The sequence below is a fragment of the Amaranthus tricolor genome, chromosome 3 (genome assembly GCF_026212465.1).
Source record: "Amaranthus tricolor cultivar Red isolate AtriRed21 chromosome 3, ASM2621246v1, whole genome shotgun sequence".
Taxonomy (NCBI): Eukaryota; Viridiplantae; Streptophyta; class Magnoliopsida; order Caryophyllales; family Amaranthaceae; genus Amaranthus; species Amaranthus tricolor.
Window position 1 is genome coordinate 31,494,574 of NC_080049.1, and position 144,179 is coordinate 31,638,752.

Sequence of the window (144,179 nt, forward strand, 5' to 3'; positions counted from 1 at the left end):
TTCATACATATTATGAGAATATAAGTTTCTTGTTTGAGGCCTTCTCATCGAGAGACGGTCTCCTATATAAGAGTAACTGTTATTAGTGTGAGTAAATAATTTTTTTGACTGGTACAATCGTAATTAATTCATAATTTGAGCAATTGAGCTTAACGATTGTCCATCTCTTGTATTACGTTTATAGTTCATCTCTTGATGATGTATATTGTATATCAAATAGTGTGAAGTATATCAAAATATTGTATTCTCTTACTAGCTTTAACTTTTTTTTTTAAATGTATGGATTATCGGCAATAATAGATATTATATTAAGTGGATTTAAAAAGTTATAGTCAAAGTCAATAACAAACTTAATAGTTATGCAGCTGAAAATTTTACAATTAGTAATACAAACCATTTAATTTGTCGATTTATGTACATATATCATAAATAAATATGAAGTATATATGTTAGAATTATCAAATAACTATATTTGACTAAAAACTTTAAATTTCGCAATTTTTTTTTAGAAAACTAGTCATCTGTGTTTGCCCTTAAATTATAATCCATTCAGTACAAAAAATGTTATAGCTTATATTATACATTAAATACATAAATTCAATTTGATTATATCGGATCTCCTATACGACGTCACACCCATGCGACCTCACCTAGCGAACTCACAATAAATTAATTATTTGTTTATTTTTATGAAAAAATTTAAATTTTGATTTATGCATTTTAAGTTTTGAAATTAGCAACTTTAAAATTAAGGAGTACATATTAACTCTTAAAGTAGACAATTGAGCCCTTGGTGAACAAAGGTTAATGCTTGAAGTAAAAACTTAAAACCTTAAAGTAGAAACTTTAAACCTTCGAATAAGCATTTTAACGGTTGAAGTAGTTCGTCAAAAAAATAAACTTAAGCCTTAGAGAAAGGTTACGATTTGGAGTAGAGGTTTAAGCCTTAAAGTGAACATTATAACTATAGAAATAAGTGTTTTAAGGCTTGAAGTCGGTCGATAAAATAAACAAATTAAATAATTTTTTAATTTTTTTTTCTTATAGGCTAGACTAGAGGTCAGATGGGTGTGGTGGTCTCATTGGAAATTCACAAATTGTTGTGAGAGACTGTTCTTTGAGAGACCATTTCTAATTGGGCCAATCCATAAAGAAAAAATGTAGAATAAGAATAAACATTAAATTTTAATGGTTTGAGATTAAGAGAAGTCTCTAAACAAAGATCTCTCAATAGACCAGACTGTTTGAGATCTTGTGCTTTGGAACTCCGAGTGACAATTCCATCAATACAAATTGTTGTTCCATCACAAGTCCATTTGATAGCCCATCACCCATGTACCACTGCATACACACATAGAACTCAATTTTTAAATATCGCCACCCTTTTCATTTTATCGCTACCCCTCCAAATAAAATTACGAATTTGCCCCTGATTTTTAAAAAATTACAACTTTACCACTCCCTATAAATTTCTTATTAATAATAATAATAATAATAATAATAATAATAACAATAATAATAATAATATTAATAACAACAATAATAATAATAATTAACTTTTTTATATTCTTCAAAAAGAATATAAATAAAATTAATAATAATAACAATAATAATAATAATAATAATAATAACAACAACAATAATAAAATTAAAAATTATAATAATTATTCAAAAAGAAAAAAAAATAAAAAATGAATCGTCTAGAACCGGGCGATTGGACCCCGGTTCAATCGCCAAAAAAGTGGCGATTGAACCGGGTTCCAATCGCTCGGTTCTAGGCGATTTATTTTTTTTTCTTTTTGGAAAATTTATAATAATAATAATAATAATAATAATAATAATAATAATAATAATAATAATATTAATAACAACAATAATAATATTATTAATTTTTTTATATTCTTTTAAATAATAATAATAATAATAATAACAACAATAATAATAATAATATAAATAATAATATAAATGAATTAATAATAATAATAATAATAATAATAATAATAAAATAAAAATAAAAAATCAATCAAAAGCTTTAAAATTACCGTTTCATTCTCTTGATCTTCCATTTTTCTTGCTGCTTGTTCCATCGATGATTTCAAGTCCAGTAGCAATAGTAAGCTCAAGTTGTTGAACATTCAATGACACTATGCAAATCCTTTTTCTTTGTTTGTTTGAAATTGAATCCATAAATTTAAAGGGAGACAGAAGCTGAAAGGTTAGATTTTGGAAGAAGACAACAACATTAAAATGGGTTTGTTTCTGTTTCCCAAATTTTGGAAGAAGACAACATTAAAATGGGTTTGTTTCTGTTTTCCAAATTTTAAAAGATGACAACAACATTAAAATGGGTTTGTTTCTGTTTCCCAAATTCCATTATTATTAATAAAAATTTTCGAAAAAAGAAAAAAAAAAAGAATCGCCCAATGGCGATTGAACCGGGGTCCAATCGCCCGGTTCTAGGCGATTCAATTTTTTTTGGATAATAATTATTATTTTTAATTTTATTATTATTATTATTATTATTATTATTATTATTACTGTTATTATTATTAATTTTATTTATATTTTTTTTGAATAATATAAAAAAGTTAATTATTATTATTATTGTTGTTATTGATATTATTATTATTATTATTATTATTATTATTATTATAATAAATAAGAAATTTACAGGGAGTGGCAAAATTGTAATTTTTTAAAATTCAAGAGTAAATTCGTAATTTCATTTAAAAAAGATAGCAATAAAATAAAAAGGGTGACGAAATTTACTAACTACCCGCATATAACCCCATAAGAAAGAAGTACATCTAAGCATAACAATATAACATATTAGGATTAAGATTAACAGCTATGCAGTACAACCAAATAAACATCTTTCAAGAATTAAAGAATCCAACTCAAAAGCACCACTAATCGTTTAGTAAAACTTCAAATCCAATACTCTAATCTTTCTTATTACAATCAAACACAATTCCGACAATTCCATCAATTTTCACCTTCGTCTTCCATTGAATTTCTTGTATATTTGACTAAACCCTTATCTTCTTCAATTTACCCAACCCCACAAATTGCAAGAACAATTCCACCAATCTGAGAAAAGCCCACAAAATTTCTTCTCAAATTATGGTTGCCCACTTCCTAAACAATTGAATTAAACCCAAAAATCATGAGTGATTGTGAAAAAACAATGTATAAAAAAGCAGCCTATACACTTGCATTCTTCATAATTCTCACATTTACTTACCTTTTCTTGATTGGAACTCTTAATCTAAGAGGATCTTATCTAACCCCATTTCTTCAATCTTTTCCTTCAAACTCCATTTGGGTCCCATCATGCCAGAGCTTAACACCATTAAGAGTGTACATGTATGATCTTCCTAGGAGATTTAATGTTGGTATGCTTCGAAGAAAAGATACTGATCAAACGCCTGTAACAGTAGAGACACTTCCACCATGGCCTAAAGTTTCTGGGTTGAGAAAACAACATAGTGTTGAGTATTGGATGATGGCTTCTTTATTTAATGTGGAGAAGGAGGGGAAGGAAAATAATGATGAGGTGAAAATGGAAGCTGTTAGAGTATTGGATCCAGAGATTGCCGATGTGTTCTTTGTGCCCTTTTTCTCTTCTTTGAGCTTTAATGTTTATGGGCATAATATGACTGATCCAAATAATGAGCATGATAAGGAACTTCAGGTAAAATGATACTGTTAAAGATTGAATTTTTGATCTTTTTTTTCTGGGTAATTTTGAATTCTTGTTTTTTCCTATTGGGTTGTGTTTTTCGTTTAATTTTTGAGTTTAAATCTGCTTCTTTATGTTTAATTGGAGTTTATTTGATTTGGTTAGTCAAAATGAATGGAGGAGGAAAAATTTTTGCTCATGAATTAGGGTTTAGGTTTTGGCATTGTTGTTGATCTTGCACTATTTGTTTATTGACAAAAGAAATGATGTGGGTTTGAACAAATTTTATGGTTCCTCTTCTTATTTACTTTCATCACATATAAAAGAATTGGAGTAAAAATAGAGTGGATTGTATCATTGAATAAATATGATTTTTGTTTTTATATTTGATTTGACTGATATATTGGATCCTTTTAGCTTGTCTTTACTAGTTAATATTGTGTATTGAAGACTTTTTAGGAGTGATTTGTATGCTCGATACAGTTTCTGATAATTATGTGGAGTTGTACACAACTTTGGTGTGAGGCAGATTGAGTGACTCAACTTCTTTGTGCCTTGATATGTTTTTGCTTTAAGGATTGGCTGCAATGATAAAAACACTGTTTAAATGAGTCATAGTAACTCTTACATGTATCAAAAGACCCTGTTGGCGAAGGGATTCATTTCGGGTTGTTGACTGTGAAGCTTATTCCTTTAATATTGTGGTCTTGAATGTCAAAACTTACTACTTGGAGTATAATCTTTGCTGTGAGTTTCTGATCGGTTGTTAGGTTTTGATTGTTCCTTTTGAGTTTTGTCTGTTGGGGAGTCGACAAACTGGTAAGACTTGTGTCTGCTTTGAAAGGATTGCTTGATTGAGCTTAGGAGCTAGGATGCAGTAGTATGTCTTAGGGTGTTCTATAGAATTGTAAGCTTCTTGCCAGCGATTTTTGGAATCTCAAATAATCCATTTAGTCTACTCGAGAATATTGGTGAGCGATCACTTGTTGATTTACTCGGTTCAAGTTGCGATATTGGCTTAGGCCTCTGTTAGGCCTCTTGTATATTTGAATAACAAACTCTTTTTAGTCCTTTTATGGCTCGTTTGGTAATCCGTACTAAATGCTAGGAATAGTAATGGAAAGTTAGTGTAATTTTGGTAGGAATATCTCTTGACAAGTTTAATGGTCATGGTTATACTTTTTCAACAATCTCATTTTCTTCATAAAATTTATTCTAAATCCAATGAATTACCATTTAAACTTGTGGTATTAGGCAGTAATGGAAAATTGTGAACAAAAAAAACTTTTTTATGATTTTTTTCATCATCATGGGAATGACATGATTCATATCATGAAAATTTACACCACAAATCATTCCCATTGCCAACAATTAGTACCGTTAACCAAACAGACTGTTAGAGTATCAATGCAGAGAATGGAAGTCTGAGTGTTTAATCTTTTGTCGAGCTTCTGATGTTAAACTACAAAGTATTTACGCATTAACATTCTTGGTTTTAGGTTGATATTTTGAAGTTTTTGAGGGAATCTAAGCACTGGCAAAGGTCAGAAGGCCGAGATCATGTCATCCCTATGCATCACCCAAATGCTTTTAGGTTTCTCCGGGAGCAGGTAAATGCATCAATACTTGTCGTGGCAGATTTTGGCCGCTACCCCAAAAGCATGTCGAATTTAAAGAAAGATGTTGTTGCCCCATACGTACATGTTGTGGATTCTTATACCAATGATGAAGCATCCGATCCATTTGAATCTCGTACCACCCTATTGTATTTTCGTGGCAGGACCGTGAGGAAAGACGTAAGCTTAACTTTCAGTGTTGTGTCATTGATTTCTTCATACATTTATTTGGATGGATGTTAATGAATGGCTTTTCGATGTTCAGGAAGGAGTGATTCGTGCTAAATTGCAAAAGCTTCTGGAAGATTATGACGATGTCCACTTTGAAAGAAGTGTTGCCTCGGAAGCAAACATAAAACTGGTATGCCATTTTAGTTTTTCCCATATAGAAAGCTACATTTGACATGTTGTTTAAAATTGATTTTGGTTAGAAAAACTCTGGATAAGACAAAAAATTTGAATTGTGTGGATGATATTAATGGCGGGAAAATGTGTAGATGACATTTAAAGCGAGTGATTGGGGTTTTACTTAAGATAGAATGTAGAAATTTTAATAGGAAATCCGTTTTAAGAAAATATTGCAATTTTTATGGGATGGAGGGAGTAGCAAAATTCACTCCACGTTTCGAAGACAGACAAATATCGGGTAATGATCATGGTTATTGATTTGCTGAAAAGTTTATGAAGAAACTTGATTGCAAGTCCAGGAACCCCTAATCACTGATCAATACTTCACTAAATCATGGCATTCAGTGTCACATGATTCATGGTCCAGTTGGATATGTGGTATGCATTCGGATTCGCGATTCGCTTGTTTCACCGAAAAACCATCTCCACTCTCACTATTATTTTATCGATCCAAATTGCTAATGATCAAACGCAATCGAGATTCGTGAGGGAACTGAGCGCATCATGTGACACTGGTGGTACTAGAACGGTTCTCTTGGTGCCATGAATGATCCTCGATTCTTTGTTGACCTTTCACCACAAAAACGATATTAGGTAAGAAAACTAGAACCCAAATACAAGTGAAGCATTGGAGGTCTCACTGTGCATACTTTGAATCCCTGCCAATTTATACGCTCTAACTCTTGAGCAACCTACAATAGAGACTGATAGACTTATTATTAGGTTGCAGAGTTCTTTTAATCAAATCTGAGTTAAATCTTTCCCTACTTTCTCGGTAGAGAATGGAACATAGAATTGATGCTGGTTTGATCATTAGAAAATGATGTATCTAGACAATAGTACCGTTGCAGCTAATCTATCTCGACATCTCGTTGTTACAGTCTACGAAGGGAATGAGAGCATCAAAGTTCTGTCTACACCCAGCTGGAGATACCCCTTCATCATGCCGGTTATTTGATGCTATAGTCAGCCATTGTGTACCCGTCATTATTAGCGACCAAATCGAGCTACCCTATGAAGACGAACTTGATTATTCCGAGTTCTCCCTCTTCTTCTCAACCGATGAAGCTTTAAAACCCGGTTATTTGATCAAGCAGCTTCGCCAGTTTCCGAAGGATAAATGGCTTACAATGTGGAACAAACTAAAGAACATATCACACCATTTCGAGTTTCAATACCCGTCAAAAAGCAGTGATGCAGTCAATATGATATGGAGACAGGTCAGGCATAAGCTCCCTTATACTAAACTCACTATTCATAGAACCCGAAGGTTGAAAATCCCCGATTGGTGGGAGAGTAAAAGATGAGACGACACAAGGACGTTTGAGTTATCCCCACCAATGAAGGCTAGAAACACCCGAGATTCTACGAATTTTTCAAAAAATGAGCGTATCAGTATCGTTACAACGTCGAGAATAGTAGTTTGTAGTTTGTACCTAACTGTACTTATATTTTTGTTTATACAGTTACATATTTACAGTAGAGAAATATCCCCAAAGGGAAATCATAGGTTATTATTTACACATGATTTGAGCCATAGACATGTGATCTGAATCTGATCTACTCTATTTGTTTGTAATTTTTGCATTATTTTTGTACTACTCCACTTTGTTTGCACGTTCTTTATTAAATCACAGAAGGGTATAATCCAGACTGATTTATGACTATATTTATTATTGCAGCCAACATTGCCATATTTCTTGGTTCTTTGCTCCTTGTATTCATTGGATCTGTTTGTTGTTAATTACAACCTGTCTTTTAGAATTTGCTACATTTGACTATATTTTGTTCTAGATTTTTTTTTAATCAAATGGACAATCTTAAAGGGTCAAGGGAGTATGTTTTGATATGTTTATGCTTAGGTTTTCCGAGGAAAAACTTCAATTACTAGGTCAACTCATGCTGTTGTTCAACAACTTATTAAACTCTATATTTGTATATAAATTCTATATAACTATTATTTTTTTTTGAATATGTTATCAAAGTCATTCATTTTTTAAAAAAAATTTGGAAAAATTTTAAGTTCTAAGTCAATGTTTTCTAGTTTAAATCTAATATCATTTTGACAAATTTAGACTAATGTAGCTATGAAAGATCAATATTCATCCAATTACTCTTATCATTGTCAAAACTTTAGAAGCGTAGGTTGCACCACTCTTTTACAAGTTTATATTTTGACTATGTATGAGTTATGTGGGAATCTATTAGTCATTTTGATGTATATTCTAAAATAATTAAATTTTAACAATTCATTTTAATATAAGTATGTAAATAATAATAATAATTGGCGTTTAAATTTCTCACTTTGTCTGTTGCTATTAATAATAACATATTGTGAAGATTAATATTACCATTATTAGCAATTTCAAATAGATAAAAGAGTACTGTAAATCATTGTAAAAGGGAAAGTAGTTATGACACAATAATAGTCATGAAAAAATTGCAATTGTTAAAGTGATTAGAGTTTATTCTACTTACATAAAAAAATTATATAGTGTCTTCACTCATTTTTTTGCTCTATGATATAGAAAATAAAATCAAAATCCATGACAAAAAGAGCACTACTCGATTTCTTTCAATCTACATTGTTAATTTTAAGATGAGGGCTTTTTGAATACAACGAAGTAAATTGAAAGGAATAAAGGATTACATTAATAGATGTAATTTTTAACTTTTTGTATAGGAAAAAATAGATAAACATTATTCATCCTAAGCTCGATTTGATCTGAAAAAAATATAAAAATTCAGATATATGGAAAATTACAAAAAACAGAAATGATTATCAATAGATGTAATTATATCTTTTTAAAGAGTTCATAAAATATATGGAAAAAAATGATGGTCCAGTTGAAATCCAAGCCCTACTGAATTGTATTGGATCTGAGAGGCACTGACAGGAGCGGGAGGTTCTCATGTGAAACCAGCCTCATGCAGTTCCCTCCACTTTAGGATCCAACAGACTCAAGCCCCATGGATCTCAGTTCCTACTTGGTAGGGGCTGGCCAACAAAGAAAATTTGAAAAAAATAAGACAATTGAACAATTTTTTTTCCAAAATAAACTCCGTGAAAACTTAATTCTCAAAATAAGCGTCCGTATATCCAAACTTAAGTTTGGTAAAAGTCGCTGTTACTAACAGCGAAAGATAAAAAAATAAAAATAAAAATAAAACCCATAAGTCGCTGTTACTAACAGCGAGTCAACTCCTTAAGTCGCTGTTAATAACAGCGACTTTAAGGTTAACTGGTCAATCCCTTTATCTCGTAGGTTGGAATGAGGAAGTAACTTAGAACTGAAAACTTAAAACTTATTAAGTCGCTGTTACTAACAGCGACTTAAAAAAAAAATTATTATTAATTTTTTTTTATTTTTTTAATTCGCTGTTAATAACAGCGACTTAAGTCTTCTTCGTTATTTCAGTTACTTCCTCATTTCAACCTATGAGATTAAGGAGTTGACTGGTCAACTCTTTAAGTCGCGACTTAGGATTTTATTTTTTCTTTTTTTTGGGAATAAAGTTTTAGATGTACGGACGCTTATTTTGAAAATAAAGTTTTCACGGAGCTTATTTTTGGAATAAAGTTGTTCAATGCTCTTATTTTTTTCAAATTTTCACCAACAAATAGCCAAGCCCAGATACCATGGATCACGTTCTATCATCTTAATGCTCCAATTTAGGTTACAAGCCCACGTTACTCAGCTCAGCAATTAATAATATTCTTTTTGGAATATATTAAGTAATTTACTACTATTCTTTCAATGTGGGATAATAAGACATCATTCCAAGTCACCGGCTCAATATTTTTGGCTCTTTGTTCTGCAGAATTTCATCAAAGTTACTTACTTGAAATTGGTTGCATTTCATGTATGGCTTCTCAAATCGAGTCGCATATATATATATATATATATATATATATATATATATATATATATATATATATTGTATAATTATATCACATAGAAATAATAGAATGGCAGGATCGTTGAAACTTGTGTGAAACCTTCATAATAACTCAGAAGACTGATACTCATTTCTAGCTGCCTATTATACCTAGAGGTGTTCAACGGCTTGAGGGGTCAATACACGTTTGAACCCGACCCACTTACCCACTTTTAAAATTTCATATAATAGTTTTTCTATTCTACTTTATGGTGGTGGGTCGATTCACCTATATATAATAATGTCATATAAAAATATATTTAAAAAAGTGGTAAATTTTTTTCACAACCAATTCTTATAAATATTCGACCCATTTCGACCCAACTCTTACACCAAGGCACGTTAATGACCCGACTCGTTATTGATCTGACCTACTAATGACCCATTAAAATGTAAACCGACCCTTGACCCATTGGGTTTACCCGCCCCGTTAAACACCTCTACTTATATCCTATACCATGTATCTTCTAAGCCTCAACCATAAATACTGTATACCAAAATTGCAGCCTCACCATTAAGTATGTTCATCTGCTAAAGTATAAAACAGAAAATTTAGTTTTGGACCTGCCTACATCATGACCTGAATCATTTAGTTCAAAATTCTATTAATAATGAAATGTGTAGCATATAGAATAGAAGAATGACAATCAATATGGTTCATCACATATATCATCATCATCATATCCAGTGTATCTCACTCATAGAAAACTATGGTCAGGGTCTGGGGAGGGAAAGAAAGACGGCAGCTCATACCAATAAAAGAGAGTACGGTCAAAGAGTCCCAAGGTTCGAGAAAGGTCTTCAAAGAGAGAGAAACCTGCAACGTACAAATAGAATACAAAGAATACGTACTAATGACTAAAATTAAGCTAAAAGTAAAGAAGGAGGTAAAGAACAATAATTAAAGGCAATGAATGATAGCAAACGATGGGTAAAAGGTACAAGTTTAGTAATTTAAGACGTGGATAAAGCGCCGCCAACTGCTCCTATCCCTGGTCAGGTCCTTGAAAAGGTGAAGTTCACGCAAGGTCACTTTTAATTTGTTCCTCTCACGTTCTCCTGGGTCTTCCTCGACTTCTCTTGCCCTTCACTATGATGCATTCGATCCTTTTTACTGGGGTCTTATGGGTCTTTCTCTGCACATATTCAAATCATTTCAACCTGTTCTCCCTGAACTCCTGGTTTCTTATCCTATCCATCATAGTATTACCACACATCCACCTCAGCATACACATTTCTGTAACTTTCATATTCTGTTCGAAAAGCTTCTTTACAGGCGAACATTTTGTCCCATACAACAACGCTGGTCTAATTGCGACGCGGTAAAATTTGCCTTTTAATCTCCTCGGAAACTTTTTATCACAGAGCACCCCGTTTGGTTTATCACATATACAAAATAAATATTTATCCCATATTATACTAATATCTTAACTTCACTGATATTACTATGCTTGGAAAAATTCAAGTTCTTTCTCAATACATATTTCAGTCTACCAAGTAATGATATAATTTTCTTGTAGAGTGCTAATTGGGGTCTCTTTGACCGTTTTTTTTTATGCCTTCTCTTTAAAAGAGTATGAATAATTTGTATGTCTTCCACCTTCAGACCTTAGTTTTATAAGTAGGATTTAATGGATATAATAATATATTATGATATATTATCACCCTTTTATCATTGGTAGTAGTTGAGACTAAGTACTACCTAACCAATACTAATCTTACTTTTCACGTTAATTATTATTTTTTGTGATGGTTAGTGAAGGTGTGATCAAGGAGACGAATACATTATATATATGATAAAATAATCTTTATTCTTTACACATGCACTTTTCTGATTGGCTAGTCTAAATCCAACTTAAATAAGTTTTAGTATCGTGAGTAACACTTTTATTAGGTTTTTTAATTGAATTTCGACATTTCTAATTGGTTAAATACCAAAAAAAAAAATTGTAAATGATTTTTACTCTAGTTAAAAATTAGGTTTTTATTTCGTTTCAAATTTAGCAAATGACTAATAGCTCGAGTTGTTGGGCGATTAGCTATAAATATTGTCTAATTAGTCAGCTATTAAGGAAATGTCTGATAAAAATTATTTGTCAGGTATTGGTTATTTACCACTGAAAAATGTTAATAAGCTAGCTAGTTTTTGAAGTAGCTTAAAAGACATTTATCAAATATTTTTTTGACTGCTTGACCTATTAAAAAGTAAAAAGCCAAAAGCAATAAAAAAACCAACAAAAAAACTAGTTATCAAACACCATGAAAATTAACTATAAACACTTTTTAACAGTTGACTTATCAATCAATACTTTTAGCTTGTCGAATCAACTAAAGTTACAACCAACAACTTCAACCAACAGCTCCAATCAATAGTTATTTACAGGGCCGACTCTTTTACAAGAGCACTATGAGCTGGCTCAAGGCCCCATCATTTTAAGGGGCCTAAATCTTATGATATATTTTATTTTAATTATATATATATTTTAAAAAAAGCTATAATATTTTTATATAAATGAAAAAAGATAATATAATAAATTATAATGATTTTCATAATTAATAATCATCCGTGAACTTGTTAATAACTAGTTATTTGCTTTTGGATTATTCGCTAGTGATATAATTTAGTATTTTTTCATCAATATTCATTGTACTTAAGTAACTAAGTAATGATTTTAAATAATAATATTCTAAATTCAGTTTTTCTTCAATTGTCACTTAAAAAAGCATAATATTAATATTTCAAGAATTTATTGCTTCGCTTTTGGTTAAGGCTTTAAAAATATGTAAGATGACCCTAATTACTTTCAAAGCAGTCTCTGGTCGGTTACTTTAAGTCATAGTTGTGCGAATAATGGAAGAAAACCAAATATAGTGGTTGAGGAATAAAACTAATAACTTAAAAAAAGCTACCAAACTCGACCAACTACGAACAACTCATGGTTTATAATTATTTCTGTTTAGTGAAACAACATAAACTTAATTGCTAATTAACATAATTATACACAAAATTAAGTTGCAGCAATGAGTTTTCCTATTCCAAATCAGCTCCTTGAAAGGACCATTCTCAGCAGTAAGGCCCTTGAGAAGGTTTGTTTTCTATCATACTTTCTTCGGATCTTGTTAGAATATATTACATATTATGGTTTACGCCTTTGCTTTTACTACTAAATACTACTCGCTCGTATTCTATTAAATGTCCAATTTAATAATACATTAATTTTTAAAAGGGGAGGGGAAACATGATATAGATAGGCGAAAAAATAATAATTTTATAATAATTGTGTAAATAGTTGAATTTTATGAGAATATAAGGGAATAAGACATTTGTCCAAAGAAAAAATATTTTATATATTTGATCAGAATAAAAGTGAATTGTTTGATCGATTTAAGATGAAATGGTTATTGGTCGTAGTTTTTGGCTGGTTTGATAGATTTGAATATTTGTGAATTGTTTAAGTGATTTGTTAACTTTCTATTATTAATTTTTGTTGATAGTACATCTTGGAAACCAGTTCATATCCCAATGAGCATGAACAACTAAAGGAACTTAGAGCTGCTACTGTTGACAAATACAAACAAGTGTAAAATTTCTTTTATCCCTTTGAATTTATTTGTTAGTACTTCTTTTATTACATATTATACAAAATGAAAGGAGAATTTTTTTAAATGTAATTTATTAATGCGTACTGTTAAATTAGATTGAATTTATTATGAATATTAACAATGACGAAATATGAGGTGTACCGTATACATATTTTATGAGTCAAGAAAATATAATTCCAAAATCATATGATAATTGGATGAAGAACTCTAATGATTTATAAAAAGTGCATGCTATATTTAATTTATTAATGTGGCATAAACCATCCCATTCAGAGTAGTAGAGAGAGTAAATTCTTATTCATTACTTCTATTTCAGAGAAATTGTGTTTTACCAAAAAATGTTTGTATAAATATGCAGAAGCGTGATGAATACTGCTGTCGACGAAGGACAATTTCTTGCAATGTTATTGAAGCTAATGAATGCCAAAATTACGATTGAAATTGGAGTTTTTACTGGTTATTCACTTCTTGCTACTGCTTTGGCTCTCCCTCAAGATGGCAAGGTCTTTATTTTCCACATTAATTATATTCTTCATTTTTATTATGATTATTTTGGGCCTAAAAGTGGGAATATACGTTCTACATATTATTACCTGACGCAAAAAATTCAACTAAACATAACATTTAAATAAGTTTAAATATGTTATCTTTAATCACATGATATTATGTCAAATAACAAATCAAACAAAATTTAAAATTTTAAGACCAAGAATATAATGATATACTCTTACGTATTATAAATTATTATTCTATGGTGAATCTTAAGGTTTTAACTATCAGCTCTGATACCATATTAAAAAACTAACTCAACTAAAAATTTAAGTTGATAGTTGAGATTGCAGACGATATATTAACTTATTTGCTTTTACTATTTCCTTTATGCGCATGGTTGGTTAATTTTACAAAGTCAATGTTGTCGGTATGATTGTAGGTTGTAGCTGTTGACCCATTTGCAGAGGCTTATGAGGTTGGATTACCATTTATTAAAAAGGCAGGAGTTAAACATAAAATTGAATTTGTCGCAGATTCTGGTATTAATTTTTTGAATGATCTACTCAACAAGGTAATTTCACTCATATTATTCAATGCCAACTTTCATATTAATATGAACAACATTTTCATCAATTTCTAAAAAAGTTTAATCCACCAATTTTTACAAAAATAAGTTTTATTTAATTATTTTCAAAATCGAAATTAAATAAGTTTAGTTTAACGACTTTCCTCTACAAAATAAACACAAAACTTTTATTTTATGATGGGTGTGTTTAATTGACAAATAGTGTTTTAATTTGCTTTATGTTTTTCAGTTGGTGGAATAGTAAAAAGATGTTTAGTAAATGATGGTTGAGGCCATTTGAACAACTTATGAGATTTAAGTTTTGTTGAAATACTTCACATGTGACATAAAATCTCATATTAATTAAATAGGAGGTTGTGGACTTATATATATGTTGAGTGAGCTAATCCTCTTATTACCATATAGTTTTGGGAAATAATGTACCTCATTAAGTATATGTGCAAGTCAACACTCTTAACCTGTGGGTTAATGGACCCAAGCCCACAGGTATCTTGTGTTCACTCGAGTGGGCCACAATGAGATTATGTAACAAATTGTCACAGCTTAATAAAGTTTAAACCGTAAAACTACCTTACAACTAACAAAAGTTTAAAAGCTGGTTAAACAAACTAATAATCAATTGCCAAACACGTTGACATATATTATATGAGATGGATCATGGATGTATCTAATACAAGCTATATGGCATTTAGGGCAAAGAAGGGAGCTTTGATTTTGCATTTATTGATGCTGACAAGGAAAACTACATGAACTATTTTGAGTTATTGTTAAAACTTGTCAAAGTTGGAGGTGTGATTGCTTTTGACAACACTCTTTGGGCTGGTTCGGCAGCTCTTGATGATGATGATGAACGGCTCAAGACTGACCATGTTATGAAATATCTTAATCAACATGGCCGTGTCGAAATCCGACAATTGAATAATCTTCTAGCCAATGATCCTCGGATTGAGTCTACCCTTCTTTCAATTGGTGACGGCCTTACACTTTGTAGGCGCAAGTACTAAATATGATAACACATTTTAATTGTCTTGTGTTTTACGCTCTTTCTCTTCTAATGAGTTTGTTATCGACATTGATATTTTCTTCTGCTATGTCAATTTGTATCAAATTCGTACTAATGTTTGATATATAGATTATATTGTTGGTTCTGGTTCGATCTACTTAATTTTGGACAAAAAATCAAGTTTACGTACCATATTGTTTTTTCTAATAAATATCAAATACTACTACCGGCCCTTAATTTGTATATTAGATATTGCATGATAATGAGTTGTTACATTGTTCACAAATAAACTTGATTTTACATGTTTACCCATATATATGTTTAATTTTTAAATGAGATTTTATATGATTTATTTTAACGTACTTTTTAAAATTAACTATTATCTTAACTTTTTGAACGAGTTTGTTAGTATGGTAAGAGAAGGGCCAGATGTTGATTTGGCATTAGATAGAATTTAGAAGGGATCAAGCAATAGGACCAATCAAAAGTTGTCACTCTACAAGAAAAACCCTTATGTAAGGATATCCACATATATTAAACATTTTTAAATACTCTCTCCTATTCACCTTAGGAGTTTCATTTGACTTTTTACGGATTTTAAGGAGAGTCAAAAGTGGGACCCTAAGGGTATGAAAGAGAGTGGTATTATGGGTTTTTTAATGTAAGGAAAAACAATTAGTATGGGTAATGGAGGGTATAATTGAAAATAGGATAAAGTTACTAAGGGCATAAAAGTCAAAAACCCATACCAAAAATAGAAATGGGACAATTAAGGTGACTTGACCATAAAAGTAAATGAGACACATAAATTGAATAGAAGGGAGTAATATACACAATAACATAGTACCTAGGTTGCACTAAAACGGACACGGACACGACACGGGTACGGGAAAACGCCAACTTAAAAATGGCGGACACGGGGACACGTAAATGCTAATATAATAAATATATCAAATTAAAGATAATTTTACAATCTTTCATTTGATATTTGTAAATAAACACTTTAAAATTATAAAACTCACATAACATTCAAATAAGTACCAAATAAACAACAGGAGTATTTAAAAATAGTCATACAAACCAAATCAAAGAAAACCAAATAAATAGGTAAATATAAGTTTGATCTTCACATATCATCCATATGACATCCATCATCATCCTCCGCTACAAAAGTAGTTTCCAACTCGGGCTCATCAAGAGAAAGATCCGCCATGCCAAGGCAAATAGAATCTTCTAGATTTCCAAAGTCATCTCCTCCAACATCCCACAACCTTGTTCTTCCCTTGTTATAAGCCTCACCTCTCCTTGAAAGCAAACGAAGATTGTTATGAATGTACACCAAATCTTGAGCACGTTTTGGTGCAAGTTTGTTTCTAGTACATGAATGAATGAATTTATATGTGCTCCAATTCCTCTCACAACAAGAGGAAGATGATGGTTGTCCTAACAACTTGAATGCTAATGCTTGAAGCATCGGAACTTGTGAGTCATAAGTTGCCCACCAATGCTTTGGAGCCATCATGTACATATCATTCAAGCACTCCGGTTCGGTAAATACACCACTATCTCTTGCCGAGAAAATAGCATACTCCATATTAACCTTTCTTCTATCTTCCAAGTTTTGAAACAATCTTCTGAAGCAATTAAATCTTTGTGTGGAAATTTCATTGTCAACATGTGGAGCAACTCTACCGGGGACCTCTTTAAGCCACACGTCACTATAATACCTTTTAAATACATAAAAAAGAAGAGAATTTAGTTAATACATAATCTAATGCTTTAAACATTTAAACATACAATATGATCTCCTTTACCTTGGATTCAAAGAATGTGCCAAACAATGAAGTGGAGTGTTGCTTTTCTTCCAACGGCTAAGAAGTATTGTTTCGACCACACTAAAGAAAGAAGAATACTCATGCCTTTGTTTATGCTCATGGTTATATATGATCTCCTTCACCTTTGAAATCATTGAATCCCATTTTTCATATACTAGATGAAGGGATGCTTTGTCGGTATCACATGCTCTTATCATTTCATAAATGGGACGAGTAAAATCAAGGATGTAATCAACGTTGTCCCACCAATCGTCATTTAAAATCTTTTCCCTCACAAGTGTAGCTTGTCCACGATGATCATCACGATATGTGGACCAAGCCTCACTAACAACCATGGATTGAAGAGTTGGTTTAAGAAGTTTCATCCTCTTTAGCATGACAACTACCGAAGCGAAGCGAGTATCACCGACAAAAAGAAGCTTTAATGGAGAGAACTTATTAAATATAGCTAACCTCATTGAATGGTTCATTATGTAGTTTTTGATAAATAAAGCATCTCCATGAACTTCAGTTATCCAATGACACTCATCATAAACCTCCTCATTGTTTGAAATATTTTTAGCATTACAAATGTTTTTAAGAGCAAGGTTAAGAGTGTGAACAATGCATGGTGTCCAAAATATATGTGGATATCTACCCTCTATAAGTTCTCCAGCGGCCTTGCAATTGCTTGCATTATTAGTCAGAATTTGTACAACAAATTTGTCATCTCCAACTTCTTCAATGGCATCATTCAACAAACTAGCAATAAAGTCTTTATCCTTTACCTCTCCTGAGCAATCAACGGCCTTTAAGAATAGAGGACCAACTTCACAAGCTACCATGAGATTAATTAAAGGTCTCCTTTGTGGATCACTCCACCCATCACTCACTATACTTACTCCTTTTTCCCTCCAAGTAGCCTTTGTTGGTTCTAAAAGCCTTTCAACATTTTCTTTCTCTTTCTCTAACAAAGTGGTTCTCATTTTATTGTAACCAGGAGACTTGTAACCAGGAATATTATTTGTGGCAGCATAGTTGTATGAACTAACATAGTAAGGGTTTCGACAAAGGTTAAAAGGTAATCCCCCAGTAAAAAACATCCTTGCTATCTCAGCATCTAAGTTGTTTCGAGCTTGTATATCAAAAGCTTTGGTGATTGGGTTGTCAGATTTTCTTTTCTTGGCATATGAAGTTGGTGAAAGAGAAGTTTCGGAAGACAAAGAATAACTAGGAAGTGGTGGTCTTTTTGGTTGTCTAGATTCTTTATATTGCTCAACTTGTCTTTCTAAGTTTCTCATTTGCATTTTATCCTCATTTGTTACATTAGGACATTGACTAATTCCACCTTTTGCAACTCCCATCAAATGTGCTCTAACTCTAGTATATGAACCACTCTTTATTTGTTTGCAAAAGTTGCATTGCCAAGTATAATTACCCCCACCTCCACTCATTTTTTCCCCTTTCACAACATATTTCCACAAAGGATAATAACAGAATTCACCCTCTTCATTTGTAGCATCACCACTTACATTGCACGAATCAGAGCCACTAGCCCCGCTACTAGACATGATTGAACTCTTCAAATTCAAACAACCACAATTAAAGATTTATAAACTCCATCAAATTCCAGTAATCAAATTCCATCACAGTAATTTCATCAAGATTTATAAACAACCACAACCAATACAATACAATACCAGTAATCAAATTCCATCACAGTCCATCATAGTAATCAAATTGAAATCAAATATCCATCAAATTCCAGTAAAAATAAATGTTAAAACAACAACTCAACAAGATTTTCGCGTGTCCGTGTCCGACACGTGTCGGACACGCGACACGTCACACGCCAGCCGTGTCCGTGTTTCGTAGACTTTTAATTTTAAAAAACATAAAATATTTTTAGTGGGATATATTTAGTGATATTTACTTTAAATGTCACTATTTTAAATTTCTATTGTTATATATAATAAATTTAGTGATATTTATTAAAAACTCTTCAGCAGCATAAAAAAAGAATCACACTAAAGCTTTTTGCGATACAAGATCTATTGATATTTCGCATAATGTCACTATTGACTATAATAACAATTACATATGTCATAAAAGGTCAAATAAAGTGTTACTAAATCACTTTATAGTGAAATTTAAAATAAAAACCAACAATTATTACACAAAAAATATAAATCAATAATATTTTTTTAATTTCACTAAATTCTATATCGAAAAAAGTTAATTTTATTATAATAATAGGATCACCGACAATATAAGCTAAAAGGAGAGTAACCAATAAAAACATTAAAAAATCATCTACCACAAGTCACAATATTGGAATTTAAAATAGTATATGTTGGCAACTTTGGATCCATTATTAATTCATTAATATAATATAATTATATATATGGATAATGTAGAATATGATGCGTAGGGGCTGACGTCGAACACCGTGTTATAAGTCGGAGACTACATGAACTCGCAGGTTTCGTGAAGCAAAAGAATAGCCTAGTCAATGTACGTGTGCGCGACCATGTGAATACACCTTTATTTAATATGATAAATTAATTAAATATTATAGATTTTCAAATAACTATCATGAAAGTTTTTTTTTTTAATTATCTTCACAGAAAAAGCAGGTAGCAATATTTTCATGTAGTACTCCATTTTTCTCACGAATTAAATATACCAAATTTTTTATTTTAGTATGTTTCATCAATTTTTCCAAATTCTATTTTTGGTCATGATACATACTTTTTTCATAAATGTTATCCACATTGCTAATACTCACTCCTATTCAATCTATTAGTTCCATTTATTTCTTTTTATATTTGTCGAGACAATATCTCTAATTATGATTAATTAAAAATTATAACATTTAATATTAATAATCTTTGCATTAAGACGAATCAAATAAAATCGCACTTGATTATGTTTCAACTTATAGATTAAAAATAAAAAAACATATTCAGAATGATAAGTGAATAGTTCCCCAAAAGTAAATGAGACTAATAGGAAGAATACGAGCAAATATATATTTTCATCTCATAACATATTTCTCCCACTAGCCCACAAAATAGTTGATTTTTTTTAATTTTTACACAGAATATATCTAGAGCAAATTTAATAGGATATATTGAATATAATTATAGATCCAGCTCATCATTTATGTAGAAATTAGACAACGTAATAACGTAATGGAAGTGAACAATTTGATCATGATAAAGGAAGAATTGTATATATAATGCTCATGCATTACCCAATATCTCACCTTCAAGTTTAGTAATTGTCTTACCAAGTTGTTAGCATAATCTAAACTTATTTGCAAATGGAGAGAGTTGCAACTTCAACCTTCACCTTAATGATCCTTTTGTTCGCGATTATTGTTAATATTTCAGGTATATTCCGTATTTTGTCGCCATAGGCCATAGCTACACTTTTCTATTTGATGTGTTCTAATAAATGTGTTAGATTTCTACTTCAAGAAGTGAAGTAAGATTTGCCAATTATAAATAGGAATCTTATGTTGATGTTAGAGTATATAATTTATAATATATTTTGAATTTTAACTATCAGTTTAAACTTTTAATTTGTGGGTTAGTTTCTTAACATGGTATTAGAAGCCAACATGATAAGAGGTCACGTCTTGAATCTCAACATTCCCTCATTTAAAGTAAAATATATTATTGCATGCATCTACGTTTCTAATTCAAAGGGCTCTCTTTGTGAGGAGACGTATTAGAGTATATAACATATCTTGAAACCTCAACTAGTAAAAATAGAAGAAGAAAAACAAATGAGACAATTGTAAAAAAGGAAAAAAGTATATATATCTCATCCATTCAAAAACAACTACGTGTTTGAAATTGTAATTATAATACAGTAGATTGTAAAAATGAAAGAAAAAAAAAACATATTTGTACGCTTTTGACAACAACTATTACATATAAGTTTAAATATCAAAAACAGCACATATGACATCCGTATTTACATTTTGATGGTCTAAGGAAAATTTAATATAAACCCTCAATAACATAAAATAAAATAAATTAATATATTAAAATTATTTTATAACTTTATACGATGTTTATAAAATAATATAAGTAATCTCAAATATATAATCCTTAAAATAATTTGTGAATTAGAACCTTAAAGTTTAGCACTTTTGCGAATTATAGTTTTGATGTTTATTTTATATGAAATACAGACACCAAAGTATTAAAGTTTACAGGTTCAGGTGAAAAACGCAGAACTTCGATTAGTTAACCTAAAATTCCGACCATTAAAATGATCAGAATTTTGTGTTTTGGCTTAAATCTGTAAACTTTGATATTTTAGTAGTTGTAATACGCAAAAACTAAACATTAAGACTATATTTCGCAAAAGTATTAAATTTCAAATCTATAATTCCCATATTATTCTTATCCTTATATGCAACAAATTTCTCATAAAGCTAAGGTTACCAAGAAATTATTATTTCATGTTACATATAAAAGACTTAGGCTGCTAGCTATTATATTCTTGTCGCCTTATTCTCCGTACGAATTGCTACTTAACGTCCATCGATGATTTTTTGCGCAGCGCCTAGAGTGGCGGCGGCCGAGACGTGTAGGGATGTGGGTGAATTTTGCGGAGGCATAGTTGGATATGAATGCTGTAAAGGAATAGAATGTGTTCTTGACGGTGATTATGCGGATGCTGGTGGAGAATGTAAGAGAATTAATAGATCTTGTCAATTGACTGGTGAATTTTGTGGTGGTATTGCTGGACTTACTTGTTGTAAAGGCCTTGAATGTGTTAAAGATGGTGATTTTCCTGATGCTGGTGGTAAATGTGTCTAAGCCTACTATTATATATATTAAGGGTAATTTGGTTATGCAATGAATCAATAATAAAGTTATCTATAATTCTCTATGCTAATTAATTGTAGACAATGCTATTTATTTGATCAAAATTATTTAAATTAAATAAAGTATATTTAATTTCTGCTTTTCTGGTATGCTTTTGAGAAATACCTTTATTTTATGTGGTTGGAAATTAGTTGCTAGATACCTAATAAGATCCTTATGCGTTGAAGTGAATCGAATAACACTTAACTTACATCACTATATGTTTTCGCTTATACATAACAAAAGCAAAATAATAAGGACTAACAAATAGCATCCAATTTACAAAGAGTGAACAAGTTTGAATTACACATACAATATCAAATATTCTAATTAAATATTCGTATATTATGACTATCCGAAAATAAATTTGATGATTCAAAATTCAAAATTTTTTATATTCGATTTGGTGACTATTGAATTTTATGATTGAGTATCCAATTTAAACCTGATAAACTTTTGAATCGGGCACTCTAAATTAATTCGAATTTGATACCGAATGAAATTGAAACTATGAATTTACGGATTTTATAGACCGAATACTAGATATGAACTAGAGTTTCATCATACTGAATCATTAGATTTCTACAAATACAAGGAGAAAATATAGAAAATAACCCATATGAACATAAAATATAAAATATAAAACATAAAATGCATACATGTAATAAGTGTTCACATAAAGTTCGTTCAACTCTAATTTGAACACTCAATTTGGTTAAACTAAGAGGATTTCCTACTATAATAAAGTATGGATTATAAAAATTCTGACCATTTAAAATAGTTGAAAATCAGATTATTATATATTTTCATTATCAAATTTTTGATTATTTTGGATAATCGAATAAAAAGGAATTATAGTATTAATTATTTGTAAAGTTGAATATTTTGTATGTTTATATAGATGAGCTCATAAATGCAACCACTCCTATCAAAATATAACTTGAGTAATTGACTAATAACTCAATATTTGGTACAATAATGATTAGTTTAAGTGAAGTGATATCAGCATTCACAAAAATTAATTGGTTGTCAATATAATTGTTCAATTGAATATTATTTTTGATAGAGATTGATGGACATCATTCAACAAAGTTACGAAATATATGATTTGGTAATATTATAAATTCGAAATTCTTAATAAAATGTGCAAAATTGCTCATAAAATTTATTTATGTGTGGTTATTCAGTGAGTCCTAAATTATAGGGGCAAGTTATTATGCAATAATGCAAACAAATTAGAAATTAGGAAGGTAAGCTTCGAACTTCTAACTTAATCTTATTAAAAATTATACTTTTAAGCATTAAACCAAATCTTATAATTTACTCCATATATTACTCAAATTATTTTTTAATTTTATAAAATGACCCAAAAATTTTAAGATCAGCCTAAGTGGTTATCTATATATCTTCACAAATTCTTAAATGAGACGGTCTCATGGTGAGATTATTTTTATTGAGCTTGCCTATATGTATTTAGAGGGTTAAAATGATCACTTACACTTTCAAAGTAATCAGTTAGGGTAGTGGACTAGTTATATAGGCCTATCTCAAACTGAAACAAAGTTTTATCGCAAGTTTGTATTTTCCTTTCATGAGTAATGACGCTTAAGCAAGTCGGTGGTTTCTTGAATAATCAATATGTAAAAATTGAAGTCAATTACGTACACAAAAAGATATACGATTATCTAAACTTCAGAAATATTTTGTTTAATTTACTTTACTACATTATTGCTTTATTATGAACAATTCAAATCATGAAAATAAAAAATAAAAACAATCACACCATGTATTTTAGTTTTACATCAACAAAATGGTTCTTATTTAAATGAATAAACAATATATAGTAGATAAAAATAAGATTAACGATAATGAAAATAATTATGAATTGGTCTGATGATAAATAATATATATTTTATTTTTGTAATAGGTATTTGATTTCTCATCATCACTTACAAAAAAAATAAAATTATTTCTTTTCTTTGTCTATAGAATTTTTCTAACTGTAGGTCCAAATTAAAAAAAAAAAAAACCCTATAATGAATAAATAAATTATCAAATAGTAATGGATATGGAATGGTCAACAGAGAATAATGAAAGTAGTATACTAGTATATATTGTCCTAAAGTTCATGTTATTTCCAGGTCCTAAATTTGTTTTCTTAAAAAAGGAGTAACATTTATTGCAAAATGGCAAAACTTAACTTCATTGCCTTCATGATGATGAACATAATCTTAGGAGCTCTCCTAAGTTCACTAGGTAAACCTACCTTTTCCTTTTTTTTTTTTACTTTATTATTATGATATGATGCATGTACCTAATCTCTTTACAAAGCCTTCAATCAATGAAAGGAGGGACTATTTCTGTGAGACCGTCTTTTGATAAAACAACCTCAAAATTAAAAGTCTATATACAAATAATTTATATTATTGAGCTATTTAATCCATATAATAGGCACATCTCAAGATTAGACTGTCTCATAAATTTATGTGAAAGGAGAAAATTCTTCTTATATTTTCTTTTATGAAAAAACCTTTGTCTAATAGCCGGTCTAAATGCTTATGTCCATATCTCATCAAGTTAAATATTAGATATATATGGTTAACTTTTTAGGGGTTTTACGCTGCATCTATCTCAATTCAGACAATTTGAATATGAACTTGGTGGATGTAATAGTAGTATAAAAAAACTATACGTTATGATTATGAATATTAATAAGTAGGTGATGAGCTTAAAGATTTATCTGCAATACATCCCCTCGTGTCACTTAATCCCTATTTGCCCTGTAGATATATATACTAATTTATAATAAAGTAGTATTATTAATTGGAATATTATTGGAAATTGTTTAAAAAGATTAAATTTTCTTCATCAAAAATCCCTAACCAATAGTATAATATGTTGTATTTAATTTAGGAAAAATTACCTAGAATAAATCAACTTTTTTATGATTTTCCTACAATAATCCCACATATTGATTAACTATGAACGATCCCAACTTTAAAAGGTATTTTCCGAGAGTAAACTTGGGTAACCCGATGACCTGCTATAGTAGGTAATTCACCAAAAAAATAAATTGAAAATTTATTTAAAATTAGAGAAAAATTTTGAAAATTTACATAAAAAATTCTAAATAATAAAAAAAAATCATACATTTTTTTTAACATTTTTTTCGACATTTTATTTTAATTTATTTTTTTTTAAAAAAATAAAACTTGCTACAGTAAGTCATCCGGAAACCGAGTTTACTATAAGAAAATACCCCTCAAAGTTGGGATTATTCATAGTTAATTAATAAGTGAGATTATTATAGGAAAATCATAAATAAATTGAATTATTCTAAAAAAATTTTGCTTTTTAAGTTATAGGTGAAAGTATCTCTAAATATATACGTCAAACTAGAATACAATGAAGTTTAAATAAATTGAACGCATATTTAAATAAAAATTATGAACAATATCAAATAATTACCGATTAGTTAATAGTTAATTGAATCATTGAATGACATGATTATTGGTGGGTATACGAACGAGCTTTGCAGCGAGTGGTGAAAGACCATGCTCGGTGATAGGTGATTTTTGTGGAGGCGTTGGCAAATTAAAATGTTGCTCAGGACTTCGGTGTCAATTAGACCCCAATTTCCCGAACGCGGAAGGAGTATGTGTGACAAAATGTTTAACGGCTGGTCAAGACTGTGCTGCTCTCAGTACTACACTTCAGTGTTGTAATTCTTTACAGTGTGTGCTTCCACAAGACTCCCCTGCTGATGGATTTGGTACTTGCCAATGACTTCTTATTAAAATTGTTATAATTATCCCACACAACAATTCTCATGTAAAAAAACAATTATATTGTAGCAATTTCAATAGAACCCACACATAGGCAGAACTTAGTTGGGGCGGATAGGGGCTTCGCCCCTCCGAGATTTTGCCATTTTTTATTTAATAACTGTCATTTTATATTTTATTTTATAATTTTAGCCCTACAAATAAAAGCAATACAATTAAAGGAAGAGAATGATTGAACAAAGCAAAAAAAACTATATGTAATAATGGATTATCAAATTAAGAATGAAATTGTCATTTAACAACTAGAAAAAACAAAAAAAAAAAAAAAAGAAAGCAATTGGGAGTAATCGACAAAATAAAAAATTAAGCTTACCATTCACAATTGAAGGATAAAGGTTTGTTTTATATTTTTAATTGAATGTTCTTATCTTTATTTAATAGTAATTAGTTTGAATAAGTGAATACAGGTTGAAACACTGAAAACCCATACAATAAAACAATCAATTATGAAGATAGTAAAGACATGACTTTGTAACAAAATGAGCGACGATAATCTTGCTAATAGTTTAGTAATATACATTTAGAGACAAATAGCAAAGTCATATAGTATCATTGAGATTATAGATAATTTTAAAGTGCTAAAAAGTGTCAAGCTTTACTTTGATTCGAAATTTACATTATAATTCTTGATTGTACTAATTGGCTATATATTAATATCATTTAATTTTTTTTGTTAACTCCGCCCTCCTAAAATTTTGTTCAAAGTTTGCGAATGAACCCACATGTATAATATAATGATCTAAAGTATGCCTTATTAAATAAAGTCATTAATCTCTTGTTTAGTTGCTTCTTTGCTTAGTGATGTTATTGGAAGTTTGTTGTATTGTTGTTGAATTTACTTAGATGAAATCAGCAATTATTATGTGTATTAAATATGTTGCATTTGTACTTAAATTTGAATGTTGAAAATGATTTGAGATAAGGCAATAAGTGAAATATTAAGGTTCTAGATTTCAGATATTGACATTAAAGTATAAGTGTCAATAATCTTAATAATGACGTGAACTTTGAATATTTAATCGAACATGCTTTGTCTTTTATTTTGGAGAGGGTCGATACAGATGTGTCGTATATGGGTGGTTTAAGGTTTGAAATGTTTGATGTTGGTTGCTTAGTCGAAGCAACAAAGAAAGAGGATATCTGAAGCTCTCTCGACCTAATGTGGGGTCGCTTGACCGGTCGAGCGGAAGTGTGTTGGTCGAGCAAAATGGTCGGAAAAGTCAATAGCTTTACTGGAGACTCGCTCGACCAAGCGAGGTAGTGACTCGATCGAGCGGTAGTCGAGCAGACTACATAGGATTCTGTTTTGGTCAGAATTCTTAGTGTAGTCATTGAATAAGTGCTTTACTTCCTTGTTTAATGTAATGTTTATTGTGATGTTTCTTACTATGGTTATTATCATAGTTAATTCGGGTATTAAATTTGAGTTTATGGTGATTTAAGAGGGAATTCTAAGAGTGATGAATACCTTGCCTATAAATAGGATTCATCACTTATAGAAACAATCACCACAAATACACATATTGTTGAGAGGGCTATTGCATTGTTAGAAACTTGAGAGTGTTCTTACTTTGCTTTAGTATTTGTGATCTTGAGAGATTTGTTCTCAAGATAAGGGAGGTTTATTATAATTGTATTGTTGAATCATTTATTATAAAACTACATTTGAGGGGGAGATATCCAAGATACCTCATTTCAATTTATCACTACAAGAAAAGTTGTTTTTAGCAACCAAAAAAGTTGTTGCTAAAACTCAGATTTTGTTGCCAAAAATGTTTTTTGCAACGACTTCTGTTGTTGCGGGTACAGCTGTAACTAAAGGTTTTAGCAACGACTTTAGTAGTTGCAAAAGGTTGTCGTTTTTTGCAATGAGTTTTATTGTTGTAAAAGACATGTCGTTGCAATTCCTATAATGTTTTTAGCAACAAAAAAAGTTGTTGCCAAATCTTCTGCATTTTAGCTACAACTTTTATCGTTGTTAAATATTTGTTTTTCACAACAATATAAGTTGATGCAATGCATGATAGTCTATCTTTTGCAATGACCTAACTGTAAGGAAAACAATTAAGTAAAATTTGTTATTACTATTTTCAACGACTATTACTGTTGCAAAAAACATACACAATTTTCGCAACGACTTTGTTATCTATGGAACAACCTACAATCTATATATAAATTAGACAATTAAATTAAGAAATAATTTATAACCAACTAAACTAATATCACCAATTATCATTATATATTAATTCATATCCCAAAGTATCACACGTCCTAAATATCATGCGTCCAAAATGTACGTAATTTATATACATGTAACGGATTAGGCAATTTTCCAAAATAATTCTCCTACCGCATACAAGTTTTCTATGCAAAAATTTACAAGTGAGAGGCACTTTGAAAAAGTCCATAAATTTACAAGTGCACATAATTAGCTACTCATAACATTCATAACCCAAAACATCGCGCGTCCAAAATGTGTGTAGCTATCACCATTTTTGTCATTGGCTGCAAAAAATTTCCAACGAAGAAATGCTTACCTACACCAAATAATTTTTTTAGTAAGTGAGAATCAAATCAACCCTAATATTGAGTACTTTATAGGGAAACATCTCAATTCACAATCAAACCATCACTACACTTTTTGTTGAGACAAAGTAAGCAAAGCATTTAGCATGATATGCACTAACAAAACCATCACATACTGTATAGGGAAAGCATTTAGCATTTAGCATCAAATTCACAATCAAGCCATCACAATTCCAACTCAAACATAGCATGAAACATATGCTAAAGACCAGAACCCATGACGACAAAATCCAAACAAAAGGTGCCCAAACAAAATCTGATTTCATCCCCAAACAACATTTAATCTAACAGAAGTCGCGAATACTCCTAATTGGACTAAAATGCCAACCAGCTAATGCCATTGTAACTAAAACTACAACGCAAGCCGTCAATACTCCTAATTGGACTAAAATGCCAACCAGCTAATGCCATTGTAACTAAAACTACAACACAAGCCGCCAATACTCCTAATTGGACGCAAAAGAAAGGCTAATTATATATTTACCTAATAAGCATTCGTGACAATCATTGAACTTCTTTATTCTGTAGCTGTTGTAAGATGCTTTGTTTCATCGATTCAATTACCTCTTGTTGTTGTGCCTTATATTCTTCAAATTATCGTTGTAGCAACTGACTTTCCATCAAATCTTTAATTTGTTGTTGCTGCTCGTGAATTTTCTCTTGTTATTGCTCCACAATCTTTACTTTATTTTATTTGTGCTTTTTCTTTAGAATATGCTCGTACCCTTGTCACTTTTCCACGTACATGCCCTGACTTTTGGCCCAGAACTCGAAGTAAAATTTCATCTTGTGTTATTGAATCCCCAACTGAAGCAACAACATCTTTCAACTTCACCTATTACATAAACAAGATATATATGATTGCATATTATAATAAAAAAATCATTCAAGGGTAAGAAAAATATAGTTATAATGGGTTTTTGTACATACATGGATTTCTTTTGACTGTGTATCGAGCCATTCTAGTTTTCCTTGATCATTCTTATGAGTGTGTTGGATAAGCCAAACTTTATCAGCAGTAAGCTTCACATTAGCGTTCTCTTTTGTCTATTCAAATTATATGTTATTGATAGTATTTTAAACTACATTCAATAAACATAATAAAATAGGTTTATCTTACCAATACATCCTCTGATTCGGGAAATGATAAATTTCTAGTCGTATGCTTAGTTCTCTTGTTAGAATTCTGATTTTTAGAGTTCCTCTCACTTATGATCTGCACGATAATTTTAATACATGATTTTAATGTTCGAAGATACCTAATGGAATAAGACATGTTATGTTAGTATTTGAATAATTGACAAACATGAGTATACTTGAAGACAAAGTATACATCTCAATAGGATACATCCACCGATATCGAACTGGTCCAATAATTTTTGCCTCAGTTGCCAAATGTACAACTAAATGCACCATAACATCAAAAAAAAGCCGATGGAAATATCATCTCCAACTTACATAAGGTGTAAGGAATTTTTTTTCAAGCTATTCCAATTGACCAACACTTATGTTTTTAGAGCACAGGTCTCGAAAAAAAAACTTAGTTCAACCAAAGGTTCATAAACATCTTTTGGTAAAAACGCATGAAGTGCAAGGGGAAGCAACTGCTCAATAAAAACATGATGGTCATGGCTTTTCAAACATGATATCTTGTTTCCACCTTGATAAACCACAAGTGGGACACTCAATCAATTTTTCATTGCTCTTTCCAATAAAGAATATAATCAATTTCACAAGCATCAATCTTATAATAATCAAGGCCCAAGTCTTTAATGAGTTTCTTAGCTTCGTAATAAGAAGTTGGAATGTTAGCTCCATAGCCTTGATGTTCTAATTGGAGTAAACTCTCAAAAATATCACGCCAATTATTCAAAACCTTTAAATGCAATAATTTAACAATATATGACAACTTAGACATTGTTGTGCCATGCATTGTTAATGGTTCTTGGTACTCCTCTAAAAGTTTGAAAAACTTTTTTGCAATTGCATTAGGTTTCTCATACTCCTCAACAATATTTAAAGCCTCTTCAACACTCTCAACATTCATAGCACCAACTCCACATGCATCTTGCAACATTGTGAAACCACTATCAGTGTCGTTCGACTCAATAACATCATTTCCATCACTTGATTCAACTAATTCTTCCCCGTGAAGTTCCCAAAAAGTGTACTTCTTATACATTCCTCTCTTAAGCAAGTCTAATCTTACATCACATTTTGTTTTAAAAAATATATTGTGATAACTATTACAAGGACACCTAATAGTAGTACTCTCTCAATCATCTTCTCTTACTTGGGAAAGAGCAAAATTTAGAAACTTATCAATACCATTTACAGAACGATCTTTTACTTTGACCCATGCCTTATTCAAAACATTTTCTATATTTAAAGTTTATAATAATTAGGTTATATAACATTTAATAATATCACCCAAAACTTCTTATAATGTTGTTAACAATTAGTACAAGAACAAGAACAATTTAACAACTTGTAGAACAATTTTACTTCAAGTTGTTTGAAGAACAATTTAACAAGAGCAAGAACAATTTAAAATTTTGGAACAAACACAAGAACAATTTAAAAACCATGTGAAAGGGCATTTTAACTTTAAGTTGTTTGAAGAACAATTTAACAGCAAGAACAAGAACAAAGATTACCATTTTTTCAATTTATGCGTGACAAATTAACTTAGAAAATATTTTCAATAAGTCATGATACCATAATGTATTCCAAGGCATTCAATAGAAAAATTTGAAATGTGCAGCTAATTTAAGATTAAAAATTTTTTAGTAATAAAGTGGCAAGATTCATAACACATAAAAGAGATTGCAAAAGTAAATGGGCAACTAATACATCAAAGCAGAAATTTGAGAAGACTCAACTTTCATCATCCTAAAGAAAAAGATTATATCAAGATTGATGGTTTGGATTTAATTTTGCTGTTAATTTCTTTTACACAATAGTCTTCCATATTAGTCTTGTATATACATGCTTTGGCAAGTTCACATGGTCTACAAAAGCCAGAAATAGATTAGAGTAATGCATTTTATGTACAGATTATTCATAATACTCAATAATGCATTTTACACAATAGCTTATGTCTCACAACTCTTCTACTTTGCAGGAGCTCTTGGCTCTTCGATGTTCTATGATAAATGTTGCATCTTATTGGCTAAAAATAATTATTTACTCCTTATGTCGTATGATTTTGCTCCATATACTATATTAGTCTATTCCACTAAAATTTTTACTCCTTATCACTATATTTGAACATAACCCCACCTATAATTCCCCGCCCGATGCTACAATAGATTTCCTTTTCTTACCTTAAAACTTATAATTTACCCCACTAAAAGACGTAATCATACCTATAAATTGTAATACCACACTAAAATACCATTTTTTCATTTTTTTTAAATCGTTGTGTCATCCGCTGAGGCAGGAGTACATTACAATTGGTACAAAAATGTTTTTGGTGAGACTCGTGTTCCACACCTATACAACTCTGTATATACTTTAAATATACAGTTGAGTATATTGATTAAATATAATTTAAATATACTTTAAATATAATTTGTTGACTATATTTATTTTGTGAGCAAATGTTTCACAACTTTTTGTTTCTGTAGGAGCTTTTGGCTTTCTCTACTACATTCCTTAATAAGAACTCTCGTGTAGTTCTACACACTCTTTTTTGTGAACGCTAATGTTCTCAATTCTATATTCTTTTTTGGAGGAGCTTCTTGACTCTGCACTCCACACCTACTACAAGTTCCCTTTGCTTCTATTTATAGTTGTATATCATGTATGTAATGCTTGTATATATGTCTTAATTCTTCTAGAAGTTTCCACTTTCGGGTGTCCAAGATTGTTTGTTTTGACTTGAGTATAATGATATGCATATCTTTGGTTTCATGTCCTTTTGCTCCCTTCAAGCTTCCTTAATGCTTAGCCAACACATGATGCAATTGGGTGTAGGTGTGTAGCAAATTTCAATCCATTTTTCAAATAAACAAATTCTCTATAATTGAAGATTTTATACTCCAAAATGGTTTAAGAGCACGTTTTCGTACTGCTATTTGATTGATCACAAAGTTGTCTACATGACATCAACAACAATAACAGTGTCAAAGCCTTAAATCCAATGAATTCTTTTAATCAATCCATTTCGATTTCTAAGACATAGTGGAGCTAATGTGGGTAGACTTCATCTGCAGGGATTAATATAATTTCTGTGTTTGTTATTGGTACAAAATGAATGTTCCTGCTGACGAAGCGCAACTTCTTTCAATCATGTTAAAACTCACAATGCCAAAAACACTTTGGAATCAGCGTTTTCACTGGCTACTCACTTCATTCTACTGCCCTTGCTTTACCGGACGATGGAAAGGTATATCGATTTGCCAAATTTGTTCTTCAGTTCATCAACTACATCCCTGTTATCTCTATGTTCTCTGTTACGAGTGTATGTTTTTGTAGATTACAGCAGTCGATATGAACCGAGAAGCATATGAGGTTGGATTGCCTTTCATTGAAAAGGCAGGAGTTGAGCATAAGATCAAGTTTGTCGAGGGAACTGCCTTGTAAGTCTTGAATGATCTCCTAAACAATGTATGATCCCATTTTCAGAATCAGTTAGAAAGTCGCCTTACATAATACATCGTAACATTGTTGAATGCCTTTAAATTTGCAGGGTAAAGAAGAGACATTAGATTTTGCGTTTGTAGATGCGGATAAGAAAAAGTACAAAAAGTACCATGAAATGTTGCTGAAACTTGTGAAAGTCGGAGGAGCCATTGTCTATGACAGCACCCTTTGGTTCGGTTCTGTTGCGTTTCCTGATGATGTTAAGTTCTTTGAGGATGGAGATCAAGAATCCGACTCGTTTAAAGAAAGTGTACGCACAGATACTAAGGAGTTGAATCGGTTTCTTGCGAGTGATCCTCGAGTTGAGTTCGGCCTTATTTCTATTGGAGATGGAATTACACTCTGCAGGAGAAAGTATTAGTTAAGAATAAGATACTTTCAGTTTCAATAAGAATTCTAACTTCTGTACAAATGATGCCTTGTTCAGAGAGTCTGGTTGTACCAATGAGTTTTTAAATGTAGTGAATTTGATATTACTCGTATTGTAAAGGTGTAAAAAACTGCATTTTAGACCGTTTTAAGCCACATTTCATGGTTTAGATCAAAATTCGGCAAAACGATAACCGCATCACCCTGTTACCGTATTTTTTATGGAGGTGCCATAACGTACAATAATAGAGGTAATATGTTGAGTACTTTTAGCTTCCGTACGATATTACCTCTTAATTAACGTTTTGATTTTTTAATCATTTTCCCAAATTTATTTTCGCTTTTTGCTTTAGTAACGTATTGCAAATAAAATAATTCACCCTTCAAGATTTACAAGCACATTGTAAACTGTCTTGTTAATAAATAAAATAAATTAGCTAGAAAATAAGATGTTTAATTAGTGGTTATCACTTTAAACAAATCTACTAAATGAAGAAAAAATATAACAAACACAAAAATGAGTAAATTACGAATTTCACTATCGGAAAGCCTAATTGCATCACACTATATCAGTCAATAATTAAAGTGTTTTGATGGTTTCAAACTCTATACATTGTTGTTTCTTTTCCTTAAATATTTATCCACAATGAATTTATCATTAATTACGTCTTAATAGTGCTCAAACTAACGCAAATATAATAATGACATTTTATAAAATATATATTTTTGTAGTTTAATTAAGTTTTCAATTGTGAATAAAAGCTTAACTTCTTTATTATTGATCTTCACCCACATCTCTCCATCTCCCAAGAAATTAAAGCTTGTTTGTCATGGCAAAGGAAAAAAAGGTTGGCAAGTCTATTCTTCAAAGTGATGCCCTTTTGGAGGTACTTAATTTCATATCTTATTCATGTGTTTGTGTAGCTACAAAATGCATTATGTATAGTTGTGGATTGCAGCATTTGAGTTGATTTTTTAATTGATTTTTAACTTTTTATTTGTTAAAATATCAAAAAATTTCGTTTAGTTAATGGCTTTTTAGGCTATTGAAAAATTGATTTACCAAACAGTGAAAAGTTATCAAATAATTTCTTAAATAACTAATTTATTTAGGCAGCTTAAAATCAAACTAACAATTTGAACTGGTCAAATAAGCAAAATAAAAAAAATCAATAACTAACTGTCAATAACCAACAGTCATTTGCTAAATATGGCTGCTACTATATAACATGCTTTTGATTTTATACGGAGTAGTAATGATTGTATTGCAGTATATTTTGAAAACAAGTGCTTATCCAAAGGAGCATGAGCAACTTGCAGAAATAAGAAAGGTCACGGTCCAAAAATATCCATTCTTGTAAGTTTATTTATGTTATTTTAACAATGGTGCTAATCGAAAGTTTAAAGTTTGTGACTTGCATATATACTATTAAAAATAATAAATGTGATCCTTTTAACCTAAAAATAAGATGAAATTTTTTAAGGAAAAATTATCTATAATAATTCAATTTTTTTATGATTTCCTACTGTTGTGAATGGGCTATGACAATCGACAAACTAATACAAAGAATAACCACAAAATCAGAGCACAACAATGGACAATCAAAACAACAAGATATATGAGGTATCTAATGATACCTTCCCCTCAAACAATGCTTACTATCATTAAAATACATCAATGAGAAGCCTCACACAAGCTTTGAGAACACATTCACAAAGCAAAGACCTTACCTTTAATAGTGGTCTCTCACAAACAACCTAATACAAAGATGAAGAAACTATAATGGTGTAAACCCTAGTTGCCTCACTTGTATAGGTCTCTTCTTACTCCTAATAATGCTCTAAGACTTCTTATATAGTCATACAACATATTAGGAAACCCTACAACAAATGGCTAAAAGCCTATAAAAAATCCCGCATAAAACAGAATGTCGCTGAACTTGGGTGTTGGGCTTCGCTCGACCAAGCGCCAGCTTCTCGACCAGGCGAGCAATGTTCCAAAACATTCTGACCTCTTCTGGATCAACTGCTCGACCGAGCCAAAGGTGCTCGACCAATCGAACGGTATCAGGGCCTCTGATCTTCGTGTCTTCTCTACATTAAGACACTCCAATTCTTCATCATTCATCACCTCATTTAGTGACCCAAAGTATATGCTCTCATACTTCCTTGCACTCATAACTTCGTTCTCAAATGTGCAAGGGAAAGAGTAAGCAACGAGGTGATCGAACTCACCTCCACCAAAGTGTGATTTGGAACTTGACTCAACACCTACAATACAATAATTCCACCTATTAATTAATCATGAATAAATTTACAATAATCCTAAATTTTCATGGATCCATTATTAATTAAGAAGCTTTAATTTTCAAGACTATCTAATTAAATTTTAGTATCTTTTGATTTAAATGTAGTGATTAGGTAAGTGAATAATGTGTAGGTGCATAATGAACGTTTCAATTGATGAAGCACAGTTCATATCGTTGTTATTGAAGCTAATGAATGCAAAGAAAACAATTGAGCTTGGTGTTTTTACTGGCTACTCCCTTTTGACTACTGCCCTTGCTTTACCAGAGGATGGAAAGGTTTGTACTTTGTTTAGATTGGACTTACTGTGAATGCCAACATATAATCGAAAAAAGACAAGGTGTACTCACTTCATAAATTAATTAATTAAGGAGATATCATTCCAAAATCATATGACGATGTAGGTGGGATTCTAATGACTTATAAAGTGTACACACCATAATTAATTCATCGATGTGAAACAAACTATTCAAAATAACTTCGAGTTGCTTTTTTTTTTTTAGATTACGAGTATTGACATTGATAAAGAAGCATATGAATGTGGGCTACCGTGCATTAAAAAGGCAGGGGTAGAATATAAAATCAATTTTATTCAGTCAGACGGAATTACGGCATTGAATAGTATCATTGACAATGTAAGTTAATCATTCCAATTATCATCATATCTCGTGTATATCGCTAATAGATTATCATATCTTATTATTATTATTATTATTATTATTATTAAAATTATGATTATTTTTCTTTCTTCTGTATATTAATCTAATGATTAATTAATAATTTTGGTTGTGAAAACAGGGAAAAGAGGGAGGAAGCTATGATTTTGCATTCGTAGATGCAGACAAAGAAAACTACGTAAAATATCATGAGAAATTGCTGAAATTGGTGAAAATTGGAGGACTAATTGCATATGACAATACACTATGGTTCGGTTCTGTGGCCCATAGTGAAAAGGACCCGTATCCAATACCCAAATGGATAAGGATCCATCAGCCTACTTTGCTTAAATTCAATGAATTCTTAGCTAATGACACCCGAGTTGAGTCCACCATTTTATCCCTTGGTGATGGTCTCACTCTTTGTAGACGTCTCAAATAGGCTCACTTTCTTTTTTTTGGATTTTATCCTTTGGCGATGGTCACTTTTTTTTGTGTCAATTGAAAAGTAAGGATGGCTTTTAGAAAAATTGTTAGATTTGATTCTCAACTAATATTTTTTTTTTAGTCTATCCTATAATAAAAAATAATAGATTAATATATTATAGATTCACTGTTAGCTAGTTGTATATTAGTTGGTAATTTCAATAGTAGCTCTCTAGCTTCTTTCTTAAAAGTCAGCTTTTCAACTACTATAAAAGTCATATATGCTATAAATTCTTTTACTGTTTGACTAACTAATAACCCAAAAGTATTTTTTAGCAAACAAGGAAATGGACAATAAATTTGCCCTGTGCCAATACTAAAATAATGTACTTTCTCCGTTCTAAAGTAGTTGCAACATTGATAAAATGACACTATTTATTTATTACTCTTAATTTATAATTAGTTTTTAATTCATAAGTTAAAATATAGTTAAGTGAGATCTTATTTGATTCGTCTCATTGCAAGGATTATTAATAATAAATTTTTTATAATACATAATAAGAGATATTAAGGATTAAATTAGTGCATTGAACTGCATAAAAAAGTAAACGTTGCAAGTAAATTGGGATGGAGAAATTATAATTCCATTTTATTATAGTTGCCCTTTTGATTTCATTCCATTTTTGTTATTAAAATTACTTTAAATTTTCATTTTAGTAACTCCATTTATTAGTATTTGAATGATACACGTTCTCATTAAAATATACACATTTTCTATCAATTATCATGATATGTTCTTACTTTTTCAAAGTATCTCTTTTTTATTCTAAAATAATATAAGTTATTATTAATCTCAATAAGTCAATAGTGTTATCCTTGATAAATTGATGTACAATAATAACATTATGCTGTGTGCATACGATACAAACATGACAAATGATAGTACATATTATTAAATATATATATATTCTGCTCTTAATTATAATAATTGCAATTGCAATAATAGAGTTTTCATTATTTTTTATTATTTTCTCCTTGAAATGAAGAGTTTGCATTATTGGTTATAAGTTATAACCTACTAATCGGTAATAGTATGAATTCAGATACGTTGCTTTTTGTCTCTTGGGAGGGATACTCCTTCTGCTGCAAATTTGTCTTGCACTGTGTTGTCCAAATTTAGTTCTCATATTTAATTCCCATCAAACTAAATAATAATACTAGTAATAGAAGTATTATACTTATTTTTATTAATTATTATTATAACAAAAATTAAATATATAGAGGGGTAGGATCAAGTAAAAACGGATAAGTTGGTACAAACGTTACAAATAGTTTCGAGGGAGACATATCTTCTTACATGGGTGGCGCGAATTTCGACTTGAAAAAAAAAAATCATACGTGACATAAATATGTCATACCTAACAGTTATGTCACCCCTGAAACACTCCCCCGATTCTGATCTGACGTTTGTATGTTTTTTCTAACTTAAAGCGCTTTCATGTGATCCTCTTTATATATATATATATATATGGCGGTATGGGACTAAATTATGTTGACTTGAATGTACCAACCTTATGAGGCAATCAGCTGATGAGTCAGGCCCTATATGTTTATTTATTGTGTGGTTTTCATGTTTTGGATCGACATGCTTAAATTAACATCAACAAGTGCTGCTATTGACAATATTAATAATTAATTAAGGTCCAAATCTCGATTAGTTTTGTGGAGAAAAAACAATACACATCTTGCAGGAGTCAAGTTCGTTATCTCCACCAAGGTACAAAATACAAATTACCAAAACATATGTGTTTAAACTCACCGGTTATATTAGAGTTTAATTTAATAATAATAATAATAATAATATTAATAATAATAATAATAATAATAATATTAAATTAATTATTGGTTGGATTCGATCTCTTTTCTTGTTGTCAACAAAAGATATTTATAAGAAATCACTTGAAAAATAATCCTAGGAGCTTAAAATAATTAACTATCATGTAATAAGGACTTTTTAGTTCCTACAAGACTTTCGCTCCTTTTAGGTCAAGTCATCTTCACGTGCAAGACACGTACCTTTTTGGTTATTAGGAGTAAATTCATTTATTTATGATTAGTAGTCCTCCACTTAGAGGCTAAAAACCTAAAACCAATCGGTACAATTGTAAAATTTAATTCCTATCATTAGCTTAAGATAATCATTTTTGTATTATTATTATTTCATTGAAAGATTATTTCACTAAAATAAATCAATCTTTTTTTATAAAAAAAAGTCAATTTAAAATTCTCTTGAGATATTCCATCAATGATTTATTTATATTAATATAAAAAAATAGAAACCAAAAGAGTATCTTATCGACACGTGTCAAGCTATAGTTGAAAATTTTTCCGCGTAAATGATCTATCTATGATAGTCAATTACATCATTAATTCAAGTAATAGCATGAATTTCATATTTAGACATATATCATAAAATAATATCAATCAATTAAATAATTTAAAGGAATATTATAAATATGATATAAGAATATAAAAGGAAAAACATCAGCTAATATGGTAAGGAAGTAATGGAAGAATATTAAAGCTTGACTTGCATATTTTGAAAAATAGCAACTAATAAAATAAAGAAAAATATCATATTAATTTAGAAAAACAAAGTGCCAAATATTCAATTCTAACCTATGAAATTAGTTTCATTTGACAAAGTTTTAAGAGTTTGTCATTGGTCATTTTTCAACTCTTTTATTATATTGTATGATAAGTGATTCAAATTAAAAAAAAAAGAAGGTGTTTTTCATATAAAAAAGAGATTTTGAATGTTGTCACGATATGTATAATGTCATATTACATAATTTATATCTTCAAAAGGTGTTAGAATTCTCAATCCTCATACATAAGTTTCATTTAATTACTCAATTTGCAAAATTTTCGTACACTACAGCATCCATCGATAATATCATTTATGAAATATCTTCCCTTATGTCATCAAAAATGCACAAATCAATAATGAGTTGAAAAATTAAGATATTATATTAAATTAGTGCAAATTTTGATAGAGCCCTTAATTCTACAACCTTACTAATTTATTGGATCACATGAAAAAAAATTATATCACTGATGCTTTTTTGATATAAAGAAAATACAATTTTATTCGACCATTAATTTAACTTTACATAAAAAAAAAAAACATTACTTAAATATTTATTATTTTTGTTGTGTTCTAAGTTTTTAAATTGTGTTATAAGTTTTTAAATTATTGTTGTGTCAAATGACTATTTTAACTTATTATATGGTATCTATCTATCTATACTTACATACTAAGGGAGAGAGAAAAAAAATATCTTATTGACACGTGTCTAAGCTATGGTTGAAAATTTTCTCACCTAATTGATCAGGTCTTAATAGTCAATTGCATACTAAATTCAATTAATTGAATAAGTTTCATATTTAGACATGTACCATACTAGAATATCAGTAAATCAAATAATTCTAAGGAAATTATAGAAGAATATTAAAGCTTAAATTGCATATTTTGAAAAATATCAGCTAATAAGATAAGGAAAAATATAATGTTAATTTAGAATAATAAAGTGCCAAGTAATCAATTCTAATCTATTTAATAAATTCTTTTCGAAAACACCTAATATTAAAGCTTAAATTGCATATGGGTCTACTATATCAGGTGGTCTCTTCTAATTCTTAATATTAAAAACACCTAATATTGTATATGAGTCTACTATTTTAGGTGGTCCCTTTATTTTCTTAATATTTGTGCCCAGACCAAATAAGACAACTAAATTGAATTGGTGGGAGTATGTGTTTTTCATATAAAAAAAAATATTGAATATTTTCACACTATATATAATGTCATAGTAAATAATTTATATCTTCAAAAGGTGTAAGAATTCTCAATCGTACATACGTTTCATTTAATTACTCGATTAACAAAATTTTTCTACACTACATCTATTGAAAATATCATTTATAAAGGATCTTCCCTTAAATCATCAAAAATATACTACACTCATGAGTTTAAAAAATTAAGATATTATATATTATATTATATATATACAAAATTACACATAGAAGTATATATTCAAAAGATATAATTGTGATTACTATAATTTTCGACATTACATGCATAAGAAAATGTAAAGTGATATGTTTAATTTCTCTTACACGTCAAATATTATTTTCTCTATATTAATTATAGTAACAAATAATAAATTAATATCATGATAATTTAAACTAATTTTGTTTATATTTAAGAAATTATTTAATTATTTTTTAATTATCCGTGCTTGGCACGGGATTCAAGATTCAAGCTAGTAGTCAAATAAAAAGTTTATCAATCATCAGAATCATTAAATATATTTCTCTTAACAAAATTAGATTTTTTTAATAAGGAAACTTAATTTTCATAGAAGAAAAAACTTAATACTCAATAACAAATATGTATTTAATTGTCATAATGAAAACAAAACTTAAAAAAAAGGAGTTGAACCGCTTGAGAAGACGACGACTAAATCATGGAACAGTCGTCATACTACCACTAACCACTATACCAACACTTCCCTACTCTTCTCCAGATGTTGTACTAATTTCTGTATTTCACAATTCATTGCAACTTCATACTTTCTGCAATTGTTTTTCATTATCAATGGGCGATGACAGAAATCATTCTAATCCCTGCACGGTTACTTCATGTATTACATTTACACCCCTTCTTTTTCTCTATATCTCTTTTGATATGTTTAGTTATCCATTTTATTTTCATTTTCTAATATTTTTGATTTGTTATTTAACAATGTGGCAATGTTTATGATTATAATAGAATTCAACCCAATTTCTGTTTGTAATTAATGGATGTAAATTTTTTTTTTCTATTCATTATCAGTTTTGGGTTTTTTCTTGGATTTTTTTTATTCAAAGTAGTTATTTATTGGCAGCATTCTTTGTTGTGGAGAATTTATTGCGGTTTTCATGAATTTGATCAAATAAAGTGGTTTTTTTGATTGATTGAATATGTTTAGTATTCTGGGTAGAAGTATGGCAGACTGGCAGTAATTCTAGTTTTGATTAAAGGATGAAGCTTGAGGAATATGTGTAATAAGATGTCGCAATTACCAGTGTTGATTTGCTATGTGATTTTCCCAAGAAATGCCCATCATTTTTAATGATTAAATGGCAATATGTAATACAGAAAATTCCATATTTTCTGGAAATTTACCCTTCAATGTTGTCTAAATTAATCTAATTCATGTATGACCGATGCATTTACATGTGCATTGTCACTTTGATTTTGCATATTCACTACACACAATTGATAATCAGCCTTGGAATCACTTCCCTGAAAAAGTCAACCTTGGAATGTCTAACTTGGTAGAATTCAATCACCCATTTGGGGTACTGTGGTAGAGATCCTTCCTACTCTGAAGACAGCTTAATAGCTTATGAGAGTTCATGATTAATAGTAATACTGTGCCACCCAGTGAAACATAATTCGCTTATTTAGCCTTTTGCATTCGCGATTCGCTCAAAATGGTTTTAAAATAGCCTAAAACCGACATAATTTGCATTTTTCGATTCACGATTCGCAAGGCGATTAGCGAATCATGTGACACTAGTGCCATCTGTGAATGCTATGAGTTGTGCTATGCAATGGCAGCCTGAATTCGAGTTTGCGAGTTTGTCTAGAAGTCATTTTAAGAATTTAGTAGATGTCAGTGTATCATGTTTTCGAGTTTTCTTACATAGTCAAGGTTCATCATTTTTGTGAATCAGAAATCCACCACAGTAGAAGTGAAAAGCCATGCTCTTGAAGTTTTTTCTTTTTGTTGAGAATGCATTATTTGAGGGATAAATTGTTCTGGATTTTCAATAAGTAATAATCTGTTTGCAAAAGATATTAGTGTGGGTAATTTTGTGCATATTCTCTATCCCATGTGCATGTTCATCTTTCAGATAGTACGTTCAAGGTAGTTAATTAATTACTCGACTTCAGAGTTCTGCTTGTCTTGTGCAGATGAAGCAACTTGTGGTGCACCAACATGGATAGGTAAAGGTCTCACTTGCTATTGCTTCAAAAGGAAGGGGTCCTATGAACGTATATGCATTACTTTGACGCCTTTGCAGGTAAAATTACTAATCGATACTGCACATACGGGTCGAGCCTTAGGGATGTATGGGGAAGAGATGGCATATATCATGTTCTTTTCAGCTTGTTCCGTTCTTCTTTCTCTAGATGCTTGACATAGAAATGTGGATATCTTGTGTACTGTTCAATCTTGTATACGGGTTTTAGAATTTGAGTTGTGGTATGGAGTTGGTGCATGTACCTTGTGAAGACTGCTTATATTTGTGCATCTTGGTTGATACTAGATATGGAGATTGTAAATGTCTTCTGCATGTTTATGGAAGCTTTTCCATTTGAATAAAGAAATTGGTGTTTAGTTATAAGATCTTTTGAAATTTACAGGAACCACTGTCCTATGATTCACTAATCTCCCTGAAATCACGAATCAAAATATACGAATTATGGTCGGTTTTGGGCTATTTTAAGGTCATATTGAGCGAATCACCAATTCAAAAAACGAATTAACTAGCGAATCATGTTACACTGACAGGAACAAAGACTTAACAGGTTAAAGCATCGGATGAAGATCTACTTTGATTCATCAAGATCAGACCATCAGGTATATACTTACAAAGTATGTAGATAACAGAAGCATTCTGGAGTATATGTGAGTATTTAAGTAAATATATTGAAAATTTTGATCAGCCAATAGCAGTTATCTGCGCAGATACTGATTCGCCTTCGTAGAAATCTAGGACTTATGAGGCTGCTTGTCAAATGTCTATAGACTAATGTTTTTTGGCAGGAAGCTCTTAAGGCGTTGTGGTATGCCACATACCCTGATAAGCAGCTCCATGGTCTAATATCTGAGCAATGGAAAGAAATGGGATGGCAGGGAAGAGATCCCTCTACTGATTTCAGGTTCCTCACTGTCCATGTTATATGTATGACTTTGTCTTAAACGAATTCCTTTTCTGAACTTTGATCTTGTCTATATAACTGCTGAGCAGAGGAGCTGGCTTTATATCTTTGGAAAATTTGCTGTTCTTTGCCAAGACATTTACTGTAAGAACTTTATCTGAAACTTATGTACAAGACAAACAAAATATTTGACATATCTTCTTTTCATCTAGCGTTGAGAAGTTCAGATTCTCTATGTTAAAACTTTAGGAACTTTTTTTTCCCGAGTTTCTTTGTATATTCGAGTTAAAATTGATTAATGCTAGTATGCGGAAAATGTGTGTCATCATATACTATCCTCCTTTTGTTTTTAATAGTTACAGTTCTCTCAAAAAGCTCTCACATATAGGAGAAAAGTTTAGCTATTAAAAAGAAACGGGGATAGTATGTCACTAACTTTTGGATTGCTACATATTCTTAGATTTATATTCATATGCCTTGTGCCCTTTCTCGATGTAAGCAAAGTTTTGTAGTTTTTTGCTTCGGATTATAATGGACTTTATATATAATTTATTTGAAGTTGATAATGTTTGCTATTAAGGGTCAATAGTTAAAAATCTCTTTGTTTTTACAAGGGTTAGGTTGCGTACATTTGATTTCCCCAAAACCCTGGCTATGCGGGGGACACTTAATGGCAATTGGAGTAATGAAATGTTGTTTTATCTTTCTATTCCTCATTTCCTTTGTTTAATCCCCTTCTGTAGTTGCAACTTGTAAGCACACTAAACAGTTTGACATGTTCTCTATTTGTTGTTCAGACATCTTTTGAGCGACTAGTGAATAAACAAAGCGGGAATCGTGCAACATGGGAATATCCATTTGCTGTTGCTGGCGTAAATATAACATTCATGCTCATACAGATGCTTGATCTAGATGCACGTAAGCGTAAAGCAATCATTTCTCGATTTACATTTCTGATAGTTAATTAATTTGAGCTTCTTACTGTTGTCGTCGTGTTAATCGATCTAATTTTAATGTATCATCTTGACTATGATGATCATTCTTCGACTTGTAATACACAGCAAAAGGAAGAACGTTTGTTAGATCAGTCTTCTTGCAGATGTTATCAGGTATCAGTATTCTTATTATTATTCTGAAATTCAATCATCAGCCCGTCATAATACTTCTATAATCCGAAATTTCTGCTGTAATTTTCAGAAAACGAATGGGCATTTGACTTGCTCTATTGTGTAGCCTTTGTGGTTATGGATAAGCAATGGCTAGAAAAGAATGCCACATACATGCAGTTCAATGTAAGGATGCATCATATCCTCACTTGTTTCCATTTCTACTCGCTCGCCCATTCTCATGCCCGCATGCACATTTTGCAGGATGTTCTAAAATCAACACGAGCGCAGTTAGAAAAGGAGCTCCTGATGGATGAAGTTTTAGGTATTGAAGACATGCCTTCATTTAAACTTCTTTGTTAACCCTTGGAAAATAATGGCAATATATGTCGAGATGTTCGATGACCTAGCCGAGTTCCTAGTATTTTGGAAGAGTTCAGTTTTTACAATGCTGTTTTCTTTCATCTGGAGATATGATCACCAAATGCCTTTTGATATTGTTGGAAGAGAGATTATTTATGTTAGGGTTGTTTCTCTTGAGTCTTGATGGGTATGCCCTGTGAAATCTAGTTTTCTGTTATCAAAGTTTAGTGAATATTTTTGTCAAAAATGTCCAAGTTTGCTAAGGAAATTTATCCAAAACCTATTTATTGGTAAGACATAATACATTATTTTAGGGGCAATTAGTAAAATAATATAATGAACCTCTCATATACAAATTGAAAAGTATATATGTTTTTCGTTTAAAATTATTCTTATTTGTCATTTTAAATCGTTATATTTATCATAACAAAGTGTATTAAAGCAATGGTAATGGTTAGGGATGGTCATGGGTCTAGGACCCTGTTGGACCCGCCTCGGACCCGCCCCTTTTTAAGGGTCTGGATCTTAATTTTGGAGACCCATCGGATCCGGATTCGTGTCTGGATCCAAAAAATCTAACGGGTTCGGGTTCGGGTCCTAAGGTGAAGACCCGGACCCGGACCCGGACCCTAAACTTTTAAATTTTATATTTTGAATTTATGATTTCTTAATTCTAATATTATGAAAAAAATCATTCTGAAATTGATGCATAATACTTCTTGGAACAAAATATTAGTATGAATGAATAATACTTCTTTTATCACTAAAGTAAGTAAGCTTCATTGATTATTTGTTTTTTTATTTACTTGATAATTGTTCTGAATTCTAAGTATTTTTTTGATTGTGATACAAAAATAAAAAAAACTCGAAAAAGGTTTAATTTTGACAAATCAAAGAGGCTTTGTATAAGACCCATTAAGGACCCTAGACCCGCCAGATCCGTAGGGTCCGGGTCCGGATCTGAAATTTTGGACCCTTAGGGTCCGGATCCGGGTCTGAATCCAAAAAAAATAAAAGGGTCCGGGTCCAGACCCGCCCCAGACCCGCCCATGACCATCCCTAGTAATGGTTATATCAATCATATGAAAAATGAATTATTAAAAATAAAGGGAAATTTTCAGTATTTTGGGGCTCTTTTTCTCTTCATGCTTATATGTATATATTATTTGTATACATTAGCCTCTAAGTATCAATGCTGATCGTACTTTTAAATGGTTTGGAATTTGGAAAAAGCAATATAGTGTGATACCTTGCTTTTGTAGTCAAATATCAGGAAACTTTTTTTCATTATAAAAAGTCTCATCCTTAAAATATTTTAAAATTAGGCTAAAGAATTTAGTTTAAATTAATCAAATTATTTAATGTTAAAATTGATAGTTTAGATATCAAAACATTACTAGTTCTAAGAATCATTTTGAATTTATCTCACTATCTCTATAACCGTGCAACTGTCTCATATTAGAGTTGCTCAAAGTATTTCGGTGTTTTTCAATTTTTAATATTATATTATTGGACATTTGGAAAAGCACATTTGTTTATTTTTTTATCTATTTATCTCTCTTATATATTTATTAATTTTTCCATACCCTTCAATATTTTCTTTTCTTTTATTGTCTTTAATCAAAAACACTAACAATGATCTTATCGAGAATTATATCTTATCTCAATTGAATCAAAATGCTTTCTCCAAAGTCTTGGGTTTCAAATTGGTTCCACTTTAAATTCTACTCCCTTCATTTTAGTGATTTTGTCCCCTTAAATTTGGGCATGTTTGCCAAAATAATTATTAAAACCTTAGTAGAGCGAGTATATCTTTTACCAAACACCCCTTCAGTCCTTTTTCGTCCCGAGTTAACACAAGGCCAACTCCGACATTCTCAATTCCCTTCGTCGGCGGGCACATATCGCAAACTGGTCACCGAACCTCCGACCACTCTCCATATCCCTCCAGCTCTGGTTTACTTCCCCGTTGTGCCCATCTTTTCTCTGGTAAATTATTTCTTGTTTTAGTTGTTTTTGATTTCATATATTTTGTTTTGTAATCTTCAAATTAAATTTAGGGTAATTGATGTTTATGTTGCGCCGCTGACTTTGATTATGAGTAGTGGACAGTAGGATCAGTTCAGTGGATTATTATGTTCAATTTTCATGTATTATTACTTTTTGTACCCTAAAAATCTCAAGTAAAATTGAGATTTTTATGTATATTCTAACTGTATGATTTAATACTTCAATGAGATGCATTAAACGCAAAAAATAAAAAAATTAAAAAATAAAATAAAATAAAATAAAATTCCATGAGATAGCCATTTGGTAGTATAAATTGATTATTTTTAAATTTAGTGGATTGAATATATTAATTGTTGAAACTTTGTTAACTCGGTGACTTTTTTAATGAAGTGTGAATTGTATACTGATTTTGCGGATGTGATATTTTATTGATTCAATCGTTGTTAGCGAGGAACTCTCCGAGTGATTTACTTTGGTTCATATAGCTGACCGGTATTATTAGAATTAAGGTTTTTGAACTGTTGTGTGCATGATATTGTATTGTAATATGGACATTAAATTTGATCAATAGATTGGTTGTTTTTGGTTTTGAGATTACATACATGTGGAGTTTGGACTATTGGTGAGTTTGGTGACTTGTGAATTCAATCAATATTGAATAACTTAAAATGCTGATGTCTCCCTTCCCCTACATTCATGGAGGAGCTATGTGACTGATATTACAAATATGTTGTTTTTAAACTGTCAAACTGTTAGTGGTGTTTGCTTTATATTTTCCAATATTCTCTCATTTCTTAATTTATGTATCTGCCAATTGTTTCATCATCAAATGCATTACTTATCCATTCAGAAGATGCAACAAAATTTTGGGGTGAATAGTTATCCAGGGCGACCTGATTCGTTTCCAGCTGAGGAAGGGCGTCAATATACTCCAACAAAAGCAGAAGCTCAGTGGCAATGGGATAGAGATGCTCAGCGAATGTCACCGCAGCTCTACAGTGATGGTATATCTCCTTTTAGTAATTTGATGCTACTCTAAATTTCGAATTCTCTGTTTCGTATTGTATTCCGTGAGTTTCAGTTTTAGGGCTAGAGATGTCGATTGTTTAAGATAAAGGATAAAATATTTAGTGAACTACCGACTACGTTTGGTCAGATTGAGCCCATTTTCCTTACAAGTGCTTAGACTCTTGTCATTTGTCAAATAGGCTGTTGTAATTTAGATATAACTTGTCCTGATATATCTAATCCACAAAGCAACAATAAGTAAATGCTTCAATCTTCTCGCAGTTGGTTCCCATTGCCTAGCTGGACTATATAGTAGCCGTGTTAGCTCTGTGATCCCTACAATCAGCATGCCAAGTGTATAAACGTATAGAAATGAGTCCAAAACTCCAAAAGGGTTCCATTGGGCTTGCAACTTTGTGTAGACGTAGAGAGACTTGAGGAGGTTAAATAGTGTTCTAAAGATTCCAGATTTCCATGTGCTTCTTAGAGATATTTTCGGGAAGGGCTTAGGGTTCTATCCATAGGGATTTAATAAGTTAAGTTGACAACTACTTATAGATACTTCAATTGTGTGAAGACGTTGGATTCTAGAGTAGGGACAAATTGCCTTTGTAGGCTATAAATTTAGGAAACTAGAGAGTTAATGGAACATGAAGGAACATAAGTAAACCAAGGGTTCATTCATTTGTTTGTAACTCACAAGTGTAAAGAATGTTTAAAGCTTTTTAAGATCAATATTAAGCATTGTTTCTGTAGCCATTTATGATCATAATTGTCTCCACGCATCAACTTGCTCTACCAACACACTTAAACTCAGTTCTTTATGGAATGTTAGGGGTTTAGGAAAAATAGGTTATTTAAGACTTACTGAGGACCAATAAGTTAACAAAATTCTTAATAGGGTTTTTCAAGTTCAATTTACCGCATTAAGTTATGATAAATTCAATTAAGCTTAGGTAAGCTCTAAAGAACAAAACTTGCGTTGCTTGGCTTATTCCAAGATCATGCCCTTATTAATAACAACAATATCAGAACCTTAATCGCAAAAGATTGGGCCAACTGCATGAACCAATAAAGTGAATAAAATGTTTATTATTGAATAAAGTGAAGATAATTAGAAGTAGATTCAATTACCTAGGACATAAGATTTAGGAGAATTTTTTTCCAAATTTTTATTTGTTGTACTCTATTACCAAGAATAGAAAAACACATAAGTTTTCTCAAGAATGTTCAAGTAAAAGATTAAGTACTTGATCAGTTTTATTTATTTTTCTCAAAAAAGCGTAGAAGATGAAACACTTTGGATATTAATTTAAAATATTATGAGCAAATTTCTTAGTAAAAACAAAACAAAAAGTAGCATCGTGACAACAATGAATGTGTGCTTCTTTCTCTCTTGATAATTAGCCCCTTAACTTAAAATTTCAACCTCCAGATAGTGCAAAAATTAAGGTCGCGTCATATCGTACTGGTTGCATAAAGGTTTTTAAAAGTTGTTGAATCGATGTTTCATGCGCTGTCAAGACTCTAGATGTAGAAAAAGACGCATTTTAGGCTTGCTCAAGGAATATCTCATGATTTCTGCCGATATTTGGCACTAAGCCAACCATTTCACTCTCGTTACTGTATCGACGAGTCGTTATCGCAATTATGATCGTTATCGCATTTTTGCACCATGGCTCCACTATTGCCTCTATAGCTCTATCTACGTATGTTCTCTTCGTGTTCTTTTTAGAAGTGTGCTTCATTTTTAACCTCTAAACTTGTAGTCTTCTTAGTGATTTTACAACTTTATGTTTTCTACTATTCTGATCATGATTGATTAAGTAGTGTTGGAAGTTTTTGGAGTTGCTAATTTCCACTGTCATTGTTATCAAACAACTCTTGTGGGAAAAATGTGCCCAATATTATACATGTAACCATGTAGGCAGTCTTATAATGCTAATTTTTCTTGGGGTATCTTGTGTGAAGCTTTTCCAAAGTGCTATGTCCTTTTTTTCTGTTAGTAAGATTTTCCAAGGGAGAGGGAGGGGAATAATTATCATGGCTTGATTCATTTTTTCTTTTTCAAATCAAATGTGTCTATAAGGACCTTTAATTAGTGTCTTGGCCTTTAGAAGTTTAAGACCGGTGTTGACTTGCACTTACATATGGTGTATTAGGTGGTTAGATTAGTAAAACAAATAGTATGTACGCATCCCATTTCTTTCTTTTTTTTCACATTTCCATTTTAGTCCATTTCTTTTTGTTCTTGAATTTCTTAATTTTTTCTTTATATGTTTCTACCTAACATATCCATCATGTACCAAGTCTCATTATGCTATCTCCACCCACCTATTCATTATTTATTTTATTGCCAAATCTTTCTATCCCTCCCTATTCTACAAGGACTTTTTCCTCATGGATTGCGCTATCCTAATTTGTATAAGCTACTATAACTTGAACAAACGTGTGGAAACAAAGGTAGTAGATTGGAAGCCTATGCATCTTATGAGAGTATTAATAAGTCCAGGAGTTCTCTGGTTTGGTGAGACTCATTTATAGTGATCTATGTATATTCTGAACCTGTTGTGCTTCAATTTTCTGAGTTCAAAGTGTTAGTTGGATTCACCTTCATTATCAGATATTAAATACTCCCTCTGTCCTATGTTTAACGATTCAGCATCCTCTGCATCATCCGTCCTATGGCAGAGGTCAGTTTGCTCCATTTGACTCCTCTACTTTTACCTCTCTAATCCCCCATTCTGCTCAATCTCACTTCCTCGCCTTTTTTTGTGATTCGGGGGTAGGTTAGAGTATCCATACAAGTAAGGGGGAAAGAGAATTAATCCTTCCTTTAGGGAAAGGGTGAAAGGGAAATTCCTCGATGACTAGGCTAACCCATGATTCTCACCTTCCTCACCCATATTGGTGGCTCACTCCTCCTATGTTATCCTTGATGGTCTTTTCACATGCTTTGTTTTAAGGTTTTAGATTTTGTATCCATTATGGTCACAAGGAAGGGTTGGGGATTACATTTTCAAACAAGGATGGGTTCCGTACTACGCGCCCAATGGACATCTATGCCTGTGGCAACTGGATACGTTAAGAGCTGGTAGGATGACGCCCACAGAAGGTACAGATGTTAACTATGTGTAAAGTTTCTGCCATGTACTTGTATTAATTTACAATCAGATAGTTTACCATATGGATTTCTGATCTTTTGAGCTAACATGCTGCTCTTGATAGCGCAACTTCCCTCGCTACTATCTTTCCTTGTCATAGCAACAAAGATTCCACCGCACATGTACGCTAATGGTTATGGTTCTTGGTTACATGATAAAAGACTGTTAGCACTTTTTCACTGTTAAGGGAAATGAAAATCTGTAGTGGTATGTTGCCTCCAGTCTGCCCTGCCCCTTTTTAGTTTACTTGGATTTCTCATTTGCCTACTCTTTTCCTAAATCTTTTTCTTGTGAGGATCCTTCGACAGTCTTTTCACTAGCAAGGCTAAATTTATGTTATTTATCCTATTCAGATCCCATAAGAAGCTGGATATTTTGAATGGTATTGCAGCAATAGATAGTAGTACTGTTAGTTCTAATGTTCATCCTGATTAGAATTGACTGTGGTTCTTAGTAAGCCAGCTGATTTCCTTTTAATTTCTGCATCTTAGCTCTTTTGCCTTTTTATGCTCAGGACATGGAGGAAATGCTGGTAGGTCATCATATCCTAATCAGATGCCAGACACCAAAATGAGCTCAAACCTAGAGCAGAGAGTACACTCGCAGCCTCAGGCTCCTGATATGGAAGTCGGTTACGAAGACAATGCAGCTCAAGAGACTTTGAAAAGACTTGACCAAAAGTTCCATAATGATATTATGACATTAATAAAGGAACAGGATGATGCAGAGGATGCAGAAAATGTTAGACATAGAGAGGTTAGTTTATTGTCGCTATTCTGTTGATTGAATATGGAATATGAATGATACATGCTAATGTGGCTCATGGTTCATGCAACCCACTTGATATATGATTGATGACCTGAGATTTACTAAAAATTATTATTGGACGTGTTCAGTAAATATGGAGCTCTGCCTTTGCCAAAAATGCTGATTAAAGTCATTTTTTACTGATTTATCTTTATTGGTTGTCATGGAAAGGTGGAAATATAATAGAGGTCTTTTATATTTCCTAGGGCTGCCTACACCACCCATATTTGAATCTTGCTTGGTGGAAGTGCAAGTAGGTCTATTTTCCTCATTCATTCCCCTCTAACACGCTTCTGGTCCTTATGAGATGGACCTGGAATCTGAGGCAGAGGCAACTAGGTGCTGAATATGAAGGGGAAGCTTTAAGTAGAGGACTGCTAGACTAGAGATCTTTTTGAAATGTATAATCATCTCTTAAAATTTTCGCCTAGCTCTTGAATATTTGATTGGAACTATGGAATAAATATGAGACAATTTAGTTTCATAATGCCACTGTTCTTCGAAACCCTGTTAAAAATTAGGTATAAATCTCATTATAAGTTGTTATTCTGACATATTAATTATCATCCATTATAATCTTTTTCTATGTATTAGGTTCTAAAAGATCTATTATAAGCTAAATTAAACTATATATTCTAGAAAACTTGAATTGCTATAATAAGTGGATATTTTCAAATTGAATATTCTCATTTTGAGGTCCGTGAAACAATTCGTAACAACCACAAGGTGGTGCGTCCGCGACATTGCAACTTTTTCTGCAACTGCGATGATATCCGTGATGTTGATCTATGATTGGAACATTACAGAATATTGAGCAGAGTATTATAGCATAGTATACTTCTGAACTGATACCTTTGTTGAACGACCAACAAAATGTCTTTCTATATTCTATGTATCTCGAGATTCATGCACTCATGTCACCATATCAGTGTCCATTGTGGCTATAATATCAAAACAAATTGGCCAAAATGAAATATCGCCCCATACCTATATATGTTAAAAATCTTACACGGTATTTGAGGTAGGAATATTCTGACTTCTGAGGCTTTGAGCAACAGATATTTTTTTATAACGGCGTATGTTCTCGACGGCCAGCTTTCCTTAGTTTTCTGATCGTCCTATTCAATTTCAGCTAGCACCCCACAGCACTCAAGTGTTTCATAATGCAAGTTACGTACTTCAGTAATCTGTACTGGTCTCTGTATTTATTGGAATTCTTAATAGGTGGCAAATGTACTGAGCAGTCATAAATTTATGGCCCGATATAGCTTTATTTGACCGCCCTCCATAGTTTTTGTTCATTTGCAAATTCGTACTTGGGACCAGCATCTTAACTTTAGGTTTTTCAAAATCTAAAACTATGATCTATGTCAGTCAGTCAGTATGGTGCTTGATCCTCAAATCTGTCATTTATTACTCTTCCTGTTTTGCTTATTACATGATCTGTTTCCCTCGTTTACTTGGGGTTTATGAACTGAACTTGGAAGAAGAGGTTTACTTCTAGTTGACTCCAAAAAAATTACATAGGATTATTGGGCAAATTTTTTCTTCTTTACTTTTTCTTCTAATTTTTGTATAGACTGCTGAATGAACTTCTTTTGTTTCAGAAAATCGTCGAGATCAACACTCAATACCAAGAAAAATTATCAGCGCTTAGGGCTAAACAATCTGCTCGCAGAGAAGAACTTCTCCAGAGAGAGTCACAGGCACGCTTACAGCAATACCAGCTTGCTTGTAGGAGCCCCTATCGGAACAATGTTGGGCCCAATGTCATGAACCAAGGTCATCATGGATATGGAGCACCAGACATGATCCCGAATGAACCTCTTGGACAATATGATGGTGGGAACCAATTTGATTCTTACAGACATCATGAATCATTTGGACGCGGGAGAATGCAAGGAGCTGCCGATACAAGGATTCCAACCCCTGGAGGCCGAGTTTACAATACAGGTCCACGCTATTACTGATATTTTCTTGACCTTTGTATGTTAAAAGATTTAAGCTTATTAAGGTGGGTTTTAAGACTTTTCGAGTAGGCTGTTGTGGTCTGTTTGTGTCTTGGGAAATCTACCTTTTGACTGGTTCAAAGGTCAATGTATGAGGATGATGATACTACTAATTTACAATCAATGAATTTTAGGGTCTGTTGTCAATTGTGATGCTTCATTTTGTGTGTTTGTTTCCTAGTCAATGGCACAACACAACCACTTCATAACTTTGGTCATAGCTTGTCTTGCAAAACACAACACAAAACACCAACACTTGCACAAGACTTGGTGTTGCTTGTGCTGGTCAGTGGTCATCTCCTAATACAGTAGCATAATAATTTTGTAATTATAACAAAGAATTGGAAACTTTTGAAAAAAAAAAAAAACATTGATACCAAAAAGGTGTCTTCTATTGTTGTCCTTTAAACCCCAAGAGCACTTGATTGTGTAATATCTTTGCTACATTTGTTACAAAAACATAGGACATTGAAATTGTAAATGTAGCAAATTGAGTAATTCAGACTCGTATGATTCTTATGCAAAATATATAAAAATAACAAGTTGTAAGTATTAGGCCGGGGCGTAAGGCAAATTTACTTTTGCATGAACTTTTTCGCTATCATGGTTCATTTACAAGTGTTGTAAGTTGCAGGTGTCTTTTCAGGTGTGTTGTGTGTCACTCACTCTTCTCTTTTGCAAGAACCTATCATTTGAGATAAATTGGGTGTGCGCATTTTTCCTTGTCCTTTTGTTGGAGTGGGCACGGGTATGGTTGTCCGCTACCCTCTTCCCCCCAACTCTAACTTGTGTGAAATTGTTGACTCTGACTCTACTCTATAAGGCAATTTTATAATTTACTTGTTTTAAAATATCAAAGGTTAATAGATTAATATCTCTTTTTTGTGAAAATCAAGAAAAGGAAGAAAAGTGGGTAAAAAAGTATTGGAAAGTAGGATAAATATGTGAATGAAATAAAAAGATATATTGTGCAGGATGGAATTAAAAAAAAAAAGTGTGAATTATAAATAATAATAAAAATGTAATAAATTTTATAGGACAGATCAAATTAGAAAATATAGCGGAAGCTATGGGGATAGGTATAGGGTATTTTCTCCCAAAATTAGAAATTCATGTTCCAGAATTTTGTGGCTACAAATATTTTGCCTTTCTGTGATTGTTGAATTAAAAAAAATGTGTATATTTAATTTCCCATTGTTAATTGTTAACAATCAAAACTAGAAACTCTGAGCAATGCAATATCAACTAGCAAGTAACAACTACTCCATCATTTTTTGTAGTTTGTTTCATTATATTTACCTTATTTTTATTTTTTCCCCATGACTTACAATTCTCCAATTTTCATCTATTTATTTAATTTAACTTTTTATTTCATTAACACTTTTTAAAAAAAATTTTATAAAATATTATTTACTTATTTTTCTTAATTTTCCCATCAATTTTTATTGGGGCAAATAGCACAAAGGAAGTAGCAAGCTCCATTACAATTTACAAATAAATACGATAATACTCCATTTCTATAAAGCAGAAGACTTAAGAAGATTTTTGATTCTACTCATAAAGTCGTAACAAGTATCAATCAAGTTTCCATTCCAAAACATAAAATAAATAACATTTAAATATTATTATAATAATTCATAGAAAATGAAATTTTGCTGACAGAAACATAGAAAATGAATGTTAAGGTTACAGTGTTGTTGAGATTTGACGGCATCCCTATCTATCGACTCTCATTGTCTTGTTTAGGAGCATTTTCTCTCCTATTTATTTTACATTCTTTTATGTTTAGACAATTGTATATTATTTTCTTTTAATCTTATGTTTATATTTTTAACTGATTTTTAATTTTATTCTTAAAATTCAATCTTTATTTTTATAAATTACATAATATTTACCTTTTATTAAAAAAAACATTTTACTTTCTCTTTAGTGTAATAAAAGAAACGGAGTAGTAATGTTTTGTGTAGAATTATTGATTAATTTAGTTTGGTTATTGAAAAATATTAGACAATTCTTTGGTATAAAACCTTCACATTTAATTCCCAAATCATTTTAAACTCAATAATTCAAGTCTTTTTACCTCAATATTAACACTTCTATATATATTTATCTTTACAATCTTATTATGAAAACGTATTTAACAATCTTAAGGTAAAATACTATTTGAATATAAAATAGGTCTAAAATTAAGTCTAAAATGCTTCTATACTATGTGTTGGGTTATGGGTTTTGTTCTAGCTCATATTTTAGTCTAAAACGGGTCTTGAACAGGTATAGAGTGGAAAATCTTAAACTTAAAATCAAACCCTTTTATTTGTTTGGGCGTATATTTATTGGATTTCAACATTTGAATCCAAACCGTAAAATTAGGTTCGGAATTGTGATGAGGCTAAATCCAACAGAGTTTTGAACTCATGGCGATATTTAGCTAGGGCATTAGAGGGAAACAGCCAAGAAAGGTTGAAGCTCATTCTAGGCAAATTGGGATGGATTAATGATTAATGATTGTACCAAACACTTAACTGCCTTCAATGATATGCTAATTAAAGGACAATATCCACTGTTCTAAATGGTGGCTAAAGCTGTTGATTAATTAACATATTTACTATTTGTAGTAAAAGGTAAGAGGAGCCTATCATGTATTAATCATACTTGCACTAATGGAGTATTACATTTAAGAATTTTGGTAGGGAGTCTTGAAAAAGATAGTTTATCATGAATCATAATCCACTTTTATTCATAAAAAAACATATATTTAATTTTAATAATTAATTAATCAAGTTATTATTCTGATCTTAAGGTGGAAGCATGGTACGAACCACAAAGGCACAAACATAAATATATGGTGAATATTTTCTTGTATAAACTTATGAGATGAATTTATTACGTAACTTAATGTAAAATCCTATTCTTTTTCATTTTTTGGCTTTTATGAATTATTTAGTGTAGCCTTCATCCTCAAAACTATCGAATCATATAGCCATATATAGATACATGGATTATATATTTATAAACTATCTGAATTCATCTAAACTTATCTTTATTTATTAAATTTATTAGACCATAGTTAAAATATCCTAACTTATTAATTCTTTTAAATTTATAGAAAATTTTATTTTTAATAGATACATTTTGTCCCCAATTATTTTTTAATGTTAGGTTTTATATTATTATTTTACAACATAAGATTAGCGATTGAAAATCCAAGTTGGATTATATGCTAAATATACCAATCCTTTAGGGTAAGTCAATAAATAATAGTTTGAGAGTATTGTTTTTTCTAAATTATATTCAAGTTTTTAATTTGATATACTAAAAATTAAACACGTAAAAATATTGGTAGCTACGTATTGTAAGTCTTCGATTTTCAATTTTGCATCCAAAGATTTTTTTTTTTTTTTTTATCATACATAAGAATTTTAATACTTGTTTAAAGTATTTTTAAGTATTTACAAATTAACAGAAATCATTTTAATTTTTAATGAGAAAAAAGAAAGAGCCAAGTGACAACCTTACTAACGGCTAGGTGGCAATGTGATACTATATGTTCGTCATTTCAACTGTAGTTTTTCCTGAATAATTATTCCATTAACTATTGAAGAAAAAAAAGAAAAGAAATAAAAATGTATATTATACTAATATTAAGAGTACTTAACAATAAAACACAATTATTGACAATGACCCACCAGTTAAGAAATTCAAATGCTATGCAATTTATCCAAATATAACAATCGAAAATGGATCCCACCCACCAAGCAGGATCCTTATCCAAACTAATCTAATATTAGCCCTTAAATAATGCAGCACAAAATTCTGACCTTTCCTTTAATCATAATCTACCAAAAAGATTCTTCATTTCTAGGTTGAACCCCCCTTAAAAAAATACTTTAATTATCTTGAAAATTTAAGAATGTATTATATTAATAATAATATATAAACAATGTAACCTAATTTTCATAGAATCATAAATGGAGCAGTTTGATGCCAAAAAAGATGACAGCAAAATCAAGCTTGTAGTTTAAGCTGGTGTCTTTCTTTTGTTCATAAATCATAACTTAGTTAAGTACTCCTACCTGCAGGATAACATAGCAACCAGCACAATAACATACTTCTGGATATATTAAAAATACCAAGTAATGTCAGAAAATCGAAGCAGTTGAGGGAAAGAGACACTAAGCTAATGGTTGGGGGCTTGGAGCTCTAAATTATTTTTGGTATATTATAGACCTTTTTATATAGGAGACTCAAACTCGTTTATGGGTAGTTTTGAGGTGCAACCGCCGGGATTCTGCTCATGAAGGAGCTTCAAAATGAGTTAATTCTTATTGTTAAAAATTTGTTCTTTAATTATATTTTTTTACCTTATTATTATATAATCTTAAATTCGTACATTTATTTGACATTTATGTGATGGAAAAAAGAGAAATTATATAATACATAGTTGATGGAAAAAAAACAAAAACTTTACTTATATAAGGACCCCATTTTTAGTTTTCGCCTAGGGCTTAAAAATAATCAAGACGGCACTAATTAAGAGTATAAAATTAGAAGTCACGATAAATATTACACGTTAATTAGACTAGAAATATGGCTGCAACACAATTATATAAGTCTCCCTCATGTCTGACGCTAAGTGTTTCACTTTAAAAAGGGGTGGATCATGGTTAAACTAATGGTAGAAATGTAACATAAATATATATTCAATATAAATTATAGTTGAGAGTTGAAAAGGACAACCTGGAAGAACACCCAACACCCCTTCACCCAAAATAAAAACAAAAAAATTCAAAAAAATGAAAATAAAGGAGGGAGAAAGGGAAAGAAGAAGAGGAAGAAAGGAACTTCCAACTATGAGTAGGAGTATGAACCATTAACCAACCCTTAAGCACAAAGCTATAGTTACACCTACCTCTGTGTGCAGTCTTTTCTTTTAAGCAAAAATCTCAAAACCTCTCCATCAGAGAATCACACCACCTTTTCAAAGTATTACATTATTTCCACCTTTTCTGGTCTCCATTCCTGCGCTTCAACAAAACCAAACAAGACCCAAAAAACTAAAAATAAAAAAAGAACTGCAGCTTATACTAGTGTATGCTAGCTTGATGGGGTCAATTCAGACTCCATTACCAGTTCGAAGTTCAGGTTTGCTCGAAAATTCATGTGGATATCTGCTTCAAGAACTGCAGGCAAGTGTTTTTGCTGTGAATTGGTTTTTTATATGAAGTATAAACTCTGTTATTTTTGTTGTTAATTGACCCTTTTATCCCCTTTGTTCTTTGAAATCATTGAATGAAGCACCAATTGAGGAATATGGGTTGTATTCGAGCACCCTGCAGGAGGGTGTTGATATATTTTACACAATAGAAAGTCCTGTTTTTCTGAAGGAAACAAAAAGAAAGTAACTGAATGTACATTTATTATGAAACAGATGATATGGGATGAAGTTGGAGAAGATGAGATTGAAAGGGAGAAGGTGTTACTTGATATTGAGCAGGAGTGTCTTGAAGTTTACAGGAAGAAAGTCGATTATGCAAACATGGCAAGATCACGTCTACATCAGGAACTGGCTGAATCTGAGTCTGAATTTACTCAGCTTCTTCTGTCACTTGGCGAACGGTCTCTTCCTGAAAGGGTAATTCATTCCTTAACCATCAAAATATATATTCAAGCACACAATATAAAGTCATAAACTGAAATAGAAGTATTAAATAAATTTATAGTAGTAATTCACTTCACATGATAGAAAAATGTTTTCAGGACAGGATAATTAGTAAACAGAGCAAGAACGAAAAAATCTTTCCTCACTGAAAAATATATAACAAAACAATGTCACCAGTGCAGAGTAAAAAGCATTGACTTCTGATAGCTGAAGACTATTCAAAACAACAGACACTAAGATTGGGTCAATGTATCACTACTCCCTAGTGAAGGGGATAGTAAAAATAAGCAACAGAAAGTAATAGAATACCAAATTCGAGTCAAATTTCATTTAACCCAACAAGTCATCAAATGAAAACTGCCTAAAAAGATCAAGTGTATATATTTATTACAAGCTGCAATGATAAACAGTGATAAGAACACAAGTCTTTTTGTGAACATGATTTTTAAGATGTGTGGTGAGCAATATTACTCCGTCCATCCTAATCTTTTAAGAAAGAAATTTCATCTTGGAAAAATGTGGCTAATTTTTCTAACAGCCAGAGAAGAAGGCAGGGACTTTGAGAAAACAGATAGATTCGCTAAAGCCGGCTTTAAGGGAAATGCGGCTAAGGAAACGAGAGAGAATGAACCAGTTCCAAGCAGTTCAAGGGCAAATACAGAAGATTAAAGTAGAAATTGCTGGTCTTTCGGAATATGATGATTCTGCATCATCTATGACAGTCAATGAAAATGATCTTTCATTGAAGAAACTTGAAGAATGCCATGCTGAGCTAAAAAAATTGCAAAATGAGAAGGTACTACAATCATGATCTCAATAACTCTCTCTACATCCCAACATAATAGCCACGTTTTATTTGAGGTCGTTTTAATACATGGAATCAAAATATTGCAACTATCTTTCACCATCAAAATTTTGCATATCAATCCATTACATATATTGAACTTTTTGGGTGTAGTTTATAGTGTAATCAAGGTAAGTATGGGAAAGCTCAAATTTAATTTAGAAAATGGCCTATTGCAATTTGGATTTTTAAACAAATTAAAATAGAAATGTGGCATCTAATTAAAGGGCGGAGAAAGAGAGCGAATGCAATTAATAATTCTAGATTGTACTGATGCTCAATACTAAATTGCTTCATTAATCAATCCAAAGAGCAACAGACTACAAAAGGTGGAACAGTATACTAGCCGAATCCATGACTTGGCTGCATTATTGGGTATGGATTCCTCGATGACTATTACGAAGATTCATCCAAGCTTAAATGAGTTGTGTGGTATAGCCAAGAATATAAGTAATGACATTTTGGTTAAGCTAGAAGAAACTGTAAAATCTCTCGAAGAAGAAAAACAGAAGCGCATTGAAAAGGTTAGAATAGCTTACCTCTCGCAAGAAACCACACATTGACTCTTTTTTCGTTGGCCAATCTACCTGTTCATCCTTTGGTTGTGAAAATTGATGTTGTTTGTTTATTGCAGCTTCATCATTTAGGTAAAGCGCTGTTAGACATGTGGAAGCTTATTGATACACCAGAAAAGGATCGTCAGCAGTTTTTTCATGTCGTTAATTTAATGGTGATCCCATCAAAACAAATAACAAAAGCTGGAAGCCTCACCCCTAGCATCATCCAACAGGTCAGTTCATGACTAAATTGATTAATCTCACAGAAAATGTAAAATCATCACATGCTGCTCATAAAGATTGTGCAATATCTCCTACTTAAACAAGGCTGAGACTGAAGTAAAGAGACTAGATGAACTAAAAACAAGCAAGATGAAAGAGCTTTTTGTCAGAAAACAGTTTGAACTTCAAGATATATGCAGTAGATCCCACATGGAAATTCCTTCCCCATCTGAAATGGAAAACATTACACAGCAAGTAGACTCAGGTAAGACATTACTAGCAAATATCCTAATGAAACCCAAGTCGCTACTTCTCAGGATTTCTTGTGTCGATTAAACAATTGTGAATTACAGGAACAATTGACCTAGTCTATCTACTCAAGAGTATGGATGAACAGATTGCTAAAGCAGAAGAAGAAGCTTTGAGCAGGAAAGCCATAATGGAAAGGGTCGATAAGTGGATGTTGGCACGTGATGAAGAACGGTGGTTGGAAGAATATAACAGGGTAATTACGATATTTATAATCTAGAGTTCCAAAAAAATTTTACATAAGTCTAGATTGAGCTGTACTATTGTGCCCCCAGGATGAAAATCGATATTCAGTCAGCAGAGGTGCTCACAGGAATCTAAAACGTGCAGAAAAGGCCCGAATCACAGTGACAAAGATCCCAGGTAACATTTTATGGTGCTTTAGAGAAAATGATACAATGTGAACATAAGTAATTGAAACATTGCCAGTCGGATTACAAGTATCGTATGCCAATATTTGCTTGCAGCTTTAGTAGATATGTTGATTTCATTGACCAAATGTTGGGAAGAAGAGAGAAAGAAAATGTTTTTGTATGATGAGGTAAGAACGTCAGTTTGGATTTATTATCGTCCTTCTGTCATTCTATTCAAGGCTAAATTGACCAAGTCTTAAATAGTGCAAAATGGAAATCAGTACTGTTCAATCAGGGTATGTGAAGTCTATTGTGTGGTTTTAGGCACCTCTTTTAGCGATGTTGGAAGAATACATGGCGCTGCGGCAGGAGAAGGAAGAAGAGAAGCAAAGACAAAGGGTAAGCAGTAAGCTTCAATTGACACCATGTGAAAAAACATTAATCAATAGTAATTGATTATATATAATAAACATTATTCAAGTAACTGATATCAAACTGGACTCCATTACAAAAAATTATATACTAATTGAATTATTGATCTTCAATATCCATTTAATTTTAACATTAATAGCAAGCACAAGTAGACAGATCTAGAAGGAAAAACCATGGCAATATTTGCAGCTCACCAAGATGTTCATCTGTGAACTACTTTGAAAATTGCAGTTGGAAAAGAAAAAAGTAGTAGCTGGGCAAAATAGTTCTCCGATGAGTCCTAGACCAGGCACCAGTGCTCGACATGCCCCGAACAGAAGCTTAAGTGGTACTTTCAACAGCAGTTCGCCTATGCGCAGAAACTTGAATGGAAGTCCTGCAAACAGAAGATTATCACTGGGTGCACAGCAAGGAGGGTCAAACAGCTTCAACATACGAAGTTTAGGCACATCATTCATGCAGGAAGGAACAAAATCATTAAGACAGCAAATGTATGCTCAAAATGAATATGGCTCTCACCTAAGAGATGAGACAGCTTCGGTTGTATCAACCTATTCTGGGCCGTTATCTCCTGAAATCTAAGAGCACTCACTGGAACAATGCTATAGTTGATAATATAGCATAGATCTAAAGCTTTTGTGAAAAAAATAACATAAAAAATTCTGAGTACGAAACCCCACACCCTTCTCCCGCATATTCTCTTTTGTGAAGTTTTCTGCATTTATTCAGGAGAAAATGTATGAAGTGTTTCACTGGACAGGTTTGTGTAATATATAGAGTTTGTTTTTAAACCTACAGTACAACTTGGTTCACTTAAATACATGATGCGGACATGCTATCTAACTAAACTCTTCACTGCAGTTAAAGAAATCTCCATAAATGCAATATAACATTTGAAGCCTCCAACTGAAACAAATACTATGCAAAATTCCCATGTCACTCAATCTGTTCATTTTACCTGAAGTTCATGTGTATCAACTCACTGAAAGACAGCTCGCCAACTTAATTTGGACCATAAATAAGGAATTTTCTCATCAAATAGCCTTGTCTAACACTTGACAAATACCCAGGAAGGTATGGGTTTCATAGTCCAAGTAACACTGCTGAAATTTCTGACATATTACAGTTATATCTTGAAATGTTCCATTGCATGGATTTTGTTTGTATCAACCAAGAAAACACACAACGAATTCCAAGTTACTTTGATCCAATATGGCAATGGCAGTAAATGCATATTGTCGTTTCTCTACAACTCTTCCAAAGGAAAGAACTGTAATGCATAACATAATGGATTTGAACAAATAGATTGTCCAGAGCTTACCTGCACAATGATCCTATTCACAAACAGCTACATTACAGCATCAGAATTGTCCACAAAGGTTAATCTAACTACAATAAGAAAACACCAATGCCCATCAGTACTACAGCTCTCCTATCTTTTTCCACAATTCTAATACTTAATAGAGATACTTCACTTGATACTCGTTCCATGTTCCTCAATCAAAAGTGTGTTGTTCCTGACTCCGTGCAACCCAACTGAATTCTCATCTTCAATGTATTTGGTTACTAACAAAGCCATCATACTAAAAAACTCTGTGTGAAATAAATTATTATACTTTATACTAAATTAGCCCTACTTTTCCATAATTAACCTAGATATAATATCAGTCAGAATTTTTGCTACCTGTTCTCTTTTGAATCTTATCATCTGAAAATTTTCCAGCTAGCATGCTCGTCAAAGTAAGACCAAAATACAAACTTCTAAAACTATCATATCGCACATCTATTTTCACGCTATCAGTTCTAACTTCTACCAGCAAAACTTGTCACAAAATTTCGGCTCAAAAGCTCAAACCACTTACAATTTTCATTGCAATGGGAAGAGGCAATCTCAGTAAGACCTCAAAATTGAAATTCACCAATTTCTATGCTCCTTGCCATTAGGTTGCACCACAGACGGGATCAGAAACAACAATCTGAAAATTGCAAGTACAACATACACATTGTACATTATAGTACCTGAATCCTATTTTGTCCCAATACGGGACAATTATCAAGTGAAAAACACGAGCTACATAGATTGCAGAAACAGATAAAATTAGATGTATAACAACTCAATAGATTAATTAAATCAAAACGATTCCATCATCCAACTACATATTTTGCATCATCAACTTACACATGAATACCAATATTTCATCAGTTTATACAAAACAACACAAATACCCACAAAACCCTAACTCTTATCTTCATTATCAGGATCTTCATTTCTCAATCCATCCGTCTTCGGAGACTTATTGAAAAAACTCTCAATACGACGACTATTTTGCGCAAGAACAGGTTTCTTTTTTACCGTCGGATCAACAGGAGGGTGATCGGAAGGCTGCGAGGGGGTGGGAAGCGAGTCAAGCAAAAAATCGCGAGTTGCCTGGTGTTGTTTGACGGCCATTAGAAGATAATCAAGCTTAATGGTTTTTCGCTTCTTTTCGGCGGCAATTTTGGCGGATTCTTCGCCGAGAAATCGCAGGAATAACTCGGTAGCTCCTGAAATGAGGAAGAGAGCTTCAGAGGAAATTCTGGTGATCTCTTTGTCGATTTTCACGATCTTTTTCACTCTTCCGACGGGGATTGAGGGTTTTAACGTATCCGGCAAAGGGTTCTGATCTTCCTCCGCCATTTTCCTGTAATGTGGAGAGATTTTAGGGTTTGAGATTTTAAGAGGGAAATCGGCTATTGAAATGGCGGGAGTTTGGGTTGAAATAATGAAATGTATAGAAATTGTATTCCCTCTTATTATTTTTAATTTTTTTTTTGGTCGGTTTAGGTGAAATGATTTTTTTAAAGATTATTTTTAATTCAATTAGCTTATTATTATTTTTTATTTGATTAAATTTAAATGGACTGAGTTTAAAAGATGTCTTTAAGGAGACCAACTAATATGTTTATCAATATCGTCTCATTTTTTAAGTTTTTTTATTCATTTGGTCAATTCATTTGTTTCATCTTCATCCTTTCATTTTCATTTGGATTCTTCCATTTGTTTCATCTTCATCATCTTACCTAATTCATTTGGAGACAAAGTATGATTTTTATATAGAGTACTACTAACTAAGTACTAACTAAATTTAAGAGATCATGCCAATGCTATAAATAATATCTCTTTCTAATTTTCAGTTTTTGTATTAAATTATATGATTGTATGATATAAATATACAATTTAATCTAAGTCAAAAACATTCAATTTATTTTATATTTAAAAATAGTAAATTACTTAATTTAATTAGTTTGAGATGACTAAAAATGACAAGTTGTTTATTTGTTTACATAAACCAATATTATTTAGTAAAATATTTCCATCTAACGGACTCTATGAGTATGACATGTTAAATTTTAAATCTTTTTATTGAATTGTATGATATGATGTGTGAAATTGAGTTGAATATTTGTTATCTTATATCGAGTTTAATTATCCTTCACCCACTCTTCACTCAATCCACCCATGTGGTTATGTTAATGTACACCTTTTAATTTATGCCAATTATCCAATTTTATTTTTATACTCTATTTAATGTATTAATTCAATTTAAAATATATCTAATTTTATATAATTAAAAAATTTAAAAATTAATATTGGCAAAATTTAAATTTAAAAAATCAAATAAAATATCACTTGTTAATATAAAATAGAAATTAAGAGTTATCAAAAAATTAAAATGGAATAATTGGGGGAGTATCGTTAAATGTCATATTCCGCGCCAAAACTTGTCAAAAGTTGAGTAAAAAATTAGGGATTTCGTCGTCTTGTTTCTCTTTTCACCAACGTATTCAAATCATCAAATTTCCAAGGTTAATCTTTCAGCGTTTATGGAGGTTTACGAACTCTCACTAATTCAATAATGGCGGACTTTGTACTTAATTTCGAATTTTTCTTGGCGAATTAGGCGCATCAGTCTAACAACGAACTAGTTTTGGCGTATGCCTCCGAGGCTTCGAGTCTAATGTAAGTTCAGTATTCTGTCGCTTAATTTTAAATTTAACCATCAGAATTTTGTATTGATTTCGTCTATGGACTAGAATTGATAAAAAAAACATGTTGATCTCATGCCTATTTAATTTATCTGGAAGAATGTGCGCCGAGTTTAAAGTATAAATCAGTTACGTAATTTCTGCATTTTGTATATTACCCGCAACACCAGCACAGTGCACAATTTCTGTATTGTATTTTTTTATGGTAATGCCAATTAGTGTGTTGGAGAACACACAGGGAGGGGATTTTGTTGGTTAAAAATATAGAGAGGGTTAGATTTGCTTCGTAGGTTGATACTGTTTACAAGGAGCCATGTTAATCATTCCGCAAAGTCATAGTTAGAGAGTGAATTTGCATTAAACATACATGTAGCAAGTCTTTTAATGGATGTTGAGAGGAAAAATAAATAAAGAAACGAGCAATCTATTACCACACTAGTACACTACCTAATATTCCAAAATCAATAATTGTAGCTTCCTACGAAATTTAGCCCAATCCATTGTTCATAGAGCTTTTGGAGCTAAGACGTCCTGTCTTATTGTAGAATTCGCTAGGACATTAAGACCTTTGAGGCTATTCATCTTATTTATATATAAGATAAAATTGAAATGATTTAACAAAGCCATGTTGTATGTATTTGTAGAGGTGTCATCAGGTCATTTGAATTATGTTAATTTTGGGTTTATTGAGTTGGGTTTTCCTTCGGTTAGAGATACAAATGCTAAGTTCAAATTGATTATGTTTTAAAGTATCTATGCTCCAAATAGTGAGATAAGATCAGGTCAACTGATATGTGTGGCATGTTTGTGTAATTTGATTGGATTTATGAATTTATTTAACTAATTAGTTCGTCATGTTATCCAAAACATGGTTTTGTGTGGCAGGATTGGGTTGCATATATTGTATATATGTTTGATACATACTTTTGAATACTAAGGAACTTTTGGTTCCATTTTGAGTTCAATATTAACGTGCATAGAATGAAGAGCCAACTTTACATTTATCGTAGCAACTGACATGAGTAAAGTGAAGAGCCAACATAGTATTGGTTGTGAACTACGTCTCAAATTTGATTAATTATTCCATGCAATGTTTTCCTGTCTAGCATTTTGAAAGCTCACTTGTAATTGAGGCTTCGTTACTTGGCCACTATTTGATTAACTTGGGGGTGCTTGTATGTTTTGTCCTTGTTTGTGTGTTTAATACTGTTTTGTCTAGGTTTACCGTTCTGATTTTGATGTACATTGCTCCTTATATGTCTTTCTTGCTTTCTTAGTTGGTGCTTATCTATAAAATACAAAACCTGATCTATGGACAATACCAAGATAGAAGTTGGGGCTTATGAGTAGTAGTATACACTTATCTATGGACAACACACATTATGTCCATGACTTTTGATTTAGCAAGGAGGTATGATATGAAGTACATGTGGGGGAAAGGTTTGAGATCTTAGACATGGAAATTTTGTAGTCATGTTGTACAAGGCAAAAATAGGTAAATAAAGCAGTCTTCATCTTTGAAATTTATTAGTACGTCCTACACTCTTATGCATGGAAAAAGAAATAAACCCGAATCAGTGGTAAGATTAATATGAAGTAGCAAATAATCTTTGCTTTCAATTTCAAATTGGAAATCACGTTCTTTTTTTTTTTAACAAAAAGTTGCACAAAAATGAATTTTTGATTCTTCGATTGAAAAGAATAATTGGATTACATTAATGCATAAGGTTTTGTCTGGATATAACTACTTTCTATATGTTATCTTGTATGCCTTTTTCTATCTTGTTTTATTTGTTACACGCTTACAAAAACTCTACAAAGCCAAACTTGGTCAACTTTGATAGTTTGGATCCATTTTTTTTCCTTTAGTACATCAACGTGCCATAATTCGACACCAATTGGATTTCGTCTAGATGGGATATGAGGAAGTTGGAAGTACACCCCTTAATCTTATAATATTCAGTTGACCCTTCATTACCAACATGAAACAGACCGATCCAGCGTAAATAGTATAATATTACTATCTATAAAGCACAGCGGAAGACTTATAGAAGTCTGGACTGAATCCGACTTGTGGCTCGATAGCCACAGCAACCAATATCAGAGTATTTAAAAACTTTACATAATTGTAATACAATTAATTACAACCCAATTATAAGCTAAGTTAATACATTATAAACTCTTTTAAATTTTTTTACAACACATCATTTGTCAAAATATCATTATAAGTTAACTTCCAAAAACGATGTCCTCGCTATCACAACACATGACACATAAAGGAGCAGCACATCCATCCGATCTATCCCCCGTAAGGGATAGGCTCCATCAAAAACTGTCAACAATTGAATTGTTGATTAATTCAACAAACTATTACATTTGTATACAAGTCATTAACAAACATCTCCAATCAAATTCCTTATTCACTTGGTAACCATTTATAAACATTATTTTATCCAAATCCAAACTCTTTTAAAAGACCGTTTAGTATCGACATAACGAATGAAACATATATGCTTTCATTGTGAAACAAACAAAACTTTATATACCAAACATAGTTATTCAAAACTCATTAAAAACAATAATGTAATAACGATTTAAAACGTGGGAATATATGGACAATCAGAAATTGGCTTGATTTAAATCCTGAGAACACGGGTGATCGTCATCACCAAAAATACGGTTCTTGCAAGAACGAAACGGGATCGGGGCTCGAGATCGATCCGAATAACCATTACCTATTATCAAGCTATAGGATTTCACAATAATCCGGATATAAATATCCGTTGCCGGTTCCCAAAAACGAACATTTTTCAATGTCGAATTTTTTATTATAAAACAAAACAATTCAATTGATTTTCTTTGAAATCGACAATCACCATTTAAAATACCAATCATATCATCATCAACCATCAACGTATAAGAACTTGAGCTACTATCAATGGAGTTTAACTAATTTTACCCAATTCTTAAATCCTAATAACCAACTTATATCAATTAATCAATACCTAATCAATTCTTTATACTTGAACCAAACACCCATATAATATTATTCAAATAAGAACCATAACTCAACAATACCAATCAATAAAGGAAGAATAATAACCCTAAATTAATCTCAAATACCCAATAAATAACTCTAAACATCCAATTTATTTTATAGTTTCTAATTCCACTTAATAAATTCCATTTTAGTACTACATCAGGACACCTGTTAGTAATTTGGTCATAACTTCCTCATAAGAACTCGTATAGAGATGATTCAAGTGGCTACGCGATCATGACTCAGAGCTCTACTATTCTTATGCAGACACTAAAACCCAGAAACAATCAGAACGGTCCCAAAAATGGCAAAACAGAAAGCTTATTATTGGTTTTCATGACAGCCTATTGGTATTTCACTATTTTGAACATAACTCTCTCATACAAACTCATTTTGGAGCGATTCAAGTGCCCACGCGACCGCGACTAGAAGCTCTACAAATCTCATGAAGACACCAGAACCCCAAAACAACTCTAACTGTCTTAAAAACAGCAACACAGGTTCAGACAGATTTTGCTCACATAAACTGAAATTTACTCTCAACTTTGTACATGAATCAACAACCATTTAAGAAATTAAAACTACCTCAAAACATTCAATTTATGCTTAAATAGATTAATTTGTGAGTTATTTTTGAGCAAGTTAAATTTCCACACAATCACATAAAACTTCAAAACCAAAAATTCACTTCAATTGCTAGTTCTTCAATGGCTACCTCAAAATGGCACCTTCTTGATACTACAATTATTCCAACAAAAGACCTTCTAAAAACCTAGCACATAACAATTTAAAAGTCAATTTAAGGTCCGATTGACCATTAAATAAACTTGCAAGTAAAATCAAGAACACATAAAAAAAAATAATTCTAATCCAAAAAGAGATGGAGATGGTGATAATTAGATGTGTCCTCCTACTTCTACATTAGCTACAATCATCAAAACACTTTAATTAGATTCTAACTTCATAAAATTTGAGTGAAAATTTTCTGAAATTGAGATTAAGGTTTTTCAATTAAAAACCTTTTATTAGATTTACTCACACCAATACTTTGAGAAGATGAAGGTAGGTAAAATTTCAGATTTTTGTTCTACTTTGTGAAGAGATAAAGGTAAAACTTGATCTCAGATTTGTGTTTCTTTGAGATGTTACGAAGAAGATGATAATGGTATAACGGAAGAGTAATAAAAATAATCTTAGTGGCCATGCGTGGGTATAATTTCCTACGCATACTTATCACAGTATGAGGTGTATAATATATCTATATTTTTCGCCGTATAATTTATTTTGTCCCCAAAAATAATAAAACTGATATCTAAAATTCGTAGTAAAATTTTATGACAACTCATTTTACTTATTAAAAAAAAGTAATTTTTAACAAAGATGTTTTTATAACCGTTTCACAACATTATCTGCAATTTCAAATTTACAAAACACAAAATTATTTAATGAGCTATTTTACTTTGTCACAATTTGAGATCAGAAGAATAAAAATCTTGGGCTCCACTTGATCAACCATTTTTTCTTCAGTTTCACCTACAATTTTATCGGGCATGGACAACCATTTTTGTACAGCTTTTGAGAAAATAAGTAATCATATAGGGTTTTGTTGAGCATATGTTAAGGTGTAGTTTTATAAAATTATTTATTTTTATATTTGTTATAGTACCCGTTATAGATATTGATGTTTAAAGGTGTATCTTGGTGACCATGAAGAGGCAAATAAAACAGCAAAAAAAAAAAAAAAAAAAAAAAGAAAAAAGAAAGTAGCACATACTATGATGTATCTTTCTGTTTTTATTTGTGTAAATTTTCTGATCTTTCTAGATCTAATATTTTGATTTGTGACTCTATGGTTTTATATTTCAGTTGAGCGAATCAGTATCTTTGTTTGGGTTTCTTGTAACAAGTATATTACTTTTTGCATATATACAGAAAAGGACAGTATGCAATAAATTTCAAGAACTTGTGCAATTATTTGAAGCCCACAATTGATAGTTCCTTACTGGGGATATAAGTGGCAAGAGCACCATAGCCTCTTTCCTCTTTTAGCAAATGCCCAAACATTTTTTTTAAAAAAAAAAAAAAAAATGATTCTAGTTATTGGCATTGGCATTTTAATATTGCTTCTACTTGGATATTACTTTAGTACGGTCACTATTTTTTTTACTTGGTGTTAATTTTGTTCTTATGTCAGATAATCCTAGTCCCTAGTGAACCAAATTAAGATTTAAATTATTCTAACCTATCTATATTCTAATGCTTGATGCACTTGGTAGTTTCAGAATTTGATTGTACTGTACATGCTATAAGCTTTCATCTCTGTTGAATAAAGTTTAAAAGTATAAGTCTTTTAATACAATATCTGAAAGTTTCTCTCTATTTTTGTGGTAACTTACGTTAGCAAAAGAGTTGATGAATGTCTAGTGGACTTGGATCTTGTGCTATTCATTCTCATCAAGTGGCTATATCTTTCTTATTGGGTCTAATGAAATTGAACTCTAAGGCTTGATCGTAAACCTTGTTAGGGCTTATAGGTTTTTGTCCATCAGGTTTCATTGGGTCTGTGCATGTTAAGTGTTCATGCTTGCATATGTATCTGGTATATCCTGCAACAGGCTCTTGGATAAGTACGTTGTGAATTTTGATTTGTGTTCAAGATGCGTTTTGTGATGTTTAGGTAAGCAAGTCTTTCCCCTTATAAGTTATGAGTCAAAGTCTATGAAAGAGTACATGTAAGCTAAGTATCTAATCTGGGCGTTGATGGAGGAAGCCCTGTCATACATGAGAAAATTGGCGTGTAATGTATACTTCTATCGAGTTATTCAAGCGTTAAAATTTGCCCAAATAATGAGTTGCTTCTATTGCATTAATTTGCACCCAATTTCTACTTACACCATGTTTGGGTAATAATTTTAGAAAGAAAAGAAAGGAAGGGAAGGGGAAGGAATGAAGAGAGATGGAAGGAAAGTTACTCTATTTTGTTTAGGAGAGAAGGGAAGGAAAAGTAGGGAAGATAGAGTAACGACATGGAATATATTAAAGCTGCCTGAAACATGTATCAGAATGCTGCATTGAGAAACTACATGGCTTAGAGAATTACAAACTGGTATATAGTAATGCTTGTATAAAATGTTTAACCAAAAAAGGTTTGATTGTCCCAGTGGATAATCAACCGCAAAGTTCTCTTTCTAAGAATTCGGTGACTTTCTTTTCTAAGCATGGGGAGGACAATTAACAGGTCAATTTTTTGCTTGTCTCTTTACCTTAATTAGAAAGAAATCGTACCAGACCACAGCGACATTCAAAATGCTCTATCTTTTTCTCTTTTAGTTATTTTTATTTGTTTATTGGGACATGGGTATTTGGTGGAGGCTACCGGGTACTATGATAATGTAAACAATGAATGCTTAACTCAACATTCCACTTTGATCTATTTTCAATTTTCTTCTTACATGCGCAGCCACCGCCACTCCCGGAATATCATTAGAAAGTATTTTTGCTGGAAAGATACTTTAAATTCTTTGCATTTTGTTCTTTTTGCAGATTTCCTTTAATTAGTTTCAAGCGGCTATCACACTGTTTACTGTTCTTTGTGATGTTTATTATTTTTCTTTTCTTTACATACCTCTGATTGTAACGCCCCCTCCAATGGTCATAAGGCTGTCCAGGTACTTAGTTGAGTGGGGTTTTTTCATATTTTATTGTGATATGCCTTTGCTAAAAGTGTTGATTCTAATCAAAATCTTTAGTATTGCATCTTAACAATGTAACTCTATGGAAGATAAGGTATCCACGTGCCGGCTCCCTGCCTTTTCTTTATAATATTAAACATCAAAGATTAACGTGGTCCTGTGATTGTTCTGTGCTGCATTTTATTTCAGCTTCCAAAGAGGAACTGTTGCATCAGATGTGTTTCTGATCGGGATATCATAAGAATATATGCTTTCTCAAATTAAGGTTTTTCCTGGATATTATCTCCTTATCAGTTAAGATAACAAAGTACGATATATTTTGTAGAGATTTTTGTGCATCACTTTAAGGTCTTCGGATAATCTTTGTTATGTAGCCAATTATGTGCTTATGTAATCAATTGTATACGTTGCATATTCTTTAACTTGTACGCTTTGGTGAGAGCACAATTGTTTACTAAAGCATAATAAAAACATTGCAAAAGCACAAAATGAAACAAAATTTCTTGTCACTAGTTGTTAGAAATTGATTGTTTCGAAATTTTAAGCCAAACAATCTTCAGTAGGTTAGGATTCGAGTTTAGCTATGAAAACCAGGCAGACCTATATTTTTGTGTGCAAAATATTCTTGTTTTGTTGTCTAACTGTAGGATTGTATATGTGAAGCGTGTGATTTTATATCAAGATTTAAAATTAACTATCCTCTGTCGTACAAGTCTCATACGTCTCAAATTAACCAGCTTTGTTGCTCTGTATAATTTTCTTTGGGCAGGTTTTAGTTCAAAGAGGTACTGATTAGGTTTTGTTTAAGCAACAAACTTGCAGAAAGTGTGCATTATCTGTATGTTTATGAACGTCTAAAAAGTTTTTTTCTTTATTGAGAATTGAGTGATTATCTCATTGTAGTGCTGTCATTTGCTCTTAGGCTAGTGCCTCTTACTTTACAGCATTCAAAGTGAAGTTCTTGTGAGAGTGCCAAGTGTAAACTAGACAGACTAAAGAATGCTTTTCCTAATCCTTGTCTTTTTCTATGTTGGACATATCAATGTCCTGTATATTACTGCTACACTATGCTAATTTCAGTGCTAATCTCTCATATGCTTTGGAGAATGGAGAGGTTATCTTATAAAATTTACTGACTTGTAGGATTTTCGTGTTCTGTTATCCGACCACTAAAAGAAGGCCTGAAAAATCTATTGAGTATAATTTGAGTTTAGAGAATATCTGGACCTAATTAAGCCTTGAACTTGGGGAAAGAAGGCCTAGTCCAATTTAGCTTTGACTTTGCCTTTCACAAGCCATTTTTGGCTAGATATCCATACACCGAATGATCCAATAAGTATCCCTTTAGAGACGATATATGAATCCTTGCGCATTTAAATGTTCTAGTCCTTTCACTGCTGCACTTATCTTGCTTGAACTTGGTCACTTGGTTAGTTTCTAGTGTGCAATATGAATACATGTGCAAGTTCTGGATTAGCCACTTCAGGTTAACTTGCTTGCTTTGATCTAAGATGTGTGAATTGTCAATATACTTGCTAGAGCATTGAGTTTTGATGGAGAACTTTTGAGGTGAAATAGAAAATTCTGGCCACAATATCCTACCTATTGTAAAGATAGTTGCAAGGGCCACAACATTTCAGTTACCCAATGTCATTAAGTGGCTCCCATTCTTAGTGTATTTGGGGGATTGAGATGTACACAACCTGACCTTTCTTATTGATAAAACTAACCACATGTCAGTACCCCAATGCCAAGTGCACATGATTTAATGAATTATTTTGCTATAGTCCATTATAATCCGAAAACAATGAGCTATTATAAATCTTTTGGCACCATTGAAATAAGGGACAAATTTTGCAAAAGATATTCTGGGCCTAAACGTATTATTGGATTGATGCTTGTGAAAATTATTGAGTAATTGTTGATAAGAAGTAACAAATTCTTGTGGACAATGTGTCTAGTAGTTGTAACATAGAATCACATCTATATGATAGTTTGAATCTTTGTTGGTGTTTAGTAGTTGATAAAATGGTCAAGCAAAGAAAATATCAAAATTTTATTATAGAAGGTTAAACATCTTTGTCTGGCAATTTTATTTTAGGATAAATATTTTCTGGTTTATTGCTACATATTTTAAACCACTTCCTTTTGATCTGTGTTCAATTTTGAACTTTCGTTTCCTGACCTACACTGGGGAGATTTTCTGTAATGATCCAAAGCAAGGGCTCATAAAAATGTGTTTATGGTTTTTAAGTGGAATTAATAGTAGTTTATAGTTTTGACTATGTTGTATATAACTGATTTAGCGGTGGTTGATTTTCTGGGTCCATTGTGTTTTTGTTTATGTCCTAATTCATGGCCTCTGCTTCTTTAACTCTTGGGGCGCCTTATTTAGTTGTGTGCGTAAAGTTATGCATTTGGTGGAATAAGCAATGTTAATTGGTTTCACCTGTTTATTGTTATAAGCGTTAAGTCTCAAAATTCTAGCTAGTGTGAGCCACTTCGCGAAATTGGAGTAATGAAATTTTTGATAATGTTGCTAGCATCGGCCTAATTAGTTGTAAGAAGTTTTGTCTAGGAAGAGGAACTTAGAGTCTGCTTTTTTGTGGTAGAATAACTTGTATTTCTAATGAACAGTGAGAGCATTGGCAAATCTATTAATATTGAGTTAGTCGAACCCTCATATCTGCAGTTATCATGCTTTTGTGTTATTGGTTAGGAAAATATTAATAGGATCATAGACTAGGTTGGTCTAGGTTTAAATGCTCTATAAGAGAATGCAACATAAAAAACAATAAAATAAGATAAAAAAAAAATATAGCACCCGACCAAAGAACTACATAATGATCATAGGGAAAACATTGCAGGCATAAATTTGAAGGGTAGAAAAACTTGCAATCAATTGCCATAATAGATGCCGCCACAATGAGCATAGCTGCCAAAGATGTATGACTACGGTAAAACTATCTAAACTATGACAAGCATATCCAAAATCTTCTTAGCTTTTGAATAAACAAATATAGAAATCTAGTCATGTGCATAACTGATAAAAATATGTTCTTTGGTGAGACAAGGCTAAAGTGAGAAATGTTTTGGTAGATGTATAATGGATGAGTGTTATAAGAATTATTATTGTCCCTGCAGGACTTTGTGTGGTAATATTTTATTCAAACTGTCTTCACAAGTTTGCACTGCCTGGCAAAAGAAGGTTATGTTTGCTAATGAGTGACTGGTAGATCCCCACTAAGTATTGAATTAGAAACATTAGCCAATTATACATGTTAATATGAAGCTCTACGATTAATGAAAATAATAATAATAATAATAATAATAATAATAATAATAAGTTGTTGTCGAGGTTAAATAAAGGTTTGACAGAAAATCCTGCCAAATCTTTTATAAACAACTAAATTGATAATAATTTGATTGCTAAGGGACAGGAAAATGGTTGAATAAAGAGGATTTTCGAGTGGAAGTTGATGAGGTTTCTATTTTTCAACGTCCAATACGTGAAAGAATTTAGGCTCTTGTTCACCTTTTAGTTTAGTCCATTATTGTTTCTTGTATTGTGTGGATTCTTCTCCTTAGGTGTTTTCCATTCTGCTGGCATCATGCTCTGAATTCTTCATTTGAGGAGCTTGCTCGGATACAAAAACTGTACAAGATTAATACGTAAAACTTAATATGGTATTTACGAAACGAATTTAACCTTGTATTTAATTATTTTTTATTTTATTTGAGATTAAGACCAAAAAATCTCCTATAGACAAGAAGATTCGAACTTTTATTACAATGATGAATCTTTTATCTTGTATTATATTTAATTGATCTTATGTCTTGTTGTATTTCATTAAACCACAACATATGCCTTTGCAATTATAGGTGTCAATCGGTTTAGGTTGGGGTTGGTCGGGTTATTACATATTAGATCATTGTGGCTCTACTATGCTTTTGAGTCTAGGTAATTTCAAGTCTAAAATTTTGGATAAGTGCAGTCTATTTTAGTCTATAACCCAATCACAACAACAACAATGAGCCATTGATAGAGCTTTAATCCCAAAAGAGAGAGATTCACTATACAATTAATATATCAGTTTCAATGGTTTTAACTTATCATTACATCCAGGCTTAAGGAATATAGCGCGTTGCTCAATAAGGGATGCTCCTACGAGAATTTATATTTGGTTCATGATCAATGAATGTGACTAAGTTTTATTAAGCTAATTGCTAGTAATCTACTGCTCACTTTTATCCTTTAACCAAATTTAAAATCGGTACAACCCAACAATCACAACAAGTACTCACAGTCGAAGTTTTAGTTTATATAACTCTAGGGCCTAGTGTATCAAAATTAGATTTTTGTTTTTTTAAGATTTTTGTTTGATTTTACATTGATTGAGTTCTTATTTGAGTTTCGATATTTGGGTCTAATTTGGACTTTGGGTCGAATGTATTTTGCCAGGTTTGTTGCCACCGGCCTTTAATGATTAATTAATAATCAATGGTTCTGCACCACATCAAGAGTGACTAGCCACTCTTTTCTAAATGCACTTTTGGTGGAAATAAGTAATAAATCCATGTGTAAGTTTATTTTATTTTCACCTTAATATCTCTTTTTTAAAAAAGTTTATCTACTTGGATTATTCATATTAAGATTATAAATATTGTTTTTTCTACGTCATAAATATTCATCATTATGTACTAATAATACCAGTTTAAAGATAGTATTAAGTGATAATACATGAAGTTTCATTATCATAGATATAAACATGACTTTTCAAATAAAGTTATTTTTAATTTTATGAAAATGTTATTCATAATCGTAGCCCAAGAGAAAATATAGAACATATATTTGATGCTTGTAGATAATGTTCAAAATTTAGACATCGTAACCCTTAATTTAATTATTATCATGGACCTTATTTGTTTATCTATTAAATGTCGGTCAGAGTAAACTTTAACCAATCTAGGATATTGTGCAGATTTGGTTGGGTATATATAACTAGCTAAAACTAATACCACAGGCAACAGTACTTTTATTACTCAACTTACTTCTAATAATAATAATAATAATAATAATAATATCTCTATTCTTTATAAATATTTTTATCTTAGCCAATCTTTATTATGATGTAATTATTTCATTTCCTAAATTATCATTGTAATCTCCTTTATAATAAATCCATTTCCTTGAAACAATCCGAGGCAAATAATTCTTTCACCACCTTTTTAGTAGGGAAGAAAATAAACAACAGTACCCCTTAGAGTTACTTTACCTTTTACTTTTCCGTACAATACATTGTCTATTTTAGTCTTGCTTGTTACAAGTCCCACTTTGATTTTTGGATTATAATGAACTACTATATAAAATAATTAATTAAACTATAATGTTTGCTACTAAGATCAATCGAAAACAACCTATATATATTATCATTAACAAGGATAAAATTAGGTACAACAGACTTCTTCAAATTCATTTTCTAGGTGGGAGCTACTTAATAGTTATGAGGACGTGATGAAATGTTACTGATGATCTTATGATGATCTTATAGTTGGGTAAATATCGCTTTCCTCTTAGATTTGAATATTATTGATCTCCTTTTTTTCAGGAAAACCTCTAATCTAACAAGATAACCGTGATATACCTCGTAGCAAGGACTTTATCCACATGTTTAAGCATAAAATATGAGGATTAGTAATCACTAACCATGGTTTATTAGATAAAATATTCAACTCTAGCTAACCACCATAAATTTAAATGTACTACAGTAGTACTGTAGCCTATCTAGTTTTTCTATATATACGTCCTCTAACTAGATATCCTCACAAAAGTTTCAACTCCAGACAGTTCTATTAGCTTTGAGACTTTAGTCTGAACTAGCCTGCCATTGTGTTTTCTCAATGTTCCAAATTATGAACTCGATGTTGGCCTGTCTTTTTCAGCTACCATTTTGTCCTGGAACCACCCAGCAAACCTTCTTTGCTCTCTTTTTGGCTTTCTCACTCTATTTACTTCTGCACTTTTGGCTGGTTCCTGGAGGCTTTGCATGGCGAAACTACAACCTAAATGGTGCCCCTAAACTAAGGGGCCCATCAGGCTGGCCCTTGTTAGGGACACTGCCGCAAATGGGCTCTTTGGCTCATCGTAAACTGGCCACCATAGCAGCTTCCTTTGGCTGCACTGGGCTCATGGCATTGAGTTTAGGTACCACACCCGTGATCATTAGTAGTGACCCAGAAACTGCCAAGGAAATCCTATCTTCACCTTCATTCTCAGACCGTCCCATCAAGGCATCAGCTCGTTTGCTGATGTTTGAACGAGCCATAGGATTTGCTCCTCATGGCACTTACTGGCGCCACTTGAGGAGGATTTCAGCAAGTTACATGTTCTCCCCTAGGAGAATATCCAGCCTTGAGGGAGTTCGACAATGCCTCGCAGATGCAATGTCAGAAAATGTAGTGAATGAGATGAAGGGTAGAGGAGCTGTTGAGTTGAGAGGAATATTACAGGATGTTTCTTTGAAGAATATGTTGGAAAGTGTCTTTGGAAATAATTTGGGTAGTGAAGGGGAAGAGTTAGGGCCGATGGTTAGGGAAGGTTATGAGTTAATTTCTGAGTTCAATTTAGAGGATTATTTCCCCTTAGGTCTATTAGACTTTAATGGAGTAAAAAGGAGATGCCATAAGTTAGCTTGCCGGGTTAACAAACTTGTAGGGCAGATCATTGAAGTTAGGAAAAAGGATTTAGACCTTAAGAAGAGAAATGATTTCCTAAGTGTGTTGCTATCTTTGCCCAATGAAGAACAACTTAGTCATTCTGATATGGTGGCTGTCTTATGGGTAAGAAGCTCCAACAAACTTAATATTATAATATTATCCTCCTTTGTTACTATAAATCTTCTTCACTAAATCAAAAAACTTTCTCTTTGATGTGTAAAATGAGATTATGTTAAAACGGTAGGCAATAAATTTTGAACATATCTGAGACTTCTTTATCAGAACTCTATAGAATCGATAGAAAATGCTAAATCTAAAGATGAAATGCAACACATACTACAAGTATAATAATGAGGTGATCTAAAGTTTGATAGTTATGCTTTTTTTTTTTTTTTTTTTTTTTTTTTGTTTTTTGGTGATAAAGTTTGTATTCTTTTGATCCCTTTTTCTTTTGATTTGGCATTTGTGTCCCATTCTGTCTAAAAATACGGTACAGGTGTCCTGTGTCCATTTGTTTTCATGTTTTTCATGATATTTTTGTCCGAGTAATATCTTTCGTTGATACTTTACTCCTAACCCCATATCTTTGGACAAATATTTTTTGCTTTCTTGTCCATTATGTAACCTCTTTTCTCAATTTATTTAGGATTAAGATTTTTTTCTGGGGAGTTCATAGTTTGTAGCTTGTTGATCTTGATCTCATGACTAGAAAATTGTTTTGTAGGTTCAATCATCCTTATTCATACACATGCCTCTACTTGTTTCTTTATTTTCTTGGAGAAAAAAAACATTTTTATCCTTCCATATTCTTTCTTGCAATTTGGAGGCTAATTTTTGGTGTAATAACATATTGCCCCTCCTTGGAATCAAACCAGCTCTCTTGTACTCAAAGAAAGAAAATATAAGGCTTCTTCAAGTACTAAACCAAATATATATGATCCCGTTCAACAAAACCAATCTTAAACAATCAACATTTCGATTACCCCAGTGTCATTAAGTGATTCTCAGTCTTTCACCGTAGCAAATTTTGGAGTTTAGATCTATGCAACTCTTTCTAATAACCGAGACTTTATTTTTATTACCCTTGGTAGCAAACATTATCAGTAATTTTACGTAAATAAGAAGTACACATAATTTATTGAGTCATTAATACTATAGTACCTTATAATTTAAATATTTATAAATCTTAAGCTTCATCTAGAAAAGAGTAGTCATTTTCTTTTGGGGGTTGAGCTATACACTTGTCTAATGTATAATGCTACCCTTTCTATTAGCTTTTTTTGCCTATAATTATATTGTGGGATCTCATGTGGGATATTCTAATGATTGAGCATAAAACTTGGACAGGAAACAATCTTTAGAGGGGCTGACACAGTTGCCACACTTCTTGAGTGGACCATGGCAAGAATGGTTCTACACCAAGATGTCCAAGCAAAGGCTCAAGAAGAGTTGGACTCATGCATTGGGAACAACCAGAGGCAAGTCCTTGATTCAGATCTCCAAAACCTTCCATATCTTCAAGCCATAGTCAAGGAGGTCCTTAGGCTTCACCCTCCGGGCCCACTTCTTTCGTGGTCCCGCTTAGCGATCCATGATGTCTATGTCGGCAAGGTTAAAATTCCAGCTGGGACAACTGCTATGGTCAACATGTGGGCTATAACCCATGACCCAACAATATGGAATGATCCATGGACATTCAAGCCTGCTAGGTTCATCGAGGAGGATGTATCCATCATGGGCTCGGATTTAAGGCTTGCACCATTTGGGTCAGGGCGTAGGGTGTGCCCAGGAAGAGCATTGGGCTTGGCCACTGTCCATCTTTGGTTGGCCCGAATGCTTCACCAATTCAAGTGGTTGCCAGCCGAATCTGAACCTGTGGATCTTTCTGAGCGCTTGAGACTTTCACTTGAAATGAAGAAACCATTAAGTTGCTCTGTGTTTACTCGAAACTAGCTTAACTTTGTTAAGCAATCCATAAATGTTTAGAGGAACCATTAAGTGAATAGCTTGAAAGATGGATTATTAACTGCTAGATTAGCTCAACAGAGCTTGAAGTTGTATCCATTATAGTAATAGGCAATAGCATCGCAAAAAGTCATATGTGATATGTCTGAGGAGCTTCGATAATAGTATGTTGCTAATTGCTATAATATTGATAATAATTATGTATTGTTTTCTTTTTTAAAGCGTTGATGAATGATGATGGGTGACATGTAATTTGATGCATATATATATATGATATATTACTAATAAAAGTATCACTATGCTAGTATTTTTCCTAACGTGTCTGTTTATAAGTGGTGCATCTAATAATAACAACATTTCAATTGTGTACTAACCTAGCGATTGATTTGACATGTTATTTGTAGCCGTTTTCACAATTCACTTTTGTTAGGATTATTATTGATTTATGTTCATCAAGTAATCAAAACATGATTAAAGTAATCAATTATTTTAGTTAATGTAAAATAGAAGAGGACAATGTACCACACTTGATGATTGGTTTGTTAGGAATCAAATAGTACATTGTACTATTGGAAGTATTAGCTTGACATGTAAAGGATGTGAAGTGCAAATTTTCAGTCCTAAGTAAAGTATAAGGGACATTGGAGATCGTGGGACATGGATAAAGAAAGACAAGCAAAGGAATTAAGCATAATTTAGCAGAAGCCAGCCTGCAGCTCAGCAGCTCAGCAGCTTGCTGGTTGCTTTTGTTTTTCTTGTATATGTTGCCTGTAGTTCACTCACATAGCTGTTGCCCCTCTTTTAATTTATTTCCCTTGTAAATACCCATGGATTACCTTAGTTATTTGGTGCACCAAAGTCTCACATTAAGAGCTACCTTCTTGCTTATGTAATACTAACTATTTAGCTCCTTTCTTCCCACACTAATACTCTATTGTAATTCCTTTAAGTTTTGTAATCTCTTCTTTAAACACATTAATATAATCCTAAGCTAGATGGTGGATGTAGCCCAAAATTGACGAACTTGATTATTTATTTATTATTCTCATTCATTACATACTTGCATATTTGGTTCATGCACATTAACACAACACAAACTTTCACTAAAATCTTATTTTGTGATCCTTGACTGAGGTTAAGAGTTTCTCCTTTCAACTTTTAGTCTCATATTCTCTTCCATAACTTCATTTTCCCTTTTATTCTCTAACTTATTTCTTAATTTTACTTGTTATTTGTCTTTTCCACCTACTACAAATTAATATTTATACCTTTATAAAAAAAATGCAAATCAATTAATTTACCAACTTAAGGGTTTTCTAAAATAATACCAAGTTTTTTGTTTAATTAGCAATTTACCTTTGGTTTTGGTCAAATAACCTACTATAAACAAAAATGGTATTATTTTAAGCAAACACCTTTATGTTAATAAAAAATTAATTTTATTGTATGAAAATCAATAAAAATTTATTTATTCACACCGAATTTTTTCAATTCAATTTGATGTATTTTGAAAGTAAGCATTCCGTCTCTTAGAGGCTCAGGGAGTATTTGGTAAATAATTTCTAAATTATAATAAAAAAAAGCTACATATAATAATTTTGCTGGTGTCTTTGGCTTTTTAATCAACTTTTAAACTACTACTCCAAAACTAAATTTTATTAGAAAATTCCATTACAAATGATTCAAACAACTGACTAATTGACTAATGTTCAACTACTGAAACCAAGCAATAGCCATTTACCTAACATATGAATATTTGTTGTAAGCTTGATGCTCTCTCTGTTTCTAACTTACTACCCGTTTTTTTAATACTATTTATTAATTACTCATAATTTATAATTTATTTATAGTTTATAAGTTAAAATATATTATCTATTCTATTAGATTTGCTTTAAAGAGACAAAGGATAATTTTTAAGAAGTAGTAATAAATGATGATAAAAAATATATATCGTATAGATGAAATTAAAAGATAGTTAAAATATATGAATGTAATTATAAGAAAATGATAAATTATTATTTAAAAATAAAAATAATACAAATTAAATAAGACGAACCAAAATAAAAAATACTGCAAGAATTTAATTAGACAAAAAAGAATAATCAATTAAGATGGTGTTTAATGTATTTCAACATAAGTTGTAATAATATTTACTTTTTATAAGCTCAATGAGTCGCTTGACATCTCACCTAATTCACATGATTTAACAAAAAACAATATAACACGTGTCAGTAAATAAATCGTTCGTGGATAACACCTCTTTTAACACGCGTAAGAATAATCCCAAAATATTTTCAATATTAAAAGAAAAAAAACAAATACAAGTAGAAATACTTGAATACTTATCTTCCCTACTTTGCACTTCTGCAATAATTTTCTCTCACTTCTGAATTCAGACCTAAAAATACGCCATACAATTTTCAGAATCTTTTTATTGAAAATTATTTTTAAAAAATTTAAATTTAAATTTAAATTTTCATTTTCATCTTCCCTCTTTTTTATTTTCATCACTGGAGGGAAAACCAGTAAACTTTAACACTTCAAAACCAAACTTAAAAACAAATACATAAACAATTTTTTTCTCTATTCTTCCCTGATTAAGAGAGTAAATTAATTTGGGGTTTTTGTTTCTGTTTATCTAGAAATCACCCTTAGAAGTTTTTTTTTTTTGTGGGTTTCTTATTTTCTGTAGGTTGATCCGAGCAGCTTCAAAAGAGTTCAGGTAAGTTTTATTTGGCTTATTTCAGCTCACATTTGGAGTATTATTCTTGCTAAAATTAGGGTTTTTGCTGGGGTTTATTGTTACTGAGAATAGTTTTATGGGTTTAGATATTTTTGGGAAATTTGTTGCATGTTTTGTTGATGGTGTTTTAGTTGTATGCTTGAATCAAAGATGGAAAGGGTTTTGTTTTCGGAACTAAGTTGCCAACACTGCTTTCTGCGGTTATTATCGCAATTACTAAATGTGGATTTTGTTATTTGTTTTGGGTATATGAGTTTAAAGGGTTAGGATGAACTAAATTTTGATTTGATTTTGAAAAAAAAAGATGGGAATTTTTTTATTAGGGAACTTACATACTTAAATGTAGATGAACATTGTTCCATTTCTGGGTTGCTCTTAATGAATTGTGACTTTTTTACTGTTTAGATCTTGCAATTGCAACTTTTGATGCAAAATTTGCAATATTTGAATCCAATAGATTTTAGTTGTTTATTGGTGTGCGATTGATTGGTAATCTGGGTAGCTCCAATGGTAGCTTTTATGAGCTTGTAAGTTGGGTAATAATGCATGCTGCAGATTGTTTTTCATCATGAAAACAAATACTATTATTTTTTGAATTTTACTTCAGTATAAGAGTGGTATTTGTGTGGATGGCAAAAATGAAGAGCGATTACTACATGTATATTATGTGATCGAGGTGTGTCCCAAAAGCTAAATGACAAGTTTATTGTATGGCCATTAGACCAGCATTACTATATTGATCAAAATGTTAGGTTTTAGAAAGTGTTGTAGGAAGATAGGAGTAGTGGAAATACAAATGTTTTAATGGATGAGTGGACATATTTTGAGGGATAGATTTGAAACAATGATAAAAGAAAGAGTTTAGGAGTTACAAATATTGAGGAGGAATTGAAAGAAAATTATTTATGATGGTTTAGACATGTGTAAAGACGAGATAACAAAATTATAGGGAAAATCGAAAGTTGGAACTCGGGGATTAAAAAAGAGTGTGGGGAAGATCGGAGATGATTTCAAAGACAAGAGTGGAAAATGATATGAAGGAATTAGACTTATATGTTGAGATGATAGAAAATCGAAATTGCTATAATAGAAGAATTTATGTAAACGACCAATGGAACAAATCTATTCGTTCATATAGCAAATCCAAGTATTTTAGGTAAGCTTTGACATTATTGTATTGTTCTACAGGAGTGGTATTTTTTTGCCAATTTGGTAATGTGTTTATCTTGGTTGGTTAGTTTTCAGTGTAGATATTGGTTAAGTAAAGTAGTTTTCATATCTTGGTTGGATTTTTATTCAAATTGGCCTGTGTTTTAAGAGTAATGTAGTTCAGCTTCTTGTTTATAAATGAAAGGCTCATTGTAAATCTCATTTGAAAGGCATGAGAGTCTTAGGACATAAGAATTGCTTAGGCTACTCTTCTATGTATTCTATGTTCAGAGAGATAGTAGTTTCTTTCTTGTACGTAAACATGTAACTTTGTTGAAGGTTAATTGTGTAATGTTTTTATTTTTGCCTCTTCTGTTTTCATGCTCGTTTTACCATGACCCATACTCTCAAATGAGATATTTGGTTTTGCAGTCACTCCACAATTGCGTTTTGACTAAAGTTTGATGAATGATAAGTCCAAAGCATCTTGTCTTTGGCAATGCAGACCAAGAAGAGAATTTCTTCAAGGAGTTCCCCCCGAGAGCCTTCAACTAGAACACTGAGATCTCAGAAGAGGACATCTGAAAATGTTCAGGTTGTCGAGAAGAAATCTGCAGAGTTCATTACTTCATCTGCTAGAAAATCATCTAAAGGTAAGATACATTGATTTTAATGCATAGTGATTCATTGTTAAGTTCTTTGTGGCAAGGAATTGCTACTTAGTAGATGCAAAGTTTGTTTGTCTCATATGAATCTTCCATCTATCTGATTTCATGTTGAGGTTTCATCATCATCATCTACAACTTTGAAATCAAAGGGTCACTTGGGAACATCATGTAGAGCCCAGATGGGTATTACTTTAGTGGCATCACTTTAGGGCAATGTATTTTTTCCGTGTCTTTGATTGTACAAAAGTACAAACTTGTGATCTCAACTGTCTACACAAAACACTTAGGTTGCCCTGATATGGCCTTTCTAATATTAGAACATATTTTCTCAAAATGAAAAGTTAGTGAGTGAAACTACATTTAAGGATGCCACATGCTTCAGTTGTATGTATAATCCATTGGTTGGGTTAAGGTAGCAAGTACTTATATATAATTCTAGAAATGGCTAATAGTTATAGACATAGTGACCAAATTACCCCTACCCTTTCTTGGTCACTGCCTAGGCATCTGATAGGAAGGACTAATCCATTAGGTATATGAGTTATGTTGAAGTGCATATACCCTTTTAGTTGTAGAAAAGTCAACCATGCAATAATGAAAAACGGTAACAAGGCAGAAAGACATGCTCAAAAAGAAAAGAAAGAAAAGAGGTTGAGAACCCAAATCAAGGACTAATTTAAGTATGGAAATGGTATTTCATATTCTTCCTCATTACAATAATATTTTTTGCGTCTCTTCATCTCATTTGCTGCCTTATGTTAATAAACCTTGAAACATCTGAATTTTGTGTTTCTGACTGAAATTTGAGATTTTGATGGTTGATTGGGTTTTGTTGATGATCCCAGCTCTGTACCATATGGTTACTTCCTCTACATCTTAAACAAATTTTTCCATGAGTATATTGACATTAGCGGTTTATTAATAATCGAGTGATTTAGTGACTTGATAATCTTTTACTCTATAATGTACATGGTATCCTATTAGATAATAGACATTTCTCAAGGAAAAATAATGTGGACCATCATTGGAATTAAGTTTTTTAAATTTATGCAGATACAATGTAAGATTGTGTTGAATACTTGAACGGTTTGATGCATTGTAAAAAATGACGTCACTCATTGATTTGTATTGGTTCTTGTAGTTGACCTCATACTTGGGGGCTATGGAATTATTCTTATAGTTAAAAAAATAATAGTATAGCAATTGCTTAGGATTTTGGGGGTGAAGACGGAAGAAGTAATTACAAATATGCTTTGAAATTTGACGCCATTGTTAGACTTCATATTTGTAGGAACTGGAGAACTATGATACATGGTTAATTTGCGAAGATCAATAATTATCCCATATGAACCAGAGTACTAGACAACTAGGGCACCTATAAAGGTCCTAAAGAAAATAGTTTTTGACTTATTGAGGGGAATGGGTATCCGATAACCCACCCGTGTCAGGCTATTCAGTTACTTTAATAATTCTAGTGCAAAGAAACACCAAAGCATTTTCTTTAAAGTTTTCATGAAGTCTCGGTTGCAGGTATGATAGATTGATAGGTAAATTGATGATTTTTGAGTTGCTGAATATAGCAAGCTATATTTTTATCATCTCGTGTTGAGTTTTTGAGGTTGTGATATAAGATTGATCTATGTTGGAAATACTTTCTGAAAGTTGTTGCAACAGTTACTATGTAATTTGTATTTGTTTGGAGTTCAACTAAGTGTGATGAAACCACACCTGTCCTTGTAAGATTCAATTGAAATCATATCTTATCTTACGGCTATTTGGATTTCAGGTACGGCTGCAACAAAGAGAGATGTAAATTCTACCGACACAAACTTGACCCCTACGTACAACTTGCTGCAAGATGATGTTTCCAATGTGTCTTTGGATTCTGATGCAGTTATTAACGCTTCTATAGTCCTGAAGGTAATTGTTCTCACTTCCACAGCTGTTAATAGTCTTAGTTGCATATACTCCTTGTTCCATGTCAACTTTCTTTCTATTGCTGTGGTTTATGTTGCATGTACAACTAAGGCTGTCACCTACCTTAAAGTAGTTTTTTGTATTTATTCTGAACATTCAAATGTAGCTGGGGAACTGAAAAAGCAGCAACTGAATACTATGCTGTTTAAACTAGAGTTGCTAATTTCTAAAAATTTGTTGTTTATGACTTTTACATGATGTTCTTTCTTGGTAAAGGCCAGTGAAATATAATTTGCTAGTTAGTTCTCTTATTAAATTCGCGACTCGCTCAAAATGGTTCAAAAATAGCCTAAAACTGACCATAATTCGCTTTTTTCGATTTGCTATTCAGGATGCGATTAGCGAAATCATGTGTCATTGGTAAAGGCTTTAAGGATTATTTACTGTATTAGCTGACCCATCCAAGTATACAACTGATTTTGTCTTATGGTATTGCACAGGAGCGTAATGAGGAAACTGCTCATTGTAATTCTGGAACTATCTTCTCACCATCATTTCATTTGTCAAAAGGTGCAGGAGAAGGCATCCCAGATGCAGATGCAGGTGAGTCCTAAGTATGTGTTTGCAGTAGCTCATAGGTGATTACTGGAAGAGAATGTTCATAAAGTTGTCTTTTTTGTTCTTTGAAACATACTTTATCGCTCATCTGCTGCATTTGTTTGTGCGGGTGTGAAGTTCTTTTGGGCGGAAAATCTAGAACTTAGGATATAGCCCTTCTGAATTGTTAGATGCAATTTTAATTAACTTACTGTTAAGCTATAAAAAATAGGAACATTAATTTTCTTATGTATAGAAGGAATAGTGTTATCTAATATATTAAGTGTACTTCTGTTCTGTATAGCTATGTATTGTTCAAAAGTTTATCTAGACCACTTATATCTCTTAAAGTTTGTTGTGGATATATCATTTGTGTTGAACATTTTTTTTGGTAAAAGAAACAACCCAAGAGAGGAAGGAAACGAATCACTTACAGTGGATCCCCTCTCAGGCCCTCAAGGCCACATATTTACAAGATCATGAGAGCAAGAGGGAGGCAAATCATCTAGGATAGACTCCCTCCCAAGCTCAAATGGTAATGCTTAACCTCAAAAACTATGTTAAAACATTAAGGGAAATTTCATATGGTAGCATCTAGTTTATTCCCTATCTAACTACCGTAGCATTTTCCGTTAAATTCTTATAAATTTCCTTTTAATTTATAATTTTGTAAGATTTTTCTATATGGTAGCATCCAGTTTTTACTCTCAAATGTTTAATTCACTATTTTAACGTTTAATTCACCGATTAATTTATCAACGCCCTTAAATGTTGTAACAATTAAGTAGATACGTATTAGTGCTTGGAATTCACCTTTTGAACTTATAAATTGCGCCTTTTGAATTATTTATTAGTGTTTGTAATGCACCTTTTGAACTTTATAATGCCAATAATTTGAATGAAATAAAATTGTTACAACATTTAAGGGTTTTGATAAATTAATCGGTGAATTAAACGTTAAAATAGTGAATTAAACATTTGAGAGCAAAAACTGAATGCTACCATGTGGAAAAATCTTACAAAATGATGAATTAAACCGAAATTAACTAGAATTTAACGGAAAATGCTATGACAGTTAGATAGTGCATAAATTAGATGCTACCGTGTGGAAAAATCTTACAACAGTGCTACCACTGGTGTTTCATGAAAACTAGATGCTACCATGTGGAATTTCCCAAACATTAAAGAAACTAAATCATTAGAATAATAAACGATCAAAGCTTAAGCTCAAAAGTTGTGTGTAATGTAAAAGCACCTACGGAATTGCTTGTTGGAAAATTTTCATTCATTGACATTCGTTTGTGCGACAATATATGCAAAGATGGCATTTTAAAAACGAATTCTGATAATGCAGATACGAAAGAAGTTTGCATGTCTTCGGAAGTCTCAGCAATCTATCTTGCTATGAAGAACTCAAAGCTTGAATGTTTAGATGAGTACGAACAAGATTCCATGATGGTCGATTCGTCTGTGGAGGAAGAGGAGAGATACGAGGAATATGATGATTTTGATCCATACTTCTTCATAAAGAACTTACCTGAATTGTCAACAGTAGTTCCAACATTTCGCCGACATCTGCTACCTAAACAAACACGGAGATGCCCACCAACTACTCTTGTATTGGACCTCGATGGTATGTTTTGCAAGGATAAAAGTGGTGGAAAAAGAATGCACACACACACACACAAACACATTGCATCATGTGCTACAAAACTCGGATGGTGTAGTTCTGACCTTGTGACTTGAGGTCACAGATCTCAACTCCAGCCAACTATGGCTCTGACCTTGTGACTTGAGGTCACATTGCATCATGTGTTACATAACAAGCTATGTTACTTGGACTCGGGTACTCATGTTGGATACTGGTACGTGTCCAGGTATCGGATACATCTAAATATTCAATTCCACACCTAAACTGAAGTGTTTAAGTGTCATACCAATGTCCGAGGATCAAGGATCGGACACGGGTACGTGAAGCAAAATGAAGAGTCCGAGTAACATAGATAACAGGTCATTTTGTTATGTAAGTTTTATGATAGTTCAGTGAGCCAAAGCCTCACAGCATTATATGCTTGCTCTAACCAAAAGCAAACCTCTTTTATGCAGAGACCTTAGTTCACTCCAGTTTAGAACCTTGTAACGATGCAGACTTCACATTTACCGTAAACTTCAACTGTAGTGATCATACAGTATATGTCCGATGCCGCCCCTACCTTCTAGATTTCATGGAAAGGGTAGCCAGTCTTTTTGAGATAATTATATTTACTGCAAGCCAAAGCATTTATGCTGAGCAGCTACTCAACGTGTTAGATCCAAAGAGGAGGGTGTTTCGTCATCGTGTATACCGTGAATCATGCGTTTATGTGGATGGAAACTACTTGAAAGATTTGACTATTCTTGGTCGTGATTTGTCACGTGTTATCATCATTGACAACTCCCCGCAGGTATTTGTTCTAAACCATCCCGACTCTTCTATTTTTGACCAGATATTATTCCTTGAATGAGAGTCACCGAAAGATATCTGTTTATTAAAAAAGCTATTATACCGTAGGCATTTGGGTTTCAAGTGGACAATGGGATTCCCATAGAAAGTTGGTTCGATGACCGTTCAGATCAAGAACTACTATTGTTACTTCCATTTCTCGAGAGCTTGGTTGGTGTGGAAGATGTCCGACCATTAATTGCCCAAAAGTTCAACCTGAAACAGAGAATAGCTGCAGCTGTTTACCCATCATCAAACTCGAATAGAGGGGATCCTTATGAGAGGTAAGCCTGTCGTCTATTGTTCATTTTTTAGCTGTACGAGCTATAATCCTTCACAGGAACGAGATTTGTTTGCGTTAAAAGTATGTCTATTGTAATGAGTTAGATTATAAAAGAAGTTGCCCGAGTTCAACAATGTAATCTCTTGTTAAAACAATTGTAATTTTCAAATTTATCAGAGCTATGTTTTCGAATAGTCAGATGATATAGTTCACCATGAAACTTTACTCTTACAAGCTACCATGCCCTCAAGCTAACATGAAATTTGGCGTGTATACATTTTATGATTTCTGAGCAGTTAATAAATCTTGATCCTTCCATTGTGAGATATGGTCTGCTATGTAATGTTGAATGTGATTCAACTACATGAGTATATGATATTGTTTGTAATAGTAGTGGCTTCATAGGATCAATCTATACCTTAAGATAGACCATGGATCCATTCGTGTTCCGGGAAGAATCTAAACCTGGGTCTGTCTAGACACTCATCGTTTTAAAATTCTATTAATATTGAAGTATGTAAGCTATAATACAAAAAAATTACAATGTAGTTGGTTTTGTATATATGCAAAGGTGAGTGTTAGATTGATTTTTTTTTGAACCGAATTTGAACTTGTTTTTGTCCTAAGTGAATGATTTACTAGATATCTCCATTTAAAGCTTCTACAGCAAGGGTAATTGGAATTTGGCGAATGCAGATTTAGAAATTCTGGATTGAGGCCACTTAGCAGCACAAAGTCTATTACAGATTCAGCTTATTAAGTGTTCTATACACACTCAAATGATATTTTTAATGAGTTTGTTTGATAAATGGTTGTTGGCTATAATTTTTAGTCAAAGTATGTTTGTTTCTTTGACCAATTAGAGATATTGATAAGTTGGTTATAGAAATATTTGGTCAAAGTCAATTGTTGGTTGTCGATTATTTATTAGATTGAGGCCCAATTTGCTCAATATTTATTACATATTTAGCTCATTAAGTGTTATATACACACTCAAATGGTATTTCGTTAATATGGGTCTATTTGGTACATCGTTGTCGGTTGGAAGTTGTTCGTTGATGTGACTTGTAGAAAATGTTGGTCGATAAACTAACTGTTGGAGCGTTTAGTAAAAGTTAATTGTTGGATGTTAGTTGTTAGAGAAAATTCGAATGAAAAGCCAATAGCCAATGGAAAAATAGAAATAGATACTCCAAGTAGTTTTTTGTTTTGGTTTAAAAGACGTTTACTAACACACTTTTTAGCTGTTTGTTCAACAAAAAAATCAAAAGGCAAAATAAAAGTTAATGAAAAAGCTATTTTTATCGTTCCTTAAAGAAATTTCTATTTGTCATTTTAGGATGTTTTATTTGTTGTTTTCATATAGAATGTTTCTATTTATGTCATAAATTTTAGACAAAAATAACATTGTTTATACTTATTATAATATTTTAATAATAATTGTGGTCCTTACATAATTTTCACAAACTTAATTTTACATTTTTATATTCCTTATAGTTCTCATATTTTCCACTAATTTTATAAAAATGTTTCTTTACTAGTCGTGGCTTTTATATTTTTTCTATTAACTTACTTCTAATATTATTTTAATATTTGTGATCTTCACTTTTTCTCCATCAATTTATTGTTCAATGAAATAATAAATCTACAACCTAAAAATTTTATTTTTCTAAATTCTTGTAAATATTTCTTGTAGTTTGTAGGAATCTGGAGTAGTTGTCAAATACTTCTAATCTCTATAGTAATAAAATAATACTTCATTATTTATGTTATTACTATTATTATTCTATTATCATCATTATATCCAATAAATTTCGCTCATAGCAATTATTATTAATCCAAATGTATAAAAATTATTTTTTTAATTTTCTTCAAATATTGAGAAATTTAAATTTAGGGATACATTGCTTTGAAGAGTGCGAAACGAGATATTTTGAAGAGCTACTCATGTGAAGAAATGACAAATGTGTGGATTCAGGCATTCAGCCATTCAGGAAATCTGTGGTTTGCAACTTTGCATCCTCTACCACAAAATTTTGCCCGCTATTTTGCCTTTTATTATTTTCCTTCCAGGCCTGTTAGGAAAGGTATTAGAATTTTTTCTATTATTTTTTTAAATTATTCATTTTAAAATTTTAACACTTATTTTAGGATAAAAAATAAAATTTCAAAATTTTTCTTATTTTTTTTTATCAAGCAATTCTAACTATTAAATTGAGTAATAGACCCTTTATTAAATTTTAAATAATAGAAGGATCCAGCTCGTAGAAAAGTGGCACTCATTTGTTTTGTAGGACAAGTATAAGAAATTTCCCTAAATCTAAAGTGCCTCCAAATATTTTTTTTCACCTTTAAAAATGAAAGCATAATAGTTAAATTTAGTTTAATTAGTAAGTTTTTTGAAAATAATAGTTATTGATTTTTTGTAGTAGGGCAATAAGAATCGAAGACGACAAGATTTAACCTAGATACCTGACTTAATTTTAGTATTAATTAGTTTCAATCAGTTTAATAAAGATTCGTTTTAAACAATTTTAAACAATAACATTACTTGCAATAAGCTTTAATTCATAAATTAGCTTTTAAAATTGTATCTAATAATAAATTTTTCTAATATTTTTTTCATTTAGAATATTCTATCTTAAGGATAGAGAAATTTGATTAATATTTTTAACACATATTTAGAAGATAAAATATATTCATCTGAGATTTCGTTAGATTCGTCTTAATGTATACTTTTTATTATGTATTTTTTTAATAATTTTTTATTATGTGCATTTAGAGACATTGAGGTTTAAAATTTGCTTTGAAAACTGTGCAAAAAATAAACGGGAAGAACAAAAAGAAACGGAGAGAGTATTTACTTATATTTATATATGTTATCATTATTTTATACTTTTATAGTTTGTACCAATTATTAAAAAAAAATTATTTCTTTATATAAATAGTCTTTTATTTCAAATTGAAGAAATAATATAATTTTTATTCATGATGATTTTTGAATATTTGGTACAAAGAATAGAAATGTTTATTTTTATAATAATTTTTAATGTTATATTTTTACTTTTAATATTATTTTTAAACAATATTCATCAAGATGATGTATATATTTTTTTAAAAAAATATTATAGATTATATAATATTACTTCATATGTTATTTTCAAATACAGTTTACGAAATTTAGTGTCAAATTTTAACTATGATTTTTCATCGATCTTTAGGAAAAAAAATATGTATTTGTGATCTTAATGGTTTCGTCTCAATATAAATTTTTTAAATATCAACTTTTTAGAATTTATTAAAACTCACAATTTATTTGGCTTTTATCTTTGTATTGGAATTTGCACAAAAAGTAAATAGGAAAAAACAAATAGAAACAGAGAGAGTATCAAATTTAATAATTATTATAAAAAGTTATGGAATTAAATGACACAAGTAGTCTGAGAAATATAATTGAAAAAAGAATGAAAAAAGTTTTGTCTATAATAAAAATAAAAATCTTTTGGCTATTCTTTTTATCGTTATTAATTTTTACAAGCACGAAAAGCATTATTGTTATTATTTTGATTCGATTTCTAACAAATTATTATTTTAACTATATTTATTATACTCCCTCCGTTGCTATTTGTTCTTCCTATTTGGGTATTTCACAAAGATTAAGAAAAAGAGAATCTTTGGTGGTAGTGAGTATTATTTTAATTATATAATAGTGGGAAGTAATGATTGTATTGGAAGTATGAGGTTGTAGTGGGTATTATTTTAATTAAATAGTAGTGTGAAGTAATGATTGTATTGGAAGTATGAGAGAGAAAATAATTATAAATAAAAGAAAATGAGTACATTAAAAGAAAAGGGGGATTTTAAGGGGTAAAAGTGAGATAAAAACTTTCTAAAAATAGAAAGTATTCTAAAGTGGAAGAACTTTTGAAACTACCCGTTATAGTATTGTGGAAGATCAAAAAGGAACGGAGGGAGTAGTATTTAACACATTATTTTTATTATTCTATCATTTGTTTTAATTTACTACCACATAATATTTATTTATATTAACTTAAAATACTAAAAATAAAAGTAATATATTAGTAAAAGTTTGTTCTATATAAATGCTATTAAGCTATTTATATCGAAGGAAGTATGTTCAAAAACAGTATCAAATTAAGTATTTTATCCGTTTCTTTTTGTTTATCCACTATACTTTTTTACGTATTTCATGTAAATTTTGAGTGTCGATATCTCATAGTACGCATAATAAAAATTGCAATAATTATATATTAAAATTTTTTACATTAAGATGAAACTAATAAGATCCCACGTGAATATATTTTATCTTCAATATATATTTTAAAAATTAAATTTAAATTTCTCACATAAACTAGAAAAATTTGAAGGTGGACAAAAAAAAGAACTGAAGAAGTATGTAAGATGCTCCGCTTTAATTCTTTTAGAGGATGGTTCGATGATGAAAGATAAGGGGAAGCATAGACTTTGAAGAAAGATTGATAAAAGAACAAATGATAATATTATTAAATGGGAGGTCATAAACAAATCTATTTTTTATCGATAGTCTAAATCTCGTACAATAATACTTCTTTTATATAGAAATACTTCCAATAAAAACTATTATTAACAAAATTCAACATTTAATAATTATGGAAAATTCCATGTGGTAACATTTAACTTTAATAAAACGTTAGTGATAACATTTTTGTAAGATTTTTCCGCATGGTAGCATTCAATTTATGCATTATTTAACTATCGTAGCATTTTCCGTTAAATTCTTGTCAAAAATCCATTCTAATTCTCCACTTTGTAATATTTTTACACACTATAGCAACTAGTTTATGCTCTCAAATATTTAATTCACCATTCTGACGTTAATTCACTGTTTAATTCATCAACACCTTCAAATATTGTAACAATTTTGTTTTCATTCAAATTGATGCCATTATAAAGATCAAAAGGTGCATTTCAAGCAGTAATACATATGTACTTAACTAGGATTATAAAAGTTCAGGGTCTAGAATAGATGTAACAGTGAATTAAACGTTCAAATGGTGAATTAAACATTTGAGAGCATGGATGCTACCATGTGAAAAAATCTTACAAAATGATAAATTAAACGGAAATTGACAAGAATTTAACGGAAAATGCTATGATGGTTAGATAGTGCATAAATTGGATGCTACTATGTGAAAAAATCTTATAAAAATGCTATCACTGACATTTCATAAGAGTTGGATGCTATTTATGTAGAATTCCCCAATAATTATTAATAATTAGAAAAAAAAATTAAACAATATCTTATTTCCTCCATTCTTTTTTGTTTAGAAAAAATTTAGATTTGATTTTTAAAGTATATATTGAAGATAAAATATATTCATGTGAAATCTTGTTAGATTAATTTAATATATAACTTTTACAATTTTTATGATGCGTACTATGAGATATGAAGGCTTAGAATTTGCTTTGAAATGAGTGTAAGAAGTAAAGTGGAAAAACAAAAAAGAACAGAAGGAGTATTAGATTTTTCATAAAGTCAATTTTAATCCTCTATATATAAACCCTTTAAAATATTTATATTAATATTAATAGTTAATAAAAGTTAAAAGCCTATAACAACAAAAAAATATATAATGGTGATAACATTTCTATACCAACTTAATACTTCCAACTTTAAAAGAGTTCTCTAGAATCATCTACTTGTTTATGATATCATGTAGTCATGGTCTCATCACTCATGGAACATGTTACTCAGTTTCTACCCCATTTGTCTTATAATAGAAGTATTTGCTATTATTATAAAATTTATATAAATTGAGAAAATAAATGAAAAATGTAATTTATAAAAAGGTAAACAAAATATATGAACAAAATGAATAGAAATTTAAATATATAGATAAAAATAAAAAATTATTATTCGTGATAAAAAAAATAGAGTAAATTTACGGTCCGTTTAGTAATTGGTGTTATATGGTAGGAATAGTAATGAAAAATTAGTGTAATTTGAACTTGTGGTAATAGATGGTAATGGTAAATTGTGATGAAAAAATATTTTTTTTATGATCACACTACCGGTATGGTATTGTATAAAGATTCCTCTAATAAAGGATCCAAGATCCATTTTCCACCATTGATCATCATAGGAATAAAAAAGATCTCTCTAGCCTCTTCATTCACCGTACAAGAATATATACACCCATCAGATTGAATCCCCATCTTCACATTTCTTATTCATCTCCTTTCTCTCACTTTCCCTTCATTTTCAAGCTCCCACTTCTACAATTTTCGATATTGCCAAGGTACAATCTCTAATCTTCTTTTAATTCCTTTCTTTAATTTCTTTTTTTGTCATCAATTTTTATTGAATTTTCTGGTAATAGATGGAAACCAATCACGATGAAACGAGAAGAGATACGCAACAAGAATTAAAGCATCTGGGTTTTGTAAGAGTTGCTGCTGTTAACACAATCATGTGTTTATCAAATCTGTATGATTATGCTAAGCAAAATTCTGGGCCGTTGAGATCAGCGGTTGGAACTGTTGAAGGTGCAGTTACTACTGTGGTCACCCCTGTATACAATAAATTCAAACATGTCCCCGATCATCTTCTCGTTTTTCTTGATGACCAGGTAACTTTTGATTTGAGTTTATTCATGTTATATCTTTTATTTTATTTTGTTTGGTTGTGTTTAGACGATCCTTAGATTTCTGATGGTGGGTTTTGTTTGTGGTGATATATAAATCAGTTTGATTATGAAATGTTTTTCTTTACATGGTAATATAATATTCTTATGTTAACAAAATATGTTTTGAATTTGATGTTAACAAAACAATTTAGATTGGTAAATATCAGTTTTTCTCATTGAAATTCAGTTTTAATTAGAAAATCATTGAATTAATAGGATAATAATAAAGCACTATGGTCCTTTTAAAAAAATAAAAATAAAAATAAAAATATTGCACTATGGAATCATTTGAGAAAATCAGTTTAATAGCAGAATTTTTTCTGAATTATGACTCATTATTTTGAATTTCTTCCTTGTTAAATCTATCTGTTTGATTTTGTTGATTGGAACTGATGTTTAGTGATTTTGTTCAAGTATTTTTTGATAAAAACAATTTTTGGTTGATGCAAGCTGATTTTAGCTAATAATTAGGCGTTTGCTGCATTAAAACATGGGCAAATACAAGGTCGGCTAAATGCTCATCTTTGCATGCGTATAGAACCTAACTCATTTTAGAGTATATAATATACTTGGGCCTCAACCATCAGCTTTTGGTTGAGTTGATTATTTTACATGATATTAGAGCTAGCGATTTAAAGTGGAATATATAGCGCTAGATATTGGACGGCCTTTGCAGTATTCACACTTCTAGCTAATAGGCTTTTGTGGGAGGGGATGTGTATACAATATATTCTGAGCTTCAACCCCAGCTTAATCTTTTGTTTGAGTTGTTGAGGCTCCAAAATATGTTATATACTTGAACAACTCGAATTGTCATCCATATGAGTAGTATTAATTATTAGTAGGATTTTTAATTTAACAAATTCGGCTCCATAAAATTGTATTAATATTAGTAGGATTTTTAATTTAAAGAATTCGACTCCGGGCCAAATTCTCCCTCACGTGATGAATAGATGAGCATAAATTGATTATATTATGCTTGCAACAATCTATAAGTTCAGTTTAGTTTGAAACTAAAACTCGTTCGCATTACTATCATTTATTAACAATAACCAAACCACCTGTTAGTTGATTCCTACATCACAATTCTACTCAATAGTTGAGAATAACTTGTATTTTCAGGTTATGTAGTCTTGTAGTACCATGGTGCATTAATTTTCTTAAGGTAATAAATGGATGCATACTATGCCTAGTATGGAGTATCCATGATTTGCCATTTTATAGAGTATTTGGTCTAATATATACTTCCTCTGGTTTTTAATAGCTTCTACATTTTTTTATGCTATCCAATGCACAATTTTAATTTTTAATATTTAAATTTTATATGATAAAAAATTCTAGAAAGTTAATATTATGAAAATATGCATTAAGATCAATCTAATAAGATTCCACTTGACTATGTGTTACATTATACATAAAGAAGTATAAGCAAAAAGATCAACAGAAGTTGCTACAGGAACCGTAGCAATTATTAAAATTCGAGAAAGTAAAATCAATTATTATTGATGGGCTTGTTTACAGGTTATGTGCATTCATAATGCTTCCATACCCATTGATTAATATGAAGCCAAAAATTATTGTTGATCTAGTCGTGACTTACACAGAGATAAGGATGATACATGGGGATTGATTTTTTTATTGCAAAGACACTGTTTTCTTTATCCCTCCAAAATATGGAGCATCCATCTTTTACAAATAAGTAATAGTTTTGTGTCACTAGATATGTGCAATGACCATACACTGGATTCATTTGAGGTTCTGATCTGGTCCTATCATTTGAAGCGTCTTCTTTGTTGTTGTCAAAGTGTCCGTTATTTTTCACATTTGAGTCGCCCCACGCTTGAAAAGAGGAGAGAGTACACCACGCACTTTATATATTTGAGCCTTGATTGGTTTCAGTAGTGAACCTCTTTTACGGTTGTAAGTAGGTTTTTGATTACTCTGGATGGCGCATGTCCATTTCTTACTTCAGACATGATATCAGAGCCCGGTTTATTGTTGGACCTTTAAACTTGGATGTGTTTATTTAGTGGATGGGTGTATGTATCTTACTCGACATTTCTTTGACATAAATTGCCAAAGCCAAAGCTCACCGTAATAAGGAATTGCGAAATTCTGAACCGACTACTTGTGTTTACAGGTTGGTGTGGCGCATGCCAAATTTGATGAGCACGCCCCTCCATTGGCAAAGCAGGTAGCAACCAAAGTTCATTCCGTGATCGATCAAACAGCCCAATTAGCTAAAGAGGTCATTCATCAAGCCCAAGTTGGTGGTCCATTAGCAGCAGCCCAATATGCAGCCAATGAATCAAAGGAGGTTGTTCTTAAACAGTCGGTTAAAGTCTGGTCAAAGCTCGATGAATTAGCACCCTTCCACATTGTGGCTGAGATGACAGTTCCCACAGCCGCACATTGGTCCGAGAAGTACAACAAAGTGGTGTCAGACATGCGAGGTAAGGGGCATATGGTTTTCAACTACGTTCCACTTGTACCAATCGAAGAAATCTCCAAGGCGTTCAAGCAAGTCAAGGGTGGTAATGAAGGCGATGCTCCTGATTCACCAACAGGTGAAGAATCCGCGTCACAGTAAGTTTGATGTAGTACTGTAGTTGGGAATGTGATTTCTTAATCTAGTTGTTTTGTTTTAGAGTTGTGGTTTGCAAATTATGGAACTGGTGAATTTGTGCAATGTATTGTTGGAGCAATGTAACAGCTGTGTATATGAAGATTCAATATGCTTAATAATATGTGTGAAAGCTTTGCTCCGGTTCTAACTGCAAGGTTTTGTTCGTGCGAGCTATGTTTTTTTCTCTGTAGTGTTGGTATATTAGACGTTCTCAATCTTTTGGGATTAAGGCGTAGGTATTGTATAGTTTTAGTTCTTTCTAGATCAGCTTGTGGGCTTTGTTCGGGCTTTCGTTTAGAAATTATTGTTTTGAGTTCTTCATATGTCTATATTTGCAATTTAAGGAACACGACAACAGATGATAAAACTCCCAACTTGAAATTAAAAGACGCTACTCTTTGAGACCTTTTGAGAAAGTACCTAATCAATCAAGTTAGAAATTAAGACAAAAAGTTAAACAATAGTAAAATTGATTGGTTGAAATAGAGAGATACAGTAAGTTTGTGGATAAGAATAAAAAAATTGAGTATCATACTATTACTTAAAAGAAAGAAACAAATTATGGGGGATAGATCGATAAAAATTTGAACTTTCTTATAGGAATCGAAGTAGTACATTGATTATTTATTGAGTATTGAGAGCGTCTTATCGTGAGATGAATGTTATTGCGTAAATTCTTGTGTAAGGTGGTTTCACCGTGAGATGTTCTCTATAAGTGGGTTTTAATAGCCCAACTAATACAATTATTATTATATGGACAATTTTATTTTGAGATCATTTCACCGAGAAATAATCTTACAAATATAGCTCTTGCAAATTGTAATTGGGTAAAGCCCAAACTAAGACTTGCTAGGTGTATCTTTAAGTTTTTCTCGGGTTTTCTTGTCCATAATCTTTGAAATGGATGCTTGTTTATTTCTTTGTATAGGACTCATATTTTATTTACACTTTCTTTTTTATATTAGTTTTTAAATTTTTGTTTTGTGCTTGGCTTCTGTATGATATGCATAACAAATTTATGTGATTTAATATTTATGAATACATTTGATAAAAAATATAAATAATCTAGGAAAATTTACCCAAAATAATCCAACTTATTTTCGATTTTCCTATATTAATCCCAACTATCAATTAACCATGAATAATCCCATGTATCGTATCAATTTACCCGGAGTGTTGTTAGATGACTTGGAACGGTTGAAGTTTAATTCCAGAGACTTCCTATTAATTAGCCATCATTTTCTATTTTCCATTTGCACTGACTTCCCACCCATCTCCTCCATTGTTGTTTCTACTTCCCATTTCATTGAAGAGGATTAATTTGGAGCAAGTTTTGGTAATTTTGATAATCAACTTGACGACGCAGCAGTGAAGAAGCCCATCTCTTTTCAGCTACCATTTCCAGTGACTATAATCGCAGCTCCGCCATTTCCAGTGACTATAGCCATCAATGGTAAGTTTTATTAATTTTGTAAAATTAAATTGAGGGTTTTGAATTTTCATCTCCAATCATGCGTTCTAAATTTTGTTCTTGATTTGATCTATGCTAGGCTAGTTTGTGTGATTCCTTTACATTAAAATGGTGGTTTGGTGGGGTGTTTAAAAAAACAAAGGTTGAATTAGAGTATGTGGGTGGTATGTGTAAATCCATGAGCATAGAACCTGACAAGTTATCTTGGTTTGAACTTAAGGGAATAGTTGAGGAAGACATTGCTTTCAAGTCTCCATTTAGCTTATACTACATAGATCCTAAGGCAATGACTTTTGAGGAAGGGTTGAAGAAGCTAATCAATGATGTTTCTGTAAGTGAAATGGGTAATGTTGGTACTGACTTTAGGGTTGTAGATGTATATGTTGTTGATGTTAAAGATGATGACTATTTGTCTTCGGAAATGAAAAAAGAAGTCAGTAATGTAGGTAAAGCACATGGCTTTGTGGGTGAAAGGAAGAAATTAACACCTAGGAAAGCACATAAAGATACATGTGAGACAAGTGGTTCTTAAGACCTCATTATAAAACCCAACCCACCTAATATTTCAGATATTTGTAATGAATCTGAAAATCAAAGTTGCTTTCTTCATACCCCAAATAGCCCCATAAACTCGCAACATGAAAAGAATTATAAGCTAATCCCCATTGAACAAGGTTTATCTGAAGATGAGCTAGATTTTACTTATGATTGGTATGAGACGTGGCCTGGTAAAATTGCATCTGGTAAGATAAATGAGGGTGATGAAGAAGCTTTTGAAGATGAAGGTGATAGCATAGATCTAGGCTATATCATATCAGATGAGGATGAAACTGAAGGAGATGAGTCAATTGAGCTTGTTTTGAGTGAGGACTTGTCAGTGGAGGAGGATGAAGGTGCTGTTCAATCAAATTTTAAGATTGGTGAGTGCTCTTTCAATGATGTTGTGTCTGAATATGAAAATAGTGATGATGAAATTGTCACGCCTACTATAGTAAATGATACGACAGATTTTAGGAGGTTTAGATGGGTGTGTTGGAATTGTTTTTGGTAATTGTCTTGAATTTAGACAAGCTGTTACTAGATATGCTATTGCTCAAGGGAGAAATGTTAAAATTTGTGCAAGTGACCAAAAAAGATTGCAAAGAATTGGAGTAAGATGTGTTGAAGGGTGTCCATTTAGGATTTTTGCTAGTTTAGATAGGAAGGGGTTCATATGTTGTGAAAACAGTGGATGGTCAACATACTTGTCAAAGGAATATGAATTCAAATATGCAATTCAAGGCTTCTTGGTGTACGGAGGAATAACTTGATCTGTTCAAAAGTAGACCACACATAGCATCATTTGAAATTGTAGACATTGTGAGAAAGAATTACAGGATAATTATTACTAGGGGTTTAGTATATAAGATTAAATGTGCTGCTCACAGAAAGTTACACGGTTCAATGAAGCAACACTACTCCAAGTTAATGAGTTACATGGAAGCATTGAAACAAAGTTATTAGTTTTGGTATTGTTTTGAGCTGGTTTTTGTTAAATCAAGTCATTACATGCTGTTTTGTTAAATCAAGTCATTAGTTGTTGTTTCAGCTGGTTTAGCTACTGGTTACTTACTGTTTTGGTATTGTTTTGAGCTGGTTTTTGTTAAATCAAGTCATTACATGCTGTTTTGTTGAAATTCAGGTAATTGGTATTGTTTCTGCTGGTTTAGCTACTAGTTTACCTACTGTTTTGGTATTGTTTTGAGCTGGTTTTTGTTACATGATGTACTACACAAAGCATTGTAAGGGTTGTGGGAATTGAACTTCCAAATGTCGAACATAGGCATTGTGTGAGACATATATATGCTAATTGGAACAAAACCTTCAAGGGTGAAGAAATGAAGCTTTTATATTTTGGAGGTGTGCAAAAGCTTATAATGAAGCTGATTTTAATGATGGAATCACAGAAATGAAGAAAGTAAACCATGTTGCTGCTGAAGCATTTAACTTGGCTAATCCTCGTTTATTTTGTCGAGCTTTTGTGAATGTTGATACAAAGTGCGATGTGATATTGAGTAACATGGCCGAAACTTTTAACAATTACATTATGCATGCTAGATCAAAACATTTGATTGATATGCTTGATGATATTCGAACAATGCTAATGAAGAGGATAGCTACAAAGAGGGAGGAGTGTGCAAGCAAGTGGAGTGGATTATTATGTCCAAAAGTACAAGTTATGTTGGATAAAGAGAAAGAAGAGGCATCTAATTGCGCTGTTCTACTGTCTACTGCTACAGTATTCCAAGTTGCTCATCACATTGACGTATTAGAGGTGGGACATAGAAAGAAGAACATGTACGTGCAAGAAATGGGATCTTAAAGGGATTTCTTGTTGTCATGCTGTTGCCTCAATTAGTCACCTACATAAAGACGTCGAGTCATTTGTGGATGAATGTTACACCAAAGCTGCATACACAAGGGCTTATACAGGTAGCATAGCTCCATGCATTGGAGAACGTCATTGGCCTAAAATTGATATGTCCATCGATCCACCGCCCATCAAAATTGGTTCTGGAAGACCAAGAAAGTCACGAATCAAAAGTGCTCATGAGGACCCAAAAGAACCAGGGAAACTCACAAGACATGGCATGCAGATGAGTTGTGCCATTTGTAAATCCACTGCACATAAGAAATGAAATTGTCTAGAAAACGGTAAAGCTACTGACTCTACACCACCACCAATTAAGAGAGAAAGAGGAAGACCAAGAAAAGATGTTAGTGAAAGAAGAGTAAACTCAGAATCACAACCATGTCAACCAGCCCATCATCAGCTAACTTCACATCCTGGGGCAATACGTAGAGGCGGGAGAAGGATCCATACAGGGCAAGGGAGCAAGGGTGGTAATCCCAATAGTTCTATTACAACTGCTGAAATGGTTAGTTAGTTAAACTTTATGCCACAAAATTATTACACATCAAATAAAAGTTCAGTCAATCTAATAATTGTTATGTTCCTTTTTAACAGTGCAAACGAAAAAGAGGAAGGCCAAGCAAGGGAAGCCAAACTCATGTAGACGTACTCTTAATTCAAGCATCAACAACCAAGCAATGAAGAATCTTTATTAATATTCAGATTAATAGTTAGTATAACACTTAAGAGCTTTTGTAAACAATGAAGTGTATGTATAATTAATATATTGTTAATGACTTAAGTGCTGCTTTTATAAACCTAAATATTTTGTCAAACGTTTAAGTATGGTAGTGATATTTTGTCAATGTAATGGAGCACACGGCAGTGATATTTTGCCAAATATTTTGTAAAGCAATATATCAGGAAATGAGATCTAATTTTATTAAATTAATTGTCTTACATTGTTGTAAGATTTTCATTACATTGTACTAATCATGTTAACATAAATAAGAAGATTACAAATAATAACCATGACGCAACAAGCACAAATCCTAAAGCTTTTGTTGCATTAATTTGTTTAGCAAGTTCAATCTTCAACAAAGCTTCACTCTCCTTCAATTTTTGTTTCTTCATCTTCAATTTGTCAATTTTCTCAAGTAAAATAGAATTTTGTTCTTCCAAACAATATGCTCCTCCAAATGCTTCCGACTTGATTACATCATCCTCCCACTTGAAAAATTTGCAATTTAAGCCCTATAAATAAAATACAATCAAAATTAGCTAAACTAAATTACTTTACTAAAATAAATCATAACCACAAAAATTAAACCATAACTTATAGGCCAAAGACGACAACCATAAAATCGATGCCCAACTCTAGAACCTTTTCTAGCAGTTTGCAATTTTGCTAGAACACCATGTTCACATTTAGGGCTTTCCCTTGCAATTGACCTTCTTGATGTTGAAGAATGAGATGTGGTAATGCTCTTCATAGCATGAGACAGATGAAAAAAAATATAAAAAAAAAGAGATTGTTGCTGATTCTTTTCGGTTTTAATGGAGGATTTGGGGTGTGGGTTTTAATGGAGGAAAGAATTCATGGAAAAATTATGATGAAGCTGGGTTAAACAAAAGCTTAAAGGCTACAACAACTTTATCGGAACAATAGGTAAAAATGGATTCAACAACACTCCGGGTAAATTGATACAATACATGGGATTATTCATGGTTAATTGATAGTTGAGATTATTGTAGAAAATCGACAATAAATTGGATTATTCTGAGTAAATTTTCCAATAATCCATGTTAGAATTCCATTCATTAACATGCATTGTATAAGATTTTTTTGTATATTTAGCTTTTATATCTCTTTTAAAATGTTAAAGTTCACTCTTTTTGAATGATGTATTTTGAATAGAATAAACAAAAAATATAAAGAGAGTATTATATTGTTTTAATTATGTCTTTTCAATTTTAAATCAGAATAAAGGGAGTATTATATTGTTTTAATTTAAGTTATATACTCAGTCTTTTCAATTTTAATTCATAAAACTTAATTTTTAAACAGCTATTCTTGTGACTTGTGAGATATCGTCTCTTAAAAAGACGACCTCAAAACAAGAAATCCTTATTTTTATTTTGTTTTTAATTTGTATTAATTGAGCTATTTAGTCCATATATCTAATGCATCTCTCGAAAAGACCGTCTCTCATAACAATATGTGATTTTTAAATTTTTATCTATAGTATGTACTAATTTTTATCTTATTCTTCAATTTAAACTTAATAGTCAAGTTCAAGAGAGAGAGAGTAGCGTCATGTGCACCACAGTTCGTGATCTTCCAAATACAAGTATCAGTACTAATTTTTGGGGCTAGTTTATGGGCTGTTATTGGCCCGTTCCAGGTTTGTGTTTATTAGTGAGTTCAATTGGGCTGTCGTGGGCAGGGCCCATCATGTAAGATTATATTCAGCGACCGATGTATAAAAGCAGACGAAATTAATACAGATAGGGTCATAAGAGGATACGAAATTAATACATATAGGGTAATAAGAGGACAAACAAAAAGATATCCAAAAGAGACCGTCTCCCCGTGAGATGAACACATACAAGCAGTTAAAGTCATTTATATTTAAAAAAATTAATTGAGTTAAACTTTCACAGCAAATAACTAAATAAAAACTGTTTTTTTCATTAATTTTTAAAAAATAAGTATCGGGGCAGTCCATATTAAGTTGTCTCATGGTGAGATAATCTTAATAAAGAATTTGTCAAAAGATGTAGGTTTTGTCGGAAACTGATTGTTTGGTGTAGCAGTTGGCTGCTTTGATTAGCATGAAGTATTGACTAATTTACTTATTGAAATATCAATTGTTTAAATCAAATGTTATGAACATATTTAGTAGAACTAAAATTTAATTGTTGATTGTTGGCTATATACAGAGAAAAAATGGACAAAAAAAATAAAAGCCAATAGATAAATTTAATCCTGATAGTGAGTATTTTTTTGATTTGACTTATATGTTAGGTTTTCAACTGAATAAAAAATGATTTATTAAATATTTTTGTTGCTATTGAACTAATTAAAAAGCCAATAAAAGAGATTTTAAAAGTCTATCATTCACAACTTGAGGAACAAAAACATCATAACAATCTTCTTGGTTGTCTTTAGATTTAAGGGAGATGAATTGAAGGAACAAAAAGAGAGGGTTTTAGACGAATAAAAAAGTCTTGTTTAAGGAACAAAAAGGGAGGAATTTAGAGGATTATATAAAGAAATTTTGTTACACAAGTTCTCATGTAATACGTTATTATCGCGAGATGGTTTTAACTTGGAATAAATAGTCAAAAAAATATTTAAAAATATTTACTTTAATACTTAAAATACATACTTTATTTATTTAAATTTAACATGCATTTTGAATATTAAAATTGACACTTTGAATATCACAACACTCACTTTAATTATTTAAAAGAGTGACTTAAATATGTTGTATTGTGGGATGACCTCATGCAAGAGTTTTTAATTTTGTTAAGGAGAAAATATTTAATGAAAAACACTCATTTCCTTTTCTCCCCTTCCTTCCTATACAATAAGGGAGACCTACCTTCTTATCTCCTCTATTTTTTTTTCTCTTTAAAATTATACCCTTAATTTTTTTAGAAATTCAATTGAACTCTAGATAAAATGTGCATTTACAAGCTATATGAATTACTAATTAAATGGTTTTCATAACTTCCCTATACATAGCAATATTAGTTATTTAATATTATGAATATTCTATAGGAAAGTATATATTAAGAAATATTATGTGATTTGTAATTATTCTTATCCTGATTTTATTCTATTTCCTGGATTAGTTGTCCTTCTCATGTATATAAGGAGCTTTGTCTCTTGGATTATGAATACAATAAACAATGTTCAAAATCTAAACTAGTTAATTTCCACATTATTCTTTTCTTCATGGTATCAGAGCCGATGGTTTTTTTCGGCGACCTTTAACCGAACCACCATATCGGTGATCATTATCTATCGAAGAAAAAGGGGGAAACTTACCTACCATGAAAAACAAACTCTGCGTGTCGTCACTAACTCCGGTGTTGCAACCAAAAAGGTTAAACTCCAATACCGGCATCTCAGATGTTAAAGTTTTTTTTCCGGTGAACCAACCCATATCCCAATTTGGGAAAATTACCCTATTTATCAAGAACAGATCTCAACCACAAACAATGGGTTTGCTCCAGTACAAACCCTTCCAAAAATTAATGGGTTTTTCTCACCAAGACTCACACCACGAGCAAGCCGCCACTAAGGCCTCGATTGGACAGACCTGCGGCAAGGCCTACTAAGTGGGGGTCTCCGACCACAATTTTCCACATGATAAAGTGTATACCACTTCAAGAAAAGAGAAACAAGGTGTAGTAAGTAAAGCTACAGAGGAGAGAGAGGTGGCAGAAACACAAGGCTGTACAAACACCATTGAAGACAAACCAAAAATCAAAGGAGAAAGAGAATGGCCGAAACTCAAGAAAAATGGGGCAAATGCTTTTTCCTCTAATTTTCCTTTTTATACCCAAAAACAAACAAAAACAACCCTAAACTCTGCTCCAAAGCCGTGTGATGCATCCCATGAATTTTTTGTTCCTTCACAATCCAATCCTACTTTACAAAGTGTGGGCCTTCTTTGCAAGTCTCATTCTGATTCATAGATTTTTTATTGTGGGGCCACAGATACAATGACGTATGATTCCTCTGACATTCATTCATTCCCACCAATCGAACTCATATTCAAACGGTAAATGGTGAATGTATTGGGGTAGATCGAAGTGGCAGTGTTGACGTTTCTCCTACTATTCACTTAAAAAATTGCCTTCTTATTCCTAGTTTCTCTCATAAATTGTTATCATTTTGTCAATTGACGAAAGAGCTTAATTGTGTGGTTGTCATGACTTCTACTAATTGTATTGTGTAGGATGTTCAGACTGGGACAATCATTGGGCATGGTATTAAGAAAGGAGGCTGATACTATGTGGACAATGCAGTTCAAAAAGGTCACACGTCTCTTGCTCATGGGTCTCTTGATCATCAATTGTGGATGTGGCATCGACGTCTAGGTCATCCTTCCTTGGGAACTTAGAACGTCTTTTTCCTTCCCTTTCTAATTGCAATACATCCTTAAACTGTGAATCTTGTGTCTTAGCCAAAAGCTATAAACACTCATATGCCCCTAGTTTGACTCATAGTATTAAACCATTTGTTTTAATACATTCTGATGTTTGGGGTCCTGTTCCCGAATGTGATACCAATGGTTTTTCATATTATGTCTTGATTGTGGTTGTTTGTACTCGAATGAGTAAGGTCTATTTTTTGAAACACAAGTCTGAAGTCTTTGATGTATTTGTCAAATTTTATCATATGATTCTCACTCAATTTCAAAATGAACCACAAATTCTCTGGTCTGATAATGGGGGTGAATATATTAGACCTGAACATAAAAAAATTTATTTCTGACCATGGCTTAATTAACCAAACCACCTGTCCCCATACCCCTCAAACAAAACGGGGTTGCCGAATGGAAAAATTGTATCCTTCTCGAAATTACCCGGGCAATTCTGTTTGAATCACATGTTTCCTCTTATTTTTGGCCAGAAGTCATTGCTACGGCCACTTACTTGACCAACCATCTTCCCACAAAAACTCTGAACTTCCAAAACCCTTTACATACCTCCAAACTCATAGCCCCATTCCTTCCTCACACTCTTTAACTCCTCGTATTTTTGGATGTGTTGTCTATGTTCATCTTTCCAAACGAGACAGAAACGAACTTGAACCTTGAGCTGTTAAATGTGTCTTTGTGGGTTATGGTGTTACTCAAAAAGGATATCGGTGTTTTGACCCAGTTCATAATTAGATGTATACCACAATGGACTGTGAATTCTTTGAAAATTCCTACTTCCCAGCTTCGTTCTCAGGGGAAGAATGTTTGTAATGACCTAAGCTGGCTGACATATCCAGTAAGGAACCTAGTAAGGATGGACCCTCCAGAACAAGTAGGTTACACCACATACTGCTATTGACCGCATAGTATTTCCATCTCAGCTCACTCCAGCCTGATCTGATGAGCATCCTAATGAGCCAGAGGTAACATCGGAGCCTGAACTATTTGTTTGTGATATGCCCAGTACAGAGTCAACTAATGAGACATTGACTAATGATATGCTATTGACTAATGATGATATGCTTAATGATGTACCCAATGTTGAGATATCAAACAGGTATGAGTTACCACCGAGAAGTACAAGGGGACTTCCCCCAAGAAGATATGAACCTGAATTTGAGGCACAAAGGTCTAGATATCGTGTGAATAAAGAGAATAATCAGGCTCTTTCACAAACAACAGTGGCCTTCAAAACTTCTCTTTATTCCAATACTGTGCCTAATAATGTTGAAGATTCGAGATCCGAACTGAAAAAAGGCAATGGAAGAAGAGATCTCTGCTCTTGACAAAAATGAAACATGGGAGAAGTGTGACTAGCTAAAAGAAAAGAAGATAGTTGGATGCAGATGGGTATACAACATCAAATATTTGGCTGATGGTACCATTGAGCGGTACAAAGCCAGATTGGTAGCACATGGATATACTCAAACTTATGGGGTAGATTACTCAGAAACCTTCTCTCCAGTGGTCAAAATTGATACAACTCGGGTCTTGTTCTGTATTGCTGCAAACAAAAATTGGTCATTACACTAGTTCGATGTGAACAATGCTTTCTTACATGGGTGAATAAAAGAAAAGGTGTACATGAAGGCTCCCCCAGGTTTTTCCAGTGACTATAATCCAGGTGAAGGATGCAAATTGAATAAGGCTCTCTATGGCCTAAAACAGTCTCCAAAGGCATGGTTTGGGAGATTCACCGAAGCAATGACAAAATTTAGATATAAACAAAGCAACTCTGACCACACTCTGTTTCTTAAGAGACACGATGATCGTATTACTTGTTTGTTTATCTATGTGGATGATATGATTATCACCGGAGATGATAAGGAAGAGATTTGTATTCTCAAGGAACAATTGTCTCGTGAATTTGAGATGAAAGACTTAGGACAACAAAAGTTTTCTTGGCATCGAAGTATTGAGGTCGAGGGGAGGTATCTTCATTAGCTAGAGGAAATATGTTCTTAACTTGCTAGCAGAAACAGGCATGCTTGATTGTAAGCCTGTAGAGACACCTATTGTTGCGAATCATGGTCTCCAGATGATTAAAGGTGAAAAACTGGCAGACAGAGGGCAATATCAGAGAATGGTTGGTAAACTCATCTATCTCTCTCACACACGACCAGACATTGCTTATGCAGTTGGAATAGTGAGCAGGTTTATGCATAACCCACAGATTCAACACATGACGGTAGTTATGAGAATTTTGAGATGCCTAAAGGGTATAAGCAATAGGGGTGTTTTATTCAGGAAAAATGATCACCTAGACCTTGCTGCTTATGCAGATGCAGACTAGGCTGGAATCGAGATGATAGGAAATCTACCTCTGGGTACTTCACATTGGTTGGAGGGAACCTAGTTACATGGAAAAGCAAAAAAACAAAAGGTGGTTGCTTTATTAAGTGCAGAGGCAGAGCTTCGTGGTATTTCCGAAGTAATAACTAAGATCATATAGATACATAAGCTCCTAAGAGAACTACACTTCCCACAGAAAAAGCGTGCAGATTGTTTTGTGATAATAAAGCAGCAATCAATATTTCTGAAAATCCAGTTCAACATGACCGCACTAAACATGTTGAAATCGATAGACATTTCATAAAGGAGAAACTTGAGAAGAAGATCATAAGCATTCCCTTTGTAAGATCAGAAGATCAGCTGGCAGGTATTCTTACAAAGGCAGTTACCTCAAAAGCCTTTGAACGAACATTGTGCAAGTTAGATATTGGTGACCCGAAGACCTAACTTGAGGGGAAGTGTAGGAAAGTATATATTAGGAAATATTATGTGATTAGTAATTATTCTTAATTATCCTGATTTTATTCTATTTCCTAGATTAGTTGTCCTTCTCATGTATATAAGGAGCTTTGTCTCTTGGATTATGAATACAATAAACACAGTGTTCAAAACCTAAACTAGTTTAATTCCGCATTATTCTTTTCTTCATATCCTACATTTTATTTCTTTTTACGTGCAATCCATTTTTATAGCACACATTTTGGGCATGTAAATGTACATATTTGTTAAACAATCATAATCACTAATTAAATAAACAATTTTGATTATCCTGGTTTAGTTTGTTTTGATTGATAAATATATTCATTTACCACGTTTGAACTTTTTCTCAAAATGTGTGTCCAAATGGTGGATTGTATAAATAATAATATTTTAAAAACAATTTAAATTCAACGCAAAAACTCTTAATTGTAAATGGTAAGAAAATCCTAAATTTACAATGACTTAATTTAATACTATGATATTTCAACATATTTCCAAATTAACTCAATTTCAAGGAAATAATAATAATTTGGCAATGTAAAAAAAATGAAAAAAAATGCAAAAAAGATTTGGTGGGAATCCAAAAAGAGTAGATGCAAAATTGTATGAGTGGTTGTTGTACAATCCTTTTTTTTGCCATGTTCTTCTTTTATTTGTGTAGGAAATTAAATTGTAAGGAAAACCATAAAAAAAAAGTTGGAGAATGGAGCATAAAGAGAAAAGGAGTAATTAGTTGCCACACTAGTGGGGTAACAAATTAAATCTTTCTTTTTCAAATTTTTATGCCATTGAGATTTTTTTTTTTAAATAACCTCAAATTTACCATTCTTAAGGGTATGTTACTTGCTCACCATGCATAATCACGAGGTTGATATTATTGAAACGTCTAAAAGCAATTTTTTATGTCCCCTTTTATTTTGTTATTAGTGTAATTTTGGAATTATAAAATTAGTAATCGGTCCTCGTTCAAGTTAGTTGTTATATTTGTATAGTAATAAATACTTTTATCATTTACTATTATTTTCTATCATAGTATGACTCTATTCTTCTTTGTCCTTTTTTTGAAAGGGTTCGTATAGGTTTGCATATTTGTTTCTTTTTCCCACGTGGACCTTTTTTGAGTGGGATATTAGGTTGATAACAACTATAACGTTGACTATAAATATTATTTTATTTCACATACAATATCATATACGTATAAGCTGGAAAAGCATATAGTTAAACGAAATTTTATTTGATTTGTTTTAATGTATATATTTACAACATCAACTTTTTATAATATCCAAAGCTAATGAGTTGAACAGCGTAAAAACAAAAATATAAAAATTAATTTGAGTATTGTTAGACCAAAAGTGGAAGCAAATTAAATTGGATGATAATATCCAAAGCTAAGTGTGTGGGGGAAAAGGAACCACCATGATAAGTTAGGATTTTCCCAATTGGCAACTAGCCACTAAAATTTGAGGCTTTAGGCTTTAACATCATTACCATTCACCATCATACAAAATCAAGTGGTAAGTAGTGTTATTATTTATGGGACATATTCACTTAAGTGCGAATTGTACCCTTTATTCATTGTGTTTATCTTTCAGCCAACATTATAGTATGAGTGTAGTTTCATCTTTAGGGGTTATATTATATACCATCTTATTAGGTAAGTAATTATGTATATTAACCTTGTATCAGTTGTATGTATGGCATGTAGTTACTGTTTTGGATATTATCTTGTCGTATAGTCTTACTTTTTGAAATTAAATTGATAGTCATAATCATAGACTCATAGTCTCGTACAAGTTATGATTCGGAGGAGGAGGGTAGGATACATATCATACTTGTGGGCCTGTGGCCGTGCCCTCTCAGGGAAAGGACAAGGAAAAATGCGTGCACTCATTTATTCCCAAAAGGATAGGTTTCTGCAAAGAGAAGGATGAGTGATACATAACGTCCCTAAAAATACATTTGCCACTTACAACGCACGCTGTTGGAACTAAACCATATAATAACAAAAGCAAATTAATTAAACTGATAATAAAGTTTATTTTAGGTATTTGGTTAGGATTTATGATTTATGGTAATATAATAGAAAATTAAGTTTGCAAACCATAAATTGAGAAATGTAGTACAAAGTTATGAATAATAGTAGAATACTACTTTGTTATGGAGATCCTATGAGTTATGACAATATTGATTTCTTGTAATGGAGAGGTTCATGCTTCTATTTTGACCACTCTTAAAAAAATTGTCTTGTAATGGTTCATTATTTTGATGAATTAATTTTATGATAATTTTGTATTAGATTTTTAAGTATCTATTAATAATTTGTGTATATGCTAATTTTTGGATCTGTTACCGTCAGAATTAATAGAAGCATTTATTTGGATCTTTAGTTCATGTAGCTTTTACAAAACTATAAATTCATTTTTGAAATTTAGTTAAATCGAGTTTGATTAAAAGATCAAGTAAATGTCAACTCATTAAATTTATTTTGAATACCTCTAAAGACTCTAATTAAAGTATATAAATCTCAATCATCAACTTAAACTTTTAGTTGATAATGTAGGAGCAGGACAATAGCACGGAGTGTACTAATAACATCTGTAGGACGGGAGTAGCTACTAGCTAGGGTAGGGCTTCAACCAAAGAAGCCAAGAATTCAACTACTGTCCTTAAATACTTCTTCTCACCAACCCTTATAACATACTTCTAGGACCACCCAACTTCATACTTCCTCCCTTCTTCGCAACATCAGGAATGTTACAACATTTATTTATTATTTTTAGTTTGTGATTAGTGTTTAATCTATAAGTTAAAATATAGTCAAGTGAAATCTCATTTGATTCGTCTCAACGCAAAGATTATTAATATTTAATTTTTATAATTTTTATTATATATAATTTGAGATATTGAGAATTGAATTAATACATTAAACCGCATGAAAAAACAAAAATTATAAGTAAATTGAAATGGAGGTAGTAATTCTACCTCGGGTCATTCTTTTTATTGGTCTATATTTTTTTTTCATTTTTTGTTCTAAATCTCACAACATATAGAAAGTGCTTTTTATTATACGTTAGTTTTCTGATCCACTCCTTTGTCTTTACACATTCTATTTTCTGTTCAAAGTCATTAATTTTATAGATATCCCTTCTCAAAGTTTCTTAGTATTTCAATATTCTAATTTTTTAAAGTTTTCTTTTGCACATGTATTCTCTTTCAAATTGGGTTAATATACTAAATAAATTGAAGTATATACTCTTATGTTCAACTAGAATTGTTGCATTTTTGTTTTGTTACTTATATTATTTAAGTTTAGTGAACGAGAAAAATGGCAAAAAAATTGCAAGTGAAGAAAGTGTGTGATTGAGATGTGGGAGTAAGAATCCAAAAAAATGAACAAAAAATAAACTCATAAGTTAAAAATAGTTAAGTTTTTAGCGTAATATGAATAATGTAGGTCGTAAAGTTATGTAGTATCATTTAACATATATCAAAATTCAATTTATGAGTTTCTTCTCCTTTTTATAGACATTGGCAATTATATTTTTCTGTAAGAGTTTTTTTAAAGAAAAAAATAGCAATTTAGTTGAAATATTCCTTTTAAATATTTTTCAAGGAAGACTTGATTCATAAGACACGATAAGATGAGCAATCTAAAATCAAATAAAATTACAAAGGTCAAGGGTGGGAATAGTGAATGAATAGAAAAGAAAATGCAAATGCATAAGAGATCATATGAATGATGAGAGGAAAATGTGTAAAATAGTGTTGATCATTCTCGTTTATTTATTTGGTCAATTTTAATGTATTAATTTCTTGAAAAAGAAAATAAAGATAATGAATTGATATTCAAGTCAACATGGATATGAATAGCTATGGTCAATTTCAATGAATTCACAATCTTGACGCTTTCCTCTTGAACTTTGAATATGTGAAATTAATCAAGGGAGGCAATCAATAGAATTTAATTTGAAAATAGCTTATTGACTTTTCCTTTGTTTTTTAAAAATTATTTTAATGAAAAAAATAGGGTAATTGGATAATCCATTATATAAATACAAGAAAATAATACGTGATTACGAATAAATCAATCGAATTTCAAAACTCAATGATCTACAGAATCAAATATGATATATAAATATTTTATCTCTATAAATAGAAATATAAAACAATTAATATAATGTACTATATACAACCACACACGAGTTATTTAATGACCGAAAAAAATGTAAAGAGGGCAAAGTTATACGTTTATTTGCTTATACAAATACATTTAATTATTAATATTCATATTTCATCATCACCACAATCATCATTATGAACCCAATATCCCGTCTGTAAACAGAGTTTGGGTGAGAAAAGATAACAGATACTTTATAACTATCTTCCCTTCAAAGAGAGTACTAAAAGAAAATATTCATATTTATGAACTTCAATTACAAAAATATAGTTATTAATTAGTTTAGTTGGTAAAGCTATGATCATAATATAAGTAATTAGACATATATTTTTTGATACCAAAACTTCATAAATTATTGACGTTCTCTTGACTTATATAACGATCGATTATTATGAAACACAAATTTTTATATGAGACGGTTTTATTGTGAGATATGCCTCATGCTTGGGTTAATAGACCAATAATAGAAACTTTTAGCTAATAAACTTGTTATTTTGAGGTTATTTCACCTTAGGAAATTATAAGGGGTTAGTGTAGAATAACTATAATTATATCATGTTTATTGGAAATACCAATACATATTACCAAGGCACGATATAGCACTAGAGCCGTGAGGTTTGAGCGTTATTAGCAATTTTCATGCGTGTTAAGCTAGGGCGAATCATTAAGACTAGTATGAAATGGGCTGAATACTTATCTTGATATGCAACTTAATTAGTTCAGTTGTAATTTTTCAGTTATATGTTATATAATACAATATTTATTGGCTCGTCTTGTATGAGACTGTCTTATTATGAGACGGGTCCATATAATAGTCCTTTTTTCAATTGTTTACTTTAAGATCATAAGTAATCGTTTTAAGGTTATGAGTAATCACTCTAAGACTATAAAAAATGATTATATTAAAATTATAAGTCATCACTTTAACATTATAACTTATAAGTGCTCATTTTAAGACAAAAAATATATATATTGGGTCAGCACAATAAAAATGGTCTCACTATGAGACCGTCTCATTTAAGAATTAGTGAATATTTATGATTTTTTGTCAAATGATTTGGGCCATGATCTAGGCACAGATCAACCGGAGCCTAGATTTTTTCAAAAGCTAAATAATAATTAATAATATATCTAAAATAATGACTTTCTTATTAATTATACTTACCTCATGAAATTCATTTAATGACTATTAAGATAATTTTTCACTTATTTCAGTTTTGATAAGTTTGGATAAAGAACTAATAACTTTTGATGAAAGCATCAATTATAAATTTAGATTAGTCTTGATAATCCCTATATAAAGTCACTACAATCTACAAAAGAAAAAAAATTAATTTTAACAAAAGAAATAATACTTATGCGTATTATTTTGAGAGTTTTTGATGTTTATAAAGCAATCTTAGCCATAGAGGGGCGACAACAACAAATAACGCCATAATAGACTTCTTTGTTAGGAGTTTGTGATTAATTTGTTATTGCTTGTTTATAAGATTTATATAAGAGGAGAGTTTATTACCCACAAATTTGATGAGGTTTTATTCTAAAACTAATTTAGTATTAGAAGAATTAGTCCATTAAGTATATATATTAATCAACTTCTGTCTAATTCTTCAATGTGGAATCACATGTGAGTTACTTTTTTCCAACACTTCCCACAAATGTGAAACTCATTTTTTATTAATTCTGCGAGAACACCGTTTCTTTCGAACCGGCAAATTGTTTTGTATTGGAGATCAATTTTTTTGTTTTCAGTTGATCGGAAACATTCGGCTATGATACCATGATAAATTTGTTACTGGGCTTGTTCACGAGATCCACATAAAAGGAGAGTTGATTACACACAAATCCGATGCGGTTCCATCCTAAAACCAATTGGTATTATGAGGAGTAGCCCATCAAGTATATATGTTAATTAACCTCTCTCTAAGTTTTCGATGTATAATTATATATGGATTATTTTCCAACAGTTTGCAGGAGATAACTACTACTCTACTTAGTACATTTTAATTTGTAATAATTTATGAACTAAAGTATTATAGTGAACACAAATTTATTTGCTCGTAATTACTTAATTTATCGCTTTGTATGTGTATATAATAATTTATAGATGATGGGAGTCCGAAGTGAAAGATAAAAGGGATCCAAAAAAACTTAAGACATAATAAATAATATAACACTTTTTTGTTTTTTCGTTTATATTTTAACTACTCTATAAAAAAGCAATAATAACATATATTATTAAGTAGAAAATGTAAATAATATTTTATTTAGTTTAATTTAATATAAACCTTTTAAATGTAAATAAATTTATTAGACGTTAAAAATTTTAGGATTTTGAGTTATAATCCATTTTGCCATTACTAATTGAGGGCACGATGACAATTGGGTTGTTAGATCCACGCACAAATAGATTGCAAAATTTGGACACTAATGGTGAAAGATACTCATATGCACCAAGTTTATCCCTTGTTTTATCCTATCCGTTATAACAAGTAACATTATAAATCTATACTTGGGAGTTGGGACTTGTGAGTAGTTGTTCTTAACCTGACTGCTTGGACCATTGATAGGCTCTCCTAACTTGTTCATATTGAATTTTATAATATATACGAATATTACGGGTTAAAGCAGTTTAAATAAATTCTTAATTCACTTTAAAATCGTCAAAACTTTAGAATAATCGTCAACGTTCATTCTCACCGGTCATAGAGCCCTCTAGCCAACCTTTTGTATCCTACTAAAAAAACAATATACTTCTATTGATTTTCGAGTCTATCAAACTTAGTAATTGAAATAAAATCGAAAAATACTTAGTCCTTAACCTTATTAGACACATTAAATTTAAGTCACTTAACTATTCTATTCACCCCTTATTTGTACCAAAATTTTAGTTGCATTCATATTTCTTGCGTTTGTCAATGCACACTTTACAACTTTAATCTTTAATATCTTTAATCATACAATTTAATAATTATAAAAATTAATATTAATAAAATACATATTATGTCAAATCAAACAAGATACAATATAACTATTATTTTTTTAATTTAAAAATCAAATACAACTTAAAGTAAATTGACAAAAAAATCATCCATATAGCTAAAATTGAGGGGGAAAAAGTGTAAATAAAAAAATGTCAAAAAATTCAAAATTACCAAATTGAATAAGGTCACTCCAAATACTAGCTCTAACCACTAGGGTACCTATTTTTTCCAAATATACCTAATATCTTCACTTAAGTTCAAATTCATTTTACTGACTACTTTTTCATCATCCACTAGCAAAATTGTAGTTGGCTCCCACCCATGGACAACCCAAGTGCCCACCTACTCCTCCATGTTTCATTCTCCACTTCTCTTCCCCTTTTTCCTACAATATAACACACTTAACCATTCACAAACCTTACCAATTTTTGGTCAATTCAATCTCCCCAAATAACTCATATCATAACACATTCTTTTTTTTCCATCACCACTTAAAAAAGCAAAAGCGAAAAGCCCCCTATTGTGCCGTTATCATTCACTACTAATCTGGTAATTTGCTACAAGTACATATTGTGAGATTATCATCATTAACAATCTAATATTCTGCTCGAAAATAGAGTCTGAATGAGGAAAAGTGACGAATAATTTATACCCGTATCCCCTCGAAGACAGAGCCTGAATGAGGATATTGTGAGAATACCAAAAAAAAGGAAAAGTGTTATATTTTAGGGATATTGAGAGAAATGTATCGATAAGATGAAAATATATATTTTTAAATTTTTGATTACTAGATGGGCTTAAGAAAGAAGAGGGGAGCTCGGAGGTCTAGGTGATAATCAAACCTATAAACTTATATGAGAAAGTGATAGTTGCTCCAACTAAGATAAGAGTCAATTCTAAAAATGAAAAAATTAATTAAATGCATGGATAAAAAAATTTTAAAATATGGCAAAATCCTTGAAAATAGATAGTACTATATTTCATTGGATACCTTAGCTTGTTTTCTTTTGCTTAATTATTTTACCTTCATTATTGTTCACTTTCATAAGTGGATGTCACCCAATTTTGCTGCTTACACTTATTGTTTGATCACAAAACTCATACTCCCTCCAACTCAGGCAAATTTGATACATTTACCATTTTTAGATTAATTCCAATAACTTCATCATATTTTCATACATCAAAGTGGGCCTTATTTGAGTTATTTCATATGAGAACCTCACAATTTTTGTGATCCATCGATCAACAACAGCTAAATTAAAAAGTAAAAATACTTACTTGAATATTTTTACTATGATCATTTCTATCTTTTTATGCGATCTTACTTTGATTTTTTATAATTCAACTTATGTAACTAAATGTATAAAAGGTTAATATTACGATTATATACGATTAATCAAATACGATTTTATTTAACTATATCTTTCTTACACGTAATTCGCAATATATAAAATTAATTTTGATGATTAATACTAGCAAATATGTAAATGGTACAAGAAAAAGTATCGATTATATATCATTTTACAATGGACAAGGTGTCCATTCAAATGTTCGGTATAATATTTCAGATCGAGTTAATTTTAATTCTTAATTAACATATATAAATATCTAAACACTTTGATTTGATTTTCATATACAAATTATGTCAAATCTGATTGAATCATATTCAATTTCGATTAATCCAAATAATTTTAGAGAACCCTTGAGTTCTTACTTGGAGGTCCCACCCATGACAAATAAATTCATTTTCGCAATTGTTTCCATTCCATTACTTTCCTTTGTTTTTATAAATGCAAGTTTCTATAACATTTGGAATTTCCAACTTCTTTTAACAATCAAGCTAAACAAAGAATTGTAAGGAGAACTACAACTTCTCTTTCCCTCTAAGTTAAATTGCAGGCTTAAGCAAAATTCCTGTTTGGTAATTCATCCCAATCCACTTACCTAATACTGCTTCTACTATTTTTCTTTCTATTTCTCCTATTGCTAAACATTAACTACAACGTGACATCCCCCAACTAATTCTTATACCCTAATTTTAGATACATTTTTTATAAATGAATCATTTATAAATTATGAATTTTAAGTTTTAAGTTTTAAGTTTTTTCCAATTAAAGTCTTAAAATTTTACTTCTGCAAATTATAATTTTCAACTTATCAAAATAAACACCAATAATATTCATTCATTTGACCGCATATCCTTTAATTTTAAAAGCCAAGGGGAGTTAAGAGCCAGCCAAAGGGTATATTGGGAAAAATTCACCAGAAACCAGTTACTTGACTGTATTGGTGTTCACTATGTTTAAGTTGAAAGTTATAATTCGTAAAACTTAAACCTTAATACTATAATTCGCAAAACTTAAACCTTAATACTATAATTCGCAAAAATTATAAACATGGAGACTTTTATTTGCAAACAATTTTATATAAAATAATAAGCCAAAGAGAAAATAATTTAAGTATAGTTGAATGATAATCTAAGTGAAAACTAATCAAATGATAAAATTGTGGCAAATTATTCGATAGAATAGAAAGAAAATGGTAACCAATACTATGTCAATGTCACAAAGTGAGTAATTGTTAATTCATAATTTGTAATTAAGCAGTGATTTTAACTAATTAAAAGTACATTAGATCCGCTGAAGGGTACAAATTCCTCTCTCTATACAAAGAAATATTTTTTAAAAATCTCGGATATTTTCTGATTGTTTAATTTCCTATCACCATTTCCTCCCACTTTCATTTTCTTTTACATTAAGTGAAAAGGAGAAAAGGGAATGGAAGAAAAGGAAAAGAAAGAGAAGAAAAATAAAAAGAAAATAACTCTTGTTTGTATAAGAGTGAATGGAAGGAATAGAAAAGAAAATAAAAGTCTTCCTTTCAAATTTTTCTAATTTTAGAGAGATTAAAACTTTAATATCAATCAAATTCTTTCAATTCTCTCCCTTCTAAATTCCTTACCTTTTATTTTGCCATCTAAATAAGAGATTTTTTCTTCCTCCAAGTTCCTCTCCTTTCTTTTCCTCCGTTTCATTACATCCAATGGCACCCTTAAAGAATATAAAAGTATTTTTTTTTTATTTTTAATTTTCCAGAAAATAGAATTTCCACTTTTACCCTCGATCTACCCACCCGGCCCAAATGAACCCCAAGGCCCAACTATATAGCACCATTGCCGTCAGTCAATGGACAAATTGGCCGTTATCTATCACCATCAATTTCCATGGCGTTTATTTCAACTCCGTTACCGGGGTTGATGTTATCATTATCTTCATCAACTTGAATCCATCTAGCCATGGGAGCACAATCTCCTTTATGCCTCAACTTCCAATCCAGCGCCTGACAAGCACGTGAGCAGTAGTTAACGGCTCCGCATACAGAGCACCGTCTAAACTCATGATTACGCGTCTCCGGTCTACCACAACCCGAATGAGAACAAAGCCTTAAACCTAGTTCTGTTTTTATATCTCCGGCCCGAGAACTAAACCACTCGGTTAAAAACCGGTTCGCGGGGTGAGCTTCTGGAGCCGGAACGTTGAATCCAAAATCACTCAACAACGGACAACCAATTGCTGTGGTGGTGGTGGTGGACGCCACGAGGCGGTTTCCGTTTGGTGGATGGGTAGGCCAACAGGGAGAAGGTGAAGAACACGTGAGAGCAGCGGCGAGCTCACGTGCGTTTGCTTGAACAAGGAAACGACGACCTTCGGCGACGTTTTGACGGACACCGTAACCGTCTTGAAGACAGTGACCGAGTTCACGGAGTGCGTCCACGTGGCCTAAGAAGGCGGCACGCGCACATAACGCGACTCCGGCGCGTAAGTCTTTGTCGCTCTTTGATCCTCCACTGCCGTTAAATTGAATGACTGCTAATGAGTATAAGGCTTGCGCGTGCGAGTTAATCGCTGCTTTCGCCATTAATGACGCTCCGCTTCCTCGGTTTTGTAAGCAATAGAAGCGAATCTGCAAAATTCGTAGCTAATTCAGCACAATTTAATGTCCGATTGAAACAAATTAATTTTATCTAAAAATTAGGGATCAAAGAACATCGAAATGGATTTTTTCTCTGATTTTATGTTGATTAATTGGGGGAAATAAAGGTAATTACCATGCCAAGAGTGTAGCAGGCATCAACATTTCCGGCATCGGAGCAAATTTTTAGGAAACGATGAGCAGATTCGGACCAATTTTTTGCTTTAATAGCGAATGTTTTTGGCGAAGCTTTAGACAACACCAATGAATCAAGGCCTAAACTGTTGAATCTCTTACATCTGTTATACAATCAATCAATCAATTAGTCCTCAGATCGAAAAATTTACATATAGATTATAGAAAAAAGAGAGGGAGAGAGTGGAATGAATACATACGTTATGAGAACGTTGATGAAATCAGAAGGACAAGTGGCAGACGAACTAAGTTTGCACAAAATAGAGACGACAAGTTCGTCCGGTAAAGAGTCGAAAAAGTCAGAACCTCCGGCTAACTCCGGCGACACTTTCGCTCTTTTCCGGCAACGATTGCTACAACTATCATATCTAAATGTATCATTTTCGATTCCCGGCGAAAAAAAAGACGATCTCTTTTTATCAACATCGCCATTAACAACACGAACACCACAACCATTATTATTCTTCAACATCTTCATCTTCTGAACACTATTATCATCATGAATAGAAAGAGTGATTGTGGTGGAAGAAGCATGAAGTTTGGGATAACAAAGTCCTCTTCTAGTTCTCATATTTATGAGTTTTTATTATTTTCTCTCACTAAAATTTTCCCCTCTCTAGTTAACCGAGAAATGGGTATCTCAATCTCTGACAGAGAGACGACGAAGAAGAAAAAAGGGAGTGTTAGAGGGTTTTATAGGGAAGATTTGGTTTGAGGTTAAGGGATATAATTAAATCAGATTTTTGAGTATTACTACGGTTACAGCCTACAGGCTTCTGTAAGAGGAGAGGAGTACGTTTTTTAGGGGGTGAAATTTAAGACGGTCAAAAGGGTTGACTGGTTTCCTTTTTTTTTTTTTTGTGCAAGATGAATAGATGATTACAATTAGGGGTGTATTTAATGTTCACAGAAATTATTTATCACATAATAAATTTGATGGAGTAAAAGTGAATATTATAAATATTAAAAAAATTTAAAAAGTTAGTGAAAGAAATATTAGAATTATAACTAATAAAAAATATTTTTTAAGATTAGTATAAAACATATGAGGATTATAAGTGAATAAGATTTGAAAACAACAAATAAAATACCTAATATGGCAAATAATAACTTTTTTAAAAAAACAGAGGGAGTACTAAAAATAGGATGAATTGTATCAACTCACTCTTCATGTGTAAAAGGTGGAGGAACAACCCTAAGGTAAAAGATCTAAAGAAAAAATATACAATAGGCATTGCGAAAGACTGTCTTACGATAAGACAAGTAGATCTATCGGCACAATTATAATTTTTTGCAATAAGCGATCACTAATTGATCAATTTAAGTTCATAATTGATAACTTTAAGATCAAACTTTAAAAAGCTATAACTGGTCATTTATAAGTTACAATTGATCACTATACATGTAATGACTTATAATTTACATTATAAGCTTTAAATTGATCACTTTAAGATTGTAATTGATCATTTTAAAATTTGTTAGTTATCTAGTTAAAGTAGTCTGTTTTAATGTTGTAATTGTTAACCTTATATATAAAGGTGTAATTGTTAACCTTATATATAAAGGTGTAATTGTTAACCTTATATATAAATATAATTAATCACTTTAAGGTCTTAATTTATCCTTTATAATATTGAAATTGAAAATCTTTAAAAATTATAATTGATCCATTTAAGGTTATAAATTTGTAAGTAAAAAATATTTACTTCAATGTTAAAATTAATCACTTTCAGGTCAAAAATTTTTGTACCTTATATTTTGGTTTAGTGAACTATATGCAAACATTGTTGATCACTTTAGTTCAATATCAAATTTGATTACTTTTAGATCAAAAAATAATCACTTAAATGTCAAAATTGTTGTTAAATGTCAAAATTGTTGCTATATTGAACTATATGTAAACATTTTTTAAGGCAATAAATTGAATATGATACCATCTACTTTGGTTTAAATTGGATCAAATTTATGGTAGAATGAGAATACTTGTAATGGTTTGAATTGAAATTGAATGCAAGATTTAAATAGTAATAAAAGAATTTAAATACTCAATATAGAGCAAAGCAAATCTCTAATTAAAATTGCCATTTTCATAAAAAAAAAATACTTCATTTAACAATTTTTAAGCCTACATTTAATCTCAATTACTATTTCAAACAACGATTTAAAAAGTGAGTCGCTAACAGAAGTAGCAGTTTGTATTTTAAGGTATACTAGTATATGTCCCATGCAATGCACGAATATGTTGGTGTATTAAGTTATGTAAAAAAAAATTATTGAATATAATTATTTATTTTTCAAAACTAACCATTATATTGATCATAATTATATATTACAAACTAAAACGATTATAAGTTAAATAATTCTATTTCATTGATTAAAATAATACTATTTACTAATAAAAATTAATTTTTACTAATGATAATTTTTCTTTCCTAAATGGATTGATTCATCTGAGTATATATATTAAATTTAAGGTTTACTAAATATAGGCTAAATGATTGTGTAAACATTATATCAAACTTCCTTCAATGAAATGAATATACGGTATACTCATACACAAACACGTTATTGATGGTATGCTCAAAATATATACTTTCGTAATTTTCTTTATCATAATTATCATTGTAAACTTATTCTAAATAAGATTTTAGTTATTATTTTGTAAATATTAAAGTTAGCTGAATAATTAAGTTGACAAATTTTTTGACGTTACATAATTTAAGAGCTTTTAATTATAAGGTTATTTATGGTTAACAGATATTTTATATTCTAATTATTTTTGTATCGTAAATAAGGTATAATTAATAGTTTAGTCATTTATTTTACTAAAATCAAAGTAACCCGAAATCTTTTTTTTCTTAAAAAAGTGTAATTAAAAATTTAAGGTTTTAAAATTGACTTTCTTTTTACTATTATTATTCATTAAGAAATAAAATTTATCAAAACTTAAAGTTTCCATATTTAATTACTTTAAAATTTATGAGAGAAGAATATGATGTATAAAAGTGACATGTGTCATTTTTTTTTATTATTTTAATAGAATGTATGATTAATACTTCTCCATTAATGGCATATTTGCAATAAAAAGTAAAAAAGTTTTTCCTTGATGATCGCACGTTTATAAATCGCCATGGTGCAAGGTGAAAATATTTTAACACGAGCGTTATTATTCGAGATAGCTTGATAGTAGATCACACCTATATTTACAAAGCACCGATTCTCTGGAAAATAATATTTATATGAAAAATGATATGGAAAATTAACGGTGAATAATATAATTTTTTGTTAAATTTTTTATAATAATATTAAGTATTGATTAATCATGAATAATACTAACTTAGGGGCATTTTCTTTGAATAATACCAATTTTAGTTTATTAACTAATATACTAATTTTTTTGTCTTATAATCACCTATAGTTTGATTTTTAACATGTTAGGGATTTTCTAGGAAAGCACCCCTTTAAGTTTGTATTATTCATGATTAATCAATAGTTAGTATTATTGTAGGAAAATTAACAAAAGATTGTATTATTCACGGTAATTTTTTCATTCTTAAATGAGACGGTCTTATGGTGAGATATTGAATTGATTCATATACATTTAGTCTATTAAATCAATCAATTACAATTTTTAAGTGATCAATTTGAAAAATGAGCTAATTATAAGTTTGTCTACAAGATAAAAAGTTATGGATAAGCAATGAATAATTATCATCTGATTTTTTATGTTATTTTGCAATTCATGAGTATAGAAGTAATAGTGAATAAAAGATTTTGCTAACGAATATATTTAGAATATATTTTAAAATTTTTGGTTACTGACTTATTGATTAGTCAAATAATTAACAAAAATACTTATTTATTAAATGACTTATAAATAAATTAGTAGATAAAAATGAAATAGAGTCAACTAAAAATTTAATTTTTAACTCAAAATGAAAAAAATGCGAAATACAATTTTTTCTATTGATTTTTAACTTATTGATTTACTTTTCTATAACACACAATCAATACTCAATAGCCGTCAAATATTCTATTAACATCTTGTTTTACAGTTGACTTAAAAGCAAATAAACAATTTAATATTATTCAATGGACAATCAACAAGCCGGTGGATCGAAATAGCCAACAACATACAATCTATTGCCCGGCATTTCATGATATTTTTTGCATTGATGCCTTTTTTGATAGAAATTATTAATTTTAATATTTTTATTTATTAAAATAATTATTTGAAACAAATAGGAGTATATTTATTATGAAAGATAACTTTGTAAAACATCAATTGTTTTACGTAATTAAAATTCATTCGAGTGACTGATCAACAACAGTGTTTAATTTACCGATCATATATTGGTGGTAAGTTTATCATCATGAAGGAGAATTAGTAGCTTTGGAAATAAATAATTCATTTGCCAATTCCAAATTATCTTTGTTAAGTTGCTAACACGTTAAGCCAAACACATCATTTAAGTTCAATTACATAAAACTTAAGAAAGGTAATAAAACCAATTATATAATTTAGATTAGTTAGAGAATAATTCATGATGATCTATATTAATATATTGGTTGACCTTCAAATATCATATTTATTTATAGAAATCAAGGTCCAAAATTAATTAAAAGAATATTTCATTAATGCATTAATTATTCAAATATATAAATTAAGTTTAGTCAAATAAGATAATTACAAAATAGGTAATTTCTTTTAAATCTAATTAGAATATTCTCTAACAATTTATTACACTTGCCAATTTTAAATAATATTACAAATTAATTTATAACAAATTTACCTATTTTGTAAATTAAATCGATAAATATGACGCAAGAAAAAACCATTAAATGTAGTTGTCACAATGTTCTAAATGATTTTGAATTTTGAATTATAAATGATCTTTATTAGTGGTGAATGCACATATGAATTTAAAGATGCTTGCATAAATGTATATTTCAAAATTTATGCTTATTTATACATTTCTAGTGGCTTGTCATGTACGTACTCGCTCTATCTCTTCAATTTTGCCTCAAAAGCAATGAGAGGGAAAATTAAGAAAAATGAGTAAAGTGATTTATTACGGTAAAATGAGAAAAATGTGTAGATGAGATGCAAATATTAATTAAATATATAAATAAAAATTAAAAAAAGAATATAAATTGCGACTAAAAATAAAAATGAAGCAAATTTAATGAGAAATGGGTAAGCTCAAAAGAGTAGTACAAGAGCATAATAGATGAACAATGTATTGTGGGTGTTAGGATTGTACTACATCCATAATATGAATAAGGAAGAAAGGAAAAGTGGTGTACTAAAAGTCTATTTAAGCACTAACTAAAGAAAAAGTTGCCAATTTAGGCTAATATTTTCAGGTGAAAGGGAAAATAATGGATTTAGTGCACTAAACTTCAAGTCATTTTCAAGCAGCCGCAGAATATGAGAAAAAAAAAACATGAATGCTGATGATCACTTTGCCCACTTCAAAAGCTTGTACAAGTATATCTCTTGGCTCTTCAATTGAATTGAATAACATTAATACTTAATTACTAGCTTTAACTCTTTAATACATCAACCAAATATCTTAATTTAATTATTAATATCGACATTTTATTTAAAAAAATGATTTGAATTTATATTTATAATAGAATATTTTTATATTCACCTTGAAAATTTCATATTAATGAAAATGAATATTTACTAATTCGTTGAATATTTGTCTTTTTACCTTTAAAACTTTTGTTGGAAATTTTTTTTATAATTAAAAGATAAGTCATTGACATTCAAGGTTTTCTCATATATTTAATTTTGAAATCCTATGTCAATTTTATCTTATAAACTCTTATGATTTAAGAAAATAAAACATCAAAATATTAGTATATAATAAGATCTCTCAATTTATTAAACTAATAATATTTGACTCTTTATTGCTCTTACTTGGTTACTCTCGTGTAAATTAGTATATGTATGTTTGTCATAATTGAAGATTAAATCAAATAAGGAGTACAACAACGGATTTTTAGGGCTCCTCTAATATTGGGGTCATATGCTGTATACCACTATGCTATGGACGCCCATGTTGAAATTAAATGCTTTAATATATATAGTATAGTATAATCAACAAATTCTCTTTATTATCAATTTTTTTAATTTTTCAAGAGAATTTAATATGAAAAACGAAAAAATTAATGTTTATGTAGTTATATAACTTCTCAAGAAAGAATAAAAAGCAAAATAGTATAATATAATAAGGTATTTTATATTTTCATAGCAGATACAATATTAAATTACATTAAAAAGTCATTAACTTCTTTCTTAATAAAATTGTATATATAATTTTTTTTATTATACTTATTATTAATAGTGATAGTTATATCGAAAAATGTGACAATTAGAGCAAAAATGATGAAATAGAGGAATAAATAAAAGATGCTAAATTTTAGCAATAAAAATATATAAGGTCGCGTAAGTTTGTAAAACGCTAATATGGTATCATGTCGCCGTAATTTTACTAATATTTGTCACATCAACAACGACGCTTGTCTTGTGTGTTTGGCTTAACTTGCTCTCTTACTTCATTGAATCTTTTCTAATTAACTATTATTAATGATAAATTAGTGATAATAGTTAAGCTCTTAATTAGGGTTAAATGATTATTATACAACATATTAGTGTACCTTAAAAATGCATATTGATATGATATGCTTGGAAACAGTGATTTTATTTGAAAATTTGAAATTGGCTCAAATTTATTGTTTGGCAAATTAAAAAATTTCAAATTTGAATTTGAATTAAATTCCATTATTGCTTTCAAAGTAGTTAAAATTGAGGATTTGAAAATGGCTACCTAAACCTTGTCATTCTCAAATTTTTTATTTATGATTTCATAATTAAAATTTATAATTTGAAATGAAATACTTGTTCTCAAACACTACATAAGGTATTTTATAAATCAAGTTGCGTAACCTAGCTCATATATTAAAATTTTAAATATCTTAGGTCCGCTTGGCCAATGGCTCTAATCCGAAACAAAATTTTATAAATCAAGTCGTTACGAGTCCGCCGCGGATCTAATTCGACTAATTTATTAGATGACTTTTATGTAAATTAGAAATTACCGACATAATTGAATTGTTTTAGCCAGTTGTTGATTTTTGATTATAAAATATATGGGTGATGCATGATAATTAAAGACTAATTTTACAATAAAAATGTAGCTGAAACATCATAATATTTGTATTAATATGTTGATATCTCTCTCCATTTTTTAAGAAAAAAATATCTTTTTGTTTACCGGCTAATGGAGGAGATGAATAGTTGAAACACGTAATTTTTGTACTCTAAAATAATTTATTTATAAGGTTATTTAAATAGATGGCAAGTTTGAGTACACTTGCGTACACTTCGTCATTGGATTTATAGCGGATATTTTTTCAAGAGGTGCATAATTGAACTCATACATAGGGAAAATAATGCATAATTTAACTGAAATAAAATAAATTAATTTTTTTGTTATTAATTTAGCAAAATTGAGTTAGTTCAATAAAAAAGTTCATTATTGTTTAATACGTATATAAGGTGACGATAAAATAGATTTTTTTTAGTAAAACGCAAATTATTGTAAGAGACGGTCTTTTAAAGAGACGCATTAGCTAAAATATAATAATAATAATAATAATAATAATAATAATAATAATGACATTACATGTACAATAATATTACAATCGATGACTTTAATCATTCAGCGTATTTTGTTTTGGTGATAATCATAAAGATTTTTTGTTATAATTTTTGTTGAATAAATTCAAAAATTATAACTAAACCCTCAAGAAATACTAAAAAAAATGATAATTTTTTGTTTAATTCAATTTGTACAATTTTTGTTTGGTTAAGTTTAATTTGATTCAACTCCATTTATAAGAGAAAAGGAGTAGGTTGAGTGAAAAAGTGTGGAGTTGAAGTCATGGCAATATCCTAGTCCCTAGAACAGAACCGCAGGAGTATGCAGATGGCAAAATATATAGGTATGAAAAGATAAAAGATATATAGAAAAAAGTGCTACATTTAAATTATGTTTTTTCGTTTTTGTGTTTATTGCTACTAAAAGTAATTTAGTACGAAAAAATTATTTTTATTTGTAAATTTAGAGTAACCCACACAAATGTTATTTTCTCCGTTCCATTATACTTATAATTGTTAGTAGTCATATCTTTCCGCATAATACATCATAATCAGTTGTGGGTATTGCCGTAGGAGGTGCTAGAATATATTACATATTTTGAGACTTCAACCATGAGCTAAAGTTTTTGGTTGAGTTGGTTTCTTGACATGGAATCAGATGCAACGTGACAAGAGGTCACGGGTTAATTTTGAATCTCGACCACCTCTAATTTAAAGTGAAATATTCAGCGCTTACGCGCATCCATATTTCTAACCCAATGGGTTTTCATATGAAGGGGCGTGTTAAAGTATATATATATTCCGAAGTCTCAACCATCAACTTAAGCTTTTGTTTGAGTTGGATTCTTGATATGATATCAGAGCTAACATGATAAGAGGTCATTGGTTCGAATCATAATCACCCTTTATTTAGAGTGAAATATTCATCGTTTATGTACATCTACATTTTTAACCCAATGAATTCTAGTGTGAGAGCGTATATAGTTTTGAAAGGTAATATAAGTTTGGTGAAAACAGCGAAAGAAGAAAGGCATCAGAAATCCGGATCGGATAATTCATAGATAAACCGACGTGGACGAGAAGGAGTGATGTTAACCGTTCGTGTCTTCCTTCTTTGCTTCCATCTGTCTCAGCAGTTTGCCCCTTTCTCTGCTTTTTTTTTTCTGCCTTCTTTTGCTCCTACAAATTCTTCGCACTTTTGTCAACCTCACCTTCCTTTGTTTAATTCCTTTTGAGAGATTATTCTTAATATGTACGGTAAGTTTACTATTATTTTTAATTTAATTAATTTTAATGGGTTGGATTTGAAAAGAAACTAGCTCTTGTTTTATTATTGTCATTTCATTTGATTTGAACTACTTAAATTTGTAAGAACCTTTTAAGTAAGGTGGTAATTTAAGGATGAAATGACTTGGTATTTTAATTGAAAATTTTTCTTTGTTTGACTTGAAAATTTTATATACTCTTATTTTTTATAATGAAATTATTGTATTATACTAATTTAAAACAAAAATTTTAAGTGTAATGTATCAAATTGATAGAAATTATAGTTTTATTAAAAAAAGTAATTAAGTAATGTAGCAAGTTAAAAAAAATAAAATGTAATTAAGTACGTAATAAAATAATAATATTTAAAAAAAAAAGATTAGGAGAAAGGACAGGAAAAAAATGGGAAAATTGTTAGTTTACTTATAGGAACAACTTGTTAAAAATTTAAGTAAAGGAAAAAAGTTAACCATCAAAAAAGGTGATATTTGAAGTGAATATTCCAAAAAATAAGATATTTAATTGAAAAGGATAGGGTTCTACTGTTCTAATTATATTGAATAACAATAATAATTAATAACTATTATAATAAATTAGTAAAATGAAGAACTAAGGTAAGGACAATATGACATAAATCAGCCGATTTAACACAAAGAGTAGAGGTGTTAAGATACATGTGAACTCAATAATGATGATTAATGGTTACACTCTAATTTCTCAAGAAATCGCTACAGTTGTAAATAATATTAAAGAGTTGAAAATAATGAGAATATTGCTATAAAAAAATATAGAAAAGTTTTTTTTTAAGAAAATATAGAAAAGTTTTTTTTTAAAAAAAGACTAAAAATATATAAAAATCTCGAAAAAAAGAGTAGTTAGTTGATAATCACTTAAGTTAGTTACAAAATCAACGGCCTAGTCAAGGTTTATGACTTAAATAGTAATTAGATCACATGCAATCCTTGTAGAGACTAAAAGGACAATCTACATTTTTCAAACTTTTCAATTCTTGATTTTCTAAAATTTCAACCATTAAAAACCAAGAAACTTCAAAAATGTCATGGTAAGTTTACCTTTCTATTACGTTTGTTCTTTATTACGTTTCACTCCTTCACGCACACTTTTGTTTTTGAATCTATGATCCCATTATATTTTCCAAAATTCACAAAAATTAAAGTTATTCTCATTATTTATTTTAACCCAAAACTATTTATTAATAAATTTAAAACTAGAATTAGTATGTATATTTCTAAAATTTAATATTAATACTCGCTCTGTGTTATTTAAAACTTTTCATTTAATTTTTGCACGTTTGTCAAGCATTATTTTCATATTTAACAGTGATAATTGTGTAAAATTAAAAATTGTGAAAACTAGATATTAATAAACATTATATTAAGACGAATCAAATAAAATTTGATTTGACTATGTTTAAATACATAAATTAAGAATGAAATATAAATTGAGAATGATTGATGATAATAATTCAAAAGCAAATGAGATATTTAAAATAAAGGAATGGATTATTATTTAGTGTTGTAATCTAAAAAGTTATAGGTCTTACTTAAGAGGTCTCTTAATCAAGCATCCAGAAAATGTGAATTAGGTCCATAGTGGCTCCCATTTAATTTCCTTACGTCAACCTCTTGGGAAATTCACATTTCATTTTGACGGGAACGTACTCTATTTATCAACATCTGAAACTTAGACCCGTTTTAATTTGATCTTCGCATTTGTTTTATCATATTGTTTTTTTTTTGTCTATTATAGAATTTTTTATTTTAGAAAAAAAAAACTTTAAATTAAAATTTTAAAGTATATATTGAAAATAAAATATATTTATGTAAAATCTTGTTAAATTTATTTTAATGTAAAGTAAATAAACATATTTCTCGTAAACAAATTGACGTCTCGATGTCCAAATCATTTGACTTAAAACAATTAATAATATTATAAATTATTTATGACACATAGGATTGACAATCAAGTTGATCAATCTTTGAAATAAGTGTTCAATTTAGTGGCGAATTTAGGATAATTGATAGAGAGAGCACAACTTATTAATCGCTATAGAAATAGTTAAATGCAAAAATATATATATATACAAATCAATTATAAAAAATATCAAAAGCTGTGATATTAATAGATCTAGTGCCCTCATAAGCAGGTGTCGAAAGACAACTATGTTCACCTTTAATTCAGTCCATCATATACTAATGTCTCGGATTCGACCTTGATGTGTAGTTTGGTTACTTAACTTGTAAGTTGGGAAGTTTATAACTTTATACTAATTACTCGGTTTCATAATACTTACTACTGAGTGTGACATATTATATAGAAAAATATCATTAATAGTAAGTATTATAAAACGGAAGAAGTATGCGAAAAGAAATCAGTTAAAGAGGGTCAAATTAACGAGTAATAATCATGTAATTTTCCTATGTATATGATATAAAGAAGAAAAAGAAAGGTGAGAAGATCTCACTTTTTCCGATTGTTTAGCTGATTTTGTCTACAATTGATGGGATGTGTTTAGGCCTTGATACGATGGTCACCCAATTTTGTAAATGATTCTTAATGTCATATTTAGCCACCATTCATTTTGCCTTTTCTTTTGGATACACAAGAATTAAGAAAATTCACTCATCAAATATTTTAATACGTATTAGAAATTAAGTCAAGTCTTATTAGAAGATTTATTGTACAAAATATAAAAAAAATTGTAGATTCTAATGGTATTTTATTATAAATCATGAGAACATATTTAAAAAGCAAATTCAGTGAAACAAACTGTAATAGAAATAGAATAATTGTTTAATTTTTCAAGTAAAGTGATGACCAAGTTTTTCAAATAGGCAAGTCTCTCAAGCAGCCTACCTTTTTGTTTTTGATTTTTTTAACGAAGTTCATGGAACTTTTAAGATTAGTGATAGATTAACAATCCACCTTCATTAATTAAATATTCCTTTTATTTTTAGTCATTGAATTTGAATTCTATGTTCACGAAGGAACTTATAATTTCAACCACTAGTGATCATTAATCAACCAACAAATTGAATCTTATTCACCCATATATAGCCCTACTTTTAGAAACATAGAGAACCTAGTATTATGTAGCATCTTAAATTCCACAGCACACTAATTAATCAATAATTTCTAATTAATAACCGTAATTTGTAAATTACTGCGAAAATAAATAATATAATAAATAAAACTAAAAAGGTAAATTAAAATTACAAAATTCCTACCATATTATATCGTACCAAATAAAGGCGATTTGTTAACTTTATAAATCAGCGTTTTTTACTAAGACCTCCTCCGAATCAATTTATTTTAGATGATCATAACGAAATTAATAGTACACAATTCAATATTTTTTATCAATCAATGATACAAGAATAAATTGGGCTCCTAATAGCTTGTAGCATAGGGGAGTTATCACAATATTCCAAAAATGAGTACTAATAGTTATTTTATTTTATTTTTTTATTGTCATTTTAGACATATATCTTATTTTTCATTAAATAATAATAAGTCTGTTGGGATGAGTTATCCCACATCGATAAATTGAAAATGGTGTGCACGCTTTATAAGCTATTAGAGACCTTCTTCCCATTGCCATATGGTTTTGGGATGGTATATATCTTCTTGGCTTATGAAATGTGTGCACTTGTGTCCCCTGTTAATATGCTGGCATTTACAATAAGTCCAGCCTAATTTAACAAAGTCAAAGTAATATCATTTCACTTTAAACAAAGTTTTATCTTATAGAAAAGTGTTAAAAGATTAGATTTTTCTATATTACTTTTTTGTTCGAAAAACTACATGGTAATTTTAGTAGTATGGCCATAAAAATAAAATATTACTATAGCTTCCTTCTCGTATGTTTTTTCTCATATTTTACATTGTTTCTCTCATTTAAAATCTTGAAATTTAATTTTTTATTTTACTTGCACTTTAATTAATTGAAATTGTGTTATATATTAATGTCATTGTAATTTACTTTTTATTTGTAATCGATAGAAATTTACTTTATTTTATTTACTAGTCTTGTTTCAAGATGTCACGTGGCGTCATATAAGTGGGTAATTTATGTGATTAGTGAGATATCATAAGGAGGGGTAAGTGTGTATTATGGCACAAGTGGAAGAAATGAGGGATGCTCACAATTCAATCACAACCCTATCATGGCCAAATGGCCCAGACGGGCCTGTCGGTCCTACATCAAATATCAATGTTGGGGATAGGGCCCGCCCAGAAGAAAATTTAAGGTGAAGAGAAAAGGCGTGATCTTGAAGCGTTGTGTCTCAACTTGAAGAGAAAAAAATTGATGCTATGCAATAATCTAGAATGGTCCATTTGGAAATGGATACCCATGTCTTTTTCAACTTATATCTTTGTTGGGAAATTTTATTCTACGAAAAATTGTCATTATAATCTGGTCTTAACTGTTTTCTGTAAATAATCTCTACTATTAAATATTATAAAATAATTTTAGTATATTTTTTGCTAATGATACCTATTGTCTTATTTTAACCATCTACTACAAGTACCTACCACCAAAGAGGAGTATGGGAAGACCAAAAAAGAAGCATAAAGAGGAAGAAAGAAGCGAGTGTAACGGCTAATACGTAATTATAGTAGTCGGCTAAAATGTGACAAGGAGTAATATCAGCAAAAAGTATACAAAGCTTGGATTATTTCGAAATGATCAATAGTAGCGATTATTCACAATAGATGGACAATAGATGAAATTATTCAGAATAATTTTTTCATATTTCAATTACTAATAATTATAGTGCTAAATTTGTTAGTGGCGGAGAAAAAATTGAAAAATTTTTTGAAGGCCCTGTACAATTTTAAAAATTATGATATTTTTCTAAAAAATTTGTATCTTTAGACATTAAATATATACTATGTAATTTAATATTGAAACCCTTAATTTTTCAGAGCTCAGTACAATCGAACATATTGAACATGCTCAGAACCTCCCTTGAAATTTGTACTATAACTGTTAATTGGGGATTTGGACGGATAATATGGAAAATTAACATGATGAAAGAATAAGGACCAGAAGATTATGGTTCATAAACAACTCTATTTTCTACCCTGTGTAATATTTTTTTATTTATCATTATTATAAAACTAATCTAGCTACGGTAAATGATAATGTATCTATTTTCTATATATTTGAGTTGATATTTTTTGCTTTTAAGTATGGAGCTTGACAGGGTGCTTTTGGGTCATTTAAGATGTTTGACCACTTATAACTCCAAAAAAAAAAATCTTTATATATTAACGAATTCCTTATAGTCTATCAGTCAAATGTAACTCGGTTAGTATCATATTTTTCTATCATATTGTTAGAACTTATTAGCTTTGACAAATTTTTGAACTTATTAAGGTCAATGAATAACATTTCCTTAATTGGTCAAGCAAATAGCACGTTAAAGCATGCATTATTATTAATGTAGAAGTATAAATTGTACTTTAATTTGCATGACATTGCAAAAGCTAGAGTCCACTAAACCCTACGTCAAAGGATAGCTTTGTCTAGGGGAATTTACCAAATCACGGCATTATATTACGCCTCTCAAACCTAATTAAGTAGCTAGATCCAATTAAATGTGTATATGTACATAAGTACCAACAAAATTCATTTTCTTGCATGCAATTCAATATATGCAAGTACATACATTAAGCACCTTACTTAACGTCTAATTAATCTCACACTTAGCTTAAACTTTGTAACTCACAAATCATTCAATGTATAATGATCTATAACCGTATAGTAGTATATATATACAAGATTAGTTAAAGGCACGTGAAAGGTGCATCATACCACATATATATTGCATGCCCATGTAAATTACCAATCTCAAATATTAATTTGCATTACTTTTACTTTTGTTTAGCTTTTAATTTTAGACCTTAAAATTACGAAAAAATATAATATATAGGGCCCAAAAACTGTCGTATTGTTTTGCTCTACCTTGTATACATATACTTCTTTTGTTATGAAATTTTTAAAATATACTTCCTTCGTTTTAAATTACTTGCAACATAAGAAATATTGCCCGAATTATTTATTCAGCACCCTTAATTTGTAATTAGTTTTTGATCTATATGCAAAGATTATCAATAGAAAATTTTTATAATTTTTCATATATAGTATTAGAGATATTATAGATTGAATTAGTGCATTAAACTGTGCCAAAAATTAAACATTGCAAAAATTTTGAAACGAAGAAAGTAAAATATATAGTAATGTTGCACAAAATTTGAAAATTTAAAATTAGAGAAATACTACAATTATAATGGAACATAGAAATTAGACGTGTGATTGAATTAAATTCCATGTGAAAATGCTTTGTAATTGTACAACGTAGTAGTAAAAAAGGAATTAACTTGGTATACAAGTAAAATGAATGAAGTAAAATGAAGGTCGTTTATATGATATAGAGATTGGTGTGAGTCATATGTCAATTGGATGAAGAAGCTCTAAGTTCGATATCAATTTTGGTAAATAATGGGACAAGCAAATTAAGTTAATTAATCAATGGCTGTTCAAGACTTGAAGTGCAATTATAATATCGTGTACGTACCTCATATCTATACATTATATACTTCTTTTGCAATCAATCTTGTTTTAAGTAACTACTCAACATTTTGGATTTTTTATCTATAAACTTTCTAGAGTAGAAAATTCATTATTTTTTTATTAGAATTTTCATTCTATATCAATGTGTTTTTTATATTTATTATTTTCGTTGCTAAAAATTTTTTAAATACATTATATTCAACATTTTTGATAAACCGATAAAATTTTAAATAAAACATAAAGGCTAAATACAAAAATTTTTATATATATGTGCTTTTTTAGTATTTCATTAATTGTGGATTGTTTGCTTGTAATAAACCAAGTATATTCATGATCATCATATCCAGTATATTCCGTTTATAAAAACTATGGTCAAGGTTCGGAAAATAAGCCAACTATATTGTAGTATCTCAAAATAATTTCTACTAGTATAAGTACTCAAAGGTATTAATAGCAAAATGATCATATATAATCTAATTTATTAATGCTATTAAGGCTCTATTTGGTTCATTTGATTTTTTGCCAATTCCTCTGAATTTTGTTGATTGAAATTAATTTTTACTGATTAAAACTGATTTTTACTAATTAAAAACTAAATTTTACTAATCGAAATGGATTTCAGTTAATTGTAACCAAATTATAGTGATAAATATAATAACTGAATTGTACTGATTAAAACTAACTTTTACTATTTGTAAATGATTTTTACTAATTATAACTGTTTTATGCTAATTATAATTATTTTTTAATGATTGCAATAAATTTTTATTGATTACATATTTTTTTTAAGGTGAACTAAACAAACTCATTTGATTAAAATATTTTAACATTGTATATTGGATTAATTAATTACAAACATATATGAACAAGGTACCACTCTACTTCCTCCACTACTCAAGCATGCCTTTGATTCCACAAAATAGTTAGTTGAGATTTGTGAGGTGGCTTGCAACTGTTTACCAAGGAGAAATGCATGGGCAAATAAACACATTGCATACGCTCCACCATATATACTTGCATATATTTTTCTTCTAACATCACATTACTTATAACTCATACATTTATGGAAGATGCATAAAGCATAACCTTAAAACCTTACTCTCACAAGTAATCTTTTGTGTTAATGAATTAGCCTCATTTACTTTTAGCACGGAGATAAAGTATTTAGAAGTAATAAATAGATAATATAAAAGTAAAGTGGTGGAATTATATTTTAAAATAAAAATTAGACAAATTTATTGGAACTAAATGAAATAAAAAATAAGGCAAATTCACTATAAAAGAGGGTAATTACTTATTACAGCTACTCTTGTGAGAGACTGTCTTTCAGAGAGACGACTATAAAACATAAAACTCACATTCTTATTTCCTCTTTAAGTTGTATAAATTGAACTATTTAGTTCATATATGTAATACGTCTCTCGAAAAGACCATCTCACATAATAATTTATTTTATTATTTTTATAAATAGATGAGAATAGGTTTCAAGTAAACCTAAAAAGGTGGGACCAAAAAATTTGTTGGGAGGTTTGGAAGCAAATCATCTATTTGTTGCCCTTGTTTACGTGGCGTATTTTGATTGCATGAATGAGGTGAGTAATAGGGTTTTAAGTCATGAGAGCATGCCACATAGGATAATATTTTGTGTATTAATAAAGGAAGTTAAAAAAAAAGAAGGCTGAAATTGAATTGTGTTGTTTGAAAAGAAGACACGCAAAATAGGAAATAGGAAGAGTAATGTAATAATGCATTTTGAGGGATCCACCATGTTACCCCCTTAAGGGCCGCCTTATGAGATTGGAAAGGAATCATTTTGGCTTTTGAGGTATTTCACTTCAACTTGACTACTTTACTTATCTTGCTTCATTATTGAAGGCATTGCTTTTTTATTTGGGACAAATAAACAATTTTAGAGGTCTTATTTATTTATGTAATTCTTGTAAAATTAGACTTTTTATTATACTAAAATATAAATTTTTTTATATTTTAAGAAAAATAATTTAGGATAAAATGTATTGTAACATTAAATTCTAAAAATACTTTAAATATAAAAAATATTTGCAAATAAATTTCTTAAAAAATGTTGGTCAAAACTATAATTAAATAACGTCATTTAATATTTGAGGCCATTATTTCCAGGGACCTAGGCGGTCGGTTACCCCAATGGGCTTAGAACCGGCTGGTTTTTTGAAGTATTAATTGTTAGTATTTTTTAAAATGTTGTTGTATTTCAAATTTGAGTTGATGTAGACTGATATAAGAGTTAATACTTTATTATAATATTTTATAATTTAACTCAATTGATAAAATGACTAAAGTTTTGTATTTAAAATTAAATGATTAGTTATGAAGCATGATTCATGACAAAAATGTAACTATTGTCTATAGTTATAGGGTTGGATGAGATAACGTTTGCTTGATTGAAAATGCCGAGTTGTAAGAGATTACAAATTCTATGCTTTGATAATTTCTGTCTTTTTTATTTTAAGCGATTTGATTTTTAAATTAACATAGTTTTAGTAATATTAATTAAACAAAATAGTCCATTAAATTGTTTGTTACAATATTTTTTTAAGTCATTGCTTGTGCAAAGTGGCATTTTTGTCTTTTTACATAATATCTTCCTCGATGGACTTCAAAAAATCTACAAATGAAAGCATAATTTTTACATGGCATAATTAGTGATATTTGTTAAATTCATGTTTTCATATTAAAAATAAATTTCTAAGAAAGTAGCTTTTTGAACTAAAAAATATTATAAATAAATATAAAAAATACAGTTTACCGTCATTTTAAAACTTAGACATGATAACACAAAAGCATGAGTTTAAAAACAGCTCAAACAGAGCACAAAAAAATCGAATGAAAGACCTTCTTATGAAAAATGAAATTTATTCTTCAAATAAGACGACAAGACTCAATTATCATAGATCATGCAAGTAATTAACTAAACCTTATTAATGTTGTTACCATCAGAATGATATGATCTATTACATGAAAATTTATATTAATTACAATTCATTTTTATTATCGCTGTTTGGTAACAACAACCAAATGGACCGTAAAAGTAAAATCTCAAACGCCAAAGAATATTGTATGTATATATTCACAAATGATGCATGTAATTAATTAAACCTTAATAGTGGTGTTACTATGGGAATAATATTATCTATTTTATGATAAAATACATTCTAATTAATTATTATTAGTACTATCAAACGAACCCTAAAAGTAAAAGCTCAAAGGTTAAAGAACATTAGAGATGAGGATGAGAAGCAATAATGAACCTCACAAGAGTCCTTTAGCGTAATCAATCTTTCTTATTCATTACTTATTACTCCTATTTCCTACTTAGTACTCACTGAACAGAATCCAACTTCAAGGTTTTTTTTTTATTTCAATTATTAAGATATTCTACAATAATTAATTTTAAAAATAATTTAATAAATAAATTTAGAATATTTATTAGATTTGATATTAGGGAATTTCAGGAGGGGACAATCAGAGGATGTTGCTTGACGCATTTGCGTTAAACTTTCCTCGTTAAACGAGTACTCATATTTATCTATAATTATTAAGCTTAAGCATGTGATTGATTGAGTAGGGCATAAGCTAATTTACCCCTTCTTGTTCTATTATAGGTTATTTTTTATTTTTTATATTTAGTCTATACGATTCATTTGGTAGTTGATATTAAATGGTGAAAATGATAATGAATTTTAGTGGAATATCTGGTGACAAGGTTAATGCCCCGTTCTGTTTCAACAATCTTATTTTCTACAAAGTTATTTCCTATGCATTACCATTTGAAAATATGAAATTAAATGGTAATGGAAAATTATGAAAAAATTTTATTATCAAAGTTTCATTACCATGAGACATGATACATATCATGAAAAATCACACTACAAATCATTTTCATTAATTACCACTATTTAGTATCGATAACCAAATAATCCGTAATTTTTTATAAATTGTTCATGCTCATATCTAAGTTATGTACATGATTAATTACTCCTACTTAATATATTATTAGAGCATATATTAATTAGCGTTTAATCTACTTATTACACTACTAATCACTTTATACATATATATAATCCATGCATACGTTCACTTGTCATCAATATATGACATATATCCATGTGACTATTCCATTATG

General features: G+C 30.8%; 13 protein-coding genes and 1 pseudogene across 15 annotated transcripts in view; 11 read left to right on the forward strand and 3 right to left on the reverse strand.

The window, feature by feature from the left end:
* Positions 1 to 252, forward strand: part of LOC130809231 (protein DETOXIFICATION 35-like) — a 14,960-nt gene extending 14,708 nt beyond the window's left edge. For both annotated transcript variants that reach the window (XM_057674918.1, XM_057674917.1), the window contains exon 7: positions 1 to 252. This exon is cut by the window's left edge and continues 142 nt beyond it. The gene's annotated coding sequence lies outside the window, so the exon portion shown is untranslated.
* Positions 253 to 2,814: 2,562 nt separating this feature from the next.
* On the forward strand, positions 2,815 to 7,392 carry LOC130809232 (probable arabinosyltransferase ARAD1). The gene is made up of 4 exons (XM_057674919.1): positions 2,815 to 3,694; positions 5,182 to 5,478; positions 5,564 to 5,659; positions 6,588 to 7,392. Exons 1-4 carry the CDS (start codon positions 3,167 to 3,169, stop codon positions 7,011 to 7,013), a joined length of 1,347 nt encoding a protein of 448 aa, XP_057530902.1. The 5' UTR covers positions 2,815 to 3,166; the 3' UTR covers positions 7,014 to 7,392.
* Positions 7,393 to 12,427: 5,035 nt separating this feature from the next.
* LOC130809233 (flavonoid 3',5'-methyltransferase-like) lies at positions 12,428 to 15,566 on the forward strand. The gene is made up of 5 exons (XM_057674921.1): positions 12,428 to 12,732; positions 13,141 to 13,226; positions 13,607 to 13,751; positions 14,180 to 14,311; positions 15,019 to 15,566. The coding sequence occupies exons 1-5, from the start codon at positions 12,667 to 12,669 to the stop codon at positions 15,328 to 15,330; spliced, it is 741 nt and encodes a 246-aa protein (XP_057530904.1). The 5' UTR covers positions 12,428 to 12,666; the 3' UTR covers positions 15,331 to 15,566.
* Positions 15,567 to 16,455: 889 nt separating this feature from the next.
* On the reverse strand, positions 16,456 to 18,714 carry LOC130808545 (uncharacterized). Its single transcript, XM_057674006.1, has 2 exons — positions 17,144 to 18,714; positions 16,456 to 17,056 (listed from the first exon to the last, which is right to left on the reverse strand). The coding sequence occupies exons 1-2, from the start codon at positions 18,712 to 18,714 to the stop codon at positions 16,456 to 16,458; spliced, it is 2,172 nt and encodes a 723-aa protein (XP_057529989.1).
* A 1,668-nt stretch (positions 18,715 to 20,382) lies between these two features.
* On the forward strand, positions 20,383 to 22,131 carry LOC130809236 (uncharacterized). The gene is made up of 2 exons (XM_057674923.1): positions 20,383 to 20,538; positions 21,722 to 22,131. The coding sequence occupies exons 1-2, from the start codon at positions 20,469 to 20,471 to the stop codon at positions 21,979 to 21,981; spliced, it is 330 nt and encodes a 109-aa protein (XP_057530906.1). The 5' UTR covers positions 20,383 to 20,468; the 3' UTR covers positions 21,982 to 22,131.
* Positions 22,132 to 23,992: 1,861 nt separating this feature from the next.
* LOC130809235 (flavonoid 3',5'-methyltransferase-like) lies at positions 23,993 to 33,711 on the forward strand (annotated as a pseudogene).
* A 384-nt stretch (positions 33,712 to 34,095) lies between these two features.
* Positions 34,096 to 37,161, forward strand: LOC130809234 (flavonoid 3',5'-methyltransferase-like). The gene is made up of 5 exons (XM_057674922.1): positions 34,096 to 34,363; positions 34,748 to 34,833; positions 35,917 to 36,061; positions 36,287 to 36,418; positions 36,582 to 37,161. The coding sequence occupies exons 1-5, from the start codon at positions 34,307 to 34,309 to the stop codon at positions 36,879 to 36,881; spliced, it is 720 nt and encodes a 239-aa protein (XP_057530905.1). The 5' UTR covers positions 34,096 to 34,306; the 3' UTR covers positions 36,882 to 37,161.
* A 4,087-nt stretch (positions 37,162 to 41,248) lies between these two features.
* Positions 41,249 to 45,648, forward strand: LOC130809238 (uncharacterized). The gene is made up of 9 exons (XM_057674926.1): positions 41,249 to 41,571; positions 42,891 to 43,000; positions 43,492 to 43,560; positions 43,747 to 43,862; positions 43,952 to 44,006; positions 44,660 to 44,780; positions 44,924 to 44,971; positions 45,060 to 45,154; positions 45,233 to 45,648. The coding sequence occupies exons 1-9, from the start codon at positions 41,319 to 41,321 to the stop codon at positions 45,329 to 45,331; spliced, it is 966 nt and encodes a 321-aa protein (XP_057530909.1). The 5' UTR covers positions 41,249 to 41,318; the 3' UTR covers positions 45,332 to 45,648.
* Positions 45,649 to 46,963: 1,315 nt separating this feature from the next.
* LOC130809237 (uncharacterized) lies at positions 46,964 to 54,476 on the forward strand. Of its 2 annotated transcripts, none has more exons than XM_057674924.1 (4): positions 46,964 to 47,320; positions 48,192 to 48,345; positions 52,028 to 52,269; positions 53,928 to 54,476. In XM_057674924.1, exons 1-4 carry the CDS (start codon positions 47,009 to 47,011, stop codon positions 54,288 to 54,290), a joined length of 1,071 nt encoding a protein of 356 aa, XP_057530907.1. In that variant the 5' UTR covers positions 46,964 to 47,008; the 3' UTR covers positions 54,291 to 54,476. The 2 variants fall into 2 exon arrangements, with proteins under 2 accessions (XP_057530907.1, XP_057530908.1); XM_057674925.1 differs by having other exon boundaries at positions 46,994 to 47,320; positions 48,195 to 48,345.
* Positions 54,477 to 58,907: 4,431 nt separating this feature from the next.
* LOC130809240 (65-kDa microtubule-associated protein 8-like) lies at positions 58,908 to 63,502 on the forward strand. The gene is made up of 11 exons (XM_057674927.1): positions 58,908 to 59,515; positions 59,758 to 59,961; positions 60,527 to 60,784; positions 61,144 to 61,356; positions 61,467 to 61,622; positions 61,717 to 61,876; positions 61,965 to 62,116; positions 62,196 to 62,283; positions 62,388 to 62,461; positions 62,598 to 62,672; positions 62,937 to 63,502. The coding sequence occupies exons 1-11, from the start codon at positions 59,432 to 59,434 to the stop codon at positions 63,285 to 63,287; spliced, it is 1,815 nt and encodes a 604-aa protein (XP_057530910.1). The 5' UTR covers positions 58,908 to 59,431; the 3' UTR covers positions 63,288 to 63,502.
* A 1,312-nt stretch (positions 63,503 to 64,814) lies between these two features.
* Positions 64,815 to 65,447, reverse strand: LOC130809241 (DNA polymerase II subunit B3-1). The gene has a single exon (XM_057674928.1). It carries the CDS (start codon positions 65,380 to 65,382, stop codon positions 64,942 to 64,944), a length of 441 nt encoding a protein of 146 aa, XP_057530911.1. The 5' UTR covers positions 65,383 to 65,447; the 3' UTR covers positions 64,815 to 64,941.
* Positions 65,448 to 79,304: 13,857 nt separating this feature from the next.
* On the forward strand, positions 79,305 to 82,427 carry LOC130809242 (cytochrome P450 78A4-like). Its single transcript, XM_057674929.1, has 2 exons — positions 79,305 to 80,303; positions 81,528 to 82,427. Exons 1-2 carry the CDS (start codon positions 79,365 to 79,367, stop codon positions 82,131 to 82,133), a joined length of 1,545 nt encoding a protein of 514 aa, XP_057530912.1. The 5' UTR covers positions 79,305 to 79,364; the 3' UTR covers positions 82,134 to 82,427.
* A 2,107-nt stretch (positions 82,428 to 84,534) lies between these two features.
* On the forward strand, positions 84,535 to 101,444 carry LOC130808546 (uncharacterized). The gene is made up of 11 exons (XM_057674007.1): positions 84,535 to 84,867; positions 86,514 to 86,690; positions 88,492 to 88,625; positions 89,123 to 89,225; positions 90,574 to 90,852; positions 91,326 to 91,663; positions 91,771 to 91,985; positions 93,963 to 94,071; positions 98,149 to 98,283; positions 98,365 to 98,613; positions 100,811 to 101,444. The coding sequence occupies exons 2-11, from the start codon at positions 86,537 to 86,539 to the stop codon at positions 101,258 to 101,260; spliced, it is 2,166 nt and encodes a 721-aa protein (XP_057529990.1). The 5' UTR covers positions 84,535 to 84,867; positions 86,514 to 86,536; the 3' UTR covers positions 101,261 to 101,444.
* A 20,378-nt stretch (positions 101,445 to 121,822) lies between these two features.
* LOC130809243 (F-box protein At1g67340-like) lies at positions 121,823 to 125,241 on the reverse strand. The gene is made up of 3 exons (XM_057674931.1): positions 124,679 to 125,241; positions 124,420 to 124,582; positions 121,823 to 124,274 (listed from the first exon to the last, which is right to left on the reverse strand). The coding sequence occupies exons 1-3, from the start codon at positions 125,047 to 125,049 to the stop codon at positions 123,513 to 123,515; spliced, it is 1,296 nt and encodes a 431-aa protein (XP_057530914.1). The 5' UTR covers positions 125,050 to 125,241; the 3' UTR covers positions 121,823 to 123,512.
* Positions 125,242 to 144,179: the final 18,938 nt, after the last annotated feature.

What these genes read in the sequence shown, in the direction of transcription:
- LOC130809232 (XM_057674919.1), top strand. Translation starts at nt 3,167, where the DNA reads ATGAGTGATTGTGAAAAAACAATGTATAAAAAAGCAGCCTATACACTT. An exon ending in AGCATGATAAGGAACTTCAG is followed by an intron (nt 3,695 to 5,181) that starts GTAAAATGATAC and finishes TCTTGGTTTTAG; the next exon opens with GTTGATATTTTGAAGTTTTT. An exon ending in CGGAAGCAAACATAAAACTG is followed by an intron (nt 5,660 to 6,587) that starts GTATGCCATTTT and finishes TCGTTGTTACAG; the next exon opens with TCTACGAAGGGAATGAGAGC.
- LOC130809233 (XM_057674921.1), top strand. Translation starts at nt 12,667, where the DNA reads ATGAGTTTTCCTATTCCAAATCAGCTCCTTGAAAGGACCATTCTCAGC. An exon ending in GCAGTAAGGCCCTTGAGAAG is followed by an intron (nt 12,733 to 13,140) that starts GTTTGTTTTCTA and finishes TTTTGTTGATAG; the next exon opens with TACATCTTGGAAACCAGTTC. An exon ending in CTCTCCCTCAAGATGGCAAG is followed by an intron (nt 13,752 to 14,179) that starts GTCTTTATTTTC and finishes GTATGATTGTAG; the next exon opens with GTTGTAGCTGTTGACCCATT.
- LOC130808545 (XM_057674006.1), bottom strand. Translation starts at nt 18,714, where the DNA reads ATGTCTAGTAGCGGGGCTAGTGGCTCTGATTCGTGCAATGTAAGTGGT. An exon ending in GCACATTCTTTGAATCCAAG is followed by an intron (nt 17,057 to 17,143) that starts GTAAAGGAGATC and finishes TGTATTTAAAAG; the next exon opens with GTATTATAGTGACGTGTGGC.
- LOC130809236 (XM_057674923.1), top strand. Translation starts at nt 20,469, where the DNA reads ATGGAGAGAGTTGCAACTTCAACCTTCACCTTAATGATCCTTTTGTTC. An exon ending in GATTATTGTTAATATTTCAG is followed by an intron (nt 20,539 to 21,721) that starts GTATATTCCGTA and finishes TTTTTTGCGCAG; the next exon opens with CGCCTAGAGTGGCGGCGGCC.
- LOC130809234 (XM_057674922.1), top strand. Translation starts at nt 34,307, where the DNA reads ATGGCAAAGGAAAAAAAGGTTGGCAAGTCTATTCTTCAAAGTGATGCC. An exon ending in AAAGTGATGCCCTTTTGGAG is followed by an intron (nt 34,364 to 34,747) that starts GTACTTAATTTC and finishes ATTGTATTGCAG; the next exon opens with TATATTTTGAAAACAAGTGC. An exon ending in GTCCAAAAATATCCATTCTT is followed by an intron (nt 34,834 to 35,916) that starts GTAAGTTTATTT and finishes AATAATGTGTAG; the next exon opens with GTGCATAATGAACGTTTCAA.
- LOC130809238 (XM_057674926.1), top strand. Translation starts at nt 41,319, where the DNA reads ATGTATTTAATTGTCATAATGAAAACAAAACTTAAAAAAAAGGAGTTG. An exon ending in TCTTTGCCAAGACATTTACT is followed by an intron (nt 44,007 to 44,659) that starts GTAAGAACTTTA and finishes TTTGTTGTTCAG; the next exon opens with ACATCTTTTGAGCGACTAGT. An exon ending in CTTCTTGCAGATGTTATCAG is followed by an intron (nt 44,972 to 45,059) that starts GTATCAGTATTC and finishes TGTAATTTTCAG; the next exon opens with AAAACGAATGGGCATTTGAC.
- LOC130809237 (XM_057674924.1), top strand. Translation starts at nt 47,009, where the DNA reads ATGCTTTCTCCAAAGTCTTGGGTTTCAAATTGGTTCCACTTTAAATTC. An exon ending in ACCGCAGCTCTACAGTGATG is followed by an intron (nt 48,346 to 52,027) that starts GTATATCTCCTT and finishes TTTTATGCTCAG; the next exon opens with GACATGGAGGAAATGCTGGT. An exon ending in AAAATGTTAGACATAGAGAG is followed by an intron (nt 52,270 to 53,927) that starts GTTAGTTTATTG and finishes CTTTTGTTTCAG; the next exon opens with AAAATCGTCGAGATCAACAC.
- LOC130809240 (XM_057674927.1), top strand. Translation starts at nt 59,432, where the DNA reads ATGGGGTCAATTCAGACTCCATTACCAGTTCGAAGTTCAGGTTTGCTC. An exon ending in CCCCTAGCATCATCCAACAG is followed by an intron (nt 61,623 to 61,716) that starts GTCAGTTCATGA and finishes TACTTAAACAAG; the next exon opens with GCTGAGACTGAAGTAAAGAG. An exon ending in GGTTGGAAGAATATAACAGG is followed by an intron (nt 62,117 to 62,195) that starts GTAATTACGATA and finishes TTGTGCCCCCAG; the next exon opens with GATGAAAATCGATATTCAGT.
- LOC130809241 (XM_057674928.1), bottom strand. Translation starts at nt 65,382, where the DNA reads ATGGCGGAGGAAGATCAGAACCCTTTGCCGGATACGTTAAAACCCTCA.
- LOC130809242 (XM_057674929.1), top strand. Translation starts at nt 79,365, where the DNA reads ATGTTCCAAATTATGAACTCGATGTTGGCCTGTCTTTTTCAGCTACCA. An exon ending in ATATGGTGGCTGTCTTATGG is followed by an intron (nt 80,304 to 81,527) that starts GTAAGAAGCTCC and finishes AAACTTGGACAG; the next exon opens with GAAACAATCTTTAGAGGGGC.
- LOC130808546 (XM_057674007.1), top strand. Translation starts at nt 86,537, where the DNA reads ATGCAGACCAAGAAGAGAATTTCTTCAAGGAGTTCCCCCCGAGAGCCT. An exon ending in ACGCTTCTATAGTCCTGAAG is followed by an intron (nt 88,626 to 89,122) that starts GTAATTGTTCTC and finishes GGTATTGCACAG; the next exon opens with GAGCGTAATGAGGAAACTGC. An exon ending in TCGTTTTTCTTGATGACCAG is followed by an intron (nt 98,614 to 100,810) that starts GTAACTTTTGAT and finishes TTGTGTTTACAG; the next exon opens with GTTGGTGTGGCGCATGCCAA.
- LOC130809243 (XM_057674931.1), bottom strand. Translation starts at nt 125,049, where the DNA reads ATGAGAACTAGAAGAGGACTTTGTTATCCCAAACTTCATGCTTCTTCC. An exon ending in TTCATCAACGTTCTCATAAC is followed by an intron (nt 124,583 to 124,678) that starts GTATGTATTCAT and finishes ATTGTATAACAG; the next exon opens with ATGTAAGAGATTCAACAGTT. An exon ending in CCTGCTACACTCTTGGCATG is followed by an intron (nt 124,275 to 124,419) that starts GTAATTACCTTT and finishes CGAATTTTGCAG; the next exon opens with ATTCGCTTCTATTGCTTACA.